General features: G+C 45.4%; 2 protein-coding genes across 7 annotated transcripts; both read right to left on the bottom strand.

Annotated features, from left to right (window-relative positions):
- Positions 1-6,869: 6,869 nt before the first annotated feature.
- Positions 6,870-22,819, bottom strand: LOC147109544 (serine/arginine-rich splicing factor 5-like). 3 transcript variants are annotated; one of them, XM_086003591.1, is made up of 8 exons: positions 21,968-22,819; positions 17,777-17,904; positions 17,557-17,627; positions 17,375-17,473; positions 12,742-12,811; positions 10,640-10,713; positions 8,670-8,780; positions 6,870-7,786 (listed from the first exon to the last, which is right to left on the bottom strand). In XM_086003591.1, the coding sequence occupies exons 1-8, from the start codon at positions 21,978-21,980 to the stop codon at positions 7,531-7,533; spliced, it is 822 nt and encodes a 273-aa protein (XP_085859717.1). In that variant the 5' UTR covers positions 21,981-22,819; the 3' UTR covers positions 6,870-7,530. The 3 variants fall into 3 exon arrangements, with proteins under 3 accessions (XP_085859717.1, XP_085859718.1, XP_085859720.1); XM_086003592.1 differs by having other exon boundaries at positions 22,234-22,819; XM_086003594.1 differs by having other exon boundaries at positions 22,294-22,819.
- A 55,320-nt stretch (positions 22,820-78,139) lies between these two features.
- LOC147109543 (serine/arginine-rich splicing factor 5-like) lies at positions 78,140-125,038 on the bottom strand. 4 transcript variants are annotated; one of them, XM_086003587.1, is made up of 9 exons: positions 124,928-125,038; positions 123,108-123,188; positions 104,816-104,964; positions 104,628-104,698; positions 102,851-102,964; positions 101,051-101,120; positions 96,629-96,702; positions 84,952-85,059; positions 78,140-78,777 (listed from the first exon to the last, which is right to left on the bottom strand). In XM_086003587.1, exons 3-9 carry the CDS (start codon positions 104,936-104,938, stop codon positions 78,531-78,533), a joined length of 807 nt encoding a protein of 268 aa, XP_085859713.1. In that variant the 5' UTR covers positions 104,939-104,964; positions 123,108-123,188; positions 124,928-125,038; the 3' UTR covers positions 78,140-78,530. The 4 variants fall into 4 exon arrangements, with proteins under 4 accessions (XP_085859713.1, XP_085859715.1, XP_085859712.1 ...); XM_086003589.1 differs by lacking the exon at positions 123,108-123,188 and adding an exon at positions 106,331-106,581; XM_086003586.1 differs by lacking the exon at positions 123,108-123,188.
- Between the last annotated feature and the right edge of the window lie 19,141 nt (positions 125,039-144,179).

The following is a 144,179-nucleotide window of genomic DNA, read 5'->3' as shown; positions in this document are numbered from 1 at the left end:
CTGCCACCATCCCAGTCTTGAATTTCAGTAGAATACGCCCAGTTATCCTCTGTGCCTCACTAGGCATTCTCCTAAGGGCCCAGCAAGGCACCCATCACTGCCTCCTTACAAGCAGCAACCCCAACTGCCCCATCCTCTCGATGATCTTCCCGGCCAGTACACCCATTGTGGGCTGACCTCACCAACATCTGTCCTGCTCCACCTATCACTTCTCTCTTGGACTCTAGACAGCAGATCACCATTCATCATCTCTCCATACTTCCCTCCAGAATGTCCGTTTACTCACGCACAAGGCTGCTCCAGAGACTTGAGCACATAATCCAGGCTGCAGAGATATCCTCCCTCAGCCTCAGCACTGAGCAAATCCTCATCCTTGGCAACTTCAATCTCCATTTCAGCTCCCCTTGTCCTCTATCCTGATTTCACTACTCTTGTATTTCCCAAACATCTCCCTTCACAGAAACTCTCCTACTCATACTCATGGCCACCCCTCAACCTTGCCATCTCCCCAGTCTATCACAGACAATGCCATCTCCAGCCACTTCCTTATATCCCTCATCACCCACACCTCTACTCACCATTGCACCCTTCTCGTTTCTGCATCCAACCCTGGGAAAAAACTGCCTCCCAAATCACTTACAACTGTATTGTCACTCCCAACTGCCAAACTTCTGGTCATCCATTTGCCATGATACTTCTGTAGCTGTTCACCCACTCCCTCATTTACACCTGTGATACCCTTGTCCCCAGTAAAACCTTTACTCTCGTCCACTCTGCTTGTTCCCCCTGGTCTTTCTTGTCCAAGGGGCGCAGACTTGAGCACATCTAACACAGAATTGGTTTAACCATCCATCACCAGATCTAGCTGGACCACATCAAGCACGATAGGACCCTGCTCTCCTCTGTCAAAATCTCTTCACTACTCCAGGATTATCCTGGAAAGCAAAGATAATCTCCTGCTTATTTTCTCCATTACCACCATCTCCTCATCCCCACCTTCACTTCCAACAATTGCAAGGAGCTCATTGAAGTCTTTGTCACTAAATTTGAGACCATCCATTCAATTTTTTCCCCCCTACCCCACCATCTCCATAAACCCCTCTCCCCCACCAACTTCACTTCCAAATAAGTGCAAGGAACTCATGGACTTCTTTGTCACTAAGATTGAGACCATCCATTCAGTTGCTTCCCCACCAAGCCATACCACCATCCAGGCTCCACGCCCTCCCGCCCTAGCCCTGAACTCATATTTCTCTACTTTCTCTCCTATCTCCCCATATGCCCTCTCTAAATTCATCATCTTCACGTGATAAATCTCTTGCAGTTCTTTGGCGACATCATCCACACATGGGATCAGGTTGCACATCTCCACCACCTCTCTGGGCTCTCCACTGTCTGTGTTGTCAGGCGGTTGTCCGATATCCAGTTGTATGAGTTTCAATTTCAATTGAGTTGAATACTGGAAGACCAAAGCCATCGTCTTTGGCCTCCGTCACAAACTCCATCCCCCTCCCCAACCATTGGGCTGGATTTTGCCAATGGGGAGCTTTTGGAGGCGGGACTCCCACTTGTCGGGTTTCAGTCCCGCCATCAACTTCTGGCCAACCCACGCTATTTTCCCGATTGACCTTGTTAAGCCCGCCCAGCTGGTTTAGCAGGCCAATTAAGGGAAAGCCGGTTACAGAGAACATCACCGTATGACGTTTCATCTGACAAAAAGTTGACAAGATGAATTGTCATCGTTTGTCAGCTCTGTGAAGCTGTCAAACACTGACATTCTCTGTAGTTTGATGAGTTCTTGAATTCAAGACCTCATCAAACCTTTCTTTTGCAGAAATTAGATGGTTATTGCATTGGAGGATGCAACGGCCATGTCATCTCTGCCGCAGAGGTGTGAGACTCTCCGCATACCCACCGATTGAAGCCTGCAGGAAGAAACAAAGGCAAGTACACTTTTTCTAATACTTTCCACTTACCTCACATACTCACCTCTCCACACTTGCACCCGTCACTTACCTTCACAGCGCACTTTTGCGCCCCTCTGACCCACTACTCGTCTCGGTGCCTTCAGGAAGCCAACACCTGTGTGGACAAAATGGGGATAATCCTCTTATCTGCCTGTTAACAGGCAGTTAAGTGGCTGCAATTCCTTCCTGCCTCCAGAGATGGGACCCGGCGCGGGATGGCTATCCGCCTCCTGGCAAGATGGCACGGAAGTGGGTTGGGCACCCGCCCCCAAATTCTGCCATTTTCCCAGCAGTCCCACCTCCCAAGGGCTGGCAAAATTCAGCCCATTGTCTCAGCCTGAACCAGACTATTCATTACCTCCTATTCAGGAGCTTCTGACCCCATATCCTCTCCATTACAAAGGCTGCCTACTTTCACCACTGTAATATTATCCACCTCCATCCCTATCTCAGCCCTGCTGCTGAAAGCCTTATCTATACCTTTTCTTACCTCCAGAATCAATTATTGCAATGCTCACCGTCAGCCCTCCATCCTCTATACTACGTACTCCTTATGTAAAACTCTGCTAGCTGTATCCTACACCACACCAAGTGTCACTCACCAATTACCCCAGTTGTTGCTAACCTAGATTGGCTCCCAGTCCCCCAACACCTGCAATTTAAAATTCTGATCGCGTTTAAAACCCTTCAGTCTTGCCTGTGCTCATCTCTAACTGCCTCCAACCCTCCCCTGATTTTCTGTCGCTCTGCTTCTGACGTTTTGTGCAATTCCTCCTCCCTTCACCCCGCCATCAGCAGCCATACCTTCAGTAGTCTAGACTCCACACTTTGGACCTCCCTGCTTAAGCCCCTCCAGCTCCCTTTTCCTTCTTTGATCAAGCTTTGGATCACTCCTCCAAGTAGCTTCTTCTTTGGCTCAGCATTTATTTCTGATTACTCCTTTGTGAATTGCCATGGGATATTTTCCTGTTAAAGGCACTATATGCAAATAAAAGCTGTTAACCTTCATAATTCTCAGAAAATAACAACCACACCCAGCTACTGGAGCAGATCTGAATCATAAGGTTGCAGATTAACTGGCGGTGTAGAATACTGATCACTGTTTTGCGAGTCAGGATTTCATGAAGAACAGATATTTAATAAAGGCTGCTAGGTTGCTGAATTTCTCATCTTTGGCAGGATGTTTTTTCTTATCATACAGTAACATAGTTATCCTGTAAATATTTAGTTGAGATTGCAACTACAGGAAACTGTGTTATATCCGGCACCAACAGGACCGAGCTGTTGCCGATCTATCAAAATTGCCAGACATACCAGCATTAATGTTGAAGCATACAGAAGTTTTCATCTCCGTATCTGACAACACTGTTGCTTAGCAACAGCTTCAGTCGGCCCGTACCTTGGAAGTGTCTCTGTAGCTTAGCAACAGCTTCAGATAAGACTTTCCAGAGCCTGACTGTTGGAAAAAAAAGCCACAAGAAAAAAAAAAACGGCTCCTGATTTCCGCCGGTAGATCGATGTTTCCAGACATACAACCTCCGGATAAACCAAAGTCTCCTGTAGTGTATTATCAGTAGCGATTTCAATATGTCAATATACTTAAACAGGGATATCTACACAGCTAGCTCCACATTTTCTAGTGGCTGAGGGGTTCTGGGAACACTAGGGCAGTTCCTGGTAGCAGGGGTCACTGAGGGAGGGATCATATGATCTGAGGCATTATGGAAGGAGGTCTCAACAAATCTGGAAACACTGGGGTGTTTCTGGATTGGGGAGCACTGGTCTAGAGGCATTCACTCAAAGGAATCCCAGGCTCTGGGGAGTCTGGAAATTGGCTCCAGCAGAAGTATTGAAGGGCCAGAGTCTTCCAAGTATTGGTGGGTTCTGGGTTCCTAGCAGTTTTGAGGAGAGCCGGGTCTAACACCCTTGTAGGAAAGGGAATGCATGAGAATGGAACAAAGCTGCCATTGGGCTCTTTCAAACAAACCATCAGGTCCCACCCCCTATCCTGCCCATCAGCATTCACCTGACCCTGCTGCAGCCCCTTGTGTACCCTCAGGTAACCCTCACCTGCATTTTTCTGATCAACCAATTCTTGCCTTTTTGTTTCTGCCTTAAAGCACTGAAGTGTAAATTTTCTGGTTCTTAAAATTGAGATGGAAAATGGGCTGGGGATTTGTACTCCCAGCATGCAAGAAATGTAATGCACCATTAGTGAGCTTGGCAACTTACTAGTCTTTATGTCTCAAAAGCAGTTTAGGAAAGATCTAACTCACGTTTTCAACAGCAGCAAACAGAAATTCCATCTCTTCAAAAATCTGATGTATATCATGGAAAAAAACCACAATGACAGGGGTCTTTGCTTGTGCATGTCATTCTCATGTGAAATTTGAAGAATTTAAAACAGTAAAGCAATTGCCAATACATTTGTAACAAATGTTATTCACTCGCTTGAAATAAAAGCACTGAGAATTCAATCTCCAGTTTCTTTCAAAGTCTTATGAAAAAACCAAACTCTCAAACCTGGACAGGGTGAGAAAGTAGGGGCTGGTGTTCGGCAGGTGCCAGTTCAGTGAGTCAAACAACTAAGAAAATCATTCTTTTCTTGCAGTTTGACAGATTTGTTTATTTGGCTTGCCATGTGGTTTTTAATGATTCTCAATAGTGCACACAGCTCAATTCCTGGTCAGTTTCAAATAGATTTACTCAGCTTTCAACAAAACATTTTGCTATTCTTGAGTGGCAGGATTGTAGGACCTCTGGATTTTAATTTATTCCCTTGTGACCATGTACTGGTGGGATGTGCTATAAAGTCAGTAGTCATCTTTCTCCAACTACAAACATGACACACATAATTATCCCAGAGTTTCTACTCTAGTTGGATCAAGCAATTCAGCAGTGCAGCAAATCTAGAGGATCAGTGTTAATTGCAACACATCATGAAAACAAGCAGTGGGGAAGAGAAGCTTAAACTGAGCAGAGCACCCCCAGATCTCAAATTTCAGTGAAATAAATAACTCTCAAAATCTCAAGTCCATTAGCTGCCTCTTTGTAAGAGGCAAGCACCTGTACATAACTTGACTTTGTTTCCCAGAATTGGGCTACTTCTGTTTTCAGTTCTGAATGTAGAAACAGCTATACAAGAAGTAAAAACTATGAAAAAGGGAATTTAAAACACTAAAAATCACTCATATCATTAAGAAGCGAAAGGCTACAGCAGGAATTTCTTGCAGTGCCCGTTTTTAAAAACCAGGAAGCCGTGCAATCCAATTACCCAAGAATTACTACAATTAAAAGGTGGATAAAAATGATGCTCACACAAGTGTGAGTAGTCGTCAAATTCTGTGTACCGCGAATCAGGTGTTCAGGCCTACTTGCCTAAATTTAGGACGATGCACTTGCAAAATGCAAGGGCCGACCTTCTCTGACCACACCATCGCAGAATCAGCCCTATGGCTCTGCAAAATAAAAAATTGTAAAACTTAATGCGATAGAGATGAAGTTAAGCAATATCATCCATCTTTCGGATGAGACGTTAAACTGAGGCCCGTCTGCTCTCTCGCATGGACGTTAAAGATCCCATGGCATTTTCCTTAGAGGAGCTGGAGTTATCCCCGGTGTCCTGGCCAATATTTATCTCTCAATCAACGTCACTAAAACAGATTATCTGGTCATTATCACATTGCTGTTTGTGGGAGCTTGCTGTGGGCAAATTGGCTGCTGCATTTCCTACATTACAACAGTGACTCCACTTCAAAAGTACTTCATTGGCTTTAAAACGCTTTGGGACATCCAGTGGTCATGAAAGGCACTATATAATGCAAGCTTTTCTTTTTCTTCAATAGAGATGGAGTTCCTTGTGCTGAAGCAGAAGACAGCTCATTTCCCCTATTTATGGGCACCTTAAAATTTGAGTGCAAAAATTTTACCTGCAATTGGAGTGAATGGAATAGAGCTTTGGTGCCAAACCTGGCGGGAAATAAAAACTGACCTAACTGCATGACTTATTTTTAACCAAATTTAATAATACAAGACCATAATTCTAGCTACAAACCCAGTACATGAGTAAATTTCTATCCAAATTGGTTTACTTGCTTCATTTTCCTATTTTCAACATACAGGAAACTCTATCTGGCACCGATGTGGTGCCGATTTATCAAAAAGTCCGGATTAGAGAGGTATAGTTAAAAGAGAGCTCCATACACAGCAACAAATCCAGGTTTCCCCGTTGCTTAGCAACAGGTGCAGGAACCCACGCCACAGACCAAGCGTCCCTGTTGCTTAGCAACAAGTGCAGGAACCCCAATTACACAGCGACAGATCCAGGAATGGCCACGAATATGAAGTAAAACTTACCTGAACCTACTCCTGAATTTTGCCGGTTAACAGAGATTTCTAGTTATTTAGGTACCGGTAAATCGAGAGTTTCCTGTATTGTGGGTTTAAGCAGCATATTAGATCTGAATTAGTTTTGTACCAATTCAAAGCAGTGTGATGGGGTGAAATCAGTGATTACTGCAATGCAAATCTTTTTGATCATGTAGTAAAGCCTATTTGATACTGTCAATATTTCAGATGACTTACATGGTAAGAAGCAAATCCTTCCTGTAAATCTCTTTCAAGTGCAGTCCTGACCCTCATGCTCAAATTTTGTTAGGTGTGTTATCTTTCAATTTTAGCTGACACAGCAGCAGGCTGCAATCACATGCCTGCATGTCAGTACAGCCACCTCATAAAAGTGACTGACAATTGGAGAAATTGTACTGCATTACAAAATTGGACTTCCCACAGCCCAATCTATATTCCCTTTTCTAGCTTACAATGGGAAAATAGAGATTTTCAAGAGTTGAATCTCTAAGTATTAAAAAAAAGTGAAAAGATGCAATAATTGAGGAAAATAAGTCAAATAAAGACTTTTTAATGAATGGAAAAAAACTGAGCATCACTGTTTATATACACCAGAGGTACATAAATCATGGAGTACCCCCCCCCCCCCCCAACAAATATATGCTATGAGGAAGCTATGGCACTACAAACCTACATTTCTGCTGTAGAATGAGGAATACCAAAAAAATCCAAAGAATGACCGACTACACAAAACAAACATTTACAGACCGAGAGAAAAATTGTTACTATATTTGTCAGATGAGTATTCAATCCATTCTATAATGAAATATCCACAAGTCCAGATGGGAAAATGAGTGCATTTTTAATGAGTTAAACTTGCAACTTTGATTTGAAGAAAAATATAATGAAATGCAATTATCACAGGAAAAGAACGGTTTAATTCAAATTTAGATGCATCTTTAAAGTAATATATATTAATTGCACATTATGGTGGAATAAATGGGGATCTTGTGCATACATTTTCTTTAAGTACTGCATATGTAAACAATACAATTTAAACATACTTCCAATAATTGCAAGCACTCTGGTCCCAAGTAAACAAATTAAAGTTTCATATTTCTTTTGACAGATATTCACTACTTTCTACTTACATCAACTTCCATTAACTTGGGTAAAAGTCCACTTTTACTATGTTAACATACTCAACACACACTGCTTAATCTGCACTTGCAACAGAAGGCGACCTTGACATTGACCGAGAGCGAGATCTTGGCCGCTCCAATGATGCAGGAGATTTGGGTGAAGGCGAACGGACGTTTTGTTCCCGGATAGGGACACGAGATCTACTGCGAGAACGGGATTTACTGCGGCTTCTACTCTTTGACCTACTGTAGGATTTGCGGCTCCTGGAGCGAGACCGACTACGAGATCTGGAAAACGTACGGCTACGTGAACGTGACCTGCTGCGAGATCTAAATATAAAAGGGGAAACAAGAACTGCCCATTTAACATGTTCAGTCAGTTTTTCTTGACAGTCGTTACAAAAAACGATTTAAATTTGGTTTCAAATATAGACACTATCTCAGCTTAGAGGGTCAACACCATTCCTTGCTGAAGTGATTTTCAAGTGACATCTCACCTCTTCATTACTGGTGCCAATTATGGCAAAATATGTAACAGGTCAATAAGCTCCCCCCCCACATATCAGCGTACAATCCTCCACTTTTTTTTTTTATTCATTCATCGGATGTGGGCGTTGCTGGCATGGCCAGCATTTATTGCCCATCGCCAATTGCCCTTGAGAAGATGCTCAGAGAGCAGTTAAGAGTCAACCACATTGCTGTGGGTCTGTAGTCACATATAGGCCAGACCGGGTAAGGATGGCAGATTACCATCCCTAAAGGACATTAGTGAACCAGATGGGTTTTTAACGATAATCCAGTAGCTTTTTTCAAAATTCCAGATTTAGATCACTGAATTTAAATTCCCCAGCTGCCGTGATGAGAGTTGCACTCATGTCTCTGGATCATTAATCCAGGCTTCTAGATTACTAGTCCAGTAACATAACCACTATGCTACCGTACCCATGAGGTATACCATCCTTCAACTGCACTGTATAGGTTTAAAAGTTTGACGACATCTTGGGAAACAACTGCTTTAAGGATTTTCTATTTTTGCATTAAATCCAAAAATTTCAGCACATTAATGTATGTCACCAAGTGAAACTGTACAGCAATTCTGATCTATAACTAATGGAAGCTGTGATGTTTCTGTATCTGATACTTCAACAATGCAATTGTATAACCTTTCACTTGGACATAAAACCGAGATGACATTAATTTGTGTGGCACTTACCTACGATGTTTAGGTTCCTCAATCAGTCTGATCTTTCTTCCATTTATTTCTGTGCCAGAGAGTTTATCAACAGCATTCTTCAAGTCACTATACGAGGCAAACTCAACAACCCTAAGAAAAAAAGAGTATTTAACTTTTCCATGAAATTGCTTTTTTCCAATTTAGACACATCAAGGAATCTATTGTTTGGTACACTGATCAAGCAGCTGGAGAATGTCAAAATGCTCAGATCCTAAGAAAACTACAGTGGTACTCAGAACTGTTCTGCTGTAACACTGGCTTCCTGCTCTTAGATCCTCCAAGTGAACCACACAAATTAAAATTGAAATTTTCCAGTGTCAGAAAGAGTACGGTAACAACACTGTTCAGACTTCACTATAGATCCCACAAGCAAAGAATAAAAGGTTGAGTAGAAGATATTACAAACAAACTATAAACTTTTTCACAACTAAATCCAGCAGTAAAGGTTTTGGATTCAGCAGACATTCAACAACTTGCATTTACATAACAACTTTAACATCGAAAAACGTTCCAAGGCGCTTCATAGAAACTTAAATCGGACAGCACGGTGGCATAGTGGTTAGCACTGTTGCCTCACAGCGCCAGGGACCCAGGTTCAAATCCGGCCTCGGGTGACTGTCTGTGTGGAGTTTGCACATTCTCCCCGTGTTTGCGTGGGTTTACTCCGGGTGCTCCGGTTTCCTCCCACAGTCCAAAGATGTGCAAGTTAGGTTGATTGGCTATGATAAAATTGACCCTTAAGTGCTAGGGGGATTAAATACGTGGGGTTACAGGGATAGGGTGGGATATGTGTTGGTGTAGGGATTACGGGGATCGGGTGGGATATGTGTCGGTGCAGGCTCGATGGGCCGAAATGGCCTCTATCTGCACTGTGGGGTTTCTGTGAAAAAAAAAAAAAAGTTGATGCCAAGCCAAATGAGGTGTAACTAAAAGTTTGCTTAGAGAAGTGGGTTTCAAGAAGAGTCTTTAAAAAAGGCGTGAAGGAGGGATTTCCAGAGCATCGGGTTTAGATGGCCGAAGGCACAGCCATCAATGGTGGGTGCCCAAGAGGCCAGAGTTGGAGGAACGCAGTTACTGGAGGATTGTAGAGAAGGTTACAGAAATAGGCGAAGCCATGAACTAAGTTAAACAGGAGGATGAAAATTTTACATTTGAGACGTTGGGGAGACCAGGAAGCAATGTAGGTTAATGAGCAAAGGGTTGTTGGGTGAGCAGGATAGGATAGGAGTTTTGGAATAGCTAAAAGTTATGAAGGGTGGAGGATGTGAGGCTGGCCAAGAGAGCATTGCAGTAAAGTCTGGAGGTGACAAAGGTGTGAATGGGGATTTCAGCAATTGAAGGGTTCATGCAAGGGGAAGAGCCAAGTGATATTAGAGGTAGAAGTGGGCGATCTGAGGTGGAGAGGTTATGGAGTCAGAAGCTCAGCTCGAGGTCAAATAGGACACCAAAGCTGCGAACAGTGTGATTCAACATGTGACAGTGGCCGGAGAGGAGGATGGAGTTTGTGGTGGAAGGCTAATATCTTTGATCTTCCCAACGTTTGACTGGAGGAAATTGCGGCTCATTTTGGACTGGATGTTGGACAAGCAGTCCGACAACAGAGACTGTTGGGGGGGGGGGGGGGGGGGGGGGGGTGGCAAGTACAAGGTGGTGGAGATGTAGAGCTGGGCATCATCAGCATACATGTGGATTTGACTGTCTTTGGATGATGTTCCCAAGGGGCAGCATGTAAATGAGATTACAGCAATCAAAGTTTGTCTCAAAAGATTAGCATTACTGCCATCAAGGGCAGTAACTCATGTACTATTTGGTGCAAGTTTTAAAAATGTTTTGGTAACACGTGGCCTGAATGACAAAGAACCAGCTTCTTTTGCCGAGTACTATTGGCAAATTCTTCCAATTTAACTATCAATCTTTTGTTAACACACCAACTTATTCATTTAACTCACCCTTCATTCATGTTGTGCCTGTGTGCATCTGCAAATGTAACTTCTCCAGCCTGTCTCATGAAATCTTTCAGATCCTGTGCAAGATCAGATTAGTTAGTTAAAACAAACCATAGGCACACTTACTGTCATCTTCTAACAAAGTCACTACAAAAGAAACCAAAGCTAATTTCATCAAAATGTATTACCTTCCTGTACAATTCCCTAGGCTATTCAACCAGCCAAATGCAAGAAGAACTTGCAGAGGTACCATCACGACTGACGACCTGATGGTGCTCTTCAGCACCCTCGACGCGAGCCCTCCCGGACATCACCCATCCTAAAGGCGGGCTTTGGCGTTGCCATGGGAACAGGAATTGCTAAATCTTGTGTTGTTATCAAGGGCTCCTCACTCACTTCAAATCGAGCTTCCAAACAAACCTACTAGCGAATTTCTTTCAATCAAGGACCTCTCATTTTAGAGTCAGCTCTCAACTCGACTTTAGGACACCTCGTTACCAGCATTTTCAGAGGCGCAGGAACGAACCCCAGCACTTAAGCTAGCGCCCACCAATGTTGGTCAGACCAGCATAATACAGATCACCAACTGATTGAAACGTAGGCCCAAGAGACCAAGCCAGAGCGATTAGGAAAACGTCACTCGTCACAAGGCCAACGATACGAGAGGCTGGTAAATAAAGGTTTTAATATTTGGTTAAAGTTTGCACACAATTCAACACAGAAACCAAACAAAAATGTCATACTTAAGGTTTGCAAAATAAGTAAGCAATTCAGACAAATTACTTAAATTACGTCATTTTGAATGTTAACTGTTAAAACTCCTAAAGTTGCAGTAATATTTTGTAAATGGAAAATTTAAAATTAGTTTGGTAGTGCACCTTCAAATCAGTTTCCTTTGTTGCTGTTCCTCCTTCCCTGGGGAGGCCATCTATGGTCAGGCTTAGTGGCACAAGTTTAAGTTCAAATGCAAAGAATTTAGGTTCAATTTAGGCCAACCTTCCAGACAAGTGACCCCACCAACCCCCACAAAAATCAGTATTTCAAAAAAATCACCTATTTTTAAAGGAAAATAGTAGTGGATTTCAATTGGGTTGGCACTACAAGCAGCATTTAAGAAAAAGAAATCTACCATGGTGCTGATTCCTGACCACTATCCAACAACCTGTTAGAAGCATGCATATGGGCAAAATAATATCAAGATTGTGTATGACTGCAATAAACTCCAAAGTAGAATTGCTCGCCATTGGTCACCATCCAGCCTTCTATAGGAGAAGAATCGCAACTTGGGCAGGGTGCGAGAAACAGTGATCTCCATGGAATCATATCCAGCATGAGTCACTGGCTTCAGGAGAGAAAAAAGGAAAATCTGAGGGACAACGGGGAGGTAGAAAAAAAAAACATACATCTAAAATTAAGGCACATTCTATTACTGCCTTTAATGATAACTTGGTCACGAATATTGCACATTTGACATTTTTAGTCTTGCAAGATATCAGTAATCTTTTTAAAAGGCAAATTTTGAAAACGAGTAGCAATTACATTATTTAAGCACAACTGGCAAGATTTTACACAAGAGTCAGGTCATGAAGTTACTGCAGTTTTCTTCTAAAGATCCTGAATACTACTAGGAAGACGCAAAATAGAATGAATGGCATCTTCTGTTTGTATGAACAATAATAGCACCATCTATGAAATACATACTTTTGTGGTAATCCTTTCGTTAGAAATTACACTCATTACTCATCTATCTCATTATTTACAATCCATTATTACCCATCTAGCACACACTAAAGTTAACTAACTAATTCCACCCATTCCAACAGGGCAAGACAAATTTCAGTTTCCGATCATCGATTTAGTGCCATCAACTTTCTCATAACTAGTAATATAGCAGTGTAGGGTTCGACTGACGTTTCCATTAAAGATGTTGGTAGTCCCCATTACATAGGTCTTCACCAATAATAGTGTCATACCCAGCTGCTTTTTACTGAAAACTCAGCTAACCTTGAAAACACTTCATATTAAATTACATTTCACCTCAGAACAAATTTAATTATAGCAATTAAATCACAAAAAGCACAATTCACCATTATATTGCAACATACCTGCCAACTAACTCTCGAAGACAAATTCTCAACAATCAATCTGTTTTCTGTACGAACCGGAGGTCCATTTCTGAAACAGATTGCAACAAATTACATTAACTGGAATTCACAACTGTGTGTTGGGATTCCTCCTGTGTTTCATATCTATTAGCCAAACTTCAAGTCATGGATTTTTGACATCTGACAATATATTAGCAGGATGTTCAATGTGACTACTGGCACCAATTTACTTGTATGGACTTTAGTACATTTCCCATAAATAACTAGAACTTCTGTCTGATGAATTGGTGTCCAGCAATACGCAAATGCTGGAAAGACAATGATGTTGGTGCCATCAATTAATGGGATAATTTGCAGGATTATGTTACCCAACAAAAATGCCTCGTCTTATTTGAAGCATCAGTAACACTCAAATGAGATAAAACTTTAAATCAATCCAAATACTTTACCGAGAACAGGGGCACAGCCAGCTAATGAGAATTTAGAATTGTTAAGTGACGACTCCACATGTCCCTTCTCAAAAAGGACCGGTACAGGTAGACTATCCTTTATCCGAAAACCTCGGGACCAGCCGTGTTCCGGTTTTCGGAAAATTTCGGATGGCGGGTCGGCGTCGGCGGGGGTCCGCAGTCGTGGCTTGTCCATCGCTGCTAGCCTGGAATGCAATGAAGTTCCACATTTCCACCAACAGGTCGTCGTGCTCGGTCGGAACAGGGGCCGGCACCGCCGCGGGCTCAGAGCTCTCGTTGCTTTCGAGCCTTTGGAAGAGAGTCAGGTGGTTCCGCGGGGGGGGGGGGGGGGTCGTGCGCACGACTTGCGCTGAGCAGAGGGTCAGCGTAAGTCGGCAGGGGTCCGTGCGCACGACTTACGCTGACCCTCTGCTCAGCGTAAGTTGTGCGCCACTCTGGTCATGTCGTGCGCACGACTTACGCTGATCAAAAAAACCGTCGGGTTTTTAGAGGGTTTCGGTTTTCGGAAGTTCGGATAAAGGGTAGTCTACCTGTATTTAATTCTTTTCATTTCTCCAGCCAGAATTTTAATGCACTTCATTGTACATAAAGCACTTTAGGGTGTTCCTGAGAGATGTAATAAAGCACTACATCAATGCAATTTTTTTTTAAATAGCTAATCAAGTATAAGAAATCTATGGCCTCGATATTAACCCCCACACAACGCGCTGGAGAAAAAAGGGGAACATGTCCCCAACCTGCAAGGCATGGCGCCTTTTTAGGGCGACGATTATCGGGACATCAGAGTGTCCTACAGTGGGTCGGAGTGATCATAATATGATCGAATTCTTCTTTAAGATGGAGAATGAAGTAGTTGACTCGGAGACTAGGGTCCTCAATTTAAATAAAGGAAACTATGATGGTCTGAGGAGCGAGTTGGGTAGGATTGATTGGGGAATGGCACTCAAAGGGTTGACGGTGGATAGGCAATGGCAAACATTCAAAGACCGAATGGATGAACTACAGAATTTGTTCATCCCAGTTTGGCATAAAAATAAAACAAAAAAGGTGACCCAACCGTGGCTAACAAGGGAAATTAGGGATAGCATAAGGTCCAAAGAGAGGACATATAAATTGGCCAGAAAAAGCAATAATCCTGAGGATTGGGAGCAATTTAGGATTCAACAAAGGAGGACAAAGGGATTAATTAAGGAAGGGAAAATAGAATATGAGAGTAAGCTTGCAGAGAACATAAAAACTGACTGTAAAAGCTTTTATAGATATGTGAAGAGAAAAAGATTGGTGAAGTCAAGCGTAGGTCCCTTGCAGTCAGAATCGGGGGAATTTATAATGGGGAACAAAGAAATGGCAGACCAACTAAATACATATTTTGGTTCTGTCTTCACAAAGGAGGACACAAATAACCTCCCAGAGATGCCGGGGAACATAGGGTCTGATGAAAGGGTGGAACAGAAAGAAATCAGTATTTGTAGGGAAATGGTGTTAGGAAAATTGATGGGACTGAAGGCCGATAAATCCCCAGGGCCTGATAATCTACATCCCAGGGTACTTAAGGAAGTGGCCCTAGAAATAGTAGATGCATTGCTGATCATCTTCCAGAACTCGATAGGCTCTGGAACGGTACCCATGGATTGGCGGGTAGCTAATGTTACCCCACTATTCAAAAAAGGTGGTAGAGAAAAGGCGGGGAATTATAGACCGGTAAGCTTGACATCGGTAGTGGGGAAAATGCTAGAGTCCATTATAAAAGATGTAATAACAGAGCACTTGGAAAGCAGTGACTGGATCGGACAAAGTCAACATGGATTTACAAAAGGTAAATCATGCTTGACTAATCTACTGGAATTTTTTGAGGATGTAACTGGTAAAATAGATAAGGGAGAATCAGTGGATGTGGTGTATTTGGACTTTCAGAAGGCTTTCGATAAGGTCCTGCATAAGAGATTAGCGTGCAAAATTAAGGAACATGGGATTGGGGGCAAGGTATTGACTTGGATAGAGAACTGGTTGGCGGACAGAAAGCAAAGAGTTGGAATAAACGGGTCATTTTCTGAGTGGCAGGCAGTGGCTAGTGGGGTACCGCAAGGATCGGTCCTAGGACCCCAGCTGTTCACAATATATATTAATGATCTGGACGAGGGAATTGGATGTAATATCTCCAAATTTGCAGACGACACAAAGCTGGGGGGGGGGGGGGGGGGGATATGCTGTGAGGAGGATGTCGTGAAACTCCAGCACGATTTGGACAGGTTGGGTGATTGGGCAGAAACATGGCAAATGCACTATAATGTGGATAAATGTGAGGTTATCCACTTTGGTGGCAAAAACAGGAAGGCAGATTATTATCTGAATGGCAATAGATTGGGAGAAAGGGAAGTGCAAAGAGACCTGGGTGTTCTTGTACACCAGTCGCTGAAGGTAAGCATGCAGGTGCAGCAGGCGGTTAAGAAGGCAAATGGTATGTTGGCCTTCGGAGCAAGAGGGTTCGAGTACAAGAACAAGGATGTCTTGCTGCAGTTGTACAGGGCCTTGGTGAGACCACACCTTGAGTATTGTGTGCAGTTTTGGTCGCCTTACCTGAGGAAGGACGTTCTTGCCATGGAAGGAGTGCAGCGAAGATTCACCAGGCTGATACCTGGGATGGCAGGAATGACGTACGAGGAGAGATTGTGTTGATTGGGCTTATACTCACTGGAGTTTAGAAGATTGAGAGGGGATCTCATCAAAACCTATAAAATTCTGTCAGGCCTGGACAGACTAGATGCAGGAAGGGTGTTCCTGATGGCCGGGGAGTCCAGAACCAGGGGTCACAGTCTAAGGATAAGGGTTAAGCCATTTTGGACAGAGACGAGGAGATGAGGAGGAATTTCTTAACCCAGAGAGTGGTGAACCTGTGGAATTCTCTGCCACAGAGGGCGGTGGAGGCCAGTTCATTAAGTATATCCAAGAATGAGTTGGATATATTTCTTAAGGCTAAAGGGATCAAGGGATATGGGGAGAAGGCAGGGACCGGGTACTGAATTTGGATGATCAGCCATGATCTCATTGAATGGCGGAGCAGGCTCGAAGGGCCTACTCCTGCTCCTATCTTCTATGTATCTATGAGATGTGGGACACTTAATTGACATATTTAAATCTGGCTCCCAGTGCAATTGGGAGTCCAAATTAAAATTCACTGCATTTGTGCGAGTTTCCCAGGGGTGGGGAAACCCAGCAGTGGAAGGGAGGCTGGAGCTGCCAGCTCCACAAACCAAGTGTCTTTTCCAGCACTCCTTGTGGGCCAGGGGGAGGAGTGCTCTCCCCCCCACCGCCGAAGGAAGCCTTCAGCCTCCCCCCTCTTGATCGCAGTCAGACACCCCCCTCCTGATTGCCAGGGAGGGCATAAAGTTTACTTAGAGAATAAAATATCCTCACATAGTGCAATGGTTCAATGCGGCAGCTCACCACACATTCTCATGGGCAATTGGGAATGGTCAATAAATGCTGGCCTTGTCAGCAACACTTGCATCCCATGAATGAATAAAAACAATCCAGATTGTAGTTAACAATATACGTTATAGCCAGTCCATGGAAATTTATATAATGTGACAGACAAGGTACTCTTTTCAAAAAGGGATCTCTATTGTTCCCTATTTTTAAAGGTTACATTCATTCTGTTCTTTTGCATTCCTCCAATGCTCTTACCCATCACCAACCAACGAGGAAAGCTGATCCCGACTAGAGTGAAAATTTCGCACCTGCAACCACAAACCCATGCCAAGCACACATTATTTGAACGCACAAACAGATACTGATTATAGGTAATCTCTCAATAATTCCCACCCCTAGTTTCACTAGCAAGTTGGCCTCTTGGCTGGTTTTCACACGAGACTTAACACTAGACTGCATGGCACCACAACGAGCCTGATCCCATTGTCACACATGCAATTCCAGCAGGTTTTGCGAAAACGTAATCAAGATTGGGAACAATGCCCAATGTTCTCCTTCCTAATAATTGACACTGAGGCCAATTGTAGCACCTCTACTGCTGCTCTACCCAATATCAGCACAGGCTGGAGATCAAAGCTTGGGCTTTCCCTGCCTGTAGCTCACTGGATAATCATGGTGAGCCAGCAGTGAAACCCTTAAATAAAATGTATCATGCGCCTGTAAAACTGTCTCACCTTCCTTCACTACGTGGGCGGCGTGGGCTAAAGCGACCTTGATATCGTCCTCCTCCACGCCCTCCTCTAGGCCGTGCTCTTGCATGTTCAACTGTAACTCTGTAGAAACAAAATATTCCCTTAATGAAACTCAAACTATTTTAATAAGAAACTACAGAGCAACCCATTTTGACTTTTCTTACCTTTCACTGCACAATTCTTTTCCATCCAATTCATAAACAGCATCATCTGCATCTCTGTGATCCTCAAACTCCTAAGAGTAGACACAGTAGTAATAGTTTGGCAGTGTTTAAAGTATAGCTAAATTTATATACACTAGTTGGTTTGCTCTTTTAAAGGCTCTCAAGTTTAAGAATATTTTATTGGTTTGTTACAATCTGCTGAATTAAAAAGCAACCTTACCACAAATCCAAAACCATTCTTCAAGTCAATTTCCTTTATTCGTCCATATCCTTTAAAGAATTTCTCCACATCCCTTTCTCTGGCATGAGGGCTCAGTCTACCAATGAACACACGGGAACTCATTTTACCTGGTGGCATTCCATAGAAAATAAAGTTAGTCACAAAAAGATGCTCTATTAATTTTGAATGTTGAATGCACAACTCATTTTATATATATTTATAGTAGACACACAAATCAAAACAGACCTATCGTGGCATTGCTCAGTGAGCTGAATGATATGCTGCTTTACGACAGTAAGGGTGTTATGCCATATAATGGGAAGTAAGGTTGCATAGCTTGTATTCCCTTGAATATAGAAAAATGAGGAGTGACCTAATTGAGGATTTTATGATGATCAAAGGAGTGGACAGGGTAGAGATAGAAATGATTTCCTCTGGTGGGAGAGACTAAAACAAGGGAATATACCCTTAAAATTAGAGCTTGGCCATCCAGGGAGTCAGAAAGCACATCTTCACACAAAGGATATAGTGGAAATCTGGAACACTCTCCCGTGAAGGCTACGCCAATTGAAAATTTCAAGCGTTTTTGTTAGGCAAGGGTATTAAGGGCTACGGAACCAAGGCAGGTAGATGGGAGTTAAGATACAGGTCAGCCATGATGTAATTGAATGGTGGAACAGGCCCAATGGCCTACTTCTGTTCCTACTTTTGAAAGCACAGGACACACAGCAAGATAGCAGGTACATAGCAATATTGGAGATAGAAACATAGAAAATAGGAACAGGCCATTCAGCCCCTCGAGCTTGCTCCGCCATTCAATGAGATCATCCAAACTCAGTACCCTGTCCCTGCCTTCTCCCCATATCGCTGTAGCCTTAAGAAATATATCTAGCTCCCTCTTGAATATATTCAAGAATGAATTGGCCTCAACTGCCTTCTGTGGTAGAGAATTCCACAGGTTCATCTCATCTCTGTCCTAAATGGCTTACCCCTTATCCTTAGACTGTGACCCCTGGTTCTGGACTCCCCCGCCATCAGGAACATCCTTCCTGCATCTAGTCTGTCTAGTCCTGTTGGAATTTTATAAGTTTCAATGAGATCCCCTCTCATTCTTCTAAACTCCAGCGAATATAAGCCCAATCGACCCAATCTCTCCTACATCATTCCTGCCATCCCAGGTATCAGCCTGGTGAATCTTTGCTGCACTCCCTCCATGGCAAGAACATCCTTCCTCAGATAAGGCGACCAAAACTGCACACAATACTCAAGGTGTGGTCTCATCAAGGCCCTGTACAACTGCAGCAAGACATCCTTGTTCCTGTACTCAAACCCTCTCGCTACGAAGGCCAACATACCATTTGCCTTCTTAACCACCTGCTGCACCTGCATGCTTACCTTCAGCGACTGGTGCACAAGGACACCCAGGTCTCGTTGCACTTCCCTTTCTCCCAATCTATTACCATTCAGATAATAATCTGCCTTCCTGTTTTTGCCACCAAAGTGGGTAACCTCACATTTATCCACATTATACTGCATCTGCCCAATCACCCAACCTGTCCAAATCATCCTGGAGTTTCTCGGCATCCTCCTCACAGCACACACGCTCACCCAGCTTTGTGTCGTCTGCAAACTTAAAGATATTACATCTAGTTCCCTCGTCTAGATCATTAGTTCAGTTCAGTTTTATTTGCCATATGTAACTAGTACAAGTACAATGGAATGCTTATTCCCCGTAGGGACGCGTCAGCTATACATACAGCGCCACATTCAGAGTCAATACAATGGCTTCCCGTGGCAGTGGGAGCACAATGTCCCTCAGCCGCTCCGTCCTCCCTTCTCCTGCTCTGGCCACCATGCCCGGCTCCCCTCCTCCCAGCCGGACTGCGAGTTACCCGCCATGGAGCTGCCGGCCGACGTGCTGCAGCGTGTCGTCGAGTCTGCTGCTGCTGGTTGCGCTCCTCCGCCCGACTCGCCGAACACATCGCCGGGATGTGAATGCTCCAATCGCCGCGGCCGGCTCCACGGCCTGCTTCTCCCTCTCACGGGTCGGCCTCTGGCCGCTATGCTCGGCTCCCCTCCTCCCAGTCGGAATTCCTTCCCGCCGAGGAGCTGCCGGCCGATGTGCTCCAGCGGGTCGACGTGGCTGCTGCTGCTGCTCACCGCGCTGCCTCTGCCCGACTCGCCGAGCACCTCACTCCGGTTGCGGGAGCGATCGGCGAAAGCTGGCCGCCCGAAGCAGGGAGAGCGCTCTCAGCACCGGACCGTCACGGCCGTCATCTTGATATATATTGTGAATAGCTGGGGTCCTAGGACCGATTCCTGTGGTACCCTACCAGTGCCTCACTGCCTGCCACTCGGAGAGCTGTTTATTCCAACTCTTTGCTTCCTGTCTGCCAACCAGTTCTCTATCCAAGTCAGTACCTTGCCCCCAATCCCATGTGCCTTAATTTTACACACTAATCGCTTATGCGGAACCTTATCGAAAGCCTTCTGAAAGTCCAAATACACCACATCCACTGGTTCTCCCTTATCTATTCTACTAGTTACATCCTCAAAATTCCAGTAGATTAGTCAAGCACGATTTACCTTTTGTAAATCCATGTTGACTTTGTCCGTGAGAGTAATTAGATTTGACTGTGTGCGGCAAGGTGCTGGGTTTGGTAATACTGGAGGTGGTGCTGCAGCCTACCACTATTACTGTGGGGAGTGATGGACATTTCAGACAGGAAGAGCAAAAGTGGTAGGAGAGCACAGGAAGGGTTTAAATGTATGGGTACTTAGTGCAGGAGCTGGCAGTAATGGCAACTGGCAGGAAGACAGATGCTTAGAGTCAAGCTGGAAAAGGTGATGAGAGAAAGAATATATGGGTGTTTGGGGCAGGAGGCAATAGGAATGAATGCTAAACAGGAAGTGACAAATATATAGTTGTTCAGGATGGGAATAGCAAAATGTACAAAGAAAGTGGGAAGAGGAAGAAAGATTCAGCCATTCGGGGGGGGGGTGGGAGGTGACAAGAGTGAATTGGCAGGGGGGCTTACAGAATGTGGGAGTGATGCATGAGCAAAAGGCACTCAAGTGTTGGAGAATTGTAGTGGCATTATGGGATGAGTGTAGTTATTGGAAAGAGTGTTGTGGAGTCACTCGTTCTCTCCCCCGCCCCTTCTTCAAACGGTCATCCCTTCCATTCTCTCTCTCCCACCTCTTTCCTAATCACTCCTGGCAGCTCCTCATTACCTCATTTGTCAATCTCAATCTTGGTTGCTCTTAGCTTGGTGTTCATCAGCAAATTGGCAAGCAGGAAGTTGGAAACAATACAAATACACACACACACTACAGTAATCAACGACCGCTTTCATGAGTATTTAGTGTATGTGCCCAAGAGAGAGATGGGAACATTTATGCACCATAGTGTATTGCTCTCCTATAAAAATCACAAAACCCTTCTGCATTGCAGGAGTGGCTTATATACATTAATTAATTCACTTTGTTCCACTTGCAGCCCTTTGCTTTCATGAATAAAGTTTTGATTATCCAAGTAGCTTGTTACTTAAAATCATATAATAATGTGAAACTCTTTCAAAAAAGTTAATTAAAATAAGTCCCAGCTTGTTAGGAGTTAGCAGTTCTCAGGAGGGGCACTACGATTCAATCATCGGAATTAACTACGATCAGCGCTGGGGGGGAAACAAAATGAGCTAGGGCTCCAATCCTTTATCCCTACTTCCCAAACTCTTACTGAAAAAGCATCTGCATAGGGGACGTGAGGAAAGGACCAGGCTGGGCTGCAATTTCCCCCACTCAGTATTGTAGATACCGCATGTCGACAAGGGCTCGTGGAAGCAGATGCCAGCATTGCTGTGTGCCAAGAGAGGAGAGGGGGAGGAGGAGGAAATCGTAGTGGTTTTACTAGTACCGTTTATAAACGTTGGAAATTCAGACCGTTTAAATACAAGGCCTGAACTCAACTTTCTGACCTAAAAGGCAGAGATGGGGGGAGGGGGGTTAAGCGACAGTGCAGTGGGGAAGAGGGATTTGCAAACCGAGGATTCGCGCACCCACACAGGCCCCTGCCCTCCGCTCCACGAGATCGCAAGTCTTTCTCCTCCCCACCCTAGTGGCCATCAGCCCCGCGCAATGTAACACGCGGCGCTCCTCCTCCTCCTCGACCGCCCCAGACAAAATGGCGCGGACCTTGCTCCCGCATCGAGCACTCGGCGGATTCCCATCACCGAGGATCCACATCTTTAGTTACAGCGGATTTACTGTAGTGGACGAATACGGAGCCACTCCGGAGCCGAAACACTGCCTCGGTTCAATAAACACAGCGCGGGCTCGATCGATCACAACAGAAAACGCTAAAAACAGGTTTTTCTCCACGGATGTTGCCTGGCCTGCTGAGTTATTCCAGCATTTTCTGTTGTTACATGCAGTCGGCTTCACGCCTTTTCTATTCGCACCTTTAAAACGAGTCGGGCCTACGGCTGACTCGCTCTCCCGTTACCCGCTCCCCATGTTACCTGCTCCGACGCTCGGCTCAAGTGACGCAGGTGAAATAAAAATTGATGCACAAAATGGAGTCCGACTCCCAACGGCAGCCAATCCGCTAGCTGCTGTTGCCTCACTTCCGGACGCTGTTGCCTCACTTCCGGACGCTGTTTCGTCCCCGGCCGATTGATCCTCGCTGAATGAAGCTGTGCTGCCCTAGTGTATCAGAGCTGGGCAAATCCTAGCTGCATCAGTCGGGGTGGGGCTGGAAACCCCAGTGTCACTGGAACGACATCAGTATCTTTCCTCCAGGCTGGTGCCACTAATAAAATTATTTAACCTGAGGTCCAATCAACAACAACTTGCACAACCAGAGTCTGCCGGATCTGCACAAACCCTCCACTGGGAGCGTCGACCCTCTGTGTGAATTCCTGGAGACCCGCTATCTGGATGAACAAGTGAAGACGACCAAGAAGCTTGTAGAGACTGGGACCCCTGCCTTGTAGGCATGAGGGCTTGTGACTTTGTACAAAGAGCTGAGACTTGAGCTCTGTAAATGTGATTTACTGTAAAATGTTCAAATTTTAAATTAAAAAAACAATTTGCATTTATATAGCGCCTTAATGTAGTATAACATCCCGAGGCGCTTCACAGGAACGATTATCAAACTAAATTTGATACCGAGCCGCACAAGGAGATATTAGGACAATTTTGGTCAAAGAGGTAGGTTTTACGAAGCGTCTTAAAGGAGGAAAGAGAGGTACAGATTTAAGGAGGGAATGAAACTGAAAGGTTAATGCAAACTAAATCATTTTTTTCTAATAATGAAATCTACTGCAGATGCTGGAAATCTGAAATAAAAACAGAAGATGCCGGAGATACTCAGCAGGTCAGGCAGCGTCTGTGAAGAGAAACAGAGCAGCTAGGGGCCAAATTAAAAAGCAGAACCACAAGGGTAATAATCCTGAGCCACGAGCGAATTTGGCTAGGACAAATAAAATTAGAGAGTTAAATGCGTGGCTCAAAGGCTGGTGTGGGAGAAATGGGTTTTGCTTCCTGGGACACTGGCACCAGTACTGGGGCAGGAGGGAGCTGTTCCGTTGGGACGGGCTTCACTTGCCCAGTGCTGGGACTAGAGTCCTGGCGGATCATATAACTAGGGCTGTAGAGAGGGCTTTAAACTAACTAGTGGGGGGTAGGTTCCTAGAGAGCAAATAATAAAAACGACAACAGAGAAGGTCATAGACTTAGGTAGCAGTGGGGAAATTAAAAACCAGAGCGTGTCAGGAAGGGGCAGAAGGTATGGAGTAAAAGGTAAAGTAATAAAAAGGGCAAAAGCAGGAACTAAGTGTCACAAAACATATTTGAAAGTTCTCTATCTGAATGCACATAGCATTCGTAACAAAATAGACGAGTTAATGGCACAAATAACTACATATGGGTATGATCTTGTGGCCATTACAGAAACATGGCTGCAGGGTGACAATGCCTGGGAATTAAACATACCAGGTTATTTAACGATCAGGAAGGACAGGCAGGAAGGAAGGGGAGGTGGAGTGGCTATGTTAATAAAGGAAGGAATCACTGTAATACAGAGAAATGATATTGGGTCAAAAGATCAGGATAATGAAACAGTTTGGGTGGAGGTAAGGAATAATAAGGGGAAAAAAACACTAGTGGGCGTAGTCTATAGGCCTCCGAACAGTGGCAACTCTGTTGGACGGAGTATCAAACAGGAAATAGTTGAGGCTTGTAATAAGGGAACATCTATAATTATGGGGGATTTTAACTATCATATTAATTGGACAAATCAAATTGGGCAGGGCTGCCTTGAGGATGAGTTCATTGAGTGTATTAGGGATGGGTTTCTTCAGCAGTATGTAACTGAACCGACCAGGGGGCAAGCAACCTTAGATCTGGTCCGGTGTAATGAGACAGGATTAATTAAAAATGTCCTAGTAACGGATCCCCTTGGAATGAGTGACCATAACATGGTTGAATTCCATATTCAATTAGAGGGTGAGAAGGTTGGATCTCAAACAAGCGTGCTAAGCTTGAATAAAGGAGACTATGAAGTTATGAGAGTGGAATTGAGTAGAGTGGATTGGGAAAATAGATTAAAGGGTAAGACGATACATGATCAGTGGTGTACATTTAAGGAGTTATTTTACAACTTCCAAAAAATATATATTCCACTGAGAAGAAAAGGGTGTAAAAGAAAAGACAGCCATCCGTGGCTAAGTAAAGAAATTAAGGATAGTATTCGACTAAAAACAAGGGCATATAAGGTAGCCAAATCTAGTGGGAGGATAGAGGATTGGGAAAACTTTAAAAGACAGCAAAAAATAACAAAAAGATTGATTAAGAAAGGGAAGATAGATTATGAAAGTAAATTAGCAAAAAATATAAAAACAGATAGTAAGAGTTTTTATAGTTATATAAAAAGAAAAAGGGTGGCTAAAGTAAATGTTGGTCCCTTAGAGGATGAGACCGGGAAATTAATGGTGGGAAATATGGAGATGGGAAAAACACTGAATGAATATTTTATATCAGTCTTTACAGTAGAAGACACTAAGAATATCCCAACACTGGACAAACAGGGGGCTAAAGGGGGAGAGGAGCTAAACACGATCAAAATCACTAAGGAAGTGGTACTCGGTAAAATAATGGGACTCAAGGCGGATAAATCACCTGGACCTGATGGCTTACATCCTAGGGTCTTGAGGGAAGTGGCGGTAGGGATTGTGGATGCATTGGTAATAATTTTCCAAAACTCCCTGGACTCGGCAAAGGTCCCGGCAGACTGGAAAACTGCTAATGTAACACCCTTATTTAAAAAGGGCAGTAGACAGAAGGCTGGAAACTATAGACCGGTTAGCCTAACATCTGTGGTTGGTAAAATTTTGGAGTCCATTATTAAGGAGACAGTAACAGGACATTTGGATAATCATAATTTAATAGGACAAAGTCAGCATGGTTTTATGAAGGGGAAGTCATGTTTGACAAATTTGCTGGAGTTCTTTGAGGAAGTAACATATAGGGTGGATAAAGGGGAACCAGTGGATGTAGTGTATTTAGACTTCCAAAAGGCATTTGACAAGGTGCCACACAAAAGATTATTGCTTAAGATAAACAATCACGGGATTGGGGGTAATATTCTGGCATGGATAGAGGATTGGCTATCTAACAGAAGGCAGAGAGTTGGGATAAATGGTTCATTCTCAGACTGGCAATCAGTAACTAGTGGTGTTCCGCAGGGGTCAGTGCTGAGTCCCCAACTCTTTACAATCTATATTAACGATTTGGAGGAGGGGACCGAGTGTAACATATCAAAGTTTGCAGATGATACTAAGATGGGACGGAAAATAGTGAGTGAGGAGGACATAAAAAACCTGCAAGGGGACATAGACAGGCTAAGTAAGTGGGCAGAGATTTGGCAGATGGAATACAATACTGGAAAGTGTGAGGTTATGCACTTTGGCAGGAAAAATCGTAGAGCAAGTTATTATCTTAATGGCAAGAAACTGGAAAGTACTGAAGTACAAAGGGATCTGGGGGTCCTGGTGCACGAAACTCAAAAGGTTAGTATGCAGGTGCAGCAAGTAATTAAGAAGGCCAATGGAATGTTGGCTTTCATTGCTAGGGGGATAGAATATAAAAATAGGGAGGTATTGCTTCAGTTGTACAAGGTATTGGTGAGACCGCACCTGGAATACTGCGTACAGTTTTGTTGTCCATACTTAAGAAAGGACATACTTGCTCTCGAGTCAGTACAAAGAAGGTTCACTCGGTTAATACCGGGGATGAGGGGATGGACATATGAGGAGAGGTTGAGTAGATTGGGACTCTACTCATTGGAGTTCAGAAGAATGAGAGGCGATCTTATTGAAACATATAAGATTGTGAAGGGGTTGGATCGGGTGGATGCGGGGAGGATGTTCCCGATGATGGGTGAAACTAGAACTAGAGGGCATAGTCTTAGAATAAGGGGCTGCTCTTTCAAAACTGAGATGAGGAGGAACTACTTCACTCAGAGGGTGGTAGGTCCATGGAATATGCTGCCCCAAAAAGCTGTAGAAGCTACATCATTACATAAATTTAAAACAGAAATAGACAGTTTCCTAGAAGTAAAGGGAATTAAGGGTTACGGGGAGCGGGCAGGAATTTGGACATGAGTCTAGGTTCGGATCGGTCATGGCCCTGTGGGTAGCGGAGCGGGTCCAGGGGCCGTGTAGCCTGATCCTGCTCCTATTTCGTGTGTCTAATTCTGTTAGATTCAGGAGATGGTTCTGTGATAGTGGATTGGCAGTTATGATCAGATCAGCCATGATCTTATTGAATGGCGGAGCAGGCTCGAGGGGCCGATTGGCCTACTCCTGCTCCTATTTCTTATGTTATGTTCTTAATGTTTCAGGTCGATGACCTTTCAGCAGAATGGAAAAAAGCAGGAAATGGAACAGATTTTTAAGCAAGTGTGGGGGCTGGGAAATGGGGGAGGGGATGAAAGAACAAAAGTGAAGGTCTGCGATAGGATAGAAGACAGGAGAAGTTAAGAGACATTAAGAGATATTCAAGGCAAAAGGAGATGGTAATGGGACAGGTTAAGAAACAAAGGATGGCTCTAGATGAAGTGTAAATTGCGCTGGCAGAATGAAAGACAGCTGCCATGTGGGAGAGAAGAACAGAAGGCACAAACAAAAAGTGTGGATAAAATATATATATATGATGATAGGGGCTGGGTTATGATCTGAAATTGTTGAACTCCAGAAGGCTGTAAAGTGCCTAATCAAAAGATGAGGTGCTGTTCCTCGAGCTTACGCTGAGCTTCCGTGGAACAATGCAAGAGGCCGAGGACGGTGAGGTCTGAGTGGGAGTGGAGCAGTGAATTAAAGTGACAGGCGACTGGAAACTCGGGGTCCCCCTTACGGACTAAACGGAGGTGAGGAGGTGTTCATTATTTCATTATTGTAGTCAATTACACAATGAACGTCTTGTGATGCCCACTGGCTGCGGAGGGCCTCGAGCCTACCGGTGGATGCCACAGGGAAATCTGAAGTGTAAGATACTCAGTAGCTGGTCAGCACATAAATGTTGAATGGCCTCCTCTTGTGCTGTAAAATTCTACTTCAAACATGCAGCATCATTTCAAGTGTGCAACCAGCCCCTGTACTTTCCTCACCACTCATGCCTCAGACATGTTTCTGTTGCCTAGCAAACCAAGGTGCTGTATCTAATATCCACCGTTGACAATCTTACATCTGGAACTGGCAGTGTGGAGTTCTGAGTTTCCCATAGTACAGAGTGGCATGAAAAGTACCACGAGCTGCCAACCATTGTGAAGGTTTATCAGCCAAAATGAACTACTGCTGTGCATGCCATACGAACGGAATTCAAAACTATTAAGATTGAAGTTGGCCTTTGCCTATGTAACAGTCATGGAACTTCAAAATTAATTCATTGCATACAGCATATTTCAATATAAATAAATATACATAAATAGTTCTGTAATATTACATTTATATGGCACCTTTAACATTAAAGAGTTCCAAGATGCTCCACAAAGAGAACTAAGTAAGAGAAACATTAAGCCAGGAAGAGTGATTAGCAGGAGTAACTGAAAGCCGACTTAAAAAGTTGGGTTTTGAGGTGGAGATTTGGTGCAGCAGAGGGGCTTAGGGAGGAAGTTCCAAAAGAGAAGGGAGAAGAGAAAGCTCAGTTATGGTTGGTGGGGCAAAGGTCGGGAAGTGCACATAAGGCCAGAATCAGAGGAATAGAGTATGTAGGATTGGATACAAGGCTGGAGGATATTGCAGAGATAGGATGGAGCAATTTGAAGACAGGGATTTAAAATTGAGTCATTCGGGGACAGGGGGAAAAGGGAACCATTGATGATGCCAGCGAGCATAGTGTGTATGTACCTTTAAGGGAATAACTGGTCTTAGACTGCAGTACCGGCAGTGACCACCCCTGTATAAAAGACCCTAGCAGGCTTCTGTAGTTTCAGTTTCAAGCTGCCTCTTGTTCAGTAAAGTACCTGTTAAACTGTTCTCCCGAAGTCCGTGTATTATTGAGGCGCGGACTTTACAGTGGCGACGAGTAAGTTCGAACTCACCTGCAGTGTAGCATCATCTCACGGGGATCTCGCCTGAAAGGAAGGTCCTGGAAGGTCGTAGTCTGAGCAACGGGCGTCGACCGAGGGCAACCGCCCAAAGAATCCATCGGTGTTTGGAGAATTGCGGGAGAGACTGTGGTTCCAGTGAATCGTGCTGGTAGCAGGTAGCGCGCTGACCCTTCCGGACTGCGGCGGGCTCAAGCTCGATCGAACGGCTCTACAAATCGGGCTGCGCAGCGTCGCCGGGAAAAGAAAACGAGAGAGAGAGGGTGGAGCGCACAGGGCGCAGTCGGTGCTCGAGAACAGGACAGCGGAGAGAAACTAAACGGGGGGGGGAAGGAAAGCGAGGCGCGCCGAAGCTGCGGGTCGCCGCCATTACCCCGTAGAACGCTAGGAGCAGTGTGGCAGTAAGGGGAAGAAGCAAAAGCGCGGGAGGCGCCATTTTATTCCATTGGGGAAGAAGCAAAAGCGCGGGAGCCGCCATTTTAAATCGCCCAAGATGCCGAAAAGTGGCAGTATCACTGCTTTCGACAACGAGGTAGACGACTGGACCACGTATGTGGAAAGAATTGAAGTGTACTGCAAGGCAAATGAGGTGGCTGATGGAAAGAGGGCGTCGGTATTATTAAATCTGATGGGTGCGAGTACGTACGGCCTATTGCGGAATTTAATTACCCCAGCTAAACCAATGGAGAAAAGTTTTGAGGAGATTGTTCATATCTTACAGGAACATCTAAACCCTACACCACTGCTGATAGCAGAAAGACTCAAGTTCCATAAAAGAAACCAGCACAAAGATGAGAGCAATGCTGACTATCTTACGGAACTATGCAAGTTATCGAAGCACTGCCAGTTCGGAGCAGGACTGGCAGACACCTTACGGGATAAGTTTGTCTGCAGGCTCCAGAGTGAAGGAACCCAGAAACGACTACTTTCAAAAAAGGACCTGACGCTAGAACAGGCTTTCAGCGTGGCAGTATCCTACGAAGCAGCAGCACGGGGAGCTGCGGAAATACAACAGAAACCACAAGAATACAGCGCTAACGAAATGACGTATGGAGCCGAAAAGTGCTATCGCTGCGGCAGAACAGCCCATGAGCAGAAGGACTGCTGGTTTAAAGACAAAATATGCAGGCAATGCGGGAAAATGGGACATATAGCAAGAGTCTGCAGGTCGGGAAAGAAGACCAACACGACAAGAACTACTAAGGAACAGTACAGGAAAGTAAAGAAACTGACAGATAGTAGTTCAGAAGATCAGGAGAGTGATAAGGACTCCGGGAGCAGGCGACTAAGTTGTTTAAAGTTACACAACGTGATCGCAAAAGAAGATCACCGAACCATTTGGGTCACCCTCATGATAGCAGGGTCCCCAGTGAAGATGGAATTGGACACAGGATCAGCCCTAACTGTCATGAATCGACGAGACTATGAGCGGCTATTCTCACACATACCCTTAAAGGACACGTCCATTGTATTGAAGACATACACGGGGCAAAAGGTCTACCCCAGAGGAAAAATAAGGGTGCCAGTTGAATATAACGGAAAGGAAACACAGAAACTATACATGTATATACTACGAGATGGAGGACCACCATTATTGGGACGTGAATGGATCCGAAGACTACAATTGGATTGGCATTGTATTCTGGCACTAACTGTGACTGACAAAAAAGATGATGGCGTCGCACCTGGACGTCTGTCACAAATTCTATCTGACGCGGAAGAGGTGTTCCAACAAGGACTTGGGACTCTAAAAGGAGTAAAGGCAACCATAAAGATTGAGGATAACGCAACCCCAAAATTTTTCACGGCCAGACCGGTGCCATACGCGATACGCCCAGCTGTGGAAGCTGAACTGGAGAGTTTGGAGCGTTCGGGGGTGCTGTCTAAGGTGGACTGGAGCGAGTGGGCCACACCCATCGTTCCTGTAATGAAGAAAGCATTGAGCAGCACGCCTGGGGAGCCAAGGAAGGTTCGCATCTGTGGGGACTTCAAGGTGACTGTGAACCCAGTCCTGCACACAGTACAGTATCCACTTCCGCGGATAGAAGATATTTTTGCCTCACTATCTGGAGGGAAACGTTTTACAAAGATTGACCTGGCTCAAGCGTATCTACAAATGGAGGTGGAAGAAGCATCTAGGAAATACCTCACGATAAACACTCACAAAGGCCTTTACCAGTACAATCGACTGGTATTTGGGGTAGCATCGGCCCCGGCTATGTGGCAGAGGGCAATAGAACAAGTCCTGCAAGGGATCCCGGGGACCCAGTGTTATTTGGACGACATCCTGGTTACGGGCGAAAATGACAATGAACACCTTGCCAACCTGGAACAGGTGCTCACGAGATTGCAGGAATATGGGCTACGAGCCAACCGTCCCAAATGCGAGTTCTTCAGGAGACAAATCTCGTATTGTGGTCACATGATTGATGAGGAAGGGTTGCATAAGTCGCCAGACAAGATTGAGGCTGTAGTCAAGGCTCCAGCACCAGAAAATGTGTCGCAACTGAGGTCGTTCCTCGGGTTGGTGAACTACTACCATAAGTTCTTGCCGAATTTATCTACAATTCTGCACCCACTGAACGCCCTCCTTCAAACTGGTGTAACATGGAAATGGAGTGATGAGTGTAAGCGTGCCTTTCAGGAATGTAAATGCCAAATCACTTCAAAAGAAGTATTGGCCCACTACAACCCAACACTACCGATTCGGTTGGCATGTGATGCGTCACCTTACGGCATTGGAGCGGTGCTGTCACACAAATTCCGTGATGGTTCAGAGAGGCCAATAACCTTTGCATCGCGCTCGCTAACCTCAGCCGAGCGTAACTACGCCCAGATTGACAGGGAGGCCCTCAGCCTGGTGTGGGGGGTGAAGAAGTTCAATCACCATCTGCACGGGCAGAAATTCACCCTACTGACTGATCATCAACCCCTGGTCTCAATTTTTAACCCAAAGAAGGGCGTTCCGGTGATGACGGCGCAACGGCTGCAAAGATGGTCACTTTTTCTAGGGGCACATCAGTATGACATAGAGTACAAAGGTATGAAACAACATGGAAACGCTGATGGGCTGTCGCGCCTACCATTGCCGACGGCGGAAGAAGCACCTGCAGTGGACCCGGTGGAGATATTCCATGCGACCATAGTCAAATGTTTGCCTGTTACAAATGCAAGTATTGAGAAGGAAACCCAAAATGACCCGACACTCTCTCGGGTCTATGATTTGACGGTGAAGGGATGGCCAGCATATGGCGACTCACTGTTGCCAGCATTCTCACCAAGGAGGGAACAGCTGTCAGTGTGCCAGGGAACCTTGATGTGTGGATCCCGAGTGGTAATTCCACCCAAGTTGAGAGATAGAGTACTCAATGAGCTTCACGAGGGTCATCTGGGAGGGGTAAAAATGAAGAGCCTAGCCGGGGCGTTTGTGTGGTGGCCGGGAATCGATAAAGAAATCGAGGATATGACCAAGAGATGCACAGGATGCCAGAAGGTCCAAAACGCTTCACCACAGGCCCCGCTACATCCATGGGAGTGGCCCTCATCTCCATGGCAACGGGTACACATTGATTTCGCTGGTCCATTTATGGACTCAATGTTTCTAATCGCTGTGGACGCCCATTCGAAATGGCCAGAGGTCATTAAAATGTCCTCCACCACCACGGAGAAAACTATTGCAGTCCTAAGGACCATCTTCGCCAGGAATGGGTTGCCAGAACAGATCTGTTCCGACAATGGCCCACAGTTTGTGTCTGAGGATTTCCGGAGGTTCCTGAAGAATAATGGGGTGAAACATTACACATCTGCCCCATATCATCCAGCCACAAATGGATTGGCTGAGAGGTTTGTTCAGACCTTTAAAAAGGCCATAAAGGCAATGTATAATGACGACATACCACTGCAACACAAGGTGGATAACTTCCTGTTTGCTTACCGGAATGCGACACATGCAGTAACCAACCAAACTCCAGCCGTACTGTTTTTCAACCGGAGACTAAGATGTCGCTTGGATTTGCTCAAACCAAACATAAGACGAGATGTTGAGGATAAGCAGTTCCAGCACATAAATGAGAAGCCAACCAGGAGCTTCAAGATAGGGCAACCAGTCTTGGCCCGCGATTACCGAACAGAAAAATGGCAGCCAGGCACGATATGCACACAGCAGGGACCATTAATGTACACAGTGGACGTTGGAGAGAGCATCGTGAGACGCCATGCTGACCAGATTCTAGAGTCACAGGAACAAGCCAAACCTGTACCACAAGCATGTGCATCTGGTAATGAGCCCAAAGTACAGATTGCGTCTACCTCAGAAGCAGGGGTATTGGAAGCTGACAAACCAACCAATGACAATGAGCCAGAATTGACTCCACCGCCAGAACAGGATACTCGTGAAAGGCGCTATCCAGTCCGGATCAGGAAGCCTCCTCAAAGACTGAACTTATAAATGACTATTTCAGTTGATGTATATATTACTGAGAAAATTGTAATTGTAATTAGTTATTATTTAGTTGTTAAATGAATGTTATGTACTGTTTATCTAAAAGGGGAGGAATTGTTGTGTATGTACCTTTAAGGGAATAACTGGTCTTAGACTGCAGTACTGGCAGTGACCACCCCTGTATAAAAGGCCCTAGCAGACTTCTGTAGTTTCAGTTTCAAGCTGCCTCTTGTTCAGTAAAGTACCTGTTAAACTGTTCTCCCGAAGTCCGTGTATTATTGAGGCGCGGACTTTACACATAGGAGCCAGGAAGTGGGTTTGAGAGGTTAAGAGTTGATTGGGGAGGAGGGTGACCATAAGAATATAAGAAATAGGAGCAGGAGTAGGCCATTTGGCCCTTCGAGCCTGCTCTGCCATTCAATAAGATCATGGCTGATCTTCTACCTCATCTCCACTTTCTTGCACTATCCCCATATCCCTTGATTCCCTTAATATTCAAATACCTATCGATCTCTATCTTGAATATACTCAACGACTGAGCCTCCACAGCCCTCTGGGGATAGAGAATTCCAAAGATTCACCACACTCTGAGTGAAGACATTTCTCATCTCAGTCCTAAATGGCCGACCCCTTATTCTGAGACTGTGACCCCTGGTTCTAGATTCCCCAGCCAGGAGAAACATCCTCACTGCATCTACCCTGTCAAGCCCTGTAAGAATTTTGTAGGTAGCAGGACAGTAAACTCAGAGCAGAGTGGGCTAGGGGAGTTTGGGTATAGAACAGCACTCATGCACTGCCAAAAGTACATGAATTCTCCTACACAGGATTATTTCACCAGTGCCTCCTTTGATCTGAGCAGTAGACATATGCAACCAGAACAAGTGCATGATGGGAAACATCACTTTCTCGACACTTCGCCACTCGGAGCAGAGCATCACAGTTTAATTTAATAAGCACCAGCTTATCCTAAACTAGGATATTCAACATACCTCAATCAGTTCAGACAGTTGTATCGTGCAGCAGATACTCCTTTGCAGAGTCTGGTCTTCCCCATATAACAATTGACATTGTAGCAACAACCCAAACTGCTGATTGTTTAACTAGTCTGTTGACTGAAAGAGATATTTTGTTTGGCACTTATCTCAATGGCAGTTAAGGGGTAATGCTTTATATGTTGTTTGTAAAGTTAATTTATGTACAAGTGACGTAGAGCGTAAAAATCCTTATTCCCCCGCCGCCCACTTTTTACTTCTCCCGATATTGACGTTACCTGGGGCAGTTCCAAGGACACCAGCAGTCGTTTGTTACCGCATCCAAGATGTTATTCTTCATGGGTAAGCTACACTGAGTATCGAGAGGCTAATCGACCATGGAAGGCCTTGTAGCCAAGTCCAATGCTGTCTTCATCAGTAGTCCACACAAGAATAGTGATCAGAAACAGGAACCCTGGATGATTCTACCAGCTCAACTTTTTCTTGACCCCAGTTGTAGCATCATGACTGAGGTCAATTAACTCAGTACACATTGACTATCTGGTCTTTGTTAATATTGGATTGAAAGTTAGCAAGATAATTAAAATGGTCCTCTCTTCCATTTTATCTGTGTTTCATCTTCTCATATTTTTGCTTTCAGTTCTGTGCCTTAATATTTTTTGTCTTGTTTTTCTATCTTACGAAGTTTCTATTTCTGACAAAAGGTCATCGACCTGAAATGTTAACTCTGTTTCTCTCCCCACAGAAGCTGCCTGACCTGCTGAGTATTTCCAGCATTTTCTGTTTTTATTTCAGATTTCCAACATCTGCAGTATTTTGCTTTTCTATTTTTTGTGGTCTAGTTCTCCTTTCTCACATGTCTTGGTGGGTTTCTCTCATTCCATTTTTCTTCTTGTCCTCTCCTATTAGTTTTCCATTTCTCCCTTTCCTAGTCTCCATATTGGTCTTGCTAGTGTTTAAAAGATTGCAAAGGTAGAAGAGATCATTCTGTAAACAGCTCACTTTGAGCAAACATCATTGCTTTGAAAATGCTAGTTATTTTATAATGACTAACTGTTCTGTACTGCTGCCCGTATACTTGTGCACAACTTTTGCTGTTCCCACACCGCGATGATCAAACATCATGGTCAAATGGCCTGATCACACTAACTGGCTGAATTCACACAAAGAGTGCCACAAAGGTGAGGTACTGAAAGGCTGTCTACACTTGGGGAATGGGGGGTGGGGGGGGGAATTAAAAACTCATTTTAGTTTATGGCATTGTTTCAATTCCTGAATTATATTACAAGCTTAGTTTGTTCACTGGTTTCTATATATTGCTAGCTGGACATTTCTGCTAGTTATTGTGATTGCTTATTATAGGTTTTATTATGATAAACCATTAGCACTATTCTCCAGAGCCGATCAACACAGATGTCAGCAAGGCAGGTTCACTGCTGATATACTGAACTATACATGTTCAAAAGGGAAGCCATACATCTGACTGGGCAGACATCCTTTAACACAGGCACATTGAATCAAGAGAAATAAAAAATAAATCTCTGGACTTCAACAGAGTGCTTTGGTTGGGAATTTGGAAAGAGTGGGAATTTCTGGTAAGTATTGGGTACTTACAGGAGCAAGGATGTCTTGCTGCAGTTGTACAGGGCCTTGGTGAGACCACACCTTGAGTATTGTGTGCAGTTTTGGTCGCCTTACCTGAGGAAGGATGTTCTTGCCATGGAAGGAGTGCAGCGAAGATTCACCAGACTGATACCTGGGATGGCAGGAATGACGTATGAGGAGAGATTGGGTCGATTGGGCTTATATTCGCTGGAGTTTAGAAGAATGAGAGGGGATCTCATTGAAACTTATAAAATTCTAACAGGACTAGACAGACTAGATGCTGGAAGGATGTTCCCGATGGTCGGGGAGTCCAGAATCAGGGGTCACAGTCTAAGGATAAGGGGTAAGCCATTTAGGACAGAGATGAGGAGGAATTTCTTCACCCAGAGAGTGGTGAACCTGTGGAATTCTCTACCACAGAAGGCAGTTGAGGCCAATTCATTTAATATATTCAAGAAGGAGTTAGATATATTTCTTAAGGCTAAAGGGATCAAGGGATATGGGGAGAAGGCAGGGACAGGGTACTGAATTTGGATGATCAGCCATGATCTCATTAAATGGCAGAGCAGGCTCGAGGGGCCGAATGGCCTACTCCTGCTCCTATCTTCTGTGTTCCTATGTAAGTAGAAGCTGTAAAAAGATTTTGATTTTAACATAGCAATTTAAAATTTTAAAAACTGTAGTTAACAGAAGCTGACTGCCAGTGGCAGTTAACTGTCAGTCACGTGTAAGTGCTTGACTTGAATAGGCGCTAATCACCAGGAGCAGGGGAGCTGAGTCATCACTTGTAAATTGGGTGAGGCTACGTGTGTAAAAGTAAACATTTCTGCAGAGCAGAACAGAGTGATTTGGTTGGGAATTTGGAAAGAGTGGGAATTCAGAAAAAAAGGGACGGAGTTGTTGACTTTTGCCTACACTACTTGTAGTGCTTTGTGTTACAGGTAGATATTTAATTTCAGTACCCTTAACTTAATCTAGATCAAGTATGTAGTCAGGAAACTACACTGTAAACTAAGTTAACTAATTACAAATTTAATTAAATAAATCAAGGTCATATAGGGATGGCAGTGCAGGTGGTATGCCGCAACTGCAGCATGTGGGAGTTTGTGGAGAGCATTGTGATCCCGGACAACCATGTTTACAGTAAGTGCCTGCATCTTGAGGAACTTCAGCTCAGAGTTTTTGAGCTCGTGTCTGTAATGTCCGTGTGTAATTGAGACATGGACTGCAGAAGCTGGTTATAACAGGTGTTTACTGAATGGAGACAAAACTGGAACTACTATACAAAGTAACTACACAGGCTTATATACAGGGGTGGTCACTACTGGTACTGCAGTATACAGGGGCTGCAGAATATAGTTCCTTCTTCAAGGTACATACACTACAATTCCTCCCCTTTTAGCTAAACAGTACATAACATTCGATTAATAATTAAATAACATATTTACAATTACAGTTGCTATATACATTAGCTGAAGTTAATCAATTATAAATTCAGTCTTTGAGGAGGCTTCCTGATTCTGTCCGGATAACGCCTCTTTGGGGTATCAGGTTCTTCTGGCAAAGTTGATTCGGGATCAACGTCGTTGTTTGGTTCGTCTGCTTCCAATATCACCGATTCTGAGGTAGATGCAATTGGTACTTCGGTTTCATCACCAGGTGTATAGGATCGTGGTGTAGATTTGACGTTTTCCAGTGACTCTAGAATCTGGTCAACATGGCGTCTTACAATGCTCTCTCCAACGTCCATGGTATACATTAGAGGTCCTTGCCGTGTGCAGATCGTTCCTGGCTGCCATTTCTCTGTGCGGTAGTCCCGGGCCAAAACTGGTTGACCTATCTTGAAACTCCTGGTTGGCCTTTCATTCATATTCTGAAACTGCCTGTTCTCCACATCTCTTCTGATGTTTGGCTTAACCAAATCCAAGCGGCATCTTAGTCTTCGATTGAAGAACATCATGGCTGGAGTTTGGTTGGTAACCGCATGTGTCGCATTCCAGTAGGCAAACAAGAAGTTATCCATCTTGTGTTGTAGGGGTATGTCTTCATTACACATTGCCTTGATAGCCTTTTGAATGTTTGAACGAACCTCTCAGCCAATCCATTGGTGGCTGGATGATATGGGGCGGATGTGTAATGCTTAACACCATTGTTCTTTAAGAACCTCCGGAACTCTTCAGACACAAACTGTGGTCCATTGTCGGAGCAAATCTGTTCAGGCAGCCCATTTCTGGCGAATATGGTTCGTAAGACTGTGATAGTTTTTTCTGTGGTGGTTGAGGACATTTTTATTACCTCTGGCCACTTTGAATGTGCATCCACCGCAATTAAAAACATCGAGTCCATAAATGGACCAGCAAAATCAATGTGTACCCTTTGCCATGGAGATGAGGGCCACTCCCATGGATGTAGAGGGGCTTGTGGTGGGGCGTTTTGGACCTTCTGGCATCCTGTACAGCTCTTGGTCATCTCTTCGATTTCTCTATCGATTCCCGGCCACCACACAAACGCTCTGGCTAAGTTCTTCATTTTTACCCCTCCCAGATGACCCTCATGAAGCTCATTGAGCACTCTATTCTTCAATTTGGGTGGAATTACTACTCTGGATCCACACATCAAGGTTCCTCGGCACACTGACAGCTGTTCTCTTCTCGGCGAAAATGCTGGCAACAGTGGTTTGCCATGTGCTGGCCATCCCTTCACCGTTAAATCATAGACCCTGGAGAGTGTCGGGTCATTTTGTGTTTCCTTTTCTATGTTTGCATTCGTCACAGGTAGACATTCGACTATGGTCGAGTGGAATATCTCCACAGGATCCACTGCAGGTGCTTCTTCCACCGTCGGCAACGGTAGGCGGGACAATCCATCAGCATTCCCATGCTGTTTAGTTCCTTTGTACTCGATGTCATATTGGTGTGCCCCTAGGAAAAGGGACCACCTCTGTAGCCGTTGTGCTGTCATTATCGGGACGCCCTTCTTAGGGTTGAAAATGGAGACAAGAGGTTGATGATCAGTTAGCAGAGTAAATTTCTGTCCGTGCAGGTAGTGATTGAACTTCTTCACCCCCCACACCAGGCTGAGGGCCTCTCTGTCAATCTGGGCGTAGTTACGCTCAGCTGCAGTTAACGAGCGTGATGCAAAAGCTATCGGCCTCTCTGAACCATCAAGGGATTTATGTGACAGTACCGCTCCAACGCCGTAGGGAGACGCATCACACGCCAGTCTTATCAGTAGTGATGGGTTGTAGTGAGCCAATACTTCTCTTGAAGTGATCAGGCCTTTACACTTCTGAAAGGCCCGCTTACATTCATCGCTCCATTTCCATGCTACTCCAGTTTGTAGCAGGGCGTTCAGTGGGTGCAGAATTGTGGACAAATTCGGCAAAAACTTATGGTAGTAATTCACCAATCCGAGGAATGACCTCAGTTGCGACACATTTTCAGGTGCTGGAGCCTTAACTACCGCTTCAATTTTGTCAGGGGACTTATGTAACCCCTCTTCATCAATCACGTGGCCACAATACGATATTTGTTTCTCAAAAAACTCGCACTTGGGGTGATTGGCTCGTAGCCCATGTTCTCTTAGTCTAGTGAGCACCTGCTCTAGATTGGCAAGGTGTTCACTGTCATTTTCACCTGTCACTAGGATGTCGTCCAAGTAACACTGAGTCCCCGGAATCCCTTGCAGGACTTGTTCCATCGCTCTTTGCCATATAGCCGGAGCTGATGCTACTCCGAATACCAGTTGATTATACTGGTAAAGACCTTTGTGAGTGTTTATCGTGAGATATTTCCGAGAGGATTCTTCAACCTCCATCTGCAAATATGCTTGCGCTAGGTCAATTTTTGTAAAACGTTTCCCTCCAGATAGTGAGGCGAAAATATCTTCTATCCTCAGAAGAGGATACTGTACTGTGTGAAGGATTGGGTTCACTGTCACCTTGAAGTCCCCACAGATGCGAACCTTCCTTGGCTCCTCAGACTTATTGTTTAACGTTTTCTTCATGACAGGAATGATGGGTGTCGCCCACTCGCTCCAGTCTACCTTAGATAACACGCCTGCATTCTCCAGATTCTCCAGCTCTGCCTCGACGGCTGGGCGAATTGCATACAGTACCGGTCTTGCTTTGAAAAACTTGGGAATTGCATTCTCTTCTATTTTTATCAAGGCGGTTACGCCTTTAAGAGTTCCCAGTCCTTGTTGAAATACCTCTTTAGTGTTAGCTAAGATTTTTGACAATCATCCAGGTGTGACGTCGTCATCCTTTTTACCAGCCACAGTCAGTGCCTGAATGGAGTGCCAGTCTAAACTTCTCTTTCTGATCCATTCACGTCCCAATAACGGTGGTCCACCATCTTGCAGTATGTACAGATACAATTTCTGTATTTCCTTGCCGTTGTATTCGACAGGCACCCTTATTTTCCCTCTGGGGTATACTTTCTGCCCCGTATATGTCTTCAAGACAATGGATGTGTCTTTCAAGGGTATGTGTGAGAATAGCCGCTCATAGTCTCGTCGATTCATGACGGTCAGGGCTGATCCTGTATCCAATTCCATTTTGACTTGGGACCCTGCTATCGTGAGGGTGACCCAAATGGTTCGGTGATCCTCTTTTGCGATTACGTTGTGTAGTTTGAGACAGCTTAGTCTCTTGTTCCCGGATTCACTATCGCTCTTCTGGTCTTCGGAACTACTGTCCGTCATCTTTTGTACTTTCCTGTACTGTTCCTTAGTAGTCTTTTTGTTGTCATTAGTCTTCTTCCCGGACCTGCAAACTCGTGCAATGTGTCCCATCTTTCTGCATTGCCTGCATGTTTTGTCCTTGGACCAGCAGTCCTTCTGGTCGTGGGTTGTTCTGCCGCAGCGATAACACTTTTCAAATCCCCGTGTCATTTCATGGGTGCCGTATTCCTGTGGCTTTTGCTGTATTTCTGCAGCTCCCCTTGATGCTGCTTCGTACGATACTGCCACGCTGAAAGCCTTATCTAGTGTCAGCTCTTTCTCTGAGAGTAACCTCTTCTGGGTTCCTTCACTCAGGAGTCCACAGACAAATTTGTCCCGTAGGGTATCTGCCAGTCCTGCTCCGAACTGGCAGTGCTTTGATAGCTTGCGTAGTTCCGTAAGGTAATCAGCATTGCTCTCATCTTTATGCTGATTTCTCTTGTGGAATTTAAATCTTTCTGCTATCAGCAGCGGTGTAGGATTTAGGTGTTCCTGTAGGATATCAACAATTTCGTTAAAACTCTTCGCCATCGGTTTGACTGGAGTGATCAGGTTCCGCAATAGGCCGTACGTTCTTGCGCCCATTAAGTTTAGTAGTACCGATGCCTTTTTCTCATCGGCTACTTCATTTGCCTTGCAATATATTTCAACTCTTTCCACATACGTGGTCCAGTCTTCTATTGCATTATCGAAGGCAGTGATATTGCCAGTCTTCGGCATATTGGAGATCTAAGATGGCGCCTCCTGCGCTTTGCCTTCTTCCCCGATTGAACAAAATGGCGCCTCCCGCGCTTTGCCTTCTTCCCCGCTGGATTAAGATGGCGCCTCCCGCGCTTTCTGCCTTTTCCACTGCTGCCAGCACTGTTGCTGGCATTTTTATGCCTTGATGGCGATGCCCTATGGTCTTCGCGCGCTTCCCCCCGCGCTGCTGCCAACACCGCTCTCCGCGGTCCCCGTGGCAAACTGCAGCTCCTCGCAGCTTTCTGCGCTTCTAATTTCTTTTTCTTTTATTTTAATTACTGTTCCCATCGTCAGAGCAGACCCTATGGGACACTTCCCTCCCTCTTCTTGGGTCTGTACGCTGCCCGCCTTCGTAGCACCGGCCGCGCCCTGTGTGCTCCACCCTCTCTCTCTCCTCTTCCCGACAATGCTGCTCGGCCCCGTTGAAAAGCCACCCGATCGAGCTCTAGCCCGCCGCAGCCCAGGAAGGATCAGTGTACTACCTGCCACCAGCCTGATTAGCTGGAGCACCATAGGCTGGATAACCAAGCCCAGATCTCGACAGCCTCTCCTGCAAATCTTCGAATTCGATGAATCAGAGGGCGGTTGCCCACGGTTGACGCCCATTTCTTCTGTTTGTTTGTTTTTTTTTCTTTTTGGATTTCTTCCTTCTGGCTTCGACCTCTAATAACTTCGCTTCAGGGATGGATCCCCGTGAGGTGGTGCAGAACTGTAGGTAAGTTCGGATCTGTTCATCGCCAATGTAATGTCTGTGTGTAATTGAGACACGGACTGCAGAAGTTGGTTATAACAGGTGTTTACTGAATGGAGACAAAACTGGAACTACTATACAAAGTTACTACACAGGCTTATATACAGGGGTGGTCACTACTGGTACTGCAGTATACAGGGGCTGCAGAATATAGTTCCTTCTTCAAGGTACATACACTACAGTGTCGGAGGTGCAGGCATTGCGGGGCATCAGGGATGGGGAGAGTTACCTGGACACTTTGATCCAGGAGGCAGTCACACCCCTTAGGTTAGGTAGTGGTACAGGTCTGGTTAGTGGTCAGGGACAGGAGGGTGTGACTGCAACTCAGGCAGGTAAGGGGACCCCAGGTGCAGTGCTGGAGGAGCCTCAGCCTTTCCCCGTGTCCAACAGGTATGAGGTTCTTGCTGCCTGTGTGGATGAGGGAAAAGCCTGTAGGATGGATGAGCAGGCTGACCATGGCACCATGGTGCAGGAGGCCATTTAAGTGGGGGGAGTGAAAGGGAATGTAGTTGTGGTAGGGGACAGTACAGTCGGGGATAGATACTGCTCTCTGCAGCCGCGACCGAGAGTTCTGAAGGTTGTGTTGCCTGCCTGGTGCCAGGGTTAAAGACATCTCGCGGTGAGAGGGGGAGGATCCAGTTGTCATGGTCCACGTGGGAACCAATGACATAGGTAGAACTAGGAATTAGGTTCTGCTGAGGAAGTTTGAGGAGCTAGGATCCAAATTAAAAAGCAGAACCTCAAATGTAATAATCTCTGGATTGTTACCTGAGCCACGTGCAAATTGGCATAGGGACAAACAGATTAGAGGTTTAAATGTGTGGCTCAAAGAGTGGTGTTGGAGGAAGGGGTGTCGGTTCATGGGGCACTGGCACCAGTACTGGGGAAAGAGGGAGATGTTCAGTTGGGACGGGCTCCACTTAAACCGGGCTGGGACCAGTGTCCTGGCGAACTGAATAACTAGGGCAGTAGACAGAGCTTTAAACTAATGAAGGTGGGGCAGGAGGATTCAGGAAAGAGTAAATTTAAAAGCAGTGAGAGAAATGTGAAGGCTCTGGAGCAGAGCAGAATTTTGGGTAAAAATAAACAGTGGATCAGGAAGGGACAGAGAGAGTAACAAAGGTAATAAGGCATCAGTGACTAAGGTGACATCAGGGAAAAAGAGAATTAAGTCAAAGCTAAAGGCACTATATCTGAATGCGCAAAGCATTCGCAACAAAATTAATGAATTAATAGCGCAGATAGAAATTAACAGGTTTGATCTAATAGCCATAATGGAGATGTGATTGCAAAGCGGCCAAGGTTGGAAACTAAATATTCCAGGATACATAACTTTTAGAAGGGATAGGCAAAATGGAAAAGGAGGAGAGGTAGCCCTGATAATAAAGGATGGGATAAAGACAGTAGAGAGAAAAGATCTTAACTCTGAAAATCAAGTAGAATCAGTTTGGGTGGAGCTAAGAAACAGCAAGGGGCAGAAAACATTGGTGGGAGTTGTTTATAGGCCCCCAAACAATAGTTGTAATGTAGGGCAAAGTATAAATCAGGAAATTAGAGGCGCACGTAACAAGGGTAATACAGTAATCATGGGGGACTTTAATCTACATATAGACTGGGCAAACCAAATTGGTAGTACGTAATAGTGTGGAGGACAAATTCATGGAATGTATGCAAGATAGTTTTCTAGATCAGTATGTTGAGGAACCAGCTAGGGAACAGGTTATTTTAGATCTAGTATTGTACAACGAGAAAGGGTTATATAGAAACATAGAAACTTTGAAGTAAAGGGGCCTTTAGGGAAGTTGAAATCTGAAATCTGAAACTAGGGTCTTAAATCTAAACAAAGCAAACTATGTAGGTATAAGGGGCGAGTTGGCTAAGGTAGATTGGGAAACTACATTAAAAGGTATTACAGTGGACAAGCAATGGCTAGCATTTAAAGAATTAAAACATAATTTACAACAAATATACATTCCTTTAAGGCACAAAAACCCCACAGTAAAAGTGGTCCAACCGTGGCTAACAAGAGAAATTAAAGATAGTATTAAAAGAAGAGGCTTATAAGGCTGCCAAAAAGAGTAGTGAGCCTGAGGATTGGGAGGATTTTAGAATTCAGCAAAGGAGGACCAAGAAATTGATAAAGAAAGGGAAAATAGAATATGAGAGTAAACTAGCGAGAGACATAAAAACAGATTGTAAAAGCTTCTATAGGTATGTAAAAAGGAAAAGATTAGCGAAAGTAAATGTGGGTCCCTTACAGGCTGAGACAGGAGAAATTATAATGCGGAATAAGGAAATGGCAGAGAAATTAAACAAATACTTTGTGTCTGTCTTCATGGAAGAAGACACAAAAAACTTCCCGGAAATAGTGGAGAACCAAGGGTCTAGCGAGAATGAGGAACTGAAAGATATTAGTATTAGTAAAAAAGTAGTACTGGAGAAATTAATGGGACTGAAAACCAATAAATCCCCTGGACCTGATGGCCTACATCCTAGGGTTTTAAAAGAGTTGGCTATAGAGAGAGTGGATGCATTGGTTGTCATTTTCCAAAATTCCATTGATTCTAGAATGGTTCCTGCACATTGGAAGGTAGCAAATGTAACCCCACTATTTAAGAAAGGAGGGAGAGAAAAAACAGGGAACTACAGACCAGTTAATAGGGAAAATGCTAGAATCTATTATTAAGGATGTGGTAACAGGGAACTTAGAAAATAATAATAGGATTGGGCAGAGTCAACACAGATTTATGAAAGGGAAATTGTGTTTGACAAATCTGTTATTTTTTGAGGTTGTAACTAGCAGAATAGATAAGAGGGAACCTGTGGATGTGGTGTATTTGGATTTTCAGAAGGCATTCGATAAGGTGCCACACAAAATTAGGGCTCATGGGATTGGGGGTAATATACTAGCATGGATTGAGGATTGGTTAACGGACAGAAAACAGAAAGTAGGAATAATCGGGTCATTTTGGGTTGTCAGGCTGTAACTAGTGGGGTACCACAAGGATCAGTGCTTGGGCCTCAGCTATTCACAATCTACATCAATGATTTGGATGAGGGGACCAAATGTAATATATCCAAGTTTGCTGATGATACAAAGCTGGGTGGGAATGTAAGTTGTGAGGAGGATGCAAGGAGGCTTCAAGGGGATATAGACAGGCTAAGTGAGTGGGCAAGAACATGGCAAATGGAATATAATGTGGAGAAATGGGAAGTTATTCACTTTGGTAGGAAAAACAGAAAAGCAGATTATTTTTTATATGGTGAGAGATTGGGAAATGTTGGTGTTCAGAGGGACCTGGGTGTCCTTGTACACGAATCACTGAAAGTTAAGATGCAGGTACAGCAAGCAATTAGGAAAGTAAATGGTATGTTGGCATTTATTACAAGAGGATTTGAGTATAATAGTCAGAGTAGAAATAGAAGGATATTTCAGATGAATACGTGCTTGAGGATTGGTGCAAGGGGGAGGGATTCAAATTCCTGGGACATTGGAACCGGTTCTGGGGGAGGTGGGACCAGTACAAACCGGATGGTTTGCACCTGGGCAGGACCGGCACCGATGTCATAGAAACATAGAAGATAGGAGCAGGAGTAGGCCATTCGGCCCTTCGAGCCTGCTCCGCCATTCAATGAGATCATGGCTGATCATCCAAATTCAGTACCCTGTCCCTGCCTTCTCCCCATATCCCTTGATCCCTTTAGCCTTAAGAAATATATCCAACTCTTTCTTGAATATATTTAATGAACTGGCCTCCACCACCCTCTGTGGCAGAGAATTCCACAGGTTCACCACTCTCTGGGTGAAGAAGTTCCTCCTCATTTCAGTCCTAAATGGCTTACCCCTTATCCTTAGACTATGACCCCTGGTTCTGGACTCCCCGGCCATCTGAAACATCCTTCCTGCATGTAGTCTGTCCAGACTTGACAGAATTTTATAGGTTTCGATGAGATCCCCTCTCAATCTTCTAAACTCCAGTGAGTATAAGCCCAATCGACACAATCTCTCCTCATACGTCATTCCTGCCATCCCAGGTATCAGCCTGGTGAATCTTCGCTGCACTCCCTCCATGGCAAGAACGTCCTTCCTCAGGTAAGGTGAACAAAACTGCACACAATACTCAAGGTGCGGTCTCACCAAGGCCCTGTACAGCTGTAGCAATACATCTTTCTTCTTGTACTCGAACCCTCTTGCTACGAAGGCCAGCATACCATTTGCCTTCTTAACCGCCTGCTGCACCTGCATGCTTACCTTCAGCGACTGGTGCACAATAACACCCAGGTCTCTTTGCACTTCCCCTTCTCCCAATCTATTGCCATTCAAATAATAATCTGCCTTTCTGTTTTTGCCACCAAAGTGGATAACCTCACATTTATCCACATTATAGTGCATTTGCCATGTTTCTGCCCAATCACCCAACCTGTCCAAATCGTACTGGAGTTTCACGACATCCTCCTCACAGCTTACCCTCCCACCCAGCTTTGTGTCAACTGCAAATTTGGAGATATTACATCCAATTCCCTCGTCCAGATCATTAATATATATTGTGAACAGCTGGGGTCCTAGGACCGATCCTTGCGGTACCCCACTAGTCACTGCCTGCCACTCGGAAAACGACCCGTTTATTCCAACTCTTTGCTTTCTGTCCGCCAACCAGTTCTCTATCCAAGTCAATACTTTGCCCCCAATCATATGTGCCTTAATTTTGCACGCTAATCTCTTATGCGGGACCTTATCGAAAGCCTTCTGAAAGTCCAAATACACCACATCCACTGGTTCTCACTTATCTATTTTACCAGTTACACCCTCAAAAAATTCCAGTAGATTAGTCAAGCATGATTTACCTTTTGTAAATCCATGTTGACTTTGTCCAATCCTGTCACTGCTTTCCAAGTGCTCTGCTATTACATCTTTTATAATAGACTCCAGCATTTTCCCCACTACCGATGTCAGGCTTGCCGGTCTATAATTCCCCGCTTTTTCTCTACCACCTTTTTTGAATAGTGGGGTAACATTAGCTACCCTCCAATCCATGGGTACCATTCCAGAGTCGATCGAGTTCTGGAAGATGACCAGCAATGCATCTACTATCTCTAGGGCCACTTACTTAAGTGCCCTGGGATGTAGACCATCAGGCCCTGGGGATTTATCAGCCTTCAGTCCCATCAATTTTCCTAACACCATTTCCCTACAAATACTGATTTCTTTCAGATCCTCCCTTTCATCAGACCCTATGTTCCCCAACATCTCTGGGAGATTATTTGTGTCCTCCTTTGTGAAGACAGAACCAAAGTATGTATTTAGTTGGTCTGCCATTTCCTTGTTTCCCATTATAAATTCCCCTGATTCTGACTGTAAGGGACCTACGCTTGACTTCACCAATCTTTTTCTCTTCACATATCTACAAAAGCTTTTACAGTCAGTTTTTCTGTTCCGTGCTAGCTTACTCTCATATTCTATTTTCCCTTTCTTAATTAATCCCTTTGTCCTCCTTTGTTGACTCCTAAACTGCTCCCAATCCTCAGGATTATTGCTTTTTCTGGCCAATTTATATGTCCTGTCCTTGGATCTTATACTATTCCTAATTTCCCTTGTTAGCCACGGTTGAGTCACCTTTTTTGTTTTATTTTTATGCCAAACTGGGATGAACAAATTCTGTAGCTCATCCATTCGGTCTTTGAATGTTTGCCATTGTCTCTGAGTCAACTACTTCATTCTCCATCTGTCCTAGGGGGAGTGTTTGCTAGTGCTCTGGGGGCGGGTTTAAACTAAAATGGCAGGGGGTTGGGAACCTGAGCAGGGAGACAGAGGAAAGGGAAACAAGGATAGAAGCAAAAGACAGGAAGGAGAAAAACAAAGGTGGCAGTCAGAGAAATCAAGCGTTTAAATCAAACATGGCCACAGTAAATAATAATTCTAAAAGGTCTAAGAGCGTTAAAAAAACAAGCCTGAAGGCTTTGTGTCTTAATGCGAGGAGCATTCATAATAAGGTGGATAAATTAGCTGCGCAAATAGAGGTAAACGAATATGATATGATTGGGATTACAGAAACATGGCTCCAGGGTGGCCAAAGTTGGGAACTCAACATTAAGGGGTATTCAATATTCAGGAAAGATAGGCAAAAAGGAAAAGGAGGTGGGGTAGCATTGCTGGTTATAGAGGGGATTAACACAATTGTAAGGAAGGATATTAACTCTGATGATGTGGAATCTGTATGGGTAGAACTGAGAAATACCAAGGGGCAGAAAACGTTAGTGGGAGTGGTATATAGACCTCCAAACAGTAATGCGGAGGTTGGCGATGGCATTAAAAGGGAAATTAGAGAAGCGTGCAATAAGGGCACAGCAGTTATCATGGGTGACTTTAATCTACATATAGATTGGGCTAACCAAATTAGTAACAATACTGTGGAGGAGGAATTCCTGGAGTGTATACGGGATGGTTTCCTGGACCAATATGTCGAGGAACCAACTAGAGATCAGGCCATCTTAGACTGGGTATTATGTAATGAGAAAGGATTAATTAGCTACCTTGTTGTGCGAGGCCCCTTGGGTCGGAGCGATCATAATATGATAGAATTCTTCATTAAGATGGAGAGTGAAGTAGTTGATTCAGAGACTAGGGTCCTGAATTTAAATAAAGGAAACTACGATGGCATGAGGCGCGAGTTGGGTAGGATTGATTGGGGAATGTCACTCAAAGGGTTGACGGTAGATAGGCAATGGCAAACATTCAAAGATCGCATGGATGAACGATAGAATTTGTTCATCCCAGTTTGGCATAAAAATAAAACAAAAAAGGTGACTCAACCGTGGCTAACAAGGGAAATTAGGGATAGCATAAGATTCAAGGAGAGGACATAAAAATTGGCCAGAAAAAGCAGTAAACCTGAGGATTGGGAGCAGTTTAGGATTCAACAAAGGAGGACAAAGGGATTAATTAAGAGGGGGAAAATAGAGTATGAGAGTAAGCTTCCAGGGAACATAAAAACTGACTGTAAAAGCTTTTATAGATATGTGAAGAGAAAAAGATTGGTGAAGTCAAGCGTAGGTCCCTTGCATTCAGAATCAAGGGAATTTATAATGGGGAACAAAGAAATGGCAGATGAATTAAATACTTCCTTTGGTTCTGTCTTCACAAAGGAGGACACAAATAACCTCCCAGAGATGTCGGGGAACATAGGGTCTAATGAGAGGAGGAAGTGAAAGAAATCAGTATTTGTAGGGAAATGGTGTTAGGGAAATTGACGGGATTGAAGGCCGATAAATCCCCAGGGCCTGATAATCTACATCCTAGGGTACTTAAGGAAGTGGCCCTAGAAATAGTAGATGCATTGCTCGTCATCTTCCAAAATTCGATAGACTCTGGAACAGTACCCATGGATTGGAGGGTAGCTAATGTTACCCCACTATACAAAAAAGGTGGTAGAGGGAAAATGGGGAATTATAGACTGGTAAGCCTGACATCGGTAGTGGGGAAAATGCTAGAGTCCATTATAAAAGATGTAATAGCAGAGCACTTGGAAAACAGTGACAGGATTGGACAAAGTCAGCATGGATTTACAAAAGGTAAATCGTGCTTGACTAATCTGCTGCAATTTTTTGAGGATGTAACTGATAGAATAGATAAGGGAGAGCCAGTGGATGTGGTGTATTTGGACTTTCAGAAGGCTTTCGATAAGGTCCCGCATAAGAGATTAGTGTGTAAAGTTAAGGCACATGGGATTGGGGGCAAGGTATTGACTTGGATAGAGAACTGGTTGGCAGACAGAAAGCAAAGAGTTGGAATAAATGGCTCTTTTTCCGAGTGGCAGGCAGTGACTCATGGGGTACTGCAAGGATCGGTCCTAGGACCCCAGCTATTCACAATATATATTAATGATCTAGACGAGGGAACTAGATGTAATATCTCCAAGTTTGCAGACAACACAAAGCTGGGTGGGCGTGTGTGCTGTGAGGAGGAGGCCGAGAAACTCCAGTATTATTTGGACAGGTTGGGTGATTGGGCAAATGCATGGCAGATGCAATATAACGTGAATAAATGCGAGGTTATCCACTTTGGTGTCATAAACAGGAAGGCAGATTATTATCTGACTGGTAATAGATTGCGAGAAGGGGAAGTGCAACGAGACCTGGGTGTCCTTGTGCACCAGTCGCTGAAGGTAAACATGCAGGCTGATGCGCTATCAATTACTCATAAAAGACGGAGAGTTAGGAGAGTAACTAAAGGCTTTTATTAGCAAAGAACAGAGCATGCCTCTCGTGGTTGACTGGGTTCCAAGAAGGCAGGGGGCTGCAGGTCAATCACCTTTATACCTGGGCCTGTGGGTGGAGCCAGCCGAGACATGTTGAGGCATGCATAGGTACAACAGTGTGCAACAACAACAACAACAGTGAATAATAATAACAGTGGTTTACCACATTCACCCCTTGTTTAAAATTGAGTCCGGCGGGGTGAAGTGTACTAAAGGTTCGTGTAAGTAAGTCTATCAGGTGGCCTTGTATGCCGTCCTGATCGTCGTGGTGGCGGCAGTGATGGTGCAGCATCCAACATTGAATCTGGCGTCTCATTGAGTGGCTGGGTGGTCATTGACGGGTCCTGGGGTTGCGGCATGCCGTCTAGCGGGGTTGGGTTGTGGGTAGTGGTGGATGGCAATGGTAGTGTTTCAGGGGCACCCAAAGGTGCGAGATCTCGTGTGGGGGCTGTGTCCTCCCGCCCGTCCGGGTACGCTACGTAAGCGTACTGGGGGTAGGCGTGGGTAGTGGTGGGTGGCGAGGGAGGTGTTTCGGGAGCACCCGAAGGTGCGAGGTCTCGTATGGAGACTGTGTCCTCCCGCCCGTCCGGGTACGCCACGTAAGCATACTGAGGGTTGGCATGGAGGAGGCTCACCCTCTCGACCAGGGGGTCCGTCTTATGGGACCTCACGTGCTTCCGCAGTAGGACGGGTCCTGGAGAAGTCAGCCATGTCGGTAACGAGATCCCCGATGTGGACTTCCTGGGGAAGGAGAACATTCTCTCGTGAGGGGTAGCATTGGTGGCTGTACAGAGCAGTGACCGAATGGAATGGAGCGCCGCAGGGAGGACTTCCTGCCAGCGAGAGGTCGGAAGGCCCTTAGATTTCAAGTTTAAAAGGACTGCCTTCCAGACCGTCGCATTCTCCCTTTCCACCTGGCCATTCCCCCGGGGGTTGTAGCTGGTGGTCCTGCTTGTAGCGATACCTCTCGAGAGCAGGTACTGCCGGAGTTCGTCGTTCATAAAGGATGAGCCCCTGTCGCTATGAATATAGCTAGGGAAACCGAACAAGGCGAAGAGGTCATTCAGACATTTAATGACCGTGGTACTGGTCATGTCTGAGCAAGGGATGGCAAACGGGAAACGGGAGTACTCATCAATTATGTTGAGGAAGTACACATTGCGGTCGGAGGAGGGGAGGGGCCCTTTAAAATCGACGCTCAGCCGTTCAAAGGGGCGCGTGGCTTTGATCAGGCTTGCTCTGTCTGGCCTATAAAAATGCGGTTTGCACTCGGCACAGATTTGGCAGTTCCTGGTCATGGTCCTGACCTCCTCGATGGAGTAGGGCAGGTTACGGGATTTGATGAAGTGAAAAAACCTGGTGACCCCCGGGTGGCAGAGGTCATTGTGGAGGGTCTTCAGTCTATCGACCTGCGCGTTGGCGCATGTACCATGTGATAGGACATCTGGGGGCTCATTGAGTTTCCCGGGCCGGTACAAGATATCGTAATTGTAGGTAGAGAGTTCGATTCTCCACCTCAAGATCTTGTCGTTCTTGATTTTGCCCCTCTGCTTATTATTAAACATAAAAGCTACTGAACGCTGGTCAGTGAGCAGGGTAAATCATTTTCCGGCCAGGTAATGCCTCCAATGTCGCATAGCTTCCACAATGGCCTGGGCCTCCTTTTCGACAGAGGAGTGTCAAATCTCGGGGCCCTGGAGGGTCCTTGAGAAAAAGGCCACGGGTCTCCCCGCCTGGTTAAGGGTTGCAGCTAGGGCAAAGTCGGATGCATCGCTCTCCACTTGGAAAGGGATGGACTCATCCACTGCGTGCATTGTGGCCTTCGCAATATCTCCTTTTATGAGAGTGAAGGCTGCACAGGCCTCTGCTGTCAGGGGGAAGGAGGTGGACTTGATGAGGGGTCTGGCTTTGTCCGCATAGTTGGGCACCCACTGAGCATAGTACGAGAAAAACCCTAGGCATCTCTTCAGTGCTTTTTGGCAGTGGGGGAGGGGGAGCTCCATAAGGGGGCGCATCCTGTCGGGGTCGGGGCCGATGACTCCGTTCTCCACTGCACAGCCAAGAATGGCAAGGCGCTTGGTACGAAACATACATTTGTCCTTGTTGTATGTTAGGTTCAGCCGCTGGGCCGTACGGAGGAATTTCTCTAGATTAACATCATGGTCCTGCTGGTCGCGGCCGCAGATGGTGACGTTGTCTAGATAGGGGAAAGTGGCCTGGAGCGCGTTCTGGTCAACCATCCGGTCCATCTCCCGTTGGAAGACTGAAACCCCGTGACGCCGAAGGGAACTCTGAGGAAGTGGTAGAGACGACCGTCCGCTTCAAAAGCTGTGTACTGGCGGTCCTCAGCCCTGATGGGGAGCTGGTGGTCCTCAGCCCTGATGGGGAGCTGGTGGTATGCCGACTTCAGATCAATCGTCGAGAACACCCGGTATTGTGCTATCTGATTGACCATGTCAGATATGCGGGGGAGTGGGTATGCATCTAGCTGGGTGTAGCGATTGATCGTCTGGCTGTAATCAATAACTAGGCGCTGTTTTTCGCCAGTCTTCACTACCACCACTTGTGCTCGCCATGGGCTGGCGCTACTTTCAATAATCCCTTCCTTCAGGAGTCTTGCTACCTCGGATTTAATGAAGCTCCTATCCCCGGCACTGTAACGCCGGCTTTTGGTAGCGATGGGCTTACAGTCGCGGGTGAGGTTAGCGAACAAGGAGGGGGGGAAGGACTTTAAGGGTGGAGAGGCTGCAAATGGTGCGCGGCGGGCGATTTAAAAGCTGCTGGCTGCAGACTGTGAGTGGGGGGAGGGGTCCGTCGTACGCTAATGTGACACTCTTAAGGTGGCACTGAAAATCCAACCCCAGTAGAACGGCAGCGCAAAGATGGGGCAGGACCAGGAGTTTAAAATTTTTGTATTCTGTGCCCCTTACTGAAAGGGTCACTACACAGTAGCCACCGACGTCCGCTGACTGGGCTTTGGAAGCCAAAGAGATCCGATGTCGCGTCGGCAGGACCGGGAGAGAGTAACTGCGCACCGTGTCGGGGTGGATAAAGCTTTCCGTGCTCCCGCTGTCAAAAAGGCAGGTAGTGGCGCGGCCGTTTACCGTAATGTCCATCATGGACCTGGACAGTTGATGAGGGAGAGATTGGTCCAGCGTCACGGAGGCCAGCGTATGGTCGAGCGAGTCGATGTGGTCGTCAGATGAGGCGGTGGTTGAGTCCGGGTCCCCCGTGGTTGAAGTTGGAGACGTCCGAGATGGCGGACAAAATGGCGGCGCCCATGGTCCCGATCCCCACGCGGCTGGGGGAGCCCAAGATGGCGGACAAGATGGCTGCCCCCACGGTTCGCTGCTGGCGTTAGCGGTTTTACCTTTGCAGGCGCTGACATAGTGTCCTTTCTTCCCGCAGCCGGAGCAGGTAGCGTTTCTCGCCGGGCAGCGTGCTCTGGGGTGTTTTGCCTGGCCACAAAAATAACATTTCTGTGCCTTGGACATCGCAGCAGCAGTTGAAGGTGGCGGTCCCATGACCCAAGGTTGTGGCGTCCACGTTGCGGAGCGGTTAGGGGAGAAGGCGTCCATATTCCTGTGGGCCGCGCCGAGCGAGAGCGCGAGGGACACTGCCTTTCTCAGGTCCATTTCTCCCTTTTCCAACAGTCTCTGCCGGGAGTAGTCGGACCTTAGACCCGCAACGAAAGCATCTCGGATCAGTCCCTCCGTGTGTGCTGCGGCTGATACTTCTTTGCAATCGCAGTCTCGGCCGAGTATCCGTAGTGCCCGTAGGAAGGCCTCCACCGATTCCCCGGGCTGCTGTCTGCGGGATCGTAAGAGGTGCCTGGCATAGACCGTATTTACCGGGCGTGCGTATTGCCCTTTTAGCAGATCGATAGCCGCCGCGTAGGTCGTCGCGTCCTGGATTATTGTATAAACTTGGTGGCTCACCTTTGAGGCCAGGATTTCCAACTTGTTTTCGTCCAGGGTCACAGTTGAGGCTTGCAGGTAGGCCTCGAAGCAACGCAGCCAATGCGCGAATTTGGTAGCCGAACCCGCTTCTTGGGGGTCTAGGTCCAGGCATGTTGGTCTGAGGGCTCGCAGCAGCTCCTGCTGCTCCGCGTTTGGTGCAGCAGCCTGCTGTTCAGCGTTTGTCGACATTTTGTTTTTGCTAATAAAATTGATGCGCTATCAATTACTCATAAAAGACGGAGAGTTAGGAGAGTAACTAAAGGCTTTTATTAGCAAAGAACAGAGCATGCCTCTCGTGGTTGACTGGGTTCCAAGAAGGCAGGGGGCTGCAGGTCAATCACCTTTATACCTGGGCCTGTGGGTGGAGCCAGCCGAGACATGTTGAGGCATGCATAGGTACAACAGTGTGCAACAACAACAACAACAGTGAATAACAATAACAGTGGTTTACCACACAGGCGCAGCAGGCAGTTAAGAAAGCAAATGGTATATTGGCCTTCGTAGCGAGAGGGTTCGAGTACTGGAACAAGGATGTCTTGCTGCAGTTGTACAGGGCCTTGGTGAGACCACATCTTGAGTATTGTGTGCAGTTTTGGTCACCTTATCTGAGGAAGGATGTTCTTGCCATGGAGGGAGTGCAGCGAAGATTCACCAGGCTGATACCTGGGATGGCAGGAATGACGTATGAGGAGAGATTGGGTCGATTAGGCTTATACTCGCTGGAGTTTAGAAGAATGAGAGGGGATCTCATTGAAACTTATAAAATTCTAACAGGACTAGACAGACTAGATGCAGGAAGGGTGTTCCTGATGGCCGGGGAGTCCAGAACCAGGGGTCACAGTCTAAGGATAAGGGTTAAGCCATTTTGGACAGAGATGAGGAGGAATTTCTTAACCCAGAGAGTGGTGAACCTGTGGAATTCTCTACCACAGAAGGCAGTAGAGGCCAATTCATTAAATATATTCAAGAAGGAGTTAGATATATTTCTTAAGGCTAAAGGGATCAAGAGATATGGAGAGAAGGCAGGGACAGGGTACTGAATTTGGATGATCAGCCATGATCTTATTGAATGGCGGAGCAGGCTCGAGGGGCCGAATGGCCTACTCCTGCTCCTATCTTCTATGTTTCTATGTTTCTATAAAAGTAAAGATGTCTTACTGCAATTATATAGAGCCCTGGTGAGACCACACCTGGAGTATTGTGTACAGTTTTGGTCTCCTTACCTAAGGAAGGATATACTTGCCATGGAGGGAGTGCAACAAAGGTTCACTAGCCTGGTTCTTGGGATGGGGGGATTGTCCTATGATGAGAGATTGAGTAGACTAGGCCTATATTCTCTAGAGTTTATAAGAATGAGAGGTGATCTCATTGAAACATACAAAATTCTTAAAGGGCTTGACAGGGTAGATGCAGGGAGGTTGTTTCCCCTGGCTGGGGAGTCCAGAACCAGGGGTCACAGTCTCAGAATAAGGGGTCGGCCATTTAGGACTGAGATGAGAAATTTCTTCACTCAGAAGGTGGTGAATCTTTAGAAATCTCTACCCCAGGGGGCTGTGGCGGCTCAGTCGTTGAGTATATTCAAGACAGAGATCGACAGATTTTTGATTATTAAGGGAATCAAGGGATATGGGGATAGTTCAGGAAAGTGGAGATGAGGTAGAAGGTCAGCCATGATCTTATTGAATGGCGGAGCAGGCTCGAAGGGCCAAATGGCCTACTCCTGCTCCTATTTCTTATGTTCTCTAATTTTGTTTTGTTTTTTAAAGTTAGATTAGGGAGTTCTTCACAGCCCTTTTTCAATGCTTCTCAGTACCTGACTGTCAAGTGAAGTGGGTTGACTCTCCGTTTTCTGTCCCGACTCTGGAGACATTCCGCCCAGCCTCAGCATTGTATCTTAGTTGGGATTACGAACTTGGCGTGTGGAATTGCAGTTAGAATTTACTTTCTACTCCTCACGAGTCTGCCTCTTATTTTTGCAATACTTAAAATATTTGTCTGGAAAATAAAACTTCTGTATTGATTTAAGAAAAAACTCACCATGCATGTGGCTTTTTTTTTAGGCGAGCACTGGAAGACTATGTCGTAAAACTGTGCTCATCTACTTTTTCCCTTAAAAGGTGCAATGGTCTTTGTCTCAACCTCTGGCAAAGCATTCTGTGTTCCAATAACTAACAGAACCACAGATCTTGAATAAGGTGGATTTCAATGTTATTTATGAATTGACTTAAGAAAATTTTACTCGATTTCCTACGCAAGAAAAGTTTGCTGTACAAAAGTTCTGAAATATACCTATATGAAGTGCAGGTGGTTCAAATCTAGGTATAGGTTTCTGCCAGTGAATAATTAGTCTACAAAACAAATTGCTCTGTGATTCAGTAACATTTATGGACACAGAAAATTAGGACTTAATTAATCTCGTACAGAAAACTGACACCTTGGGCCCGATTTTGTGGATTGTGTGGGAAATAGTCGGGTTTCCCCGAATGTGGGGTTCTGACACACAAAAAAATGGGTCAGCCAGCTGCACGCAATTTTCCCTCAAGTGGCCAATTAATTTCCAGCGTGTGGGCAGCCTTGCCAATTGTCCATTTCGAGTCAGAAAGCCCCACAGTATGATGTCATCATTCGTGGTGCTTTCAAAGTGTCCAGCAAGCTTCTCCACCTCTGCAGTCTTCTCAACCACTCTTGCACAATGGCAGAGGAGCCTGCACCAGCTGCTGCCAGCGACAGAGGCCGAGCTGCGGCCAAATTCAACGAGACGTCACTGCAGACCTTGGTGGATGGGGTAAGGGCCCACAGGGAGGTCCTCTACCCTCGCTCAGGGAGGAAGAGGCCTCCCAAAGAGTCCACGGCTGCCTGGATGGAGGTGGCAGCAGAGGTAAACTCTCTGGGTGTCACCCGTCGGACCTGGATGCAGTGCAGGAAGCGCTTCCATGACCTTCACCGCACAGGGAAAGCAAGTACGAAGTTTCCATCACCCTCAACCTGATCCCCATTGCCTTTCCCCAACAGCACTCAGCTCCAGCAATCTCTTCCTCCACATCCCACTTCACAGCCACATCCATGCATCCTTACCCATTCCGTCCCTCTCTATGCTCACATTCACATAACTATTCCACCATCCAGTCTTGTAAATAGTTTTAATGCCATCATTTTCCTGTACATAAAAAATCTGGTGCCAGCTGCTGCAGTTATGGCGTCTGCCATTTGGCGAATGGGGATGTCACATAGAGGCCTTAGGATAACTTGCAGATGACAGCAAGCTGGTCAAAGTTGTTGAAAAGTGTAGGCATGGGCCACTGTCCATGGTCAGTTAAGAAGCAGTGAGGCTGCAGTGTTTGATGTACCAGGCTACGCAAATCTGCCCAGGATGAGTGCGTTCCGTGCGTTCCACCCAGCAATGTTCTCATGCACTGGTGCCGCTGGTTGGCGGGCCTCTGCAGGATGCTCGTTTCCGTCCTCCTCCTCCTCCTCAGCATCATCCTCATCCGAGGCGGCTCTGTGAGGAGCCTCTTGGTTCTGCGGAATCGGCAAGCCACGACGCTGTGCCATGTTGTGAAGCACACAGCATACCACGCCGATTTTGGAGACCCTGGCTGATGAGTACTGTAGGGCTCCACCTGATCTATCGAGGCATCTGAAGCGCATCTTCAGCAATCTGATGGTTTGCTCGATAATGCATCTGGTGGTAATGTGGCTGGAGTTGTAGCGCTCCTCAGCTTCGCTGGCTGGTCTCCTCAACGGCGTCATTAGCCAAGAGCGAGGGGATATCCCTTGTCTCCAAGTAGCCATCCTTGAAGTTTGTTCGGCAGACTGAATAGCGGAGGCACAAACATGTTTGAGTCATGGCACAAACATGCAAAATCACCTTCTTGTGGTCACACGCCAGCTGAACGTTAAGGGAATGGAAGCCCTTGCGGTTGACAAAAACTCCTGGATTGTGATGGGGTGCCCTAAGGGCCACATGTGTGCAGTCAATGACGCCCTGCACCCTTGGAAAGTCTGCCAGCTGAGCTAATCCATGCGCTCGCGCCGTCACATTTGTGCGATCCTGGTGAAATGGATGTGATTGTGCGCGAGGGCAAAGAGGGCATCGGTTACCTGCGTGATGTAAGTGTGTGCGGCCGCCGGGGAGATGCCGCTGATGTCTGCTGCTGATCCCTGGAAGGAGCCTGAGGCATAAAAGTTGAGTCCGGTGGTGACTTTGATGGCCACTGGTAAGTAGTGTGGACCTGTTGCTCTGGGCTCCAGGTCTTGCTGCAGCATTGCGCAGATGTCAGTCACAACCTCTCGCGAAAGTCGGAGCCTCCTCTGCCACTGCTGCTCAGTCATGTTGAGGTAGCTGACCCTGTGTCTGTAGACCCTGTTTGGGGGGTATCTCCTGCGCCGACAGCCTTCCATGCGCTGCCCCCTTCTGGCCTGTGCTGCCCCAGGTGGCTGAGCCGCTCCTGCTGGTGCTGCTGTTGTTGCTGGTGCTGCTGTTGCTGGAGTTGCTCCAGCCTCCTCTGCTGTTGGAGATCCTCTAATGCCAGGAAGGGAAGGTACCAAAGGCCTCCCATGCTCCTAGCAGATGCCTCCGTTGAGGAGGCACTGAGTTAGGGTGGTGAGAGGGGCTTCCCAGGAGCTCACACTGAAGTGTGTGAGGCTACAACTTTCTGCAGCTGTGCCTAAGCCTTCAAAAAGTTCCCCCAAGCCTTCATCAACAAGGTCCTGCAGCCTGCAAATGGTGCCTGTTTAAATCTCTTCAGTCCTCATTGACCTGCAGCTGAAAGCAAGCAAGCCAACTCTTTTCATGCCAGGTCTCATCAGCGGTGTTCCCACAAGGCGTGTTTTACATGGGGAAAGCCACAAAATCGCAACGGCCCCTGAAAATCGGCTTAAACATGGTAATAATTGGTCATTAGTGTTCCGACGGCCAGCCCCGCCAGCGGCGGGCAGGACTGATTTGGGTCGCGGAGAAACGGCGGTCCAAAAGTCGGACGGGGCGGGGAATCAGGCGGGGCGGGGGGGAATCGCGACCCCCTATTTCTGCGATTTTCGGCCCCCGCCCGCCTGAAAACCCGCCTGACAGCTGGCAGAAAATCAGGGCCCTTATCTTTGTCACTATTTTCCTCCTCCAAAAGAATGCAGCTCCTTTTGGCCAAACATGTGCAAAACAGAATTGTGACAACTTCTGCTTTGGCAACAGGAATCAGATAGTGCAAAAGCTACTTGCTTTGAAGAAAAATGAAACAAAAAAACCCTTGCCTTTATATAGAGCCCTTCACAACCTCAAGACATCCCAAATTGTTTTACAGCCAATGAAGTACTTTTGAAGTGTCGTCATGGTTGTAATGAAGGAAACGCAGCAGCCAGAATGCGCACAGCAAGGTCCCACAAACAGCAATGAAATAAATGACCAGATTGCAGGAATCGTCAGATCCCTAGCTGAAATACTGAGGTCGAGTCAGTCCGATCATTAAACAAAGTTTAATGTAAACTAAAGAACAAACTGTAGGAACGGAGGTTCCTAACTAAATAATTCAGCTCAACTCGATGGATTAAAAGACTGGAATTTAATAACGAAGTTTGCTGGATGTTACAAGGAGGAAATCAAAACACATTCGTTCAAGATGCCAGGTAGTCAAAGACTGCTGGAAAGTTCTCTAAGCTGACGTCATGACGTCCCCACGTTCTTCGCGCCACTGGCGGTCACGTGATCGGCGTCATGACGTCACCACGCAGGACAAAGGCAAACACACACTGTAAAGGTAACAATCAGTTTAAAGGTGCAGTCCCCGGCTGCACTATAATACAATTAAGGGGATTATACTAAAGTACACTGAGTCTCTTGTGGCTCCTCCACAGGCGCCCCCCCAGAATCCCCGTTAATGGCCAGTGTCAAACGAACAGGGGGCTTGATGGTTCTCTCCGAGCGTCGACGACCCTCAGGCGGCGGAAGTGGAACGTCGGGAGAAAGCATGGAGCCTGGCTGTGGTTGTTGTGGCGTGTCAGGTGTGGCGAACGCAGTGTCTGACTGCGAAAACGACGATGAGGCATCTGTAGGCGGTTCAACAGCTGGCTGTTGTAATGATGAATTGGCGTGCAACGGCAGTCATCCTCGGCGAGGTGGCTGGGCAGGCACTATTGTTTCAGTGCGATCGAGGCGAGCGGCTTTCAGGCGGTCGATGGAGACGGTGTCCGGTCTGCCGCCTACGTCGACGGTGAAATATTTCTCACCGGCAGATATGACACGAAATGGGCCGGCGTATGGTGGTTTAAGTGGGTCTCTGTGCGCGTCGTGCCTGATGAAGACATAATTGGCGGACATGAGGTCCGCAGGAACGTGAGGCCTCTGTAAGCCATGATGCGAGGTCGGAATGGGCAGGAAGTTCTTGGCCGCCTCGTGATGCTGGATAAGCTGCTGAGTTGCAGACCACGGTTCTGTATGCGGAGGCAGGAAGTCACCAGGGACTCTCAAGGTTTGCCCATAAACTAACTCAGCTGATGAAGACTGAAGGTCTTCCTTGGGAGCCGTCCTTAGCCCTAGCATCACCCAAGGCAATCTGTCTACCCAGTTGGATCCGCGCAGGCTGGCACGAAGGGATGCCTTAAGCGACCGATGGAACCTTTCGCACAGGCCATTCGCCTGCGGATGGTAGGCGGTGGTACGGTGTAGCTTGGTACCTAAGCCGTGTGTAACGGCGTTCCATAATTCGGAAGTGAATTGTGGACCTCGGTCCGATGATATGTCGGATGGGACGCCAAAGCGAGCCACCCACGACGACAGGAATGCCCTGGCAATATCAGCTGTAGTGGTAGCGACCAACGGAATCGCCTCTGGCCACCTGGTGGTGCGGTCCACTATTGTGAGGAGATGCGTGAAACCCCGTGAACTGGGGAGAGGACCCACTAGATCCACGTGCACGTGGTCAAACCGTCGCTCTGGTACTGGAAACTCAGCCAAAGGGACTTTAACATGCCGGTTGACTTTCGCTTTTTGACAATCAATACAATTGTTTGTCCAATCTCGGACATCTAAGTGCATGTCCTTCCACACGAACTTGCGGGACATGAGACGTTGCGAAGCTCGTATCCCTGGGTGCGACAACCCGTGTATCGCCCGAAAGACTTTCTTGCGCCACTCGACCGGCACTATGGGACGAGGCACTCCCATGGATGTGTCGCACAAAAGGGTGGTTCCTGCTGAGTGGAACTGAACGTCAGCGACTTGCCAACTGGAAGGTGTGGTCCGCTTTGCTTGAACTTCGGGGTCAGCCAACTGCTCTTCCGCTAAGCCAGTTAAATCGACGCCCAGGTTAACTGCCAAGACAGGAGCGCGGGAGAGGCAATCGGCCACGAGATTGTCCTTGCCCGAGACATGTCGTACATTGGTGGTGAATTCCGAAATGATGGTGAGGTGGCACTGTTGCCGCGCTGACCAAGGTTCAGACGTTTTGGCCATGGCAAACGTGAGTGGTTTGTGGTCCACAAACGCGGTGAACGGGCGTCCTTCTAGCAGAAAGCGAAAATGTCGAATAGCCAAAAACAGGGCGAGCAACTCCCTATCGAACGTGCTGTACTTGCATTCGTTCTTGCGTAGTTGGCGGCTGAAAAAGGCCAGCAGCTGCCAAGTCCCGTCTACCCACTGCTCCTGCACCGCTCCAATGGCGTAGTCCGAAGCATCCGTCGTGAGAGCGATGGTTGCACCTGGAATAGGGTGTGCCAGCATGGTTGCATCCGCCAGTGCTGTTTTGGTATCTAGGAAGGCCTGGTCCATCTGGGGAGTCCAGTTGATGAGGTCTTTGCCAGATTTCCCTTTCAGTGCTTCATACAGCGGTTGCATCAACTGCGCTGCCTTGGGGACAAAATGATGGTAAAAATTAACCATCCCCAGGAATTCCTGCAAGGACTTAACAGCGAGGGGACGTGGAAAAGCTGTAACAGCCTCGACCTTGGTGGCTAGTGGAACGGCGCCGTCCGATGTTATCCTGTGCCCCAGGAAATCTATGCTGGTGAGACTGAATTGGCATTTGGCCGGGTTGACAATGAGGCCATGCTGGCTTAACCGAGTGAAGAGCTGGCGTAGATGTAACAAGTGTTCCTTGGGGTTCTTGCTAGCAATGAGTATATCGTCCCGATATACAAAAAGGAAAGGCAAATCCCGTAAAACAGAGTCCATGAGCCGCTGGAAAGCCTGCGCTGCATTTTTTAACCCGAAAGGCATTATGAGAAATTCGAAAAGGCCAAAAGGTGTGATGACCGCCGTCTTGGGAACGCCTTGGGGGTGCACCGGGACCTGGTGATACCCGCGGACGAGATCCACCTTTGAAAATATTGAGTTTCCAGCCAAATGTGCTGAGAAATCCTGGATATGAGGTATGGGATACCTGTCAGGAGTCGTGGCATCGTTTAGTCGTCTGTAGTCACCGCAAGGCCGCCACCCTCCACCCGGTTTGGGGACGATATGCAGTGGAGAAGACCAAGGACTGTCGGAGCGTTGGACGATCCTGAGGCACTCCATTGTTTGGAATTCGGCTTTAGCCGCCGCGAGTTTGCTGGGTTCTAACCTGTGCGCCCGGGCGTAAACCGGTGATCCATTCGTGGTGATATGGTGTGCCACACCATGTTTTGTGACTGCTGCCGAGAAGGTAGGCCGGGTGAGCTCTGGAAACTCGCTGAGTAGGTGTGTAAACCGGTCTTGAACTGGTACCGCACAGGCGACCGACCAGGACACTGCGGTGGCAGGGCACCGCGTGGTAAGTGGACGCATGAATAAGGCGGCAGTTTTTGACGTCGACTAGAAAACCATTTGCACAAAAGAAGTCGGCTCCTAGTATGGCCTGTGACACTGTGGCAGTGATAAATTGCCAGAGGAACTGCTGACCGCCGAAAGTAACGGTAACCGTCCGTTTCCCAAAAGTGCGAATCGCCACGCCATTGGCTGCCTCGAGTGCAGGGCCACGGCCGCCAGATTGTAGATCCAGCCTGGAAGCTGGCAAAATGCTGCACTGGGACCCAGTGTCGCAGAGGAATCGCCTCCCCGTTGTGGAATCCGTAACATAAAGTAATTTCCCCGTTGAACCGACCGCCATGGTAAATTGAACACGCTTTTCAGGGCTTGTCGTCCTTTCCGAAGGGCGATGGCTTGCTGAAGGATTTTTTTGGGGGGAGAAACTGCAGGGAGGCTTGCAGCATCGAGCTTTGGCGCCAAAACGGGCGTGGTACGTGCACCAGCCTGCTGGAGGAGGGCTGGGCTTCACACGCGCAGGAGAAGGGCGCCTTGTGGCTGCACAGCACTGCTGCGAGACTGTAAAAATTTTGTCTGCCTCTGCCACGAGCTTAACACAGTCGGTGATCTCAGAGCTGGCCAAGGCTGTCTGCACCGCGTCAGGTAGCTGGCAGAGGAAAAGTTCTCGGAATAAAAAACATTGGTCTTCCGAACCAAGTAGGGTGAGCATTTGGCTCATTCATTCCGAAGGCTTTGAGTCCCCGATGCCTGGCATGGCAATGAGCCTGCGTGTGCGCTCTGATTTGTTAAGGCCAAATATTTGCAGTAAACGAGCTTTGAGAGCCTCATACTTGCCCTCGTCTGGTGGACTGCTCAGTAGGCTGACGACCCTCGAGGCCATGGCGCTGTCGAGAGCGGAGACCACGTAAAAATAACGGGTCGAATCCGCTACGATCTCCCGCAGGTGAAACTGTGCTTCCGTCTGTAGGAACCAAGCTTCTGGTTGCTGCTCCCAGAACTGAGGCAATTTGAGGGCGACGGCATTTGTGCTCATGTTGAATTCTCTTCGAAGTTTGTTCGATGAGATCGGGGTCACCAATGTAGGAATGGAGGTTCCTAACTAAATAATTCAGCTCAACTCAATGGATTAAAAGACTGGAATTTAATAACAACGAAGTTTGCTGGATGTTACAAGGAGGAAATCAAAACACGTTCGTTCAAGATGCCAGGTAGTCGAAGATTGCTGGAAAGTTCTCTAAGCTGACGTCATGATGTCCCCACGTTCTTCGCGCCACTGGCGGTCACGTGATCGGCGTCATGACGTCACCACACAGGATAAAGGCAAACACACACTGTAAAGGTAACAATCAGTTTAAAGGTGCAGTCCCCGGCTGCACTATAATACAATTAAAGGGATTATACTAAAGTACACTGAGTCTCTTGTGGCTCCTCCACAAAACAATGGAATGCAGGAGAAACAATCAACAGGTCTTTTCTTAAGGCTGGCTTCACGAGGTCTGACCAGGGAACCTCCCAGCCTGATGTCATGACGTCATCACGTTTCCCGCCGTTCGGGACGTCACGTGACCAACGTGATGACGTCATCGCGCTGGTTTTGGAACTTACCGAGAACAGGTTATTTACAAACAGTAAACAAACATAGGTGCTGTAGCACTCTGTTAAAGGCAGTTATATAGTCATACAGGAGCATGCGCCCCCCCAGAAGTGTCTTTAACCACAAAAGTCAATTGCAGAGGAGGTCGGACAAGCCTGTTCGAACGACTCCGATATTCCCGGAGAGGAATGGGCTGGGCAGACGATGAGCTGGCCTGCGGAACAGTCCGGTCAGGTGTGGCGGCAGCGGGCGGCCGCCCACGAAGCAGTGGCTGTGCTGCCTCGACCGGTCGCTCGAGGTCCAGGTGCGCGGCCTTGAGGCGGTCCACGGAAATGTGGTCAGGCTTGCCCCCGACGTCCACTAAAAAACTCTTGGCACCCGCCTGTATATGGAGGTGTGAGAGGACTACGGTGGGCGTCATGCCTGACAAAAACGAATTTAGCCTGCATAAGCTCCGGCGGAACGTGTGACGCGGGCAAACCATGATGTGACGTCGGAATTGGCCTAAAAGATTGAGCTGCGTCCCGGTGGGCCTCCAGTTGTTCGGCTGCCGACCAAGGTCGCGTTGGTGATGGAAGAAACTCGCCTGGCACCCAGAGTGGCTATCCATAAACCAGCTCGGCAGCCGATGCCTGCAGGTCCTCTTTGGGTGCTGTGCGTAACCCGAGCATCACCCAAGGCAGCCTGTCTATCCATGTGGCCCCCTGGAGGCTGGCCCGCAGCGACGCCTTCAAGGACCGATGAAAGCGCTCACATAGTCCATTTGCCTGCGGATGGTAAGCCGTGGTCCGATGGAGCTTGGTGCCAAAACCCAAGGCTACAGCATTCCACAGTGCAGAAGAGAATTGCGGCCCGCGGTCCGACGAAATATCAGACGGAACGCCGAAACGTGCAACCCAGGAGGAAAGAAAAGCCAGGGCGACATCCGCGGAGGTGGTGGACGTCAAAGGAATGGCCTCCGGCCCCCTGGTGGTACGGTCGACAATAGTCAAGAGATGTGTGAAACCCTGTGACGGCGGTAGTGGCCCAACGAGGTCGACATGGACGTGATCGAAACGCCGCTCCGATACTTCGAAAACGGCTACCGGAGCTTTGACGTGCTGCTGCACCTTAGCCCGCTGGCACACGACGCAGGTGTTGGCCCAGTCGCGGACACCCTTGCGCATCCCTCTCCAGACGAACTTGGACGCCAGTAGTTTTTGTGAAGCCCTCACGCCAGGGTGCGCAAGCCCGTGGATGGTATCGACAACGTTCCTACGCCAGGGCAGCGGAACGATCGGGCGGGGGTCCCCCAAGGAGACGTCGCCGAGCAAGGAGGTGCTGGCCGAGTGGAAAAGCACATCTGCTGGCTGAAGGCAGGAGGAGTCGGTACGGAAAGCTTGCGTTTCCGGATCAGCCGCTTGGTCAGCAGCCATGAGTGAATAATCGAGTCCCAGCTGGACGGCCTGGACTGTCGCACGCGAGAGGCAATCGGCGACCACGTTGTCCTTGCCGGCCACGTGCCGGATGTCGGTGGTGAACTCAGAAATAAAGGTGAGCTGTCGTTGCTGTCGAGCCGACCACGGCTCAGCCGTCTTGGCCATGGCAAACGTCAAGGGCTTGTGATCCACAAACGCGGTGAATTGGCATCCCTCCAACAGAAAACGAAAATGGCAGATGGCCAGAAACAACGGCAACAACTCCAACTCCCTGTCGAACGTGCTGTAGCTGCGTTTGTTACGACGCAATTGGCGACTAAAAAACGCCAGCGGTTGCCACGTCCTGTCGACCCATTGCTCCTGCACGGCGCCTACAGCGTAGTCCGAAGCGTCAGTCGTAAGCGCGATGGTGGCGCCAGGCAGCGGGTGCGCCAACATCGTTCCGTTTGCGAGAGCATCTTTCGTGTCCACAAAAGCGCAATCCATCTCTGGTGTCCAGACCACAGGTTCCTTCCCCAGTTTCCCTCTGAGTGCCTCGTAGAGTGGCCGCATAAGCTGCGCGGCCCGGGGAACAAACCGATGGTAAAAATTTACCATACCGAGGAACTCCTGGAGCGCTTTAATGGATTGCGGGCGTGGAAAAGCAGCAATCGCCTCCACCTTCGACCGAAGTGCCACTGCCCCTTCCGCAGTGATGCGGTGGCCCAAAAAGTCGATCTGTCGCAGCCCGAATTGGCATTTGGCCGGGTTAATTATGAGGCCATGCTGATGGAGGCGGCGAAAAAGGAGGCGCAGGTGGCTGAGATGTTCCTCTTTCGAAGTACTGGCGACCAGGATGTCATTGAGGTACACAAACAGGAACTTAAGATCCTGCAGCACTGAATCCATAAGGCGCTGGAACGCCTGCGCCGCATTCTTGAGCCCGAACGGCATTCGGAGGAATTCAAAAAGTCCAAACGGGGTAATGACTGCCGTCTTCTGGATGTCCTGGGGGTGGACGGGCACCTGATGGTACCCCCGGATGAGGTCGATTTTGGAAAAAAACAAATTGCCCGCCAAATGTGCGGAGAAATCTTGGATGTACGGTATTGGGTACCGGTCGGGCGTTGTGACCTCATTGAGGCGCCGATAATCACTGCAGGGCCGCCAACCACCGCCGGGCTTAGGGATGATATGAAGTCACAGAATCACAGATCACAGAAACCCCCCAGTGCAGATAGAGGCCATTTCGGCCCATCGAGCCGGCACCGACACATATCCCACCCGATCCCCGTAACTCCTACACCAACACATATCCCACCCTATCCCCGTAACCCCACGTATTTAATCCCCCTAACACTAAGGGTCAATTTATCATAGCCAATCCACCTAACCCGCACATCTTTGGACTGTGGGAAGAAACCGGAGCACCCGGAGGAAACCCACGCAAACACGGGGAGAATGTGCAAACTCCACACAGACAGTCACCCGAGGCCGGATTCGAACCCGGGTCCCTGGCGCTGTGAAGCAACAGTGCTAACCACTATGCCACCGTGCTGCCCCGAAGTGGCGAAGGCCAGGGACTATCCGACCGGCGAACAATCCCCAGCCGCTCCATGGTGGCGAACTCTGCCTTCGCGGCCTCGAGTTTACTGGGTTCCAGCCGCCGAGCCCGGGCATAGACCGGAGGGCCGGTCGTCGCGATGTGGTGCTCCACACCATGTTTAGCGGTCGTTGCCGAGAAGGTGGGCCGAGTTAGTTCCGGAAATTCCCCGAGAAGGCGGGCGAAGTCGTCGGGCGCCGGCACGGTGCAGGAAACCGCGTGAGTCGCGCCTAAGCCCCGAAAGCACGGGATGGAGGCAAGCGTGGTGGTGTGAATCAGACGGCGATTTCGTAAATCAACCAATAGGCCATTAGCACAGAAGAAGTCAGCGCCGAGGATTGCCTGTGCGATTTGGGCGGTGATAAACTCCCATAGGAAACGTTGCCCGCCGAAACATACCTGGATCCGCCGCTTCCCGAACGTACGAATAGCACTGCCATTGGCGGCCTGGAGTGGAGAACCGTGCCTCCCGGCCCTAACATCGAGGAGCGAAGCGGGGAGGATGCTGCACTGGGCGCCCGTATCACACAAAAACCGCCGGCCCGAAATGGAGTCAGTGATATAAAGTAACTTCCCGGAATCTCCAACCGCCATCGTAGATGCGAAACCGACCTCGGGGTAAACCGACGTGGGGCAAGCAGCAGCAGCCACGTCGACCCACTAGGGCACGTCGGCCGGCCGCTCCTCAGTGGGAAGGGATTCCGACCGGGAGGAGGGGAGCTGAGCATGGCGGCCAGAGGCTGGACCGGAAGCGGGAGAAGCAGGCCTGGGCCGTCGGACCGTGGAGCCGGCGACGGTGAGGTGGAGGCCACGGCGACCGGAGGATGTGTTCGGCGAGTCGGGCGGAGGAGCGCAGCGCATCGGGACGCAGCAGCAGACTCGACGACTCGCAGTCCGACTGGGAGGAGGGGAGCCGGGAATGGTGGCCAGAGGGTGAGCAGGAGAAGCAGGCCACTGCACGTGGAGCCGAGCCGGCAACAGTGGGGAGGACGGAGCGGCTGAGCGACATCGTGCTCCCACTGCCACTGGATGCCAAAGAATTGACTTTCTGAACACGGCGCTGTAAAAATAGCTGACGCGTCTCTGTGAGCTCCCACAGCTTTATTGTGGGAGTGATTGGGGAGTAAGCATTCCATTGTATTAGTTACATATGGCAAATAAAGAATCTTGAATCTTCCGTTCACGCAGTCGGTGCTGTTGCTTTCTCGTTGCATTAGGCACGAAACTACAGGGAGGACGGCAGCATCTGGCTTTTGGGCCGAAACGGGCGTGATAGTAACAGGGACCGGATGGTGCAGGCGCCAAGGCGGGGTTCTTCGGGGCGGGATGCTTTGAGGTGGCGCAGTACTGCTGCATCACCGCATAAATAGTGTCGGCTTCGGCCGCGAGCGCTACACCGTCCGTAGCCTTCGACCTGGCGAGGGCTGCTTACACCTGCTCAGGGAGCTGACTCAGGAACAGTTCCTGGAACAGAAAACACAGCGGCTCAGAACCAAGGAGCGTGAGCATCTGGCTCATCAACTCAGACGGCTTGGCGTCGCCTAACCCGGGCAGTGTGAGTAAACGTCGCGCGCGCTCCACTTTCGTGAGGCCGAAAACCTGCGTTTGTCGCGCCTTAAGCGTATCATACTTGTTAGCCATGGGCGGGTTTTCCAGCAGGCTGATGATCCTCGAAGCCGTCGAGCTGTCCAGTGCGGAGACCACGTAAAGATAACGGGTCTGATCCAGCACGATGTTCCGAAGTTGGAATTGAGCCTCCGCTTGGGCGAACCAGGAGGCCGCCTGTTGTTCCCAAAATTGAGAGAGCTTCAAGGTCACTGCATGAACATCCATCGTGCTGCGTCGCGCTTCCTCCGTGAAAATTGTCCGCGAAGCTTCGGGGTCACCACTGTAGGAATCGTCAGATCCCTAGCTGAAATACTGAGGTCGAGTCAGTCCGATAACGAAGTTTAATGTAAACTAAAGAACAAACAATGGAATGCAGGAGAAACAATCAACGGGTCTTTTCTTAAGGCTAGCTTCACGAGGTCGGACCAGGGAACCTCCCAGCCTGATGTCATCACGTTTCCTGCCGTTCGGGACGTCACGTGACCAACATGACGACGTCATCGCGCTGGTTCTGGAACTTACCAAGAACGGGTTATTTACAAACAGTAAACAAACATAGGTGCTGTAGCACTCTGTTAAAGGCAGTAACATAGTCATACAGGAGTCCCTTGGTGGCTTTGCCACAAGATTATGTTTTTTTAGATGCTGTTTGAGGGATAAATGTTGGCCAGGACTTCCCTGCTCTTGTTCGGAGAGCCGTAGGATCTTTTACATCCACCCGAGAGCAGATTTAATGTCATATCGGAAAGATGGCACCTCCAATAGTGCAGTGCTCCCTCAGTACTGCACTGAAGTGCCAGCTGAGATCATGTGCTCTAGACTCGAGCGGAGCTTGACCCAAGAAAGACTTGCATTTATATAGCGCCTTTCACAACCACCGGACGCCCCAAAGCGCTTTACAGCCAATTAAGTACTTTTTAATGTGGAAAACACGGCAGCCAAGTTGCGCACAGCAAGCTCCCACAAACAGTAATGTGATAATGACCAGATAATCTGTTTTTGTTATGTTGGTTGAGGGATAAATATTGGCCATGTAGAAAGAAGGAACGAGGTCCTGCAGGCAGATTTTAGGGAGCAACGAAAGAGATTAAAAAGCAGGACCTCAAAGGTAGTAATCTCCAGATTACTCCCGGTGCCACGAGCTAGTGAGTATACAAATAGGAGGATAGAGCAGATGAATGAGTGGCCGGAGAGATGGTGCAGGAGGGAGGGCTATAGATTCCTATGACAGTGGGACCAGTTCTGGGGGAGGTGGGACCTGTACAGGCCAGATGGGTTGCACCTCAACAGAGCCAGGACCAATATCTGCAGCGGTTCAAGGCGGCAACTCACCACCACTTTCTCAAGGGCAATTAGGGATGGGCAATAAATGCTGGCCTTGCCAGGGAGGCCCATATCCCATAAACAAAATTAAAAAAATATCCTCGCCAGGGGGCTTGCAAGTGCTTTTGGGGAGGGTTTAAACTAATTTGGCAGGGGGATGGGCACCAGGATGTACCATTGAAACAAAGTGCACAAAGGAGTGGGGGAGACAGATAGCACTAAAGAAAGAAAAAAAGACTTGCATTTATATAGCGCCTTTCACGACCACCAGGCTTCCCAAAGCACTTTACAGCCAATGAAGTACTTTTTGAAGTGTAGTCACTGTTGTAATGTAGGAAACTAGGGTAAGAAATAGTAAGGTATTAGGTGGGTTCAGACTAAGAATACAAGGAGGTCTAAGACAGGTTTACAGTGCATGTGTGTAAACGCACGAAGAATGGTCAATAAGGTTGGTGAGCTGCAGGCGCAAATAGCCATATGGGAATATGATGTCGTGGCAATAATGTAGACCTGGCTCAGAAAAGGGCAGGATTGAGTATTAAATATTCCTGGATATAAGGTGTTCAAGATAGGGAAGGAAAGAAAGGAGGTGGGGTGGCAGTATTGGTTAAGGAGAATGTTAGTGCTGGAGCGGATGGCTGAAGGGGTCAAGGACAGAATCTATTTGGTTAGAGTTAAAAAATACTAGAGATGTCATTTCACTACTCGGTGTATTCTATAGGCTGCCAACTAGTGGGAAGGATATAGAGGTGCAAATTTGCAGCAAAATTACAGAGAAGTGCAAGAACTATGGAATAGTGATAATGGGGGACTTCAACCATCCCAATATAGACTGAGATAGTAATAGTGTGAAGGGCAGAGAGGGGGAAGAATTTCTGGTGTGTTTAGGAGAACTTTCTTCATCAGTACATTCCTGGCCCGAGGAATTGCTGGATCTGATTCTGGGGAATGAGGTGGGGTAAGTGGAGCAAGTGTCAGTAAGGGAACATTTAGGGAACAGTGATCATAGTATCATAAGATTTAGATTAGCCATGGAAAAGGACAGGGAGCAATCTAGAGTAAAAATACTTAATTGGAATAAGGCCAATTTCAGTGGGTTGAAAACATATCTGGCCCGGGTAAATTGAAATCAAAGATTGGCAGGCAGAACAATGGGTTGTCTTTAAAAAGAGATGATTCAGGTACAGTCGAGGTACATTCCCACGAGGGGGAAAGGTAGGGCAACCAGTCAGAGCTCCCTAGATGATGAAAAAAAATTGAGTAAGATGAAGCAGAAAAACAGTGTGTATGACAGATGTCAGGTTGAGAATCAGGCTGAATATAGAAAGTTCAGAGGGGAAGTGAAAAAGAAAATGGGGACAAAAAGTATAATAGATTGGCAGCTAACATAAAAGAGAATTCAAAAGTCTTCTATAGGCATATAAATAGTAAATGGGTAGTAAGGAGGGGTGGAGCCGATTAGGGACCAAAAAGGAGACCTACGCATGGAGGCAGAGGGCATGGCTGAGGTACTAAAATGAGTACTTTGCATCTGCCTTCACCAGGGAAGAAGATGCTGCCAAAGTCATAGTGAAAGAGGAAGTAGTGGAGATACTGGATGGGATAAAAATTGATAAAGGAGGTACTAGAAAGGCTGGCTGTACTTAAAGCCAGAGCGGCAGAGCGGGGCTATAAAAGTCCCAGAGACCAGGTAAGGCCTCACAGCGTCGGCGGGAATCCTGAGCGGCAGAGTGGGGCTATAAAAGTCCCAGAGACCAGGTAAGGCCTCACAGCGTCGGCGGGAATCTCGAGCGGCAGAGCGGGGCTATAAAAGTCCCAGAGACCAGGTAAGGCCTCACAGCGTCGGCAGGAATCTCGAGCGGCAGAGCAGGGCTATAAAAGTCCCAGAGACCAGGTAAGGCGTACCAGTCTCCAGTCTGGAAGGAGGTAAAAAGTAATCCAAGTGTGATGTCACCAGAAAGCGGGTAAGTGATTGGTTGGTAAGTAATTCTCCCTTTTAAGCTTAAATCTCTTTGGTTTATAGTTTCTAAGGTGTGATATTCACCATCTAGAATCGGGGCAGAGGATATTTAAGAATAATATTAATAAATTTAATTAATTACATAGAATGGGAGATCAGGCGATGTGTTGCTGCTGCAATATGTGGGAGCTGGTGAACACCATTGATGCTCACGGTGATCACATTTGCAGTAAGTGTTGGCTGCTCGAGGAACTCCGGCTCCGTGTTGAAGAGCTGGAGTCCGAGCTGCAAACACTGAGACACATCAGGGAGGGGGAGAGTTACCTGGACTCTGTGTATCACGAGGTAGTCACACCAATTAAATTAATTAAGTCAGATGTAGTCCGTGGCCAGGGTCAGGATGGTGTGACTAGAAGTGAGGCAGGTACGGGGATCCAGGAGGTAGTGTTGGAGGAGCCGCAGCCCTTGCACTTGTCCAACAGGTTCGAAGCTCTTACTCCCTGTGGGGACAGGAGCAGGGACTGCAGGGAGGATGAGCAACCTGGCCACAGCACCGTGGAGCAGGGGGCCATTCAAGTGGGGGGGGGGGGGGGGGGGAGTTAAAAGAAATGTTGTAGTGGTAGGGGATAGTATCGTTAGGGGGATAGATAAGAGTTCTTTGCAGCCGAGAGCGAGAGTCCCGAAGGCTGTGTTGCCTGCCCGGTGCCAGGGTTAAGGACATCTCCTCTGGACTGGAGAGAAACTTGGAGTGGGAGGGGGAGGATCCACTTGTCGTGGTCCATGTTGGTACCAACGACATACATAGGACAAGGAAGGAGGTTCTGCTGAGGGAGTTTGAGCAGCTAGGGGCCAAATTAAAAAGCAGAACCACAAGGGTAATAATCTCTGGATTATTACCTGAGCCATGAGCAAATTTGGCTAGGACAAATAAAATTAGAGAGTTAAATGCGTGGCTCAAAGACTGGTGTGGGAGAAATGGGTTTTGCTTCCTGGGACACTGGCACCAGTACTGGGGCAGGAGGGAGCTGTTCCGTTGGGACGGGCTTCACTTGCCCAGTGCTGGGACTAGAGTCCTGGCGGATCATATAACTAGGGCTGTAGAGAGGGCTTTAAACTAACTAGTGGGGGGGAGGTTCCTAGAGAGCAAATAATAAAAATGACAACAGAGAAGGTCATAGACTTAGGTAGCAGTGGGGAAATTAAAAACCAGAGCGTGTCAGGAAGGGGCAGAAGGTATGGAGTAAAAGGTAAAGTAATAAAAAGGGCAAAAGCAGGAACTAAGTGTCACAAAACATCTTTGAAAGTTCTCTACTTGAATGCACGTAGCATTCGTAACAAAATAGACAAGTTAATGGCACAAATAACTACATATGGGTATGATCTTGTGGCCATTACAGAAACATGGCTGCAGGGTGACAATGCCTGGGAATTAAACATACCAGGTTATTTAACGATCAGGAAGGACAGGCAGGAAGGAAGGGGAGGTGGGGTGGCTATGTTAATAAAGGAAGGAATCACTGTAATACAGAGAAATGATATTGGGTCAAAAGATCAGGATAATGAAACAGTTTGGGTGGAGGTAAGGAATAATAAGGGGAAAAAAAACTAGTGGGCGTAGTCTATAGGCCTCCGAACAGTGGCAACTCTGTTGAACGGAGTATCAATCAGGAAATAGTTGAGGCTTGTAATAAGGGAACATCTATAATTATGGGGGATTTTAACTATCATATTAATTGGACAAATCAAATTGGGCAGGGCTGCCTTGAGGATGAGTTCATTGAGTGTATTAGGGATGGGTTTCTTGAGCAGTATGTAACTGAACCGACCAGGGGGCAAGCAACCTTAAATCTAGTCCTGCGTAACGAGATGGGATTAATTAAAAATGTCCTAGTAAAGGATCCCCTTGGAATGAGTGACCATAACATGGTTGAATTCCATATTCAATTAGAGGGTGAGAAGGTTGGATCTCAAACAAGCATGCTAAGCTTGAATAAAGGAGACTATAAAGGTATGAGAGCGGAATTGAGTAGAGTGGATTGGGAAAATAGATTAAAGGGTAAGACGATACATGATCAGTAGTGTACATTTAAGGAGTTATTTTACAACTTCCAAAAAATATATATTCCACTGAGAAAAGGGTGTAAAAGACAGCCATCCGTGGCTAAGTAAAGAAATTAAGGATAGTATTCGACTAAAAACAAGGGCATATAAGGTAGCCAAATCTAGTGGGAGGATAGAGGATTGGGAAAACTTTAAAAGACAGCAAAAAATAACAAAAAGATTGATTAAGAAAGGGAAGATAGATTATGAAAGTAAATTAGCAAAAAATATAAAAACAGATAGTAAGAGTTTTTATAGTTATATAAAAAGAAAAAGGGTGGCTAAAGTAAATGTTGGTCCCTTAGAGGATGAGACCGGGAAATTAATGGTGGGAAATATGGAGATGGCAAAAACACTGAATGAATATTTTACATCAGTCTTTACAGTAGAAGACACTAAGAATATCCCAACACTGGACAAACAGGGGGCTAAAGGGGGGGGGGGGGGGGGGGAGTAGCTAAACACGATCAAAATCACTAAGGAAGTGGTACTCGGTAAAATAATGGGACTCAAGGCGGATAAATCACCTGGACCTGATGGCTTACATCCTAGGGTCTTGAGGGAAGTGGCGGTAGGGATTGTGGATGCATTGGTAATAATTTTCCAAAACTCCCTGGACTCGGCAAAGGTCCCGGCAGACTGGAAAACTGCTAATGTAACACCCTTATTTAAAAAGGGCAGTAGACAGAAGGCTGGAAACTATAGACCGGTTAGCCTAACATCTGTGGTAGGTAAAATTTTGGAGTCCATTATTAAGGAGACAGTAACAGGACATTTGGATAATCATAATTTAATAGGACAAAGTCAGCATGGTTTTATGAAGGGGAAGTCATGTTTGACAAATTTGCTGGAGTTCTTTGAGGAAGTAACGTATAGGGTGGATAAAGGGGAACCAGTGGACGTAGTGTATTTAGACTTCCAAAAGGCATTTGACAAGGTGCCACACAAAAGATTATTGCTTAAGATAAAAAATCACGGGATTGGGGGTAATATTCTGGCATGGATAGAGGATTGGCTATCTAACGGAAGGCAGAGAGTTGGGATAAATGGTTCATTCTCAGACCGGCAATCAGTAACTAGTGGTGTTCCGCAGGGGTCAGTGCTGGGTCCCCAACTCTTTACAATCTATATTAACGATTTGGAGGAGGGGACTGAGTGTAACATATCAAAGTTTGCAGATGATACTAAGATGGGAGGGAAAGTAGTGAGTGAGGAGGACATAAAAAACCTGCAAGGGGACATAGACAGGCTAAGTAAGTGGGCAGAGATTTGGCAGATGGAATACAATACTGGAAAGTGTGAGGTTATGCACTTTGGCAGGAAAAATCGTAGAGCAAGTTATTATCTTAATGGCAAGAAACTGGAAAGTACTGAAGTACAAAGGGATCTGGGGGTCCTGGTGCACGAAACTCAAAAGGTTAGTATGCAGGTGCAGCAAGTGATTAAGAAGGCCAATGGAATGTTGGCTTTCATTGCTAGGGGGATAGAATATAAAAATAGGGAGGTATTGCTTCAGTTGTACAAGGTATTGGTGAGACCGCACCTGGAATACTGCGTACAGTTTTGGTGTCCATACTTAAGAAAGGACATACTTGCTCTCGAGTCAGTACAAAGAAGGTTCACTCGGTTAATCCCGGGGATGAGGGGATGGACATATGAGGAGAGGTTGAGTAGATTGGGACTCTACTCATTGGAGTTCAGAAGAATGAGGCGATCTTATTGAAACATATAAGATTGTGAAGGGGTTGGATCGGGTGGATGCGGGGAAGATGTTCCTGATGATGGGTGAAACTAGAACTAGGGGGCATAGTCTTAGAATAAGGGGCTGCTCTTTCAAAACTGAGATGAGGAGGAACTACTTCACTCAGAGGGTGGTAGGTCCATGGAATATGCTGCCCCAAAAAGCTGTAGAAGCTACATCATTACATAAATTTAAAACAGAAATAGAGTTTCCTAGAAGGGAATTAAAGGTTACGGGGAGCGGGCAGGAATTTGGACGAGTCTAGGTTCGGATCGGTCATGGCCCTGTGGGTAGCGGAGCGGGCCCAGGGGCCGTGTAGCCTGATCCTGCTCCTATTTCGTGTGTCTAATTCTGTTAGATTCAGGAGATGGTTCTGTGATAGCGGATTGGCGGTTAGGATCAGATCAGCCATGATCTTATTGAATGGCGGAGCAGGCTCGAGGGGCCGATTGGCCTACTCCTGCTCCTATTTCTTATGATCTTATGTTCTAAAGTAGGTAAGTCACCAGGACCAGATGGGATGCATCCTAGGATGTGGAGGGAAGTTAACTTGGAAATAGTGGAGGTACTGGCTATAATCTTCCAATCCTCCTTAGATACAGGAGTGGTGCCAGAGGACTGGAGAATTGCAAATGTTACACCCCTGTTCAAAAAAGGGTGTAAAGATAAACCCAGCAACTACTGGCCAGTCAGTTTAACCTTGGTCGTGGGGAAGCTTTTAGAAATGATAATTGGGGACAAAATTAACAATCACTTGGATAAGTGTGCATTAATTAAGGAAAGCCAGCACGGATTTGTTACAAGGCAAGTCATGTTTAACTAACTTGATCGAGTTTTTTGATGAGGTAACAGAGGGGGTTGATGAGAACAATGCAGTCGACGTGGTATACATGGACTTCCAAAAGACATTTGACAAAGTGCCACAATGGGCTTCAACTTTGCTGGCAAGCCTATGGAATAAAAGGGAGTGGCAGAATGGATACGAAATTGGCTAAGTGATAGGAAACAGAGTAGTGGTGAAGTTGTTTTTCAGACTGGAGGAAGGTATGCAGTGGTGTTTCCCCAGGGGTCGGTACTGGGATCATTGCTTTTCTTGATCTATTAATGACTTGGGTGTACAGGGCACAATTTCAAAATCTGCAGATGACACACAACTTGAAAGTATAGTGAACAGTGAGGATAGTGATACACTTCAAGACAGACAGGCTGGTGAAATGGGTGGACACGTGGCAGATGAAATTTAACGCAGCAAAGTGCGAAGTGATACATTTTGGTAGGAAGAACGAGGAGAGACAATATAAACTCAAGGGTACAATTCTAAAGGGGGTGCATGAACAGAGAGACCTGAGGGTATATGTGCACAAATCGTTGAAGGTGGCAGGGCAGGTTGAGAAAGTGGTTAAAAAGCGTACGGGATCCTGGGCTTCATAAATAGAGGCATAGAGTACAAAAGCAAGGTTATGATGAACTTTAATAAAACACTGGTTCGGTTTCAACTGGAGTATTGTGTCCAATTCTGGGCACCGCACTTTAGGAAGGATGTGAAGGCCTTAGTGAGGGTGCAGGATGTGAAGGCCTTAGAGAGGGTGCAGAAAAGACTTGCAAGAATGGTTCCAGGGATGAGGGACTTCAGTTATGTGGATAGACTAGAGAAGCTGGGGTTGTTCTCCTTGGAGCAAAGAAGGTTGAAAGGAGATTTGATAGAGGTGTTCAAAATCAAAATGGGTCTAGACAGAGTAGATAGAGAGAAACTGTTCCCATTGGCAGAAGGGTCAAGAAGCAGAGGACACGGATTTAAGGTGATTGGCAAAAGGCGACATGAAGAAAAACTTTTTTACGCAGGATCTGGAATGCACTGCCTTAAAGGGTGGTGGAGGCAGATTCAATTGTGGCTTTCAAAAGGGAATTGGAGAAGTACCTGAAGGAAACATTTTTGCAGGGTTACGGGGAAAGGGCAGGGAGTGGGACTAGCTGAAGTGCTCTTGCATGGGCGCGACGGACCGAATGGTCTCCTTCTGTGCTGTAACCATTCTATGACTTAGAAACAAAAGTGTACCACTGAGTCAAGGCTGATAAAGAAAAAAGATGAAAATACAGTGAAATCATGCTTTAGTAAAAATGCTTTTATAATAAGCTCAAAGGTCATCGTTCAGTTGCACTCAGGCAGCAATGGCAAACATTTCATTCAAAGCCTTTCAGTTGAAGAAATACAAATTAAATACGCTAAGAAAATAAAATGTCGTGTGATAACTTTTATTTAGTTTCAATCAAAGGTATAATGTTCAGTTATAATTAACAGAAAGACTCTCCAGTTCATATTAGTTTAAGATGTGCCAACAGTTTTCTATGAACAACATTCTGCTAGTATTATTTTACTCAATCTATCCATTATATATTCAATACCAAAACAACATACAACTTTTAAACCAGTTCTAATACAAGCAAATTTATTTTGCATTAGTGGATTTTTGTGTATTAATTAAAGGAAAGAAAAAGTGTCACCTTTCACAGTTCAACATAAACAAAAATCCAGCTGAACAAAGAAAAGCATCCGCAAACTCACAAACAGTCTCAAGTAAAACATGGTAACTATCAGTTTACAGAAGAAACAGCTTTTACAAACATTGTCTAGTCAGCACTTTCCACAGAACGTGACCTGGACCTTGACTGGTTTGTCAATCCAGAAGGAGATTTTGATCTTGAATGTGCCCGGTTATTTGTTGTTGGCTGATTTTTCCTGTCAGGTGATCTGCTGGCAGAACGGGATTTACTGTGGCTCCTGCTTCTGGACCTACTTTCTGACTTTGACGGCCTGGGTGATGGGGACCTACTGCGAGATCTTGAGGAACTTCTCGAATGAGATCTGCTTCTGGTCCTGGAAATTATTAGATTACCAAATTTTTTTATTGCCAAATATTTAGTTACAAGTAATCAACAACTTGATTTATATAGCTCATTTAATGTAGAAAAAAGCCTCAAGGCACTTGAGGCATTTGAAAATATTTTCTTCTAAAAAAATGTGATGCATATACAATGCAGTGTATGCCTTAATACGGTACTAGCAACTTGGACAATCTGCATCAAGATAAAAAATCTACCTGCTGACTGAGATGTGTGTGATTTTAATTGTTTCCCCGTCCCCAATGGAGACAGTGGTATTGAAGCCAGTCGGTGACCAGCTCCACAGCAAATCAGAATTCCTACAGATCAGCGCATAATACATACTACCAGTTGTCTAAGCCATCAAAATTCAGTTCATGCTCAACATACAGTAGGATGAAACCGTGAATATCTTCCACGCATGAGCTCAGTTTTTTGGTGGGCTGTGGAGAAGAGCAACTTTTGTGGGAAAGGCACATGGACTTAATGTTCTCCTTAAACACTTCCCTTCATGTTTCATGAATCCAGAGATGGATTCAAACATTGTGTTAACTCTGGCTTAATTTTAAGTTTACAAATGTCATAATACTGATCCCACTCATAAAAACAACCAGATGTTGGAGCCAGTCATGTAATAAACATTAGAAGTCCCACAATGGAGAGGTAGCTCTATATTTCTTTTTAATAGATAGTGGTAACTTCCATTTGGTGTCAGACGAAAACTCAAAAGTTGAACCAAATACAAAAACCTGTGACCCGTCACCAATCCAGTTTGTCTATAAAACAAATGCCATGATGCAGTAACATTTACATACAAAAAAATTTAGCACTCAACTCACATCCAACATGCAAGAAAAAAGGTTTCCGGGATCAACTTCTATAATTACTCTGTCGCATCCAAAAATATTTCAAAAATAAAATAAGCAATCCAATGAAGCCAAAGGCATAGCAAATGCATTTTCATTTGAGTTAGAAATATTGGGCACCAGCAACTTCAAAATTCAGTCTTTCCAAGGGGTATAAAATGTCAGGTGCATACCAGTTCCATATATGGAATTCTTCATGCAAGAACAGACAAAATCATTCAAATTAGATCATTCAGTGACTCAGTAGTAAATGAACTGAGTGATGTGCTACAGAACCCCAGATAGATTTGGTTCCTGATTTAACTGATCAAGAGCAGCAATGGGGGTAATGAGCAAGAGTTCCCACGCATTAATATTCAGTGACCCTACTGGAAAGTACACGTGTGACATCACGCAAGTGCAGGATTAGATTGAGCAGTGATTTCCCCCTTCCCCACTATGGTCGAGCAGTCGGATATTCATTATCTAAGCATATACGGAAAGGATGGTCACTTGAGCAAGATATTCGAGGAGCCCCAGGAACCTTACTGCGACATAGGATCAGGAGTAGGCCATTGAGCCTGTTCCGCCATTCAATGAGATCATGGCTGATCTGTGGCCTTTGGCCCGTATCCCTTAATACCTTTGGTTAACAAAAAGCTATCAACCTCCAATTTAAAATTAATTGACCTAGCATCAATTGTCGTTTGCGGAAGAGTTTTCCAAACTTCTACCACCCTTTGTGTATAGAAGTGTTTCCTAATTTCACTCCTGAAAGGTCTGGCTCTAATTTTTAGACTATGCCCCCAGTCCTAGAATCCCCAATCAGCAGAAATAGTTTCTCTCTATCTACCCTATCTGTTCACCTTAATATCTTGAAAACTTCGATCAAATAATCTCTTAACCGTCTAAATTCTAGGGAATATAACCCTAATTTGTGTAATCTCCCCATATAATTTATACCTTGAAGTCCAGGCATCATTCTGGTAAACCTACGCTGCACTCCCTCCAAGGCCAATATATCCTTCCTAAGGTGTGGTGCCCAGAACTACTCACGGTACTCCAGGTGTGGTCAAACCAGGGCTTTGTATAGCTGCAGCATAACCTCGACCCCCTTGTATTCTAGTCCTCTGGATATAAAGGCCAGCATCCCATTAGCCTTTTTGATTATTTTCTGTACCTGTTCATGACATTTTAATGATCTATGTACCTGGACCCCCAAGTCTCTTCGGACCTCCACTGTTTAGCCTTTCACCATTTAGAAAGTACCCTGTTCTATCCTTTTTAGGTCTGAAGTGGATGACCTCACATTTGCCTACATTAAAATCCATTTGCCAGTTTTGCCCATTCACTTAATCTATCGATATCCCATTATAAGTTTATGCTTTCATCCACACTGCCTACAATGCCGCCTATCTTTATGTCAGCGGCAAATTTGGATATATGGCTTTCTATGCCATCATCTAAGACGTTAATAAATATTGTGTCATCAGATACAGTCATCACACTGAGGAGTAAAAACGGGGGAAGGGGAGGAATGGGAAACAAAAATTTCGCCTCCGTATTTGGACTGATCTTATAACATATACATCTACAGGTAGACTATCCTTTATCCGAACTTCCGAAAACCGAAAACCTCTAAAAACCAAAAGTTTTTTCGTTCAGCGTAAGTCGTGCGCACGACATGACCAGAGTGGCGCACGACTTACGCTGAGCAGGGCAGAGGGTCACAGAGTTCCCTCCTGGGTAGGAGATTGCAGGCCGAGCCAGGCAGTGTGAAGGAGGTACCGGGAGAGTGAACCCAACAATACAGTGGCCCGTCCGATAGCTGCAGCGGCCCGTCCGATATTCTTTTCTCCCCCCGCACCCCCCACCGACCCGTCCGATATTCTTTTCTCACCCACCCGACCCGACCCGTCCGATATTATTTTCTTCCCCCCCCTCCCCCCAACCCCCCGAACCGTCCGATATTCTTTTCTCCCCCCCCACACCCGACCTGATTTGCGGGCCAGCTTAGTAGGAGTCAGCCGATATCCGGCTTTCCAGAGAAGCAGGAAGGGGAATGAGACACGGAACAGTCCCAAGAGGTAGCCTGAACTTTTAAAATTTATATTAAATACAAATTTCCCAGTCTTATAATAATACCTTCTGAAATCCGAAAAATTCCGAAAACCGAAACTCAGCTGGTCCTAAGTCTTTCGGATAAGGGATAGTGTACCTGTATTAGATTTTAAAAATGGCAGGTGGGTCACAGCATTCCATTTTTAATTGGCCCGTATTTTCTGATGCCTACGGGTGTGTATGAAGTGTGTACACACCCGTAGGGACATCAGAAATGCCGGTTTCAGGCATGCGTAGCATTTCCGATCTATCAGGAATCCTCTTGACAGATCGCACGCGTGCCCTGGAGAAGGGCCTCTGCGGGTGGAGAGTTCTGCTTTCCGCAGAACCTCCATCCGCTGAAATCACTTAAAAATCTTACGCCTGGTAAAAGCAGGCGTAAGGTCTGCTTTTACCAGCATTAGTTTTTTTTTTTTTTTTAATTCTCACTTATTTATAATTTTAAAATAGGTAAGTTTATTTTTAGCCCTGTAAAAAACTTTAATTATTTTTTCAAAAAATTAAATTGTTTAAAATATTAAATTTAATGTAATTTTAAAAACTTGATTTTTATTTAATGTTTTGATGTCATTTTTCAGTGATCCCCATTCATACTTTTGACAGGTCTATCTGTCAAATGTATGAAGAGGGATTCCCTTCTCCCATTGGCTCGCCTGGCCCATGTGATCCCAGGGACGCTTGCGAACTACATGCGCCCCTGGGATACGTGGGCCCTGCGCATTTCGACTGTGGACAGGCCCAGAAGCGGAAATGGCCGCACTTCGGGAGCCCTCAGGTAAGGGCGTAGGTTTTTTTCCCCGATGGGAGGCAGCCGCACGCAGAAAGCCTCCTATCGGAAATTACGGGCCAATATATTTGTCAACCTGGTCCTATTAAAAACTCCATTATAAAAAGGTCCCTATTTACCTGCAATATCTCTTAATACATGCAAGTGACGATGTGACAGGAGTTTTCAATGTTTAAGTTTGCTAACATTAACACCTTATCTCAGGAACAAATGTGAAGAAATTAGTGCTTGTTCAGAAATGAAACCGTATCAGTACAGGTAGATATATTGTTTAAAAAAAAATTGTGACCTCTTGAAACACAATATCGGAACTTCTTCACTTCAAAAAAAGAAATTCTGACCTGCGTAGTTTTTTAAATATTGGGACCTCTTCAACGTATGAAAAACCAGACCCTCATCATTCATTGAAAAATTGGAGGCTTATTTTTCTTGGGAAAATCATAGAAACATACATAGAAACATAGAAGATAGGAGCAGGAGTAGGCCATTCGGCCCCTCGAGCCTGCTCCGCCATTCAATGAGATCATGGCTGATCATCCAAATTCAGTACCCGGTCCCTGCCTTCTCCCCATATCCCTTGATCCCATTAGCCTTAAGAAATATATCCAACTCCTTCTTGAATATATTTAATGAACTGGCCTCCACCGCCCTCTGTGGCAGAGAATTCCACAGGTTCACCACTCTCTGGGTGAAGAAATTCCTCCTCATTTCAGTCCTAAATGGCTTACCCCTTATCCTTAGACTATGACCCCTGGTTCTGGACTCCCCGGCCATCGGAAACATCCTTCCTGCATCTAGTCTGTCCAGGCCTGACAGAATTTTATAGGTTTCGATGAGATCCCCTCTCAATCTTCTAAACTCCAGTGAGTATAAGCCCAATCGGCACAATCTCTCCTCATACGTCATTCGTGCCATCCCAGGTATCAGCCTGGTGAATCTTCGCTGCACTCCTTCCATGGCAAGAACGGCCTTCCTCAGATAAGGCGACCAAAACTGCACACAATACTCAAGGTGCGATCTCACCAAGGCCCTGTACAACTGCAGCAAGACATCCTTGTTCCTGTACTCGAACCCTCTTGCTACGAAGGCCAACATACCATTTGCCTTCTTAACCGCCTGCTGCACCTGCATGCTTACCTTCAGCGACTGGTGCACAAGAACACCCAGGTCTCTTTGCACTTCCCCTTCTCCCAATCTATTGCCATTCAAATAATAGTCTGCCTTCCTGTTTTTGCCACCAAAGTGGATAACCTCACATTTATCCACATTATAGTGCATTTGCCATGTTTCTGCCCAATCACCCAACCTGTCCAAATCGTACTGGAGTTTCACGACATCCTCCTCACAGCATACCCTCCCACCCAGCTTTGTGTCGTCTGCAAATTTGGAGATATTACATCCAATTCCCTCATCCAGATCATTAATATATATTGTGAACAGCTGGGGTCCTAGGACCGATCCTTGCGGTACCCAACTAGTCACTGCCTGCCACTCAGAAAACGACCCGTTTATTCCAACTTTTTGCTTTCTATCCGCCAACCAGTTCTCTATACAAGTCAATAGCTTGCCCCCAATCCCATGTGCCTTAATTTTGCATGCTAATCTCTTATGCGGGACCTTATCAAAAGCCTTCTGAAAGTCCAAATACACCACATCCACTGGTTCTCCCTTATCTATTTTACCAGTTACATCCTCAAAAAATTCCAGTAGATTAGTCAAGCACGATTTACCTTTCGTAAATCCATGTTGACTTTGTCCGATCCTGTCACTGCTTTCCAAGTGTTCTGCTATTACATCTTTTATAATGGACTCTAGCATTTTCCCCACTACCGATGTCAGGCTTACCGGTCTATAATTCCCTGCTTTTTCTCTACCACCTTTTTTGAATAGTGGGGTAACATTAGCTACCCTCCAATCCATGGGTACTGTTCCAGGACATTTCTCCACCACCGCTCCCCCCGAACGTACTTTTACAACCCCCACCAAGGTAGTTACCTTCCACTCATTCCCCATTGAGATAATTTTGCCTGCACCCTATCCCTTTCCCACCTCCCCCTCTCATTTCCTCCTCATACTCCCCATTCCTCTGCCTTGGTCCAATTATCGCCCTCTAACCCTCATTGACTTGAAGATAGCACTTGATCTTGATTACCATTGTGCAACGCCATAGGAGAACAATTAGTAGATAAACATTAGTTTTCTCGAGCAATCTATTCATCTGAGATGACGAATCAAGCATTTGGAGGACATATGGCTCCAATCAATTCTAAGCAAAAGGTTATAGATGAATTGAAAATGATCAGTGATAGTCCACCTGACTGGAAACTATAAAGTTGTTTGTACGTCACATGGAAACAATAAGTAAGAACTTTTGTAAATTGAATAGACAAATGCTAACAGTCTTAGTAACAATTACCTGCGTTTCCGATCTTCAATTAATCTTATCTTTCGACCATTTATCTCTGTACCTTCCAACTTGTCGAGAGCATTTTTCATATCACTATATGAGGCAAACTCAACCACCCTAAAACAAACAAATTACATTGAGAAATTTACATCTTGTTATACTGATAATCTCAATTAAAGAGTTAATCATGCAGTATTTTCCAATAGCTCAGGTGGTAAGTGCACTGCCAGTGCAAACCAAAGCTACAACAGAAGGTCCCTGGTTTGATCCCCAGTCTGTGCTGAATTAGCACTCAGTCGGTGCTGTCATTTGGGACTATGGAGGATATCAACAAGGGTTCTCAGCCTAATGGCTAAAGTGAATACCTGCTGCAAAGTGAGCCTACATGGACATTGGACAAGGATGGGGTCAGGCTGGGCTGTGATGCCAGGGTCTGCCGATGTTCACAGTCTGGGCTTACAGGTGAAGACTGGTCACTTAGGCAATGTAGTGGAGGGAACCTGGTGTTCATGGAATCATTGCAAGAACACGGATCAACACCTTCAAGAGAAAGGAAGAGAGAAAATTGAAAGAGTTTATTTTAGGAAAGCTAATCAACATGTATGGATAGTTTCTCCACACTCCATTATTCCATCCAAACTGTAATAAAACCACAAACCTGCCTTGGAGTTGCCCTGGAGGCTGGTGGGCAGTGGCAGGTTGACACTCTGAATTCCAGAATACAGGTGTGGCTTCTATCCACAAGGGGGATTTCTTGTGAGCCTGAAATCTACTGCGGAATCTCACTGATATCTGTGGTTCTTACTATGGTTCTCTTGGAATTGCTGCAGCACCTACATCAGATGCTCTGGAGTCACACAGGACAATCAGAAAGGAATAGGCTGGATTCCAAGCTCAAGGAATGTGTAGAACAGATTGCGGCTTTATTGGAGGCTGCAAGGCATCGTAGGGCTCAGTGAAACCCACATTTCATTGATTTCCACAACACATTCAACTTAATGCCTCACCAACAAGCTGAAAGCCCTGGGAATATGCGGCCAAATCTTGTATTTTATCTGGGATGATCTGTACTCTAGCTCCAAGATCCAAGCAAGGGTGGATAAGGTTCTTACTGACCCTAACACTTTCAAAATAGGAGTGAGACAAGGTTGTCACCCATCCTATCTGATGTCATGTTGAAAGACATTGTATGGTATGGACTTGCAGTGTCTGTTCTAGGTATTGCTTAAACTATTGTTGCACCGATTCCTGCAAATTAAATTGTGTTGTTGGTAGACTCACCTAGAGATTTACTACACTCTATCAAGCATCTTGAACATTGGGCTAACTTGTCGGATATGCTGTTGGGGGCCACCAAATACAGTATTACGCTTTGCACAGCCCAAAAGATGATCGTGAAGGTAATGTTTGGAAGATACAGGTGAGCATCTGCTCCAATTGGGGTCCTGGTGAATGAAAACTTTAGTCCTTTGAGACTGTTCAGAAAGGACAAAGGACACTTTGGTTATTCTCATCTTTCTGCAAAATTCAAATGCAGCTAAAGCTTGTGGAATATTACATGTCCAAACCGAAATTCATGGTTCAGAACTCCTAAGGCCACAACAAAATGCCTTCCTCTGGACCATGTGCAACATCCAGGGCTTTACTGTGAGGTGGATCGACAAGCCTGTGTGACATTTGATTTGGACATCTGCCCTGCGTAAGTTCTTCCACCATGCTGAAGGCAGAGAGCTCTTGTACAACTAATGAGGAAACTCGATTGCTGGATGCCACTACTAAGTGTGAGAGCATCTGCTTGTATATCAGGTGCTCTGCACCTAACATGGTTGGCTTGCAGAGAAGTTAGGCTGCTGCTGCTGAAGCTCCACACCTGCAACCAAGGGAACCACCATGGGTGTACTGTGTATGTCTATGCTGTGGTCAGGAGGATGGTGGCAATGCAATCGTACATTTTTCGATGAGTAATCCTGCTCACCATAACACTGACAAGGAGTTCCTGGTACCTGCTGTCCAGCTAATGAAAGCGTAACTTTGCATTTTTCAGTTATCTAATGACCAACTAGTGACTATACTCCTATGTTGAAGTGGCTTTAAGATGACACACATGATGATGGAAGTCAGCCCTCTGTGGTAAACTCGATTAATCCACTAACTGAACCAGGTAGATCCACAGTACTCCAGGATACTAGTAATGAGCGACTAAGCAGCCTACATCACTAATGGAACCTGGAGGGGCAAGTCGGTCACTGGAGGATGGCATTTTTCCAAGTCTGCTCCAAATAACCCCGCAATTCTGTTTTAATAAGTAGGTTGGCCCTACTTGGACAAGCAACAGGAAGCTTACTAGGGCGCTGCACTTCTGAGCGACATGTTTAAATTACAGAAATATCCCTGCACATACCCATGAATCCTAAAATATTAGCTTTACTTTCCTGCAGCTAAGCTGTTTGGCTGTGTCCCCTTGGAGAGAGATACCAGGGTGACCAAAAAATCAAAACGACTTCCATTATTGCATTTTACACAGATGCAATGAACAAGAACGCTATAAAAAACTAAAAACAATGAAAGTGCTCTTGCATGTGTTAGAGTAATTATTTTTCCATTGGTCAAAGCAAAGGGTTGCTTGTTGTCACACTACCAGTTACCCAATGTGCGATAGTCCAAGCTACTTTCCCCAAACTGTCTTTATGCTTTGATCAACGTAATGCGTTGGTATTCCTGCATTGATTATCCAAATCAATTTCCTTTCTCAGAAGTGACTGGGACAATTAGAATTGGACCACACTTATTTAGTTAGAGAATAATAAATGAGAAAGTGTATATCTATCGTGAGTGTTGACTAAGCAGGAACTATTAAAAATTAAGCAATTTGAATGTGCCAAAACTAAAATACACTCCCAAAGTTATTAATATATTACAAGATGTATGCTTAATATTTAAAAAAATCCACCTGTACACAATTCTCTTCCCTCATGAAGTTACTAATTCATGCTGTACAGTTTCACAGGCAGCTGCAGCCCTTCAGTATCTCACCCAAGTGGTCATTCTTTACATGCCAGAGGGCTATTCAATCAGGCACTCCAGCCAATAGTAGTGCTGCTATTGCCATCCAACTGGGATCAGCTAACTCAGGACAGCCGAGTGATTGAACCTGGACACTTTCTGGTGTGGATAGCTCAGTTCCACACTGGGCAGTACATTTACCATCTGTCACCAGAAGAGCCACTTTTGCCTTCTTTAATTGTCAGTTGTTCCCAATTCACTTGACTTCACAGCAGAAACTCAGATGTAAAACAATGAAGGTTCCTAGATGGAATGAAAGTTTATTTGGAGTATTTTATAATTAGTCAGCCAATTAGAAAAATTCTAAAATAAAAATATGCAGCATACTTAAGAGTGTTCAATCAAATGCTATGTTCACACTGAGCTCATGTTTTCTTTCCCATTCTTATTTACTTGCTGCCAGAGAAGTCTCACAGATTTCACCTCCCCATAGAATCAGCAACATTCCTGAACAGACAACATGACAGAGATTAAATGGAAATAGTCTGGTTCTACCACTATGCCAACTCCTCTAAAATAAAATACCAATTTAACAGCCTGGCTCAACCAACAAGTTGAGGCAAACAACCCCATAATAGAACGCAAGTGATGCTGAAGCTCATCAAGCTCCAATGAGGCTGCATCTGGAGTGAGGTGTTCTTATGAGACCACATTGAACATAAGAAACATGTAGACTTATTGGTGGCAATCCAGAGGACAGCTACAAGGCTGATTCATGAATTTAGAGGGCTTATTTTTGAGGAAAGATAGTTTATCTTGGGACTTTATGGAGAAGAGGAGGATGAAAGGAGACCTTGAGGTCATTAAGATTTTAATGGGCATGGAAAGTTCTTCTGTCAAGCACAGGATTTGAGGAGTAATAGACATAGGTTAAAGTTAAGTTTCAAAAGAAAATTGGAAATTTAGGCAACCTTTTTTAAAGATAGAGGGTGATAGAATTGTGGAACAGAAATCCACACAAGTTTTAGAAAAGGACTGCAGGAAATCCTATCAGCTCCAGAATCACTAAGGAAACTGATGGGTGCTTTGGTAGGGTAGGCTAGATGGATGGGCCCAAAACATTATGAGGCTACAATAAACAATCAAGTCTGCAACTAAAACGTACAACCTTCTATTGAAGAGCTGAGCACTATTTCAGTCAGTCACCCATCATTCACAACATCCTTTCAAAGCGTTCTAAATCTGACTTGGGAACCATTCTAGTTTTGTTAACAATGCTCGGGAAGCTGAGCAGTGCTTACCAGAGCTAGGCCCAGAAATTACATGATAATATCAGTAATTTTGGAGCCCAAAAAATCGACATGAGCTGGCTGGTGAAAACAGGGACTTCTTCATTCACAGCATTCTCTGAATAAACTACAAAATAAAACCAAATTGCAATCTTCATCTTGATATTTACTTTGACACAAAAAAGCTAAAGCAGTTATCACTCAGCACCATTACTTCAGCAAGTAGCAACATTGTATAATTACATAGGGTGTTTAAAAATTAAATGCAAAAAAATACAATTTGCAAAACACAAAGAATCCTTTCTAGTTGACATTCTTGGATATACAGATACAGATGCATTAGTTTCTTCTTGGATCAGTCAACTTTTAGGGTACATTGAGGCAGACATATTATGACACTGTAATGACAGACTTGTGTGCTATTCCATGTTGTGTGAACTTACATTGACAGCATCACTGACAGAAGTTCTACAAATTACCCAAAATAAAAACTCTTGAAAGCAATTCAAAAATATAATCACCTCAGTATTGCAAGCATAACTGTTAAAGTGTTTGGAATAGCTGCTCTTCAACTAAGTATTACATGTCACATTCATATATTTCCACCACAAGTAAACTGTTAGCTAATGAGGATACAGGTCCTTCTCAGTTGATTTTCATTGTACTTGGCTCCAAAACTTAATACTTCCATTTTAGACATCTATTACTTCTATGCAATCCATAGAAGCTTACAGCACAGGAGGCGGCCATTCAGCACATCATTTCTGCACTGGTTCTTTGCTAGACCAATTGAAAACCAATCCCACTACCTTGATTTCATCCTATAGCCCTTTATTTACTCTGCTTCAAATGTTTATATTCAATAATCTTAACCGCATCCACTCCCTCTGGCAAAGCATTCCATGTCTCAAGAGCCAAAGGTTTTCTCTTAACCACTCTCCATGACTATTTTAAAAGATGACCCCTTGTCACTGACTCCCCAACCAGATAAAATAGCCTTTCCCTGTTCACTATCAAATTTTTTTTTAAAAGCTTTGTTAAACTTCTCGTTAGCCATCTCTGCTCCAGTGGAAATAGTCCCAATAACTCAAGTCTCTCCTCATAACTATTGTTTCCCATCCCTGGTATCATATGGTCAATCTATACTTTCCGCTCCCTATGGCTTTAATGTCCTTTCTATAATGAAGTTCCTAAAATGGCACTCAGACTTTCATGGTATTTGAACACTAGGGCCCCGATTTTCTGGCCGCCGTCGGGCGGCTTTTCATGCGGCCAGGGGCCGAAAATCGGCGAAAAAGCGGGTCGGAACCCCCATCTGCTGACACCTGCATCCATGCAGCATTGGTCTCAGCGAGAGACCTCTTCCTCCCTGACCTAGGGAAGAGGGCCTCCCTGTGGGCCCCAACCCCATCCAATAATGCCTGCAGTGAAGCCTCGTCGAATTTGAAGGCAGCTCGGCCTCTGCCGCTGGCAGCAGCTGGTGCAGGCTCCTCTGCCATTGTGCAAGAGTGGTTGAGAAGCCTGCAGAGGTGGAGAAGCTTGCTGGACACTTTGAAAGCACCACGAATGATGACATCATAGTGTGGGGATTTCTGACTCGAATTGGACAATTAGCAAGGCTTCCCACATGCTGGGAATTAATTGGCCACTTGAGGGAAAATTGCGTGGAGCTGGCTGACACTTGTTTATGTGCGTCAGAAACCCCACATTCGGGGAAATCCGACCATTCCCCACACAAGCCAAAAATCGGGGCCTAGGTCTTTGTTTATACACACCATTCAGCATCTTTCCATTAAGTGTATATTCCCATCCCTTGTTTTTCCTCAGAAAATATTATCTCACACTTAGCTACATTAAATTGCAGCGGTCATATGTCTGAGCACTTTGTTAATCTATCTACTTATGTCCTTTACAGTCCTCCTCACTGTTTGCCAACCCCTACTTATCTGTTGTCAGCAAATTTTGAATTGTGCTGTCCAAATCATGTACATATGAGAAAAGTGAACCCAGCACTGACTCCTAGAGTACATCATTTCCAACCATTCTCCCATCTGAGCAACACTCATTTACCCTAACTCACCGTTTCCTGTCAGGCAACCAACTTTCAATCCATGCTACGACATTTCCTCTTCCAGCATACACCTGAACTTTGCTATTAAACCTCTCGAGACACTTTATCGAACACCTTCTGAAAATCCATATACACGTCATCTACTGCATTTCCTTTATCTATGCCATTGATCCTTTCTTCAAAATACTATTCAATTTGGCAAAGACCGCTCGTCTTTAACAAATGTGTGCTGAATTAACCCATACCTTTCTAAATACTCAATTATGGCATCTAAGAGTTTGCTTATAACTGATGCTAAACTAACTGATCTAGTTCTTAATGATTTGCTTAGTATTTTGCCCTAATTTTATCACGTCTCCTTTTTAAGTTTTAGTTTAGTTTCATCATCTTTTTATCCAAGGAACTCTATTCTTTAATGCACTCCCTTTTTGCCTTGTAGGAATATATTTATTTTGTGCTGTATCCATCTCATAGTTGAAGATTTTACACTGCTGATCCATCAACCTGTTTGCTAACTTTTCTGCCCAATTGCTCTCCTATTCTTACATCAGTTATCTTCCACACTTCATTTCCCCAAATTAATCAAATAATGCTTCTTTACTTTGTTGGACTAAAAAATTTATTGATCTAAGAAGCAATTCTGGATGCTTTCTAAAAAGCATCCTCCACATGCATTACCTTTATTCTGGTTTAAATCATCCAATATTATTGTCCTGTTGTTCTTACATATTTCACAATGTGAATGGAAATAAGAGTGAGTTGTTTGCAAATAAACCAATAACCTAATTATAGCTCATCATAGTCCTTACAGCCAATGTGAACCAGAAAATACACCCACTTCCCCCATCTTTCTTCCATGGAACAGTTTAGTATATTTTTACGCTCTTTTCCCATGGTAACAAAATTTAAAATTAAGCAAAATTAAAGAAATATCCCAAGATAAGGCTAATATAACATCCTTCTTCTGCAATATCCATCTACAAAATACATCCTTTATTCACTTTCCCCCTATCCCCAAAAAGCACATGGTGGCTAGCTTCTAAATTAGGGTAATCTTCTTAGCAGTTTTTTTATTCGTTCATGGGATGTGGGCGTCGCTGGCAAGGCCAGCGTTTATTGCCCATCCCTAATTGTCCTCGAGAGGGTGGTGGTGAGCCACCGCCTTCAATCGCTGCAATCAATGTGGTGAAGGTACCCCCAGTGATGTTAGGGAGGGAGTTCCAGGATTTTGACCCAGCGACGATGCAGGAATGGCAATATACTTCCAAGTGAGGATGGTGTGTGACTTGGAGGGGAACTTGGAGGTGGCGGTGTTCCCATGTGCCTATTGCCCCTGTCCTAAGTGGAAGAGGTCGCGGGTTTGGGAGGTGATGCCGAAGAAGCCTTGGCGAGTTGCTGCAGTGCATCTTGTAGATGGTACACACTGCAGCCACGGTACGCCGGTGGTGGAGGGAGTGAATGTTTAAGGTGGTGGATGGGGTGCCAATAAAGCGGGCTGCTTTGTCCTGGATGGTGTCAAGCTTCTTGAGTGTTGTTGGAACTGCACTCATCCAAGCAAGTGGAGAGTATTCCATCACACTCCTTACTTGTGCCTTATAGACAGTGGAAAGGATTTAAGAGTCAGAAGGCGAGACACTCGCCGCAGAATACCCAGCCTCTGACCTGCTCTTGTTGCCACAGTATTTATGTGGCTGGTCCAGTTAAGTTTCTAGTCAATGGTGATCTCCTAGATGTTGATGGTGGGGGATTCGGCGATGGTAATGCCGTTGAATGTCAAGGGGCGGTGGTTAGACTCTCACTTGTTGGAGATAGTCATTGCCTGGCACTTGTGTGGCGCCAATGTTACATGCCACTTATCAGCCCAGGTGTTGTTGCATGCGGGCATGGACTGCTTCATTATCTGAGGAGTTGTGAATGGCACTGAACACTGTGCCATCATCAGTGAACATCCCCATTTCTGACCCTATGATGGAGGGAAGGTCATTGATGAAGCAGCTAAAGATGGTTGGACCTAGGAGACTGCCCTGAGGAACTCCTGCAGCGATGTCCTGGGGCTGTGATGATTGACTTCCAACCACCACAACCATCTTCCTTTGTGCTAGGTATGACTCCAGCCAGTGGAGAGTTTACCCCCCTGATTCCCATTGACTTCAGTTTGACTAGGGCTCCTTGATACCACACTCGGTCAAATGCTGACTTGGTGTCAAGGACAGTCACTCTCACCTCACCTCTGGAATTCAGCTCCTTTGTCCATGTTTGGACCAAGGCTGTAATGAGATCGGGAGCCGAGTGATCTTGGCGGAAGCCAAACTGGGCATCAGTGAGCAGGTTATTCGTGAGTAAGTGCCGTTTGATAGCACTGTCGATGACACCTTCCATCACTTTGCTGATGATTGAGAGTAGACCGATGGGGCGGTAATTGGCCAGATTGGATTTGTCCTGCTTTGTGTGGACAGGACATACCTGGGCAGTTTTCCACATTGTCGGATAGGTGCCAGTGTTGTAGCTGTGCTGGAACAGCTTGTCTAGCGACGCAGCTAGTTCTGGAACACAAGTCTTCAGCACGACAGCCGGGATGCTGTCGGGGGGCCCATAGCCTTTGCTGTATCCAGTGCGCGCAGCCGTTTCTTGATATCACGTGGAGTGAATCGAATTGGCTGAAGACTGGCTTCTGTGATGGTGGGGACCTCAGGAGGAGGCTGATATGGATCATCCACTCGGCACTTCTGGCTGAAGATGGCTGCAAACGCTTCAGCCTTGTCTTTTGCACTCACGTGCTGGGCTCCACCATCGTTGAGGATGGGGATATTCATGGAGCCTCCTCCTGCCATTAGTTGTTTAATGGTCCACCACCATTCATGACTGGATGTGGCAGGACTGCAGAGCTTTGATCTGATCCGTTGATTGTGGGATCACTTAGCCCTGTCTATAGCATGCTGCTTCCGCTTTTTAGCATGCATGTAGTCCTGTGTTGCAGCTTCCCCAGGTTGGCACCTCATTTTTAGGTACGCCTGGTGCTGCTCCTGGCATGCTCTTCTACACTTCTTATTGAACCAGGGTTGGTCCCCTGGCTTGATGGTAAGTGTAGAGTGAGGGATATGCTGGGCCATGAGATTACAGATTATGGTGGAATACAATTCTGCTGCTGCTGATGGCCCACAGCGCCTCATGGATGCCCAGCTTTGAGCTGCTAGATCTGTTCTGAATCTATCCCATTTAGCACAGTGGTAGTGCCACACAGCACGATGGAGGGTGTCCTCAGTGTGAAGATGGGACTTCGTCTCCACCATGACTGTGCGGTGGTCACTGCTACCAATACTGTCATGGACAGATGCATCTGTGACAGGTAGATTGGTGACGAGGTCAAGTAGGTTTTTCCCTCGTGTTGATTTTCTCACCACCTGTCACAGGCCCAGACTGGCAGCTGTGCCCTTCAGGACTCTGCCAGCTTGGTCAGTAGTGGTGCTACCGAGCCACTCTTGGTGATGGACATAGAAGTGTCCTGGCTACTCTCAGTGCTTCTTCCAAGTGGTGTTCAACATGGAGGAGTACTTATTCATCAGCTGAGGGAGGGCAGTGTGTGGTAATCAGCAGGAGGTTTCCTTGCCCATGCTTGACCTGAAGCCATGAAACTTCACGGTATCCGGAGTCAATGTTGAGGACTCCCAGGGCCACTCCTTCCCGATTGTATACCACTGTGCCGCCACCCCTGGCGGGTCTATCCTGCCGGTAGGACAGGACATACTCGGGGATGGTGATGGAGGAGTTTGGGCCATTGGCTGAGAGGTATGATTCTGTGAGTATGACTATGTCAGGCTGTTGCTTGACTAGTCTGTGGGACAGCTCTCCCAATTTTGGCACAAGTCCCCAGATGTTAGTGAGGAGGACTTTGCAGGGTCGACTGGGCTGGGTGTGTCGTTGTTGATGCCGGGTGGTCCGTCCGGTTTTATTCTTATTATTGTGTTTCGTAACTGTTTGTTACAACTGAGTGGCTTGTAAGGCCATTTCAGAGGGCAGTTAAGAGTCAACCACATTGCTGCGGGTCTGGAGTCACATAGGCCAGACCAGGTAAGGACGGCAGATTTCCTTCCCTAAAGGACATTAGTGAACCAGATGGGTTTTTACGACAATCCGATAGTTTCATGGTTATCATTACTGATTCTTGCTTTTTATTCCAGATTTATTTAATTAACTTAATTTAAATTCCCAGCTGCCGTGGTGGGATTTGAACTCACGTCTCTGGATCATAAGTCCAGGCCTCTGGATTACATTATCACTATGCTACTGTTCCCAGAAGTTTTACTGGAAGCCAAGACAAAGTCATGCAACATATCGTTTCAGTGATTTAACTTTGAAAAATGAGGATGTGAGTGGGAGGCCAGCCACAATAAAATGAGTTTTTAAAAGAAAAATGTTTAACTTGTAAGTATTTTAAAGGAAACAGCTACATTTTGCAGATGAATTTTCAAAGAGGTGGCTATTACAAAGCCTTAGCCTTAATCGGCTCAAATTTGCTGTGATAACCGGTTACATAATATCATAGTTTTCTGAAATGATGCTCATTAGCTGGCAGTAAGCATGTTACTAAAATTGTATGTCACAATCTTCATGCCTATTTCTGCAGAAAAATACTTCAAAGCTTTGTACCAAGAAATGCCACATAAATCAACTAATTTCAACAATCAGAAATTAATATACATGCTCCCACTTACTAGTGCTTACTGTTTTATTAAACCACAGCTACAAAGCCATGCCAGATCACATTGCTTTCAGATGATCAATTTGGGGCTTTGCATAAATGTCTTTGCATTAAAGAATGGATTGAAAAAGATGAAAACATTTAGTGCAGTAATCCTAAATAATCGCATTATATTAAAATAAAATTGACAGTAAATCTTTTGAAATAACCAGATACTTGGAAAAGTTCTTGCTAACCTATTTTAAAGATTCATTATAATACTGATGGGTGAACATTAATCAGAGAATTTGACAGCACAGAAACAGGCCATTCGGACCAGCAGATCTATGCCAGTGTTTCTGCTCCACATGAGCCTCCTCCCACCTTACTTGATCTCACCTCCTCCCACCTTACTTGATCTCACCCCATCAACATATTCTTCCATTGTTTCGCCCTCATGTACTTATCTAGCTTTCCCTTAAATGCCTGTCTCATTAAGTAACGTAACTGCTACCTCATGTTAAACATTAGTACGAGACACATGGAAAGAAGATAACAATATATCTATTGCTGTCACAATACCATATTTTAAAGAGAGTCAAAATCGTACAAATAAAGTTAACAGGCATAGCAAACTCAACTTACCCTTCATTCTTGTTGTTTCTGTGTGCATCCACAAAGGTGACCTCTCCAGCCTGTCTCATTAAGTCCTTCAAATCCTATGTACAAGAACAATATTTATTCATTTAACAGTGTACACTTTCATATTTACAGATTACACATTAAATATGATTCAGGTATTTTAAAGTTTCCAGTGGCAGTATTGGGTGAACTTTTGTTCACCGTGGCTCAAAATTAGGTCAATTAAAAAATATTGAGTCATTATTTTTTTTAATTCCTATTTGAATTATTAAATAGTATGCATAAATATATATTTTTACAAAGGACTTTGTTACTTATTGGTCATAACTGCACCATAAAACCATTACTTAAAAAAAAAAAAAATTTAAATGAATTTTGGTTCAACCGGGACGAGGGGCAGAGTGAAAGAAAATTCAGCCATCTAGCACCACCCTTGCAAGTTAAACACAGGCTCATTTTATTATGAATTTGTGAAATCTATTTGCACAAAAAGAGAAAAATAAACTAAAATTATGCTTTCATTACCTTTCTTTATATCAGCCCTAGGCTAGTCACCTTACAAGCCATAGCAAATGTCACCCAAGCACCAGCACAGCCTTACCAGAGAGCCACTCTTCATTATTAGCTGACGATCTTGTGCATTTCGGGATCCACATTCTTTCACGGAAATGGAAACCGCTACAGAATTCCTAGGCAGTATTGGCTTTCCTTTTCTTATACTGATCTTCCAAACAACCCACTAATGAAATCCCATAATTTCAATCAGAAGCAAAAACCCCTCGAGATAAGGATAGGATACCTTGTTGACAAGAACCATACAAAAAAGGTTAACCCAATAAAAGTTGTCGCCAATATTCTCCTAGTTTCTAGCGCACCCATTTAAAATTGAGCATTAAATATATTATGCATGCCAACCTACAGTCAAATTAGTCAAGCCGGAGCTTCCATAAGTGTCACAGCAAGAGTGCAAACTGCAATCAAATGAAGGAGACCAACCAAAAAGTCAACTAGATTACCTGATCACATAAGAAAAAGGGAACCGCAATCCTCAAGAAAACGGAGTGGCCACCCAAACGTAGTCACTTAAAGAGGTAGTTTACATATCCTTGGGAGGGGAAACGACAGTTGGCTAAGCATGTAGTCTTTGACAAGTCCTCCACAATTAGAGTCAGGTTTAAACTAAGCCCAAGCATGAGCGAGTTAAGTAACAAAGGAACAATAGCAATGCAGGTATCTTTCAAAAAGAAATAAAATAAGATCACTCTGGATACTAAATTAAAATAAAAAATCTAATTTTGAATGACTAATTTCCAAACATGTTAGCCTCCAAATAGTTGCTGATTCATTTACTTTGTAGACAGGTTCACTCGGTTGATTCCGGAGATGAGGGGGTTGACTTATGAGGAAAGGTTGAGTAGGTTGGGCCTCTACTCATTGGAATTCAGAAGAATGAGAGGCGATCTTATCGAAACATATAAGATTGTGAGGGGGCTTGAGCGGGTGGATGCGGGGAGGATGTTTCCACTGATGGGTGAGACTAGAACTAGGGGGCATAATCTTAGAATAAGGGGCTGCCCTTTCAAAACTGAGATGAGGAGAAACTTCTTCACTCAGAGGGTAGTAAATCTATGGAATTTGCTACCTCAGAGAGCTGTGGAAGCTGCGAAATTAAATACATTTAAAACGGAGATAGACAGTCTAGGTTCGGATCAGCCATGATCCTATTGAATGGCGGAGCAGGCCCGAGGGGCTGTATGGCCTACTCCTGCTCCTACTTCTTATGTTCTTATGTACAAATACTGAAAATCAAAACCTTTTTGGTGTTAACAGTGCAACATTGTGACACTTTCTAGAAATAACAAATGTTAAGAAAAAGCTTGCATTTAACTACCATCTTATTTATCGTGTGGACATCCTAAAGCACTTCTCAACTAATTAATTACTTTTGAAGAGCAGTCACTTGTTATGTGGATAAATGCAGCCACCAATTGGAAACAGCAAAGTCATCCAACAGCAAATTAGGTTAATGACCAGATGGTTCTGTTGGTTGAGGAAGCAATGTTGGCGAGGATACCGGAAGAACTCGCTGCTCTTCAAATAATAGGATCTTTAGGATACACCTGAACAGGCAGGACCTCATTTTTGCATCTCATCTATTATATGGACCCCGACTTTGCAGCCTTCTCAGTACTGCACTTGAGTCCTAGCCAAATTATGTGCTCAAATCCTGGAATAGGGCTTGAACACACAACCTTCTGACTCAGAGGTGAGAGTGATACCAGACGACCCAAGCTGACACCATGTGTTCTCAAAGTTCATCTGAAGTTTTATGCCAAGTCAAATCTACCCCAGGCATTCAATTGCTAGTCTCAATTTCATACTTACAGGATACATCTGTCTATAACTAGGAATTTTCCTAAATATATGTTGTTTAAAAAAAACTCCATGCTTCAGTTTTTTTCTGAAGAGTTTCCTAACACCATTTGGCAATGTTGACATGAATTGTTAAGATCAAACAAGCAACATGGCCAACTGAAGACTTATGCAGTATGTGGAATAGCTGTTCAAAGGTTCTCCCAAGGACTCACGTCACACTCCACATAAAATTAGAAAGAGTATTTCAAGATCAATGCAGCATATTATCCATAGAAAAACTTGCCAGTAAAATGTTTTCTGTAGCACGAGATTCCGTTTATGGGAAGTTCAGGATCAAGAACATCAGCCAAGACAACTTACCAACTTAAGATTCCCACTCAGGAGATATCAATGTGGATGAAGGACACGTTATCTAATTGGTATGCTGATATGCTCAAGAATGTTTGAATATCGTAAAAGCATTTCTTCATGTAATATCAAACAAAAATGTTCTATAATCCAAAATAAATCAGCAGGTTTTTTTCGGGTCACCATGTACATTATTAAGCACACATTCAAAAGACTGTCAGTCATTCATTGAAACCAGAACAGTAGCACAAGTAATATACTGCTCAGTGTGTTGCTACAAAATAATTCACTATGCTAAACATAGATGTTAAGCTCATATTTCTTTTGCTTTCAATGCTCAATGTATATAGTCTATACACTTTGAAACTGAAACAGGGCAATTCTTTCAATTAAAAACTATTTAATTGATTCCATTCAGTAGATGAATTTTAATAGCCCTCTGCTTAGCCACTTGATGGTATGCCAGTGGCACTATACCACATATTTAATTAAAATACAGAGTGTAACTAGGCAATGTTTAATTCCCACTATACGCCACACATTATTATTTAAATTTGTAAGAGGGCCCATCAGTAACTTTTGCTGACTCACCACATTACTTTGTAGAAAAGTACCTTTTATCATGGTTATCTTGTTTTGCAACCTTAGGTGGAGTATGACTTGTCCCACTTCCAGAGGCAAACCGAGACTCAATGCTATTCATTCAGCATTTTGTATCTGCATTTACTCTGGTGATACCCAGCTACTAAACAAGATTTCCAGCAAAAATTAAGAAAGGCAACATTAATACATAATAATGGCAAATATGTATTAGAATATACATCACATTTAATGTTTAGTTAGCTTTGTTTTGAGCAATTAATAAATTTTAGGATGCAAAATCCAGGTAACGTAAGGTTAAATTTAGGCAAGTGAAATACCAAGTGATCAAAAAGTTAATGTTGGGTCCCTGTAGTATGTTAAATGTACACAGCAACAAATGTGAACATTTTTTCCCAATGCACTTGCCTTATAACAGAACTACAAAGAATACCCAAGTTAACATATTCAGTGTTTAGCATAAACTGTATTTACTACAGTACTGTAGCTTTAAAAACAATTAAACCACTTATGAAATTATATTTGGTGGCCCTGCAACTTTGATGGTAGAGCACGGAACTCTCAAACAGAAGACTGAGAGTTCCATCCCCAGACTGCTAGATGGGTCACTGTGTACCAGCAGAGCGCTCCATCTCAGAGGGAAAGGTAAAACAGGCAGGAACAGACCCACCGTACAAAAATGCACCCTTCCAGTTGTCTGATCACGAAGTGAACGGATGCTGGCCATGGAGAAGTCTACAGCCCAGACCATGCCACTTTCCCAGTTGAAGGAGGAAATGTGTTGACAAGAGGTAGCAGATGGGGACCTAACAGGAAAACAAGTTATCTGGTATCAGCTGTTTAGGTTTCTGGCACTTGATGTATTGGTAAAAGTATCATACTCAAAATACATTCTTCAAAACAAAACCAGGACCGTAACTATTATAAGAGTTGTGGGTTCTGGTAGATTTGATTTTTCAGCTCTGGCATATTATACTAGGCCGATATCGTACTTAGAGGCATTGCCACTTGCACACATCCAGGTATGTAAATGCTATTAACTCAAATATTTAACAAATATTATACAATAAAAAAGTTTTAAAAATAAATCACAGCACTCACCTGCCAACTGACCCTAGAGGACAAGTTTTCCACAATAATTCTGTATTCAGTACGAACTGGACGGCCATATCTGAGAAACAAACCAGAATGTTTCATTGCACTCTTCAAGCTGGTATGATACTGACTGCACTTCAGTGGTGATTTGAGCACGGAGATGCAGGTACACTGTTCACTCGCATCATTGTGGAGCAGACAAAGCCGTATATACTCAAATGCAAGCAGTGAGAGCTGCTTTTCCAGCCTTTCATATTCAAGTCAGTTTCTACTGATTGAGAAGAGCTGTTAAGGGATTGAAGGGTTATGGGGAGCGAGCAGGGAAGTGGCTTTGAGCCCAAGATCAGCCATGATCTTATTGAATGGCGGAGCAGGCTTGAGGGGCTAAGTGGCCTATTCCTGCTCCTATTTCTTATGTTCTGTCCTAACAGTTGATTCTTCAATCACAAGAAATTGAAAGGCAGGCTGCTGCTGCACAAGAGTTTTAGAAAACTTTAAGACAAGTATGTTTAAGGTTTTCTTGTTGACTTAGTGGGTAAACGGAACTCATGGTGTAGTACAAGTGGTACTGTTGAGTAACTTAATTTCAACTGAGGCAGCACAATTGGTTGCAGTTCTGCAGGGCTGGGGGTGGGGAAAGAGAAATTGTCCATGTTCTTATTCCTGATCAATATTCTTGTGACGGCAGCTGGAAACGGTAAGTGTGTGGATGTCGTGAGGATAGAACTAGACTTGGTTGTGATGCTCCCCAAGACCAAATAGTCTATATATATATTCCACAACGGAGTACGATAATGGAATGCTGTTGGTTCTGTAGAACAATATGCAGCAAAGAGGCAGTGCATTCAAGTGGGGAGGCGAGAGAATTGAGGGGGAGAAAAAATCTCCCAAAAAAGCATGTTAAAAGTGGGGACCACAATGGAACAAGCTGTAAAACTGTAACTACAAGAACGCTCTTTAAGTTGTAGTGCAAATGTATCCTAAAGCAAGAACAAATCTGTTTACAGAAAAACTTCTCCAAATACAAGGGGCAGGGAAGAGCAGCAGCTTTGTAAATGTGATTGTTCACAAAGCTTTTGCTTGATAAATGAATTGATAATGCACTTTTAATATTTCTACATGGTTTTAACAGGTATGGTATGGTTTTATTGAAAAGAAACATTCCTTTTGGGAACATTCTTCTTTTTTTGACCTAATGCCGATATTAAGTTGAGATAGTGGATAGCTGTACATTCCTCTCCTCCCCTCTCCCTGGATGTTAAACAAAACAAATTGAACTATCACCAAAATATACACAACAAGAATGGCTTCAGATTATATATTATCCAACGGTGCTCGATAGTTCATTGGAGTATCTAGCATTTGTTTGATTATTGCAATCAGCTCTTCAACCATTAATCCCACTTAGAACAGATTAAAATAATATTGTGTGGAAGTTACAGTTATACAAATGTTTAATGCACCTGTAACAAATTCTCCTTTATCTTGTCTTGGCCCACTGCTAGCCATAGCTTTATACTTTAGGAACAATCTATTTTGCTTTTATTCTAGCCATTACATCCATTGTTGTCCACATTGGTCTTTTTTCTGTTATCCTTTCCCCCTATTCTCTACTCATTGTTGAGTGTTTCTACTGTATTCAATCTTTTCCCATCATCAGCCTAACCTTAAACTCCACATATCACAGCTCAGTGCTTCCAGATTTGTTCTGTGCTCTGCAAGCATATCATTTAAACCCAAAGTCCAACATTTCCTTTCCAAGAACATGAACATTGTTATTACAAATGATTTATTGGAGGAGCTCACCTTCCCTCTCCTCCTCCACCTCCACGTGATCTGCGATAACTGAAGCGTGGTGGGATTCTGCCTCCTCTGCGCCAACCTCCTCTTGATCGTGATCGAGCATACTCAATTGTAACCCTATAAAGATGATTCAGAAGGTTAAATAAATTTCCTTTCAAACTTATGTAATTTCATTTCAGGAACTAAAAGGAAAAGTGCCCCCACCCCAACTCCTCACTATCTTCACCCCTCCCCCTCTCCAGAAGACACCAACTCCTGCCAAGTAGGAGCATGAGCCTAGACAGTGATCGTCAGCAGGCATTTTTGACCGAGCATGCTGGACGTAGCTTCCCAGCATGATGTGCATATATGCACTTTCCAAAGGGGTTAATGGACAACGATCAGAAGTGGGAACCCTGGTTGATTTTGTTCCCCCAAGTGGGGCTGAAGATTATTTTAATATCTCTCGTGCCACCATAGCGGAGATCAGCTAACTCAGCAAAGATTAGGGATCAAGCTTTGGACCATCTGGTCTATGTGGCTCATGTACATGCTGCCTTTATTAACTGGGTCATCCAAGGAGCCACAAGGTTTAATGTGTTATTTCAGGTCAGGATTCTGAGTGCAACAGTAAATTCTAGGTATCTGTGTTGGGTCAGCATAAAATGAAATGCAATAAGTGGCCAAAGGGTAATAAACTATAATCACTAGAATTTGAAGCAAACTGCTATTTTTTAAACTGGAGGTCTGTCCCCACCCCCAAGTTTAAATCATTGTGAACACATACAGTATATAGAATCATATTCGGCCCATTGTGCCTGTGCCAGCTCTTTGAAAGAGCAATCCAATTAGTCTCACCCACCCCCGCTCTCTCACCACAGTCCAGAAAAAATTTCCTTTTCAAGTATTTATCCAATTCCCTTTTGAAAGTTATTATGGAATCTGCTTCAAAAACGTGGCAAAACTTTTAAAATTCACATATCTCTTCTGTAGTCATATCTCAGAAGTGTATTTTAAGTAGTAATAGCATTCACCATTATGAATCTGAAGCAGGGAGGAACTTCTACCTGAATAGAGTCAGAAGATCATAGAAAAATAGGAGCAGGAGTAGGCCATTCGGCCCTTCGAGCCTGCTCCGCCATTCAATATGATCATGGCTGATCCTCTATCTCAATACCATATTCCCGCTCTCTCCCCATACCCCTTGATGCCTTTTGTGTCTAGAAATCTATCTCCTTCTTAAATATAAGATCGGTCCTGAGTTTCAGAAATCTTATCCACTTTGCAAGGTTCAGTCACGTTTCTGCTCACTATGGACTAAAATGGATGGGGAAGATGAATTCTACTCATGGCGTTTTAAAAATAAATGTGAATATATTTTAAAAAACTGTCCCATCTCTTAAGTGTACTGAGAAAGGCTCAGTGAAAATAGGTGGATTTCAAAGAGCCTTCCATGGATAAAACAAGAACAAATTATTTATTTTTCTCATTGGACCAGTGCATTCACTCCTGCATTAAATGAACGCCCGCACAAAACAAGTGTTTAGTCTGGCAAGCTATAGGTGTTCATTACATGCGGCGTTGACTGAACAGATTATAGAACAGATCTAGCCATCGGTGTACCAAGACTGATATGTACTGGTCCGTGGTTGAAGATGACAAGCGCTTTATGCTCATTAGTAACATTCTACATCCACAGTAATATGGATAGCAATAATGTGGACAGAAAATGTAAACAGTTTTGCCTTCTCTGTTTGGTGAGGCATGCCCCACATTAATGCTGAATGGGGTGAAAGATTACCTTTCATTGCACAGTTCTTTCCCATTCAATTCATAGACTGCATCATCAGCATCTCTGTGATCTTCAAATTCCTGAAATAGAACAACTGGTTGCAAATTAGCTTTCTAACAGATGCACAGGGAATGATATGTAGAATGAAGGGCAGTGAGTCATCAAGTTTCACTAGCCAAAAAACATTTTGCACTTACCACAAAACCAAAACCATTTTTTAAGTTGATTTCTCGAATGCGTCCATATCCCTTGAAAAACCTCTCAACATCCTTCTCTCGGGCATGAGGGCTCAAGCGACCGATGAACACTCGGCAACTCATTTTAACTCAGATGTAGTTGAACCTGCCTTTATTAAAACATTAAACATAAAAATATTAAATTCAAAACAGAACACAACACTTGCTAAGGAAAAAAGACACATTTTACACAATTTACATGTTAATTAAACTAAACTGCTAATTTATTTGGATCCTATTTTACAATGCAATTTTGCCAATTTATCACTTACCTAAATGGGGTAAATGTGCATAGTACACTAACACCTAAAATTGAACAGAACCAAACTTAAAGGGATTCTTTTCATATTCAGAAACAACTTTATTCAAGATTTACAATATCTGTTTTTTCTGTGATTAGATGCCAACATAACATTGGAAATGATAGATTAGTAAGCTCCAAACTAAATCTTTGCTAGCCATTTCAGGTTATAAAAAGAAAATAGTACAACTAATCAAAAGACAGGAAAGTAAATTATGAAACCGAATGGTTTTCTTGTAAGCCATCACACTGTAGTTTCATTGACCATGCAATGAAAGTAGTCAAATTTAGCCCGTCATCATATTGTAGATGCAAGGGATGCAAAACTCAGTAAGTCAAAAATTTATAGCTTACTAAAAGTTGGGAATTTGGGCTGGGGTTGTTTCTACAGGGAATGAATCTGTCACTGGGGATGTTCCCATGGCGGCAGTTGTAACATATACATAGCTCATATGGAACCTCCAGTGGTAGAGGTCAGTTACTGCAGTGATACGGGACTAAATAATCCAGTACATTACACTTAAAGACTGCAATATTTTGACACTGCAAAGGGATTGTAAATCAAGAATATAGAACTACTGGACAGCAGGGCTAGATGACAACAAAAGGCTGGTATGCCAAAATAACAACTTTAAAATGTGCCACACAGGCACATTGGGAACATGCATTGGCACTGAAGAGTTCACAAGTCCATCCAGGCCAGATGCATACCCCATCATCACAGTTTCATCTCTACTACTCTTGGACTAGCTGACTGGAGTTAATTACTACATTAGACACAGTGCATAATTTTGATATATAAAATAATTTCCTCCTCTTCTGACCATCATCATGGTTGAATAAAAGAGAGCTGAACCTCCATTGCACAAATCTCAATTTTGATTTAGTTGGTAACATTATGTTACCATCTCAGCCAAAAAAGATGGCAGGCATCTTATTACTAATAGCAATCATGTAAATTAGGAGTTAGACTGGTCTGCAATATCGCTTCAGGACACTGAAAACTTCTGCATAAATTATTAGCCATCTCGAGTATGCTGGCTATAAATTCTACCACTCTTAACAAGGCTGCCACTGAAACTTGCTACTCTTGATTTGACAGTCTATGCAAGTATTCAGTTATAAACAAAAAAATACATGAACATTATCTGGGACAGGTACAAATGAGCTTTTACCAGCAACTAGGAAACGTACATCCGGTTTCAAGGCTGTACAGAAAAGCAGCTAGAAAAGAACAGCTGATCCTAGTCAGACCAGATTGGTATCCAGGGTCTTCAATGCCACAGTTCTGGCATACCTGCAGTACACAGATGAGCAAAGCAACTGGTTTTCCATACTCTAGCAATTTATTACATAACAATCTGGACTAGGGCCAGTCCAGAGTGAGGCCTGTTTCTGCGGGTCTCATTTACTCTTTTTTCTTTCTCTGTAACAAAAAATAAATATAAAAAATCTTTAATGTGAAAAAAGAGGATCTTTAGTAATTCCTCTCTTTTTTCTTTATCCGTCTCCTTCCATTTTCCTGGGTGCAGGTTTAGTTTCACTGCCCCCGTGTTTTTCTTCTCCATTTCTGTTTCTCCAATTACTAATAGCAATCATGTAAATTAGGAGTTAGACTGGTCTGCAATATCCATTTTAATATCCCCACCATCCCACAACATTATCCTGTTCACTGACAAAGATGCATGCACGCTACTTCCACAATGGTGGCATCACAACAGCCACTGTTTCTCCATCATGAGCATATTATTTTGCAAAGATTTTAAATGTACTCTGAAAATGTAATCATTAGAAATCGTCAAAATCACTTTACACAGGAATTAGTCTGAATACATAAGTTACTTGAAGTTATTACAGACACTAATACAGATGGACAGGTAAAGCTTGGTATAAAGTCCTTTCAGGAATCACATAAAAAGAGTTTCGCAGGGACATAGGAAAATCTTTAGTCAAAAACAATGAAATCAGGTCAAATCTTGAAGAAAATTTTAATTGCAATTTTCAGAGAAACCCAGTGATGCAGATCAATTCAATCTTCCTTCATCCAACATAACCATCGAGTATGGTAGCATAGTGGTTATGTTACTAGTAATCCAGAACCCTGGACTACTGATGTGGAGGCACGAGTTCAAATCCAACCATAGCAGCTGGGGAATTTAAAAAAAAAAAAAAAATTATTCATTGATGGGATGTGGGCGTCGCTGGCTGGCTAGGCCTGCATTTAGTGCCCATCCTTAATTGCCCTTGAGAAGATGGTGGTGAGCTGCCGCCTTGAACCGCTGCAGTCCATATGGTGTAGGTACACCCACAATGCTGTTAGGAAGGGAGTTCCAGGATTTTGGCCCAGCGACAGTGAAGGAACGGCGATACAGGTCCAAGTCAGGATGGTGTGTGGCTTGGAGGGGAACTTGTAGGTGGTGATGTTCCCATGCGTCTGCTGCCCTTGTCCTTCTAAGTGGTAGAGGTCGCGGGTTTGGAAGGTGCTGTTGAAGGAGCTTTGGCGAGTTGCTGCAGTGCATCTTGTAGATGGTACACACTGCAGCCACAGTGCGCCGGTGGAGGAGGGAGTGAATGTTGAAGGTGGTGGATGGAGTGCCAATCAAGCGGGCTGCTGTATCCTGAATGGTGTCGAGCTTCTTGAGTGTTGTTGGAGCTGCACTCATCCAGGCAAGTGGAGAGTATTCCATCACACTCCTGACTTGTGCCTTGTAGATGGTGGAAAGGCTTTGGGGAGTCAGGTGGTGAGACACTCGCCGCAGAATTCCCAGCCTCTGGCCTGCTCTTGTAGCCACAGTATTTATATGGCTGGTCCAGTTCAGTTTCTGATCAATGGTAACCCCCCAGGATGTTGATAGTGGTGGATTCAGTGATGGTAATGCCATTGAATGTCAAGGGGAGATGGTTAGAGTCTCACTTGTTGGAGATGGTCATTGCCTGGCACTTGTGTGGTGCGAATGTTACTTGCCACTTGTCAGCCCAAGTCTGAATGTTGTCCAGGTCTTGCTGCATATGGACACGGACTGCGTCAGTATCTGACGAGTCTCGAATGGTGCTGAACAGTGTGCAATCATCAGCAAACATCCCCACTTCTGACCTTATGATGGAGGGAAGGTCATTGATGAAACAGCTGAAGATGGTTGGGCCTAGGACACGGCCCTGAGGAACTCCTGCAGTGATGTCATGTGATTGAGATGAATGACCTAAATTCAGTTAATAAATAAATCTGGAATAAAAAGCTAGTATCAGTAATGGTGACCATGAAACTACAGATTTTTGGCTGTTCTTCTGCTCAATACTTTTGCAGAGTGAGGTTATGGAGGGCAATAAGTGTTCCACACGATTTGCTTGTTCTGAATTACTGAACATGGGACTGCTGCTGGGCTTACCATTAAGGCTCCCAAATCAAGAGGAGCTCCAAGGAATGGTAGCATAATGGTTATGTTACTGGACTAGTAATCCAGAGGCCTGGACTAATGATCGTGAGACAGGAGATAATCCCACCACGGCAGCTGGGGAATTTAAATTGTTAATTAAATAAATCTGGAATAAATAGCTACAGGAAACTTTGCGTTATCCGGAGGCTAACTGTCCGGAATGCTCGAGCCACCGGCAAAAATCAGGAGCTGTTTTTGTTAGGTTTTTTTTCTTCTCGTTGCTTTTTTCCTCAACAGTCAAGCTCTGCAAGATCTGCTGAAGCTGTTGCTAAGCTACAGAAACACTTGGACTGTTTAGAAGCTGTTAACAGGGTTTGTTGACAGATACAGAGCTCAGAAGCTTCCGTATCTTTCAACATTAGCGCTGGAGTGTCCGGCAGTTTTGAGGGAATGGCAACAGCTCGGTCCCGTCGGTGCCAGATAGCACAAAGTTTCCTGTAGTATCAGTAATGGTGACCATGAAACTATTAGATTGTCGTAAAAACCCATCTGGTTCATGAATGTAATTTAGGGAAGGAAATCTACTGTCCTTACCCGGTCTGGCCTATATGTGACTCCGGACCCACAGCAATTGACTCTTAACTGCCCTTTGAAATGGCCTAGCAAGCCACAAAGAAGTATAACAGCACAGTTCAAGAAGGTGGCTCACCACCACCTTTTTATGGGCAATTAGAGATGGATAATGAATGCATCCCATGAACGAATAAAATAAAAATCAGTTGATAAAATTTTACAATACATTTTGAAAGTCAGTAATGCAGCCCCTCCCACATGTACTGACAAGTGGTACCAGTATACATTTTTCTAACTTTGCAATATACAGTTTAACATAATTGTTTTTCTTATTCATGACTCACTGCATTCCCTGCAGTAATCACTGATATTAAATACTATCCAATTTCCTGAGAATTGAAAACAATAAAAAGGTGGGAAATTGTTATGTCTGGACCATGATGAACTACAAAACAATATTTAAAAAATGTGCCCATAATAGAACATGTATACAATGGGAATGAACAGAAATGCATCCTACCCAGGATTGAACACATCCATAATATATATATCTTCACTCCAACACTGATCTCGTGCATTTAAAATGGACACTATTTTCATTCAAAAGTCATGATCCAAGCTTTGAGACTCTGCTGTACTGTTGGAATTAGGTCAAAAAACCAGCTTCTTTTTAGTTCTGCATAAAATCCAGATTGTCTAATAATGAAACACCTCACTTTTAGACACAGTTTAGTTTAATTCAATAAAACCGCAGCTGAGGCTGTGAACTGCTCACTCCAGAGTCAGACACTAAAGGATGCACGAGAGCAAATTGTCTGCATCGCATCTGGAGAACATTTGACACAGTGAGAGCAAAATAAGGGAGAATTAACATTAGTTTAAAAAAAGGTTACTGTATAGTATTTTCCTTTTGAAAGCGTAGACATAGTAATATTTCTAAAGACAGTTACGTACGAGTAGAAACAATTTGCAGCAGTAGCACACTGACAGAAAAACATCTCGATATGATTAAGCACACAATATGCACTTACATATATGGACACATTTATCTACTTTATTAAGATTTTTCCCCCTCTATGACTAACCCCATCACCAATACCAAAGTTTTTGAAGCACCGCACCATTAGTTCTAAAAAGATTAGAGGTCATATAGCCAGACCAGTGTAGCCACATGCGGCTAATTGGGAATCCATGGAATCAGAGAATGGCTACAGCACAGAAGGAGGCCATTCGGCCCATTGAGCCCGTGCCGCCTCTCTGCAAGAGCACCTCAGCAAGTCCCACTCCCCCGCCCTTTCCCTGTAGCCCTGCAATTTTTTTCCTTCAGGTACTTATCCAATTTCATTTTGAATGCCACGATTGAGTCTGCCTCCACCACCCTTTCAGGCAGTGCATTCCAGGTCCTAACCACTCGCTGAGTAAAAAAGTTTTTTCTCATGTCGCCTTTGGTTCTTCAGCCAATCACCTTAAATCTGTGTCCTCTGGGTCTCGACCCTTCTGCCAATGGGAATGGTTTCCCTCTATCTATTCTGTCCAGACCCCTCATGATTTTGAGCACCTCTATCAAATCTCCTCTCAATCTTCTCTGCTCTAAGGAGAGCAACCCCAGCTTCTCCAGTCTATCCACGTAACTGAAGTCCCTCATCCCTGGTACCATTGTTGTAAATCTTTTCTGCACCCTCTCCAAGGCCTTCACATCCTTCCTAAAGTGCGATGCCCAGAATTGGACACAATACTCCAGCTGAGGCCGAACCAGGGTTTTATAAAGTTTGAGCAAAAGCGAATGCATGTGTACTTTAACCTTTTCATGTGTTTGTTGGTAAAATAGTAAAACAAAAAGCAGAGTGCGACAGTGTTTTTTGATTGTTGTAAGTGCTTTACCTATTGGTTGCTGAATGGTGGTAGATGCTTGTTAAGTAAATATACATTTACCTGAATTGTGTGAGTGCATGCAAGGCGTTTTCTACTAAAATGAGTGAATGTGATTAAAATGGTATCGCCGTAGCCACACCTATGGCTAGTCAGCAATTTCTATTGGAAAGCACGGATTTAGACACCATTACAATGACACTCGAGGTAGTGAGGTGATTCCCCTTCAATCAACTAAAGGCAGCTCGTCATGCTGCGGGCACAAGCCCGCCTGCTATCTCACCCAACTGACCTTCAAATGAGCCTAGAAATGCACATCAGCCAGGCTATTTAACAATGGCAACCAATATAGCCAAGCCCAATCCTGCCCTTTACCAGGCATCTATATATACAGACCAGAAAATGCTGAAAAAACTCACCTGGCCTGCTGAGTTTTTCCAACGTTTTCTGTTGTTATTTCGGATTTCCAGCATCCGCAGTATTTTGCTATCGCATCTATATATACACACTGTTCCAGGAGTTACTGGATAATGTTTTGGAGTGGAAAAGCTGGTCAATCTTTCTGCCCCACAAGGACACTTAAGGCCCATTGTGAAACTCCACTGCTGTTACAGTTAACCACACATGAAGATTGAAGGACCTTCCAGGTCTGTAGAGCCTCATGCTACACCCAGCATTGCACATGAGCTATCGCGTTGTGGGGCAAATAAAGTAAGGAGCGTAGCCATGTGGAACTTACTATTACAACTTTCAAGATGGTAGAGATACAGAAAATTCTTCAGGCAGTAGTCAGAAGCAGGGCCTGCAAATAAAAAAACTGCTGGGTCGCACGCTCCAGTGTGTGGGGGGTCACAACATTCTCTCTCGTGCCAATGACCTGATCACCTGCCCCAGCCACACTCTCAAGCTGACCTAGACTATTCACAATCTTCTTGTCCTGTTTTGACCTTGGGCTGAGTTTTAAACTCCACATCCTGGGGAGAGTTTGTGATGCCCCTCATACGGGGTCTGAATGGCACAACGAAGTCCAATACAGCAGTGTGATAATCCACGCCGGAAAACCGCTGGAAGTGTGCGCAACACCAAAATGGTCCGGCCATGCGATAAGCATCCACGGCGGCCGCTGCCTGCAACAAGCACAGGCATTATTTAAATATGGTAATCAGAGACCCGTGTTTGAAACAGGGCCCTTTTGTTAAATTGGTGTCCCTGAGCACCTGACATGTCATTTCCTTAACTTGCCCAGCAAATTATGGTGGGAACAATCAGTAAGCAGATTTCACAAGCAGTATTTAAAGAGATCCTCGCAACAGTCAAGGTAAGCACTCTCTGGTTAGTTGTTTTAGGTTGCTATAGGGTGTTTTTGTGCCAGAGTTTTGGCTGTTTTTCTGTTTAATACTTTTGCAGAGTGAGGATATGGAGGGCAATAAGTGTTCCACACGATTTGCTTGTTCTGCATTACTGAACATGGGACTCCGGCTGGGCTTACCATTAAAGCTCCCAAATCAAGAGCAGCAGCAGCAAGGAAGGCAACAAAGACTGGAACAGGCTGCAAGGAATGGTAGCATAATGGTTGTGTTACTGGACTAGTAATCCAGAGGCCTGGACTAATGATCTGGAGATGTGCATTCAAATCCCACCACAGCAGCTGGGGAATTTATATTCAGTTAATTAAATAAATCTGGAATAAAACACCATTAGTAATGGTGACCATGAAACTATTGGATTGTCGTAAAAACCCATCTGATTCACTAATGTCCTTTAGGGAAGGAAATCTGCCGTCCTTACCTGGTCTGGCATATATGTGGTTGACTCTCAACAGCCCTCTGAAATGGCCCAGCAAGCCACTCAGTTGTAACAAACTGCCACGAGAAACAATAAGAATAAAACTGGACGAACCACACGGCAACGGCACAGCCAGCCCAGTCGACCCTGCAAAGTCCTCCTCACCAACATCTGGGGACATGTGCCAAAATTGGGAGAGCGGTCCCACAGACTAGTCAAGCTACAGCCTGACATAGTCATACTCCCAGAATCATACCTTTCAGCCAATGTCCCAAACTCCTCCATCACTATCCCTGGGTATGTCCTGTCCCACCGGCAGGACAAACCCACCAGAGGTGGCAGTACAGTCAGGAGGGAATGTCCCAGGGAGTCCGCAACATTGACTCCGGACCCCATGAAGTCTCATGGCTTCAGGTCAAACACGGGCAAGGAAACCTCCTGCTGATTACCACCTACCTCCCTCCCTCAGCTGATGAATCAGTACTCCTCCATGTTGAACACCACTTGGAAGAAGCACTGAGAGTAGCAAGGGCACAGAATGTACTCGGTGAGGAACTTCAATGTCCATAACCAAGAATGGCTCAGTAGCACCACTACTGACCGAGCTGGCCGAGTCCTGAAGGACATAGCTGTCAGACTGGGCCTGCAGCAGGTGGTGAGAGAACCAACACGAGGGAAAAACCTACTTGACCTCATCCTCACCAATCTACCTGTCGCAGATGCATGTGTCCATGATAGCATTGGTAGCAGTGATCACCACACAGTCCTTGTGGAGACGAAGTCCCATCTTCACACTGAAGACACCCTCTATCATGTTGTGTGGCACTACCACCATGCTAAATGGGAAAGATTCAGAACAGATCTAGCAGCTCAAAACTGGGCATCCATGAGGTGCTGTCGGCCATCAGCAGCAGCAGATGTGTATTCCAACACAATCTGTAACCTCATGACCTAGCATATCGCTCACTCTACCATTACCATCCAGCCAGGGGACCAACCCTGGTTCAATGAGGAGTGCAGAAGAGCATGCCAGGAGCAGCATCAGACATACCTAAAAATGAGGTGCCAACCTGAGGAAGCTGCAACACAGGTCTACATCCCGGCTATTGTGCTGAAGACTTGTGCTCCAGAACTAGCCGTGCCTCTAGCCAAGCTGTTCCAGTACAGCTACAACACTGGCATCCATCCGACAATGTGGAAAACTGCCCAGGTATGTCCTGTCCACAAAAAGCATGACAAATCCAATCCGGCCAATTACCACCCCATCAGTCTACTCTCAATCATCAGCAAAGTGACGGAAGGTGTCATCGATAGTGCTATTAAGCGGCACATACTCACCAATAACCTGCTCACCGATGCTCAGTTTGGGTTCCACCAGGACCACTCGGCTCCAGACCTCACTACAGCTTTGGTCCAAACATGGATAAAAGAGCTGAATTCCAGAGGTGAGAGTGACTGCCCTTGACATCAAGGCAGCATTTGACCGAGTGTGGCATCAAGGAGCCCTAGTAAAATTGAAGTCGAGGGGAATCAGGGGGAAACCTCTCCACTGGCTGGAGTCATACCTAGCACAAAGGAAGGTGGTTGTGGTTGTAGGAGGTCAATCATCACAGCCCCAGGACATCGCTGCAGGAGTTCCTCAGGGCAGTGTCCTAGGCCCAACCATCTTCAGCTGCTTCATCAATGACCTTCCCTCCATCATAAGATCAGAAGTGGGGATGTTCGCTGATGACTGCAGTGTTCAGTTCCATTCGCAACTCCTCAGAAAATGAAGCAGTCCATGCCCACATGCAGCAAGACCTGGACGACATTCAGGCTTGAGCTGATAAGTGGCAAGTAACATTCGCACCACACAAGTGCCAGGCAATGACTATCTCCAACAAGCAAGAATCTAACTATCCCCCCTTGACATTCAATGGCATTACCATTGCCGAATCCCCCACCATCAATATCCTGGGGGGTCACCATTGACCAGATACTTAACTGCACCAGCCACATAAATACAGTGGCAACAAGAGCAGGTCAAAGGCTGGGTATTCTGCAGCAAGTGACTCCCACCCTGACTCCCCAAAGCCTTTCCCACCATCTACAAGGCACAAGTCAGGACTGTGATGAAATACTTCTCACTTGTCTGGATGAGTGCAGCTCCAACAGCACTCAAGAAGCTTGACACCATCCAGGACAAAGCAGCCCGCTTGACTGGCACCCCATCCACTACCTTAAACATTCACTCCCTCGACCACCGACGCACCGTGGCTGCAGTGTGTACCATCTACAAGATGCACTGCAGCAACTTGCCACGGCTTCTTCGGCATCATCTCCCAACCCCGTGACCTCTATCACCTAGAAGGACAAGGGCAGCAGGCGCATGGGAACACCACCACCTCCAAGTTACACACCAACCTGACTTGGAAATATACCGCCGTTCCTTCATCATTGCTGGGTCAAAATCCTGGAACTCCCTACCTAACAGCACCGTGGGAGTATCTTCACCACAAGGACTGCAGCGGTTCAAGGCGGCTCACCACCTGCTTCTTAAGGGCAATTAGGGATGGGCAATAAATGCTGGCCCTGCCAGTGACACCCACGTCCCAGAACGAATAATTTAAAAAAAGGAGACGGTGAAGGGGGCAAGGATGCAAGAGGCATTACAGCATGTGGGTATTCAGGAACAGAACATCAATACTGAACCTCAGAGGAGCAGTGTGTAAGGAGGCAGTGTTTCAATAGGGAGACAGTCACTTACCTATGCCACCTGCTGCGGCGAGAATTGGAGCCCAACACCAGGGCAGGCACGTCACTGCATGTGGCAGCAAAGGTCATTGCAGCTCTAAATTTTTATGCCTCTGGCTCCTTCCGAACTACTTCTGGTGACATCAGCAAATTCTGTAATTTTGCTGTGCACAGCCATCCAGCAGGTCCTTGATGCACTGTTCATTACCTTCCCCATGGAGGCTGATTAGCAGCTAGACCACTGGGATTTGCCCACGTTGTTGGATTTCCGTGGGTGCAGGGCACCATAGACTGCATTCACTTAGCCCTGCGTGCTCCCCATCACGAACCAGTTCTCTATCTCAACAGGACGCATTGCCATTTACTCAATGTTCAACTTGTTTATAACCCCAGGAAGCGACTCGTGCAGGTCCATATCCAGTTTCCTGGCAGTTCTCATGACACTTTCATACTGTGCCAGTCCTCAATACCCTCTCTCTTCCACCCAGACCATCGGGTAGGCAGGCTGGCTGCTGGGCGACAAGGGCTATTCCCTAACCAACTGACTCATGACTCCTGTCAGGAATCCGGGCATAGAAGCAGAGATTCAACATTACGAGAGCCTGCAGTAACATTTGTTCTGATTGAGCAGACCATTGGCATCCTGAACCAACAGTTCCGCTGTCTGGGCAATTCAGAAGGGACTGTTCAGTACAGCCCAGAGTGAGTATTAAGATTCGTTACCATTTGCTGCATGTTCCACAATCTTGCCATCCAAAGGGGAGTTGCCTTGGAGCTGCCTCAAGAGAAAAAAAGTGTAGCAGGAACATGAAACAGGGGATGAGGATCCACACGATGCCGAAGAATATCATGGCGCAGCAGTACAGTGAGCTGCTGGAGCTGTAAGTCAGCAAATTATTGAGGAGAGATTCCCTGAACAATCCCTCCCCTGCCCAGAACACCAATACTCACTCTTTCCATTTGACCCAGTCCTGAGACCCACCACATCAATGCCCTCAAACAGTACAACTTCATGGGGGTTCCTGTTACATCACTAAGATTATGAAGACAAACAGCAATACCAAAGCAAAAAACATTTTTTTACTTCCAACAGACTCCAGTGTTGATTTCACAAATGGTTACACGACTGCTCCATAGCTATAAATCACCCTTGGTCAAAGCCGTAGTGTTCACCTTGTGTGCTCTTTTACCTATTCTAATGCTCCAATGAGATGGTTCCCCATTGACTACAGTTTGGGAGGTGTAATGCTGCTGAACTTCCACTGAGGACACTTGAGGTGGTCATGGTGCGTGACCGAGGAACTTTAGCCGTTGACAACCCGGCTGCCGCCTGTTGGGACTCGGCTTTGATCTGGGCAGTCTGGCCCAGCTAGCTGTCTGGCACTAAGGGTACTGGTCGAGAGGCTGACGGAGGAGCAGGCCTGCTGTCACCCTGAGAGACTTCCGAGGAGTTAATGCCTCTTAAGGGGTTGAGCCATTGCTCTGCACGAGAACAGAGTGCAGGTATGCTGGGAGGCTCTTAATGCCCCTGTCCAGGATTTCCTTCAGGCTTTGTAAGCCAGAAGAGATGCTGGACCCCAGAGCTAAGAAGGCAGCAGTCTGAGCTTCCATTGAAGCTGTCACCAGAGGTTCCATTGCTGTCAAGGGGGGGGGGGGGGGGGGGGTGCCCCTGCAGTGCTCGTAGAGCTGACCACTCGCTCCATGTTTGACTGCATGGTTTAGATGCCATGCGTGAAAACAGCACACAGTTCGAGCTGGACTCCTCCATGCTCTCAGACATTATGTGCAAGCTTGCTGGTAGGCAGTCCAGCACACTTAGAAGGTCCCTGTATTGCCAGTCTTGTGTATAGTGGGTCCTCAACGTGTTTATCAGTACCCTGCACAGGATGTGAGCTGCCCTTGCTCCTGGGCACTCGAGCTGGGTACATCTCCATGTGCAGGCCACTCCAGCCTTCCCTCTGAACTAAGTGCACTGCCAATCTCTGAGCTGGTATCTGCAAGTGTATGTCAAGTGACGGCTCCTGTTGTGCAGTGCTGCCCTGTTTGTCTTCTACCTCCTGAAGGCTGATTGGAGCTTCTGGAGCTCAAATGGAAGAAAGAGGCAAGAGTTACCTATTAGTGGCAAATAGTTGGCTTCTGAAAACAGCAGCAATTTGCCATGCACCGATGGTTTAAAACCCTGCAGGACTTCTCCTCCAGCCTCGCCAGACACCACGCTCCTGACACGCCCCTTGCCCATGATGCCCATCACCCACATTTCAGGTGGGGACAGGACAGCATATGGATGAATTGTAGGCTTACTACTGTGGCTGCCTACTCCCTATTATTGTAAACCTTGCACTGTACGAAAGAAGGAAATGTGTCAGTGTAAGAGTAGCAAGAACTTTTGAGGGCGTGCATGTCAGGGTTGAATAGTGTTGCCGGCGTGTGATAGATTGCAGAGGTGTGAGAAAGTGAAACAAGTATATATATTCTGCTAAAAAACAAGAAAAACCTAACGCTAACAAGACACCATAGATGCATAAAGCCATAAGGGAAAAATTGAGGGTAAGGAAAGAGGCATACATTAAGTACATGGACAGCGGGGAGAGCATGATAAGGGAGAATACAAAGAGATTAGGAGAGAAGTCAAAAAACAATTAGGAAGGCAAAGAGGAACTATGAAATTAAATTATCAAAGAACGTAAAACAAAATAGTAAAATATTTTACAGGCACATAAATAAAAAAAGGAAGGTCAGGATGGGAATAGGGCCACTAAGGGATGGAGAGGATAATACTACAGGCGGCAATAGAGAGATGGCAGAAATATTAAATAATTACTTTGCTTCAGTATTTACCAGGGAGATAGAACAGGTGGACATGATATCGGAAGATGAGATTAGTAATGAGATAACTGCATTTAAAATAAAAAGAGGGGATATATTAAATAAACTAATCAAACTCAAAGAAGATAAAACCCCTGGTCCGGACGGATTACATCCGCTCATTTTAAAAGAATCTAGGGAAGAGATAGCAGAGGCATTACTACACATATTTAATAATTTGTTAGAAAAGGGTGGAGTGCCAGAGGACTGGCGGATAGCAAACATAATGGCCCAGAAATTCGGGTCTCCACGGGTGAGTACTCACCGTAGGCCCAATGGAAGTGCCGGTTTCCTGCATGCACTGCGCCCCTGAAAGCAGGGGTTAAGAGGTCGAGCGCGTGCGCGGGGGAGGCTGCGCATGCGCATCGAACTTACGTTTTTTTTTTAAAATACAGGTTTTCCCGGAAGGGTAAGTCTCCAGAATTTACACATTTAAAAAGCAAGCGTAAGGCCTGCTTTTTACAAGGTAAGTGGTGAATTAATTAAAATTAAAACATTTTTCCCCCCACAGGTTTATTATTTTTAAATACTTTAAAGCAAGGTAAGTTTATTTTTAGCCCCATAAGAAAATAAAATTATTTTTTTCAAAAATTTAAATTGTTTAAAATAGTTATTTCATGTAATTTATAGTTTATTTAAAAATGTGATTTAAAAAAAAAATTATTTGAAGATTTAGTGATGTTTTGGGGCCCGTAGTATTTCTAAGTTTTGACAGCCCTTCCTGTCAAACTTATGAATGAAGCATTCCCTGCTCCGATTGGCTCTTCATGGCCCACGTGATCCCAGGGGACGCATCGAACTAACTGCGCCCCTGGGATACGCAAGCACTGCGCGCTGGCAGCTGGAGCAGGCCCCGGATCGGAATTCTACGGGGGCCCACAGCACAACGGCCGGTGCGCAAGGTAAGTGCAGGTCGGGGGCGTACACCCGCGGGAAGCCTCCGACCCGAATTTCTGGGCCAATACCTATATTTAAGAAGGGAGATAGAACATGTCCAGGGAACTATGGACCAGTCTGCTTAACATCAGTTGTAGGAAAGATAATGGAATCCCTACTAAAGGAGAAAATAGAAGAACATCTAGAAACCAAAAATATAATAATGAATAGTCAGCATGGATTTCAAAAGGAAAAGTCTTGCTTGACCAATCTCATTGTTACCTCTTCAAAAAATTCAGAGAGAGTAGACAAAGGTAATGCAGTAGATGTAATTCATGGCACAGACAAGATGGGCCAAATAGCCTCCTTCTGTGCTGTAAATTTCTATGATTCAAAAGGCCTTTGATAAGGTACCCCACAGTAGACTAATGAATAAGGTCAGAGAATGCAGAGTCAAGGGACAAGTAGCAGAATGGATAGCTAGCTGGCTTTAAGACAGAAAGCAGAGAGTAGCGGTAAAGGGTAGCTATTCACAGTGGCAGAAGTTGGGAAGTAGTGTTCCACAAGGATCAGTGCTGGGACCACCGTTGTTCACAATTTATATTAATATTTAGACTTAGGAATCAAAAACACAATTTCTAAATTTGCGGATGACACCAAATTTGGCGGGGGGGGGGGGATAGTCAATACTGAGGAGGACAACAAATTACAGGAAGACATTAATAAACTTGCAGAATGAGCATATAATTGGCAAATGAATTTCAACACAGATAAATGTGAGGTATTACATTTTGGTCGTAAGAATAGGGATGTCACTTATCACTTGGAGGGTGTGAGTCGAGGTGGGGTAGAGAAACAAAGGGATCTTGGAGTACAAATACACAAATCACTTAAAGTAGCGACACAGGTTAACAAGACCATAAAAAAGCAAACCAGGCACTCGGGTTTATTTCTAGAAGGATAGAACTGAAAAGTAGGGAAGTTATGCTAAACCTGTATCTAACCTTGGTTAGACCACACTTGGAGTACTGCGTACAATTCTGGTCACCATATTATAAAAAGGATATAAAGGCACTGGAGAGGGTGCAGAGAAGATTTACAAGGATGATACTAGACATGCGAGGGTATACCTATCAGGAAAGGATGAACAGGCTGGGTCTCTTTTCGCTTGAAGAAAGGCTGAGGGGTGAGCTAATTGAGGTCTTTAAAATTATGAAAGGTTTTGACAGAGTGGATACAGAGAGAATGTTTCCGCTTGTGGGGAAGAGTAGAACTAGAGATCATCAATATAAGATAGTCACCAAGAAATCAATTAGGGAATTCAGAAGAAACTTCTTTACCCAGAGAGTGGTGAGAATGTGGAACTCGCTACCACCGGGAGTGGTTGAAGCAAATAGTATAGATGTATTTAAGGGCCGGTTAGATAAGCAGATGAGGGAGAAGGAAATAGAGGGTTATGCTGATAAGAAATGAGGAACGAGGAGGCTCGAGTGGAGCATAAACGCTGGCATGGGCTGATTGGGCCAAATGGCTTGTTTCTGTTCTGTATATCCTGTGAAATCCTATGTAAGTGAGGAGAGTAGCAGGTGCAGTGAGCTGCAGTAGGAACAAAAGGAGGTGGAGTGTAGTCTCCTGCAGTGTTTGGAGGAAGTGCTGGTAATCGGGGGAAAAGAAAGTTTGTGTGTGCTGGGGCAAGAGGTAGTGCAAGGCTAAGCAGAGAGTAATAAGAGATATATGTTAAGGATGGTGACCTTAGCTATCCTCTTGTGGTCATTAAATTTTATTTGACATTGCAGCAGTGTCCTGGGGGCAATGCTTTTGCCACTCACCTGCTCTGCTACCTCTGCCCACTTATGTCGCACAGCTTGTCTGGATATCTTCCTTCCTCCTACTTTAATTCATGAGGGGCACGACTTTGGGGCATTCTTTGCAGCTATGTGGTAAGGCATGCACTCCGAGCATGGCATCCATTCTGCGCACGTAAGCGCACTTACAGCAATTTCTACCCCACCATATCAACACCGACAGTGTTTACTTGAACACCATTACCCACCTCTATCCCTCTGCCACTGAAACATTGAATCCGCGCCTTCACTAAGACCGCCTATTTCCACCTCCGTGACATCGCCCGATTCTGTCCCTGCTTCAGCTCATCTGCTGCTGAAACCCTCATCCATGTCTTTTGTTACCTCTAGATTTGACTATTCCAACACACTCCTGGCTGGCCTCCCATCATCTAGCCTCCATAAACTTGAGCTTATCTAAAACTCTGCTGCCCGTATCCTAACTCGCACCAAGTCCTGTTCACCCAATACCCCTGTGCTCGCTGATCTACACTGGCGCCCAGTTCAGCAATGCCTCAATTTTAAAATTTTCATCCATGTTTGCAAAACTCTCAATGGCCTCGCCTCTCCCCATCAACATTCTCTCTAAGCTGCGCGGTCTCGCGCAGCCCAGGACCGGCTTTTTCAATGTTAAATTCCACGCATGTGCGAAACTGTGAATGGGCCGCTCAGCCCCTTATAGGGGCCATGCACCCAAAAAAATTACAGGGAACATTGCTCCCTACCTCTGTACCCTCCAACCCTCAGATATCTGCACTCCACCAATTCTGGACTCTTGCATATCTCCGACTTTAATCACTTCACCATTGGCAGCCGTGCCTTCAGCTGCCGAGGCCCCAAGCTCTAGAATTCCCTCCCTAAACTGCTCCGTCTTTTTCCTTCTACAAGCCGCTCCGTAAAACCTCTCTCTTTGACCAAGCTTTTGGTCATCTGCCCTTATATCTCATGTGACTCGGTATCAAACTTCATCTGATAACGCCCCTGTGAAGCACCTGGGGACGTTTTACTACATTAAAGGCACTATATAAATTCAAGTTGTTGTTGTTACTTGCCAGGCTTGACTAGCCTCACTCTCCTTACTACAAAGCCCATCCCCGGCCAATTCTCCACCCTCCATAAATCCCAACTTGTCCAAATCTGTACATGTATCCTACCCCACTCATTCATCACTCCTGTCCATGCAGACCTACTTTGGAATCCCATTTTCCCAGTGCATCAAATTTAAAATCTTTATCCTCTGCAGATCCCTCTACGGCCTTGCCCTCCTACTTACAAGTTCTGTTCTTCTGACTTGGGCCTTCTCTGCATCCATCCTCCCCCTCATGCCACTACTGGGGGCAGAACCTTCAGCTGCCTCTGTCCCACTCTCAAACTTCTTCGCCAAACCCATCAGCCTCTTTCCATCTTTAAAATCCTTCTCAAAACTTATATAGAACCTTGGTTAGACCACACTTGGCGTACTGTGCACAGTTCTGGTCTCCATATTTTAAAAAGAATATAGAGGCATTGAGAAGGAGCAAAAAAGATTCACGAGGATGATACCAGACCTGAGAGAATATACTTATCAGGAAAGATTGAACTGGCATGGGCTCTTTTCTCGAGAAAAGAGAAGGCTGATAGAGGTTTTTCAGACAATGAAGGGGTTTTATAAGGTAGAAGTAGAGAAAATGTTTCCACTTGTGGGGGCATCCAAAAATAGTGTCTATAAATATAAGATAGTCACTAATAAATCCAATAGGGAATTCAGGAGAAACTTTTTACCCAAAAAGTGGAACGTGCTACTACAAGGAGTAGTTGAAGTAAATAGCTTGAATGCATTTAAGGGGAAGCTAGACAAGCACGAGGGAGAAAGGAATAGAAGGGTATGCGGATAGGGTTAGATGAAATGGGGTGGGAGTAGGCTCATGTGGAGCATAAACACTGGCATAGATCAGTTGGGCTGAATGGCCTATTTCAGTGCTGTAGATTCAATGTAACTCAATGAAGTTGTTGTCGGTTCTGGGGGTAAATACACTGTGTGGTGTGGTACTTACTGAGACATACAGATCAGGAAGATGTCAGAGGCTTGATCCTTGGTCTACTTCAGCTGTAGGCACACTACAGTATTTGTGTCCCTGGGATAGAGAAGAAGAAAACAGAAATCCACAAGGGTCCATACTCCCGATAGTTATCCAGGGAACCCTACTGTAAGTGCACATGTGGACATCAGACAAGGACAGAACTGAGCTCAGCTGAAGTACCCCCGCAAATAACCTACTGACATTCACAAACTAGGCTCACATATATAGAATTTCCACTCTTCAAAAAGAAGAATACAAGGGAGAAATCAGTAAACCATAATCAAGTGGGGACAGAATTAGGCTTGGTTGTAATGTTCCCCATGGTAAAATAGCCTCCTTACATAGCATCAAATGAAGAATGGGCAATTGTGTGTGGGACCAGAAGACTGCCAGTACCCATGGAAGTGTACCCCTGTAAGAATCAGTTCCCAGCAAAGAGTAGACAGTTGCCAAAAAATGTGGGGGAAAAACCTTCAATGTGTCAACTTTCTCATCAGACTTCAAGGCTTACTGATAAAAGTTAAAAATTGTTGCCATGTTTGGATTTCTTTGTATTTTATTGGAATGAAAAAGGCTACCTGCTATGCATGATTGCTTCAAAATACAGTAAAATATTGAACAAACCACATGAGTAAATGAAAGGGGGATGGCACAGTGAGAGCAGCTCATGTAAATGACCATGGACTAAAACTGATATTTTCCAGAGCAGTGAACAGGAATAGTTTTTGCAAGTTTAAAAAAAATCCCAACAGTGATGTATAATTGCAGAGAGAGAATTGCAAATCTTAAAATTCTGCAACTACTTTGGAACTGTAGGTAACATGGGCACTCCCTAGTTTTCAGCACTGTATTTGAACAGAGTACTTTGATGGGCATAGTTTTTAGTACCGTATTTGAATAGTTCTTAAAAGTCAATACGACTACCGACAAAACTACGAGAACTGGCCAGAAAATGAGCCATATCGTGTTAGTCAGAAAATGATAAATCCAAACCACCATTCATTGGAAACTTTAAAAAAAAATCTGTTCTAATTAAGTTGCATGTAACAACATATTTCGTCATTTACTTTTGATGAACATATACAAACCCAAGCCTTTCTCAAGAAGCATTTTGAACACATCATTGACACTCCCCCCACCGCACCTCAGACCAAAAAAACACATCCACCACCGACATTTCTAAATCATTACTTCTTCAAAAAGAATATTCAGTTCAGACCACGACAAAATAAATAGTTTCGACATAAATAACCAGGCAACCGCCAGGCGACCTTTCAGACCCTACATTATTTTTCTTTTTAAAAGAAAAAGCAAATTTTATTTTTTGATTTGTAATAGATCTGAACAAAACAAAACAATTCTTGTGCATGGAGCTTTTCCTGACCCTCCCCCACTAAGTTAAACAGTTAAAGTCAATGAAACGTGTCCCGAGGATTCCATTTCACTTTCTGGTTAAAATGACTTCTGTCAACATGCCCAGTGTTTATTTGAGGGAAGGGGGGCGGGGCGGGGGTCCAATCCCCCTTGGGAGGGGGGAAGACACGGCCGCATTTCGGTCACAACCTTTAATAAGTGATTGAATACACTGACATGACGGGTGTTTGTAGATATTGGGGCCCGGGGAGCTGGCTTTTTGGAGCTCCGGCTCCCTCACACGGCAATCGGCCTCCGAAAACTGCAGCAGCTTTCCCCGTGAGAGACCCGCGCATCTCCCGGAGCGCCCGCCCGCCCGCTCTCACACACTCTCTCTGTCTCTCTCTCTCTCTCTCTCTCTCATTCCGTCGCACACTTACTTCCTTTTCCTCTTTCTCTCCCTCACCCTCTCTCAAACCTTTCAACGGCTGACGACTAACAATGGCCGCCACTTCCTCAAGCACAAGCAAGATAGCGTGTGGGGTGAAAGAGTGGCCGCCCGCCTGTTCCTCCTCCTCGCCGACACCGCCCCCTTCAGACTGGGAGGACCAGCCGTTCGCGCTTCACCGCAGCGGCTTGTCTGATCTCCTGCACCGTTCTGACTAAACGTACACAGTTACTGCGAGTTCCCAATCCCTCACTGCCCATCATACTGCTTATAAGATATATATAATATTGAATTGCAAGCCCAAAACCAAACATGGTGAGGGCAGGAATGGGTTACAATTAAGGTTTCAGACTTCAATTTCTGTCTTTATTTTGCGGCTGACGAAAATTTTAAATTTCAAACCCCTAATAAGTAATGTTTCCGCATTATAAGACACAAAAGTAAGTGGGAAAATATAGGTCTATTTTTTTTTTTTAAAGAGTTTGACTCGAAACGTTGACTCTATTTTCTCTCCACGATGTTGCCTGGCCTCCTGAGTTATTCCAGCATTTTCTGTTATTTTCGATTTCCAGCATGCGCAGTATTTTGCTATCGTAAAAATAAGGCTGTTGGTATCACAAAGACTATTTGGGTGGCAACACCGCTTTCCACTTTTGGGGGGATTAAGTTTTAAAAATACATTCTCTTCATTCCCCTCTCCTATTTCTTTCTAGCCCATGCACAATCTGGAAAGAGGAAAATGAAACCACCTTCTCCCAGTGCTCCACTCATGGTGCTCTGTTACCAGCTATGAGGAGGTGCTGTCTTCTCCCAGTGCTCCACTCATGGTGCTCTGTTACCAGCTATGAGGAGGTGCTGTCTTCTCCCAGTGCTCCACTCATGGTGCTCTGTTACCAGCTACAAGGAGGTGCTGTCCACCCTTTCTCCCTTTTGAATTCCAACCCCATGAGATAAAGGTCAACATTCCATGAACCCTTTTTATTACTTTTTTACCTGTGCATTAACTTTGCTCCTACACAGCTTCTAGCCGCTCACCATTAAGAAAATATTCTGATTGCCAATAGAGGATAAAGAACTAAAGGTAAGCGATCAAAGGTAAGAGATGAAAGCAAAATACTGCGGATGCTGGAAACACTCAGCAAGTCAGGCAGCATCTGTGGAGAGAGAAACAGAGTTAACGTTTCAAGTCGTTGACCTTTCGAAAGGTCATCAATCTGAAATGTTAACAAGGTAAGAGATGGTTGCTGTTGGTTAGACTTCTATAAAGTCCTGAAAAAGTTGTGTCATTGAAGAACTGACAGAAAGCTATCAAAAGACATGGAGTTGATCGTGACATAGGGACTAACCATTGCAACTCAAAAGTTCTCAAGTGCTTTGTCTCCTTCACACTCTGTTGATTGTTTGTATCAATGATCTCCTCCATTCATCGTGCAATCTATCAGGTATCAGCCTTGGCTCAGTGGTAGCCATCTCATCCGAGTCAAAAGGTCATGGGTTCAAGCCCCACCACTCCAGAGACTTGAGCACTTAACCTAGGCAGACAGGAATGCAGTATAGGGAAAGTGCTGCATTGTCAGAGTTACTTATGGATAAGACAGTAAACCAACGCTTCTCAGGTATACGTAAAAAATCCCATGCCACTATTTGAAGAAGAGAGGTGACTTCTCCTGGTGTCCTGGCCAATATTTATCTCTCCACCAACATCACTAAACAACAGCTTGTCTGGTCATTTATCTCATTGCTATTTGTGGGACCTTGGCTGCCACTTTTACCTACATTATAACAGTAAGTACATTTCAGAAGTACTTCATTAGCTGTGAAGCACTTTGGGACATCCTAAGGTCATGAAAGGTGCTGTGTAAATGCATGTTCTTTCTTTCTATCTATCCATTCTTTTATGGATGATTACATTCAACATCTTCTTTCAGACTGCATGCCCTCATCGCACACAATCTTCTCAAGGAATTGGGGTGATTACGGAAAACGTGAAAGTGTAGGCTGAAATGCTCTACAGTTATTCTGGGATAATTTTTCACAAGGTTTTCAATAACCCAGTCTGTACCTTGACAGACACATTCTTCATTATCAGTGATCAAAGCATCAAATGTCAAAATGGTGGGAATAGAATCAAATGATACAGCAGTTTTATCAAATAAAGTTGCACCAAAAATAAGGGCAGCCGTCTAAAAATCAGATGGGGTAGTATGATGCAATGTATGACAGCATTGAGGAACACAAGCTAGATTTCAATCCCCTGAGGCATCAGGTTCAGCTGCAGTTCTGTGGAGTGAACTGGAGAGAAAGTCCTCTCTGAACAATACTCATTCAATTCACGTCAGCTGAGAACCCCATAATCTATCTATTTACCATATATTGAAAGTCTTATGTATAGCAGGTATTATCATACACTTCTGATTCTGAACCAAAGCGTGTGAGGTAATGCATTTGAGGAGGGCTAACAAGGCAAGGGAATACACAATAAATGGTAGGAAACTGAGAAGCGTAGAGGAACAGAGGGACCTTGGAGTGCATGTCCACATATCCCTGAAAGTAGCAGGACAGGTAGATAAGGTGGTTAAGAAGGCATACGGGATACTTTCCTTTATTAGCCAAGGCATAGGATATAAGAGCAGGGATGCTTGAATTGTATAAAACACTAGTTAGGCCACAGCTAGAATACTGCGTACAGTTCTGGTCACCACATTACAGGAAAGGTGTGATTGCACTATAGAGGGTACAGAAGAGATTTACGAGGATGTTTTCAGGACTGGAGAATTTTAGCTATGAGGAAAAATTGAATAGACGGGTTGTTTTCTTTGGAACAGAGGAGGCTGAGGGGAGACTTAATTGAGGTGTATAAAATTATGAGGGGCCTAGATAGAGTGGATAGGAAGGACCTATTTCCCTTAGCAGCGAGGTCAATAACCAGGGGACATAGATTTTAAGTAATTGGTAGAAGGATTAGAGGGGAGTTGAGGAGAACGTTTTTCACCCAGTGGGTGGTGGGGGTCTGGAACTCACTGCCTGAAAGAGTGGTAGAGGCAGAAACCCAATCACATTTAAAAAGTACTTGGATATGCACTTGAAGTGCTGCAACCTATAAGGCTACGGACCAACAGCTGGAAAGTGGGATTAGCTGGATAGCTCTTTTTCGGCCAAACACAGACACGATGGGCCGAATGGCCTCCTTGTGTGCCGTAAATTTCTATGATCATAGGCAAACTTATTCTACCACATCTGATCGGATCATTCTTCTCACATGATTTCAACTCTGGACTCCCCCTAACCCTCACTTCATTTTCTCAGGAGCTGCAGCAAGACACAGGTAAGTTAAAACAATTGAACAACTCCAATATGAACAAAAATCAAAATACTGCAAATGCTGGAAATCTGAAGGATCAATCTCCGAAACCTGTTGTCTGTTCTCTCCACAGATGCTGCCTGACCTGCTGAGTGCTTCCAGGATTTTCTGCTTTTAAACAACTCTAAAGTAGGTATGAATGTAGAAAGTTTAAACTTTTTAAAACACGGATTCTTGTAATCTGGATAATTTACACTTTGAAATGCAGTTGGCCAATGTGATGGGAGATATAACAAAAGTCCGACCAATTGTGGCAGATACTAAAAAAAATTTTTTTCAACCATTGCATCCTTGCTCCCACAGGAAGAATCTACAGTAGTAGAACCTACCAGATTTGAGACTGCAAGATTTCAAATTTAAAGAAAGACTTCTACACTTAAATGGAAAGAATTAGTAGACAATTCTGAAGAGAAAAAAAATCAAAGAATATGAATGAGAAGACAAGAAAGTGGGGGGTAAGATCATTCAAAAAGAGGCAAGCTTGTTGGGCCATATTGTCTTTTCCTGTTCCTAAAAGTATGAGAAAGCAACCCTACCTGTCATAAAGGGGGGTATGAATTTAACATTTTAACATTGGGGGCAGACATTTTCTAATAATTCAGATATTTCCAGTATCATTTATATCTTTATGGGATCATAGTCCCACTGGGACAAAAATAGGGTCCTTGGTCACAGATGATTTCAGACTTTCTTCCCTCCTCATCCACCAGTGGTACACCACAAATATTTTATTCACATTTTTTAAAAATAGCACAGATCAACTCTACTAAACTGAGTACCAAGTAAATGGATGGAAATTGGAAACTCTGAAATATTTTCTGTCAAATACCAATTCAATTCACTAATGGATCCTTTCTGCCTAGGCTACACACTTTATTGTGTCTACAGCTCAGGTTGTTTAGTCACATGCTCTGTAACTTCTTTCATCTTTCCCAGGGTGATAGGGGAGATGAAGCATCATCGTGAGGGATTCACTCAACTTTAGGAAAGTTCTACTAGATTGGAACAAGCTAATATAACAGACATATTCAAAGAAAAGGACAAATCTAATCTGGTAACTACAGACCTAATGGTCTTCCATCAATGTCAGGTAAAATAATGAAATCAATTATCAGGAGCGAATATGAGGACTAACGTGTTTGAGAGAAATCTAGCAACAGTTAACATGGTTTTAGAAGGGGAGATCCTGCATGAATAGCCACCTTGACCTTTTTGAAGAGGTCACACCCATTGGACAATGAAAAAACATATTATGTTGTGTACTCAGATTTCTAAAAAACCTTTGATAAAGCACCTCACAAGGGTGTAACTGAAACCAAAGCAATGGGAATTCTAAAGTAAAACCTGTGTGCACCCGAATTGATAAAAGAATAGGATATGCTGATAGGGTTAGATGAGGAGGGGTGGGAGGAGGCTCGTATGCAGCATAAACTGTAGCATAGACTAGTTGGGCCGAATGGCCTGTTTCTTCGTTGTAGACCCTATGGCCGCAATTTTCTGAGTGGAGGCGGGTTAGAGTCGAGTTCGATGTTCGGCGGGTTCCGGTCCCGCTGCCGGTTTAATCCGCTCTGAAATAACGATTTTGCCTTAAGTGGGCTGGTTAAGCCCGTCGTGTACGCTACCCGGCCCAATCAGTGTGTTCGGGACTGCTGCTCGCCTCTGCTGACGTTTTTCATCCAGCTGCATTTAACGGGCCCATGCAGCCTTGTTGTTGTTCATTCCTATTCTGCTACTTCTCAGTGTGGCACATATCGAAATGACTGCTTCAAGACCAAAGGCATCTCCAAGATTCGATGAAGACTCCCTCCATGCTCTTGCGGAGGGAGTGAGAGGGCGCCAAGAGGTACTGTTCCCCTCAAATGGATGGAGGAAGCCTCCTCAGCAAACCAAGGCAGCCTGGCTGCAAATTGCTGAGGAGGTTAGCACCAGGTCTTTGTGTGGTCACACCTGGGTTCAGTGCAGCAAAAGGTTCAATGATCTGCTACGCTCAGCAAAACTCCAGTATGATTTGGACCGGTTGAGTGATTGGGCAGATGCACGGCAGATGCAGTATAATGTGGATAAATGCGAGGTTATCCACTTTGGTGGCAAAAACAGGAAGGCAGATTATTATCTGAACGGCAATAGATTGGGAGAAGGGGAAGTGCAACGAGACCTGGGTGTCCTTGTGCACCAGTCGCTGAAGGTAAGCATGCAGGTGCAGCAGGTGGTTAAGAAGGCAAATGGTATGTTGGCCTTTGTAGCGAGAGGATTCGAGTACAGGAGCAAGGATGTCTTGCTGCAGTTGTACAGGGCCTTGGTGAGATCACACCTTGAGTATTGTGTGCAGTTTTGGTCGCCTTATCTGAGGAAGGATGTTCTTGCCATGGAGGGAGTGCAGTGAAGATTCACCAGACTGATACCTGGGATGGCAGGAATGATGTATGAGGAGAGATTGGGTCGATTGGGCTTATATTCGCTGGAGTTTAGAAGAATGAGAGGGGATCTCATCGAAACTTATAAAATTCTAACAGGACTAGACAGACTAGATGCAGGAAGGATGTTCCCGATGGCGGGGAGTCCAGAACCAGGGGTCACAGTCTAAAGATAAGGGGTAAGCCATTTAGGACAGAGATGAGGAGGAATTTCTTCACCCAGAGAGTGGTGAACCTATGGAATTCTCTACCAAAGAAGGCAGTTGAGGCCAATTCATTAAATATATTCAAGAAGGAGTTAGATATATTTCTTAAGGCTAAAGGGATCAAGGGATATGGGGAGAAATCAGGGACAGGGTACTGAATTTGGATGATCAGCCATGATCTAATTAAATGGCGGAGTAGGCTTGAGGGGCCGAATGGCCTACTCCTGCTCCTATCAAAAAAAAGTGAGTATAACATCACACTTACCTTCAATCTGCTCCCCATCTCCTCTCATCACCAGCACTCTGCATTGTCAACCTACTCCTGCACATCCCACTTTAACCCTTACATCCCTTGCACCCTTAACCATCCCTCTCTATGTACAGAATCACATCGCCATTCTACTATTCACCCCTCACACTTGCTAACACTGTTATGCAATGACAACAAGGAGGGCCCTTGGTATTGTCACCTCACTCCATCTTTGTCTCCCTCTAAGCATCTATGCTATGGATTCTCTACACTCACTCCAATATTATCACTCAAACTCCACTTGTGTCCCTCATTGCAGGAAAAGAGGGCCCACAATAAGAGGGAGAGGGACTGGACAGGAGGAAGGCCACCTTCGATTGCCCACTTGACCACCGCTGAGGAGGCTGCTCTTGACATCGTCGGAGGTGCAGAGGAGCTGGCAGAGGAGGACGGAGAGACTGGCGCAGTAGAGCAAGTTGGTGACAGAATAGATTTGCAACCCTCTCATTTAGATTGCATGAGTGACTGATATGACATCTGATGGTCATACAGATTGAGTTCTGATCATCTGCACAATTCGATGTGCCTGCTGTGTTAATATCACATGTCTAACTCATGCCTTTACTCCCCCACAGGACCATCGAGAGCCCCCCTCCCCACTGTCCAGGAGGAAGAGCCGGAAGACTCCTCAGAGGAAGCTGCAACCTCTGAAGGCGCAGTATCAGCAGAATTGAGCGCACCCAGCACCAGAGCAGATCCACACACCTCGGTGGGTCATTCGCGAGATAGAGTAGTGTTGTCACCTGGTGTATCACAGCTCACAAGTGAGCATCAGCAGATGGTGGAGACAGGGACAGCAGTGGAGAGTTCTCGTCAGAGGCCGCAGGGTGCTCCTAGCTCTGCTCAGCTGCATGTGGACCCTGTGCCTCTGGGGCCATCCAGAAAGAGAGTGGTGCTGGAACTTCAGGAACAAGTGCAGGAGTCTCTGACAGGTTTTGCATCCACGGTAAATGCGAGTGTGCAGAGAATGGAGGAATCCATCTCAAACATAAGCAATGTCATGGTGGAGGCAATGGCACATGAACGTGCCGCCGTGGAGAGGGTGGCAACCTCCTTGGAGGACATAACTCACCAGACTCAACAGAGCATAGTGACTCTTCTAAATAGATGGTCTGCTATGGAGGATAGATGGGCATCTATTGAGGAGAGACACCAGAGGTACATGGACGACCCCGTTATGAGGACTGTCAGTACAGAAACGGGTCCTCATGGCCCCACTGATGTGCAGCAAGGTGTTCTCCAGCTACTTGCTAGCAGTGAAGTGCGGGCGACCCATGAGAGGGATGTTGGTGGTCGACAACAAGGAAGTGTGGGCTCCTCTCCAAGCGCTCACACTCCCATGCCACTGTGGAGCCCTCGGTCAGAGCCCCAGATTCCTCACCCAACTGAGATGGCTGTCTCAGCCCCTGCACAGCCGCAGGAAGAGCAGATTGTGGAGGAGCCCTCCCAGGCTCCCAAACCCAGAGGATGCCTGCCAAAGGTGTTGAAGCAGGAGCAGCATGAAAGTGAGCAAGGTGCCTCAACATCTGCTGAAGCCACAGGGGAAGCACCACGTAGAAGCACGCGTAAGAGGAAGTTAACACACAAATAGTCACAAGGGTAGTCACTTGGGTGTTTTAATGTAATACAAATTGTAGATTATCATCGTCATTTCAATTGTAATAAAGAAATGTGATGGCAAACATTCAAAGAGTTGGCCTATGTGTGCCCAGAAATGGAAGTGTCACAGTGAGGTGTCAGGGTGCCTTTCATCTGTAATGATGGTGGTGAGAATGATAGGAACCCACAGTTTATTGTACATATGGTGTGTTAAGAAGGTGGCAGCCACATGTGTTTGTTTCGTAAACTTAAGCAAATCTGGTATGGATCAGTGCATCCCTTGCCTCATGGCCAGCAATGTGCTCACGTGCTGGAGGAACTAGCACATCCAACTCCGCAAGGTCTTCCTCCTCTGAGGAGGAGGAGGCTGTGCGTTGAGCCACTTGTTCCTCAGGCAGCGGTAAGCCACGCTGCTGTGCGATGTTGTGCAGTGCATAGCAGACCACGATGATTCTGGAGATCCTGGCTGGTGAGTACTGTAGAGCTCCACCTGATCTGTTGAGGCACCTGAATTGCATTTTGAGCAAACCGATGGTTTGCTCGATGATGCCTCTGGTGGAAATGTGGCTGGCATTGTAGCGCTCCTCAGCTTCATTTGCTGGGCCCTTCAATGGTGTCATTAGCCACGTCTTCAGGGGATAGCCCTTGTCTCCAAGTAGCCATCCAGAAAGTTGGGTTGGCGGATTGAAGAGCTGAGGCACAATAGACTGCCGCAGGCTGAATGATTCATGGCAACTGCCAGGGAACTTGGCGCAAATATGCATAATGTTCTTCCTGTGGTTACACACCAGCTGGATGTTAAGGGAGTGGAAGCCCTTGCGGTTGACAAATAGAGCTGGGTTGTGATGGGGTGCCCTAGTCGCCACATATGTGCAGTCTATGACACCCTGCACCCTTGGGAAGCCTGCCATATTTGCAAAGCCAACCGCACGTGCGGTTACACTTGCTTCATCTGTGGAGAAGTGGATGTAATTGTGCGCCTTTGCAAAGAGGGCATCGGTAACCTGCGTGATGCAAGTGTGTGCGGCCGACTGGGAGATGCCGCTGATGTCTGCTGATGATCCATGGAAGGACCCTGAAGCAAAGAAGTTGAGGGCGGTGGTGACTTTGACAGCCACTGGTAAGGAGTGTCCACCCGCTCCTCTGGGTTCCAGGTGTTGGTGCAGAATTGTGCAGATGTCAGCGACCACCTCTCGCGAAAGTCTCAGCCTCCTTTGGCACTGCTGCTCACTCATGTTGAGGAAGCTTATCCTCTGCCTGTAAACCCTGTGTTGGGGGTTTCTCCTACAGCGAGGTGCAGCCCTGCGCTGACACCCTCCGCCCTGTGCAGCATCATGTGGGTGAGGAGGAGGTTGGCGCTCCTGTTGTTGGTGCTGCTGTTGTGCCCGGTTCTGCTGCTGCCGCGGCTGCTCTTCCTCCGATTCTGAGGACCAGGATCAGAGGATATAAATGGTTCCCATTCCGCTGGTACGGTATATACCTCAGTTGAGGAATAGATGTTATAAGTGCTCAATCAATGTGGGGAGAAGGTTTTCCAAGGAGGTCACAGCGCATATGGATCTCAGCTTAACCACTTACAAGCTCAATAGACCTGCAAAATGTGTTCCAACACCTCAAAACACGAAGTTCTGTTATCTGAAAGTCAGCCATGTTACAGGTCCGCTTTTATGCTGCAGGAGCTGCTGTCAAGAATTCACGTAGTTGCTGAACCCGACACAATCAGCTGGCGTGTTTGGCGAATGACGTGGAACACACTGAAAATATCGTAAAATGGGAAGAGCCTGGTAAAATGGGATTATGTAGGCAGTTAACAAGCTGTTAACTGCCTTAAGTGCCTCTCCCAGGGACTCCCAGACCTGACACTTGGCAAAGTTGCATGGAGGCGGGTTCAGAACCCGCCGTCAATCAAAACGACGTTAACCTCTGACCCGTCTCCAAACCCGCCCTCTGAGTGCCGGCAAAATTGCGGCCTGTGTAACTCTATGTAAATGAAATGGGTGGGTACTTCTAAACAGAATGATGTTGTGGGGAGGCAGTGAATATTTTGAGTGGTGTGCTGCATAGGCCCCTACTGTTTCTAATCAGGGTTAACAATTATGATTCTGAAATCTAATGCAAAGTGATGAAATTTGCAGGTAATGCTAAACCAGGAGGGGAAGCTAAGTTGCAGGAAGTAACCAGGGGCCTGCAAAAGGAATCAGATAAAATCTCCAAATGGGCAAATCAGTGGCAGATGAAATTCAACACAGATAAATGCAAGGTTGAAAAAAAAAAATGCAAGGTGTACTGCACAATGGAAAGAAAAATGGGCCAAAAATATACTATGAATGGTGTTGAAGTGCAAAGTGGAGAAGGATCTGGGGATGGCTGTAGATTCAGTATTTAAACATGACATATCACTATGGAGCAGCGACAAACAAAACGGATAGAATGCTGAATTATCATGCCAGATCAGTGGGTGGGTGTTGTGCCAAAGCTGCACAGTATCCCGGTGAGACTGCACCTCAAGCACTGTATATAGTTTTGATCATCAAAATTAAGGAAAATATTCAAACTTTGGAAGCAGTGCAGGGAAGTGCCAGAAGGCTGATCCCCAGCATCAAAGGGTTGGGTTATGGGGGAAATCTGGAGAAGTTGGGGCTTTTTAACCTTGAAAGGAGGCGACTGAGAGGGGACCTTATAGAAGTATATAAGCTATTAAATGATATACATAGATTAATCTGGAACACTACTACTAGGTATGCCAGGATAGTAGGACAAGGGAAAATAAGTCAAAATTGGTGAAAGGACAACTTATGATAGATATCAGGAAGAACAGTATTTATGTGGCTGGTCCAGTTAAGTTTCTGGTCAATGGTGACCCTCAGGATGTTGATGGTGGGGGATTCAGCGATGGTAATGCTGTTGAATGTCAAGAGGAGGTGGTTAGACTCTCGCTTGTTGGAGTTAGTCATTGCCTGGCACTTGTGTGGTGCGAATGTTACTTGCCACTTATCAGCCCAGGCCTGAATGTCATCCAGGGCTTGCTGCATTTGGACATGGACTGCTTCATTATCTGAGGAGTTGCAAATGGAACTGAACACTGTGCAATCATCAGCGAACATCAAGGGCAGTCACTCTCACCTCACCTCTGGAATTCAGCTCTTTTGCCCATGTTTGGACCAAGGCTGTAATGAGGTCTGGAGCCGAGTGGTCCTGGCGGAACCCAAACTGAGCATCGGTGAGCAGATTATTGGTGAGTAAGTGCCGCTTGATAGCATTGTTGACGATGAGCACAAGTCTTCAGCACGATAGGATGTTATCGGGGCCTGTGGCCTTTGCTGTATCCAGTGCGCTCAGCCATTTCTTGATATCACGTGGAGTGAATCGAATTGGCTCAAGACTGGCTTCTGTGATGGTGGGGACCTCAGGAGGAGGCCGATGTGGATCATCCACTCGGCACTTCTGACTGAAGATGGTTGCAAACGCTTCAGCCTTGTCTTTTGCACTTGCGTGCTGGGCTCCGCCATCATTGAGGATGGGGATATTCATGGAGCCTTCTCCTCCTGTTAGTTGTTTAATTGCACACCACCATTCACGACTGGATGTGGCAGGACTGCAGAGCTTTGATCTGATCCGTTGATTGTGGGATCGCTTAGCTCTGTCTATAGCATGCTGCTTCCCCTGTTTAGCATGCATGTAGTCCTGTGTTGCAGCTTCCCCAGGTTGGCACCTCATTTTTAGGTATGCCTGATGCTGCTCCTGGCATGCTCTTCTGCACTCCTTACTGAACCAAGGTTGGTCGCCTGGCTTGATGTTAATGGTAGAGTGAGGGATATGGCGGGCCATGAGGTTACAGCTTGTGCGGGGTGTGGAATAAGATTTTTAAAATTCTGGATGGATGAGTTAAAATGAGCCACATGGCCTCCATCATCTGTATTACATTTCTGGAAACACTTACATTTCACAAAATCTTGTATTACAATTGAAATCATGAATAAATAGTGCAACAGAAAATATTTGTGTGATATCCTCACAGTCTATTCCTGCTAAGTGAACTATAGAAATAGAATTAATATTTGGGACCCATTTGATATTTAATTACACAAAAGGAGAAAGTAAATACATTGCATTGTCAAGTCCGGCAGTTGTATAAAAATCAAGTCCAATAGTTTCTGTTCAGGTTTTCCATTTATAAAACCGGTATTATCAGAATTAAATTACAAATAGTACATTTTAGAACTTAGTCAATAATGAAATATGATTGTGGTAATGTGGCAAATAGTGACAATATAGAAACTAAAACATATTTTCAAAGGTTCTGTCCTGTTGATCATTGCTGTGTCTGTCGGAGCCATTAATGTGATTAGTTTAGGTGCCCTATTCATTGCTGCCATGTGGTTGCTAGGGTAACATTTATTGTTATTCTGGCGTTTTCTGTAATTTGAAGGTGAAAGGAAAACAGCTGTTGAAATATTCAGTGCACCTGTTATGCCCATTAACAAAATGTAAATACATTTCTATGAAAGTCCTGTCTCATGGGTTGAAGAATGCAGCCTATGTATAAACCTGTTATATTCACTTAACTGGAATTGATTGTATAAATGTTTTTCAGAGGGATGTTTATTATTCTCTTTCTATATCTGGTAATGATTTAACAGTCTGTGAATGGTTACAGTTTACTGGATCTGTATACAGATAATAGATTACATAATAACTGTACATGGTGTTCAAGAACTTGCTGTTTATTGTTCACTCACTGTTACATTTTCAAACCTCTCAAATTGATGGTTTTCAAACATAGTGGGCCGAAATTTGCAGTTGGAGGCGTACCTCCGGAGTACGCCTCCAACCCGAAAAAAAATCAGAATCTACCTGCCGGCTCCCGGGCTTTGGAGACTTTAGGTCCTGGGCCTACAGGCATACGCCTGCGTAAAGGCCCACGGATCCCAGGGATGCTGGCAGTTCGGAAGCATCCCTGGGATCACGTGGGCCAGGTCCTCCTATCAGAAAGGAGGATTCCTCATATGCTTATGGATGGGGATTCCATTCATGAACGGAATCCCCATAAGCATGAACCCAATCCCCAAATAATTAAATAATTTACACAACTGGAACAAAAATAAATGTTCCCATTTTTAAATTTAATTAAAAGTCCCTTTAATGAAGCATTTACAATAAAAATTTAATTTTTTGAATTTTTTTTTTAACATTTTAATCTGGGTCAAAATTTACATAAATTAATTTTAAATGTTTGTGGATGATGTTTAATTTTTTAATTTAACATTTATTTAACTCTTATGCTGGTGCAAGCAGGCCCTACGCCTGCTTTCACCAGGCGCAAGGGTTTTGTGGGCATTTGCCGGGCTGCACCAGCGAAAGTGATTTTTGGGTCGGTTTGTATGTTCCGGGTTTTCACGCATGTGGAATTACACCCTTCCAGCAGGGGTGGTGCTGTAGCATCTCAGTTTTTGGCTCTCCCAGCTCCTCAGTATGTATTGCAGAGAAACTAATATGCTCCAACCAACTCGACTTCTCTGCTTCCCAAATTGCCTTAAGTGTTATTTGATAAATAATATTAAATTAGGTAGTATATAAAAATAAGGACAGAATGTATGACTTTAAAATGGGGATTGAATTGCATCTGTGTACCCTGGTGTGATTATCCGCTGCCTTCTCTTAGTCTTGATTCCCAAGTGCAATGCCAAGAGAGATCAACTGGTATATATGTTACACTGTTTCTTTAACAAAAGAATGTTATACCATGAATTTTAATCAACAGTATGGTTTTAAGGGCTGGTACTCTGTCTCTCCCAACCATAATTCAGTGCTCCTGAAAACTCTTAGCCGCTTTAAGTTCCCAACCCCATCTCCCCCTCAGTGCTTCCGATGCCACATCAATACTACCACTCCCTGCCTGATACTAACAGAGCCCAGTGAAACCCTCCCCTGTTCTCCCAGATTTCCAAAGTTCTGAGTTCTCCCAATCACCACACACCTTTAGGTACTCTGCTGTGTACTCCTAGGTACCAGCCCTCTCTCACACCTCTAGTGCTCCCAAGCCTCACAGCCAAACCTATGAGTACTCCCACCTCCCAGCACCCTCCCCCATGACTGCTCCCAGAGCCCAATGCCGCAAAGTCCTCCCAGACCCCAGACTGCAATCACATTAAATGCTCAAAAACTCCAGCACTCCACAGCTAATTTTCCATGATTGCTTACACAAATGTATCTGTTAATACTCAGAAAGAAAGAAAGGCTTGCATTTATATAGTGCCTTTCACGACCACCAGACTGTTAGATCCGTGATTCTGAGAGTATGATGTTTTTCAATAACCACACGGACGCTGTAACTTAACAATCAACAGGTATTTGCTGGAGGAGGGTAGTCTCAAGACTGGGGGTACAGACGCATGCGCAAGGCTTATATACAGGTGTGGTCACTGCCGGTACTACAGTATACAGGAGCTGTAAAAGTAGTTCTGTCTTAAAGGTACATACACTACAATTCCTCCCCTTTTAGATTAGTAGTACCCCTAATATTCAAATAACAATTAACACTTTAACATGTACATTAAACAACAATAGTCCATTTATAGATTCAGTCTTTGGGGCGGCTTCCTGATCCTTTCGGGATAGCACCTTTCCTGAGGTTCTTGTTCTTGGTGCGGAGGCGATTCTGGTCCCTTTTCATTGGGTAGTTCATCGATTTCCACTGCTACTGGTTCTGAGGTAGATGCTACCGGTATGTTGGGTTCATCCCCAGGTACTCGAGACATGGGGTTGACTCGTTCCTGTGACGCTAAGATCTGATCGACGTGGCGTCTCACAATGTTCTCCCCGACATCCACTGTGTACATTAATGGCCCCTGCCTTGTGCATATCGTTCCGGGTTGCCATTTCTCTGTTCGGTAGTCACGGGCCAAGACTGGTTGTCCTACATTGAAGCTCCTTGTCGGCTTCTCATTGATGTGCTGGAATTGTTTATCCTCAACATTTCTTCGCACATTTGGTCTGAGCAAGTCCAGACGAGATCTCAACCTTCGGTTAAAGAACATCATGGCCGGGGTCTGGTTGGTAACTGCATGTGTCGCGTTTCGGTAGGCTAATAAGAAATTGTCCACCTTATGCTGTAGTGGAATTTCATCGGCGCACATGGCCTTTATCGCCTTCTTAAAGGTTTGTATGAACCTCTCAGCCAATCCATTTGTGGCTGGATGATACGGGGCGGATGTGTAATTCCTTACCCCATTCCTTCTCATAAATTTTCGAAACTCTTCGGACACAAACTGTGGTCCATTATCAGAGCAAATCTGCTCTGACAAGCCGTTTCTGGCAAATATGGTCCGTAGGACTGCAATCGTTTTTTCTGTAGTGGTTGAGGACATTTTTATCACCTCAAGCCACTTCGAATGAGCATCCACTGCTATTAAGAACATTGAGTCCATGAATGGACCAGCAAAATCAATATGCACCTGTTGCCATGGAGAGCAGGGCCACTCCCATGGGTGTAGAGGGGCATGTGGTGGTGCATTTTGGACCTTCTGGCATCCTGAGCAGCTCTTGGTTAGGTCTTCGATTTGTTGATCGATTCCCGGCCACCACACATAAGCCCTAGCAAGGCTTTTCATTTTCACTCCCCCCAGATGACCTTCATGTAGCTCATTTAGCACTCTCTCCCTTAACTTGGGTGGAATCACCACTCTGGATCCACACATCACTGTCCCCTGGCATACTGACAGCTGTTCTCTTCTGGATGAGAATGCTGGCAACAGTGAGTCGCCATGTGTTGGCCATCCCCTCACCGTCAAATCATATACCCGAGACAGCGTCGGATCATTGCGGGTCTCCTTCTCTATATCCGCGTTCGTTACTGGCAATCGTTCAATTATTGACGAATAAAATATCTTGATAGGGTCCACTGCTGGTGCTTCCTCCACAGTAGGCAGTGGCAGGCGCGATAGCCCATCAGCGTTTCCATGCTGTTTCGTGCCTTTATATTCTATTTCATGTTGATTCGCCCCTAGAAACAGGGACCATCTTTGTAACCGTTGTGCAGTCATCACTGGAATGCCCTTCTTAGGATTAAAGATGGAGACAAGTGGTTGGTGGTCAGTCAGCAAGGTGAACTTCTGCCCATGCAGATAATGGTTGATTTTTTTTACTCCCCATACTAGGCTGAGGGGCCCCCCTGTCAATCTGGGCGTAGTTGCGCTCGGCTGAGGTTAGTGACCGAGACGCAAAGGCTACTGGCCTCTCCAACCCGTCTGGGAATTTGTGTGACAGCACCGCTCCAATACCATAGGGTGATGCATCACATGCCAAATGAATTGGTAGTGCTGGGTTGAAATGGGCCAACACCTCTTTTGATGTGATCAATTCTTTACACTTCTGGAAAGCTCGTCTACGTTCGTCATTCCACTTCCATGGTACCCCTGTTTGCAGTAGGGTGTTCAGTGGGTGTAATACCGTCGACAAATTTGGTAAGAACTTGTGGTAGTAGTTTACCAGCCCGAGGAACGACCTCAGTTGTGACACATTTTCCGGTGCTGGAGCCTTGACTACTGCCTCAATCTTTTCAGGGGACTTATGTAACCCCTCTTCATCAATGACGTGGCCACAATACGAGATCTGTTTCTGGAAAAACTCGCACTTGTGGTGATTAGCTCGTAGCCCATACTCCTTTAATCTGGTGAGCACCTTCTCCAAGTTGGCGAGGTGATCACTGTCATTTTCGCCCGTGACCAGGATGTCGTCCAAATAACACTGGGTCCCTGGAATCCCTTGCAGGACTTGATCCATTGCCCTTTGCCAAATTGCCGGAGCCGATGCTACCCCAAACACCAGCTGGTTGTATTGATAGAGACCTTTATGAGTGTTAATCGTAAGGTATTGTTTCGAAGCTTCTTCTACCTCCATTTGCAAGTACGCCTGGGCTAGATCAATTTTGGTGAAGCGTTTACCTCCAGATAGCGAGGCGAAAATATCCTCAATTCGTGGAAGCGGATATTGTACCGTGTGAAGGACTGGGTTCACTGTCACCTTAAAATCCCCACAGATGCGGACCTCCTTTGGTTCCCCAGGCGTATTACTCAACGACCTCTTCATTACAGGAACGATGGGTGTAGCCCACTCACTCCAGTCTACTTTGGACAGTACTCCTGAACGTTCCAACCCTTCCAGCTCTGCTTCGACAGCTGGTCTGATCGCATAAGGCACTGGTCTGGCATTAAGAAACTTTGGGCTTGCATTTTCCCCTATTTTAATCATTGCTGTTATGCCTTTTAATGTTCCGAGTCCCTCCTGGAACACTTCTTTTGCGTCAGTTAGCATTTTTGACAGTCGTCCAGGTGTGACGTCGTCATCCTTTTTGGCCTCAACCTTCAGTGCCTGTATGGAATGCCAATCTAATTGTATCTTCCGGATCCATTCACATCCTAGCAGTGGTGGTCCTCCATCTGGCAATACATATATATCCATTTTAGGTATTTCCTGGCCTTTATATATCATTTTCACCCTTATTTTTCCTTTGGGGTAGACTTTTTGCCCCGTGTACGTCTTCAAGACAATCTCTGTAGCTTTCAAGGGTATATGTGAAAATAGCCGCTTATAGTCCCTTTGGTTTATGACTGTTAGGGCTGATCCTGTGTCCAATTCCATTTTCACTTGGACTCCGTCTATCTTGAGTGTAACCCAGATAGTCTGGTGATCCTCCATTTTGGTTACCTTATGTAGTTTCAGACAACCCAGCTCCTTGCTTCTGGAGTCTGTCACTTTTCTGTTCGTCTGAACTACTGTCCATCACCTGGTGTACCTTTTTGTACTTCTCCTGTGGAGATTTCTTACTGTTGGTTTTCTTCCCAGACCTGCAGACTCTTGCTATGTGTCCTGCTTTTCCACACTGTCTGCACACTTGGTCCTTGAACCAACAATCCTTCTGGTCATGTGTTGTTCTGTCGCAGCGATAGCACTTCCCTGTTCCATAGGACATTTCATTGGTGCCATATTCTTGCGGTCTCCGTTGTATCTCTGCAGCGCCCCTTGCGGCTGCTTCGTGTGATACTGCCATACTGAAAGCCTTGTCCAGCGTAAGATCCTTTTCTGATAGAAGCCGTTTCTGGGTTCCTTCACTTTGAAGCCCACACACAAACTTGTCCCTTAATGTATCTGCTAGTCCCGCTCCAAACTGGCAGTGTTTCGATAGCTTGCGCAGTTCCGTTAGGTACTCAGCATTGCTTTCGTCTTTGTGTTGGTTCCTTTTATGGAACTTAAATCGTTCTACTATCAGCAGCGGTGTGGGGTTTAAGTGGTCCTGTAGGATTTCTACTATGCTTTCGAAATTCTTGTTCACCGGCTTCTCTGGGGTTATTAGGTTTTGCAGTAACCCATAAGTTTTTCCACCCATGGAATTTAACAAAACCAGTGCTTTCCTAGCATCTGGCACTTCATTCACCCTGCAGTACACCTCAATACATTCCACATATGTCGCCCAATCTTCAACTTCATTGTCGAACGTAGAGATACTGCCACTCTTCGGCATCCCTGGGTGTGATTTAGCTGTCAAAAATGGCATCTCCCGCGCTTCCCCTTCTTCTCCGCTGGCACAAAATGGCATCTCCCGCGCTTTCCTTCCTTCCCGCGCTCGCCCTTCTTCTCCGCTGCGGCTTCTAAAAATGGCGTCTCCCGTGCTCTTCCTTCTTCTCCGCGGCTCAATGGCGTCTCCCGTGCTCTCCCTTCTTCTCCCCGCGGACACTGTTCAGCCCTTGAGCCCTGGCCGTGCTCTGCACGTTTTTTTTTTTTTTTTTTTTTCGTTTCCGCCGCTCGGTCCTGAACCCAGCTGTTGCTTTACCCTCTCTCTCTCCGTTTTGTTTTTTTGTTTTTTTTTCTCGACGCCGCTCGGTTTTCAACCCCCGGCTGCGCCCTGTGCGCTTCACCCTCTGTCTTACCCCGTCGACGCTGCTCGGCTTTGTCTCCGCCGTCGGTCGGCTCCAGCTGCCGCTGTCCGGGAAGGGTCTGCGCTGTACCTGTCGTCAGTCTCTTGCTGATCGTCGTGGCTGGGGAACCAAGCCCAGCTCTCCACAGCCTCCCCTGCGATGTTCACTCTCTGCCGGACGACTGGGCGGTTGCTCGTGGTCGACGCCCGTGTTTCTGGCCTCGACTTTCTTCCACCGCCCTCCCGGAGCGAATCCTCGAAGGGAAATGCAGAGTTGCAGGTAGATTCGAATCGCCACTCGTCGCCACTGTTAGATCCGTGATTCTGAGAGTATGATGTTTTTCAATAACCACACGGATGCTGTAACTTAACAATCAACAGGTATTTACTGGAGGGGGGTAGTCTCAAGACTGGGGGTACAGAGGCATGCGCAAGGCTTATA

Source organism: Somniosus microcephalus, chromosome 12 (genome assembly GCF_052327205.1).
Source record: "Somniosus microcephalus isolate GS21.2 chromosome 12, FLI_Smic_1.0, whole genome shotgun sequence".
In the NCBI taxonomy this organism is placed as follows: domain Eukaryota; kingdom Metazoa; phylum Chordata; class Chondrichthyes; order Squaliformes; family Somniosidae; genus Somniosus; species Somniosus microcephalus.
This window is presented reverse-complemented; position numbering and strand designations above follow the sequence as displayed.

Coding starts and splice junctions, on each gene's coding strand:
- LOC147109544 (XM_086003591.1), bottom strand. Junction 12,812..17,374: donor CGCCCACGTAGTGAAGGAAG/GTGAGACAGTTT, acceptor AATCTGTTTCAG/AAATGGACCTCCGGTTCGTA. Junction 7,787..8,669: donor GAGGAACCTAAACATCGTAG/GTAAGTGCCACA, acceptor TTTTATATTTAG/ATCTCGCAGCAGGTCACGTT.
- LOC147109543 (XM_086003587.1), bottom strand. CDS start 104,938: ATGAGTTGCCGAGTGTTCATCGGTCGCTTGAGCCCTCATGCCCGAGAG. Junction 101,121..102,850: donor GGTGGAGGAGGAGAGGGAAG/GTGAGCTCCTCC, acceptor TTTGTTTCTCAG/ATATGGCCGTCCAGTTCGTA. Junction 78,778..84,951: donor ATTGAAGATCGGAAACGCAG/GTAATTGTTACT, acceptor AATAATTTCCAG/GACCAGAAGCAGATCTCATT.